Below are 136,681 nucleotides of genomic sequence, written 5' to 3' on the forward strand. Positions count from 1 at the left end.
TTGTATTTGAAATAGTAGCGTCCTAAAAATATCTACACTTTTTCAGTCCTGTCTCTGTAATGCTTGAGGATGCAAGTTTTTATATTCAAAGCATAATTCCTTTTAATTAAGGAGATTCAACATAAGATTAAATTATCGACACTAAAACAATGAAAATCAGTTAATCAAATATAACTCAAAGGGAATCTTCCTGCTGACATAGCCTAGAGATTACTGCATAGGCAGCAAACTCCAGTGTGTTGTAGGGTTTCCAAATGGAAATAACTCTAGACAGACCTGAAGGGTGGAAAGCTGGGTTGTGAAACACTGAAAACAGTACAAGCCAGAAAGCATGAAATGATCTCTGGGATAAGACTGTAAATAACATTTTGAAATACACCCTGAGGAAAACTGGGCATCATTGCAGGGATTTGCAGGCTAGGTTAGGACCATTTATCCCAAAAGCTTTTGGTGACTCTACAATTCTGGGTAACGTGATGACAGGATCAACTACGCACAATCTCCTCCACTACACAGAGCCAGGAACCATCACGCGAAGCAAGGAAGAGCCACATTCAGCTCAAAGACAGAGGTGGTGGCAGCCCCTGAATTTGTGCAGCTCCTTGCCAAGCGGTGTTGCAGATGAGGTATGCATTCATTAACCCAAGGGAAGGTGTGCCACATACTCACTGGAGACATCCGCTGAAGATCACAAAATAGAGCAGCTCCTGAGCTGACGGGGGAGCTGGAGCTGGGAGAATATAGAGGGGTTGGAGCTTTATCAATGCGAGCTTGTCCTGCTCTTGCTCAGTCCTAGCATCTCCTTTCATCCACTATTGGTGCCGGGAGCTGGTAAAAGTCACCTTTAATCTGAACTGCTACCTCCATTCTAAGGTTTTTCTGAGGTGACCACAGGTGTTACAAATTCGTTTCAACCTACTGGACCCCTGAGCAGGGATCTTGCCAAGGGACTTGCAATGGGAATGAACACCCAACAAGTTTTAGATTCTGCAGTGTCACATGCCTAAATTTTCATTAGAAGACTGAAATTGTTATTATTCCCATGGAAGATTCTATCACATTTTTAAGATTCTACTTAAATACATGTAATATATATATATATATTCCCAAAACTTTCCTTTTAGAGAACATTTTTTTTTAATTACCAAAAGACCTCAAAGTGAAACATCCTTCTATAACTAAAGAACATATTTTAGAAATGAGAAGTATCATGTTTTAAACATCATCAACTCGGTGTGTTAAATAACAGATACATAAGAACAGGCTTTTTTTTCTGTTCCAGGTTGAATGAAAGAAATGTGGAAACGCTGGATTAAAATACTGCATATTAGTTATTATGCTGCTAGCAGCTGCACTATCCTCTACAAGTTTAGCTTTTCCATATGATTAGAGCTATATATTACCAAATTATGCTTTGTTTACTTTTCTATCTCATATCTTTAATTGGTGCTCTGAATAAAAGTGCTTTAGGTTCCAATTCAAACAACAGCATCTCTCAACGCTGTAGCCATAAGTGCTTTAATCATGTGCTATATGGAACAAGTTCTAAATATTAAGGAGAATTAGCTCTACCAGAAAAAAAAAAAAAAAAAAAAAAAAGGCTGGGATCCAGGCAATATTTCTTTGCAAACACAAACTAAATCTCACTCTCTGTGTGACCTCGAGCAAGCTACTTGATCTTTTTGTGCCTTGTCAAGACAATTATTAAAAATTGGACTTCTCTGACTAACAGATGTTACTGTACATCAGCACAGAGAATGCTAGAGTAAATGCATTACTGAAAATACTCATGATAACGAAATGATGTGGAACCAAATTTCTTTCATACCCTGTGATTTGCGTCTTCATAATTCTTACTGCACTCACTGACAAAGTCATTTAAACCATGAGATCACTTGTTTTCCAACAAATTAAGTCCCAATACTTGCCAATCATTCTGCTTCAGAGGTCAAGAAAGATAAAGTCCTTCTTTTCCTTGCATAGATCCTCAGGACCATTAGAATTACATCTATTTGCAAGAAATGCTCACAAAGCTAACAAGTTCCAAATGTTTCCTTTCCTTAAATGCATGTTTGTTTCAAATCACATGTTTTTAATCTGTGTAAACTGCCCACATTTTATTTATCTCAAGTGAATGGCCTCCAAGAGATACCATAACTAATACAAGCTAAGCAAATACTTTTAAATGGCCTATCGACACAGACCGTTGAGCAAGAGAAAAAAAAAAAAAAAGAAGAAAAAGAAAAAGAAAAAAAAAAGCTGATTTCTCATGAGCAAGTAATGGAACCTGCAGCACCAGCAAGTAACATACTAATTATGGAGAGTATCATTATTAAAGCTTGTTACTTAACATAGGCCTGGCCATAGCTAACACTAAATACATCACGGCATTAGCTTTTGGACATCTTGGAGTTAAAATTACCTTAATATGAACACTGCAGATTCATTCAACCATCTCAAGGTGATCATTCAGAAGTGAAATACTTACTCAAAGCTCACCTTAAATTCTAGGTTTGGTGAAAAGAGGGAGGGAAGTACTTCTGATGGTGGGACATCTCACACTAGACCTGCTGCTTCAAACAAGCAAGATGAATCGTGGCAGTGCCTGTCCAAATGCTAGAGGCAGCCTAGACTAAACTCCTCATTGAATTTATATGTTGAACACTTACATTCAGGTGAGATAAATCCCAGCCAAGAGGAGGACAGTCTTTTTAATAGTGCCAGACAAACCATATAAAAATGAACCAAAGCCAACAAGTCTTTTTGACACCGAAGTACTTAGTCTCTGCTTCTTTTAGGTGCGTTTCTTGGTCATTATTGCTTGGAAGAAAGGGCTTTGCAGCATTATGAAATTACAAGCTTTGTATTTAAGTAGTATCAAAAAGCATATGCTTTATATAATTGCAATACTATAAAAGAAGATGGAGACAGAATATGCTTCAACACTTGTCCAGACATTCTATTGTTAAAAGGGCAGTGTTGAAAGAGACAATGAGCAAAACAGGGTAGAGAAAACACTGAACTTCCAACTCAGGAGGAGCACTATTCCATAACTGGTGTGGCCTCTGGTCCATGCAGATTACTATTATTTACATTAATGTCGGAGAAACACTCATTAGAGATTGCAGACTTTAGATGGCCCCCTGAAACTTGCTGTCCCAGCAGACATCATTACAGACATTTTTCCTGAGTTGCTCCGTGCTTCACAGTGTCAGTTCCTGTAGCCAGCCCCAGTTGTTACCACACTGTATGTCACTCAGCTTATATGCTTCTAAAGAAAGTCTCTCTCGTGCTGTCTGCTCCACGTGATAGCTGAAGCTACCTGAGCACCTTAACAGCATGTTTACTGGGTGCAAAAGATCCAGAGCAAGAGACTGGATTTTACCTTTAGTCGCTCTTACTCATACAAGTAGCAGGGTTCAAACAGGTAAAAGGCAGAGGGAAAGCAATCTGTTCTCTATCTCTGGGAGTGTTAGGACATGAGGAGAATAACAGTAAGGCAAATACAGAAATGCAAACCCTTCCGATTGTAAAGACAGGCAATGAAGAGTTAGAAAAATGTTCCCAGAGAGATGGCAGAAGCCCTCAAGATGCAGGAGTCTGAAATACTGTGGCATGATTAGCTGATTTAGGGCACAGTGAGAGAGAGGGGATGCACTGCCCCATCCTTTTGCTCTGCTGTTACTGCTATCTTTCTTGCCCTTCTGAGAACTGCCTTCTTTCAAGACTTGAATTTTCAGGTAAAACAGGGATAAACCAGAGCCTCTCCAGTGTCTCATACTGTTTGCAGAAGGTCATCCAACAACAGCAATGATGTATTCACTCACATGTTAAATATATGCTATTTTGTCATATCACAGCAATAAATTATTTCATATCAATTGGAATCTGAAGAAAGTTTGGTGAGAAAACTACAAGAGATCCTCAGGACACGTAAGCTGCTGTGGCTGTAGCGGCATTCGCTCTTCCAGTAAATTCACAGGGACTAGAAGTAGCTGCAGAGCTGGGAAGAAAAGATAAAAGGGTAATTATAAAACATCTTTGAGCAACACTGTTGGAACTATGCTTCCAGTATGAATCTGTTGTGAACTACGAAGTTTCCCAAAGAAAGAGGGAAATCATTTCTTTTCCACTTCTACTGAAGTAACCTCAGCAATTTTGCATTTGGCTCTTGCTGCAATGTCCTCAGTTTCTCTCTATTCTTATCTGATTCTTAGAGACATTAAAAGCTTTGCAACGCCAAGTGTTTGAAAGATGTCTTTACAAGACAGATTCTGGCACATAACATCATCAAGACTGTCTTTTCTCTCACCCATCTCTGCACAGTGAATGGAATACTGACATGCATTTTTCCACTTTTAGGTTAAAAGAACCCTGTGCACGAACCCTGCTGAATGTAAATATCACACAGGCAGCTGTCATTACAACCAGCCCTGCTCAGCCTCATTACTGCGATTGGATTTTGATACAAAACGTGAAGCTTCTTGACATACTTCTCAAGAAAAGATTAGGAAATGTATATATATATACAAAAAGAGACTTAGGTTTCCCAAAGATATAATTTCACAGTAATGCTACTCAGCAGGTTTCTAACGAACCATATGCATAGTTAATCAGTGAGGCAAAACAAGGCTTCAGATTGTAGCAGTCACATTGCTGACTGGAAGAAGAGCTATTTTTCTCTGAGCTTTTTATTTGAGAGAGTAGGAGTAGAAAACCATAGGGACTGCTGCTATGGAGAGCTGTCAGCTGGCTGGATGTGGAAGTACAATGTACAGTTCTTTCCTGCATAGAAAGGCCCCACTTATATCTTCCTTTTTCTCCTCTGGGGGCCCTACTAGGAGGTGGTTTCCACCAAGTCATGGGACCTCTCCTCAACAGTATCCTCCTGGCCCTGGCCAAGCTGGCCTCCCATGTCCCCAGGAGGTGGATACATGATAGCAAGGAGGGTCCCAGAAGCAGGAAGGGCAGAGGGCAACATATACACTCCCTCCTCTGCTCCCATTTCTGAGCAGAGCCCAGCACACCAGGCAGCACCCACGAGTGTCCTGGGCACTCAGTGCCCCCCGCCTCACCCCTCAGTGACCTCCTTCCCAATGCTCACACCATGTCCTTCCATCTTTCATCAGATCTCCTCCTGACTTAATTCTTCTCCTTCTGTTCCCTGTTTTTTTTGTTTGTTTGTTTGTTTGTTTATTATTATTTTTTGGTTGGTTGGTTGGCTGACTTGTTGGGTTTTGTTATTGGTTGGTTGGTTTGTTGGGGTTTTTTTTGGTCTTGTTCCTGATTGGTGACGATTTGACCCTGGTTATGGCTAGGCATTAGCTCTGAAAGAAAAAGAACAAAATAACCACAGTTTTAGTACTTCAATAATATAGATGCTATAGATACAGCCTAAATGTAGCTGTATCAGTTTTGAGCCGTGCTTCCCTTCTAAAGTTAGACATCCACTCATGTTTACTGTCATTCTCATAATCCACAGAATGTATTTATAAAGGCTTTTCATGTCCCTTCTCAACCTTTATCAGTAAGGCTAAATACCATTTTTTCAAGTCTGCTCTCCTCAAGCCAGGTTCCTCTTCCACTGGTTGTCTAGTCCTCATGCCCTGCACCTGTTCCAGTTTGAACCAACTGGTGTGTTTTTGAAAACAGGCAGATAAAATTGTGCAAAAAATTCAGCTAAGGTCATATCAGTACCATGCAGAAAAACTCTTTTTTTATTTAGTGCCTCTGCTAACAGTATCTTGCCTGAGATTTATATTTACTATTTTTCCCAGCTGTGCCACATCCTTGGCTCAGTCAGAGACTTTTGTCTTCCATTGCTTTCAAATGCAGCTTCTTGCTTCACATAAAATTTAAGAGAAGCTATAGCAATGAATTGAAAAATATTTAATAACTTCTTGCTTCACTTAATTTAGTCACAATGAAGATTAAATGTTATTTATAGTGTTATTTTACTTGTTTAGATTAGAAGAATTTCTTATTCTTGAAATTCCAGTGACTCCAAAATTATGCCAACGATTGTAAACCAATGCAGGGTGAAGAGCACTCATCTGTGCCAGGGTCTGGGACTGCATTTCCAGAAGCTTCAGTTTTGCTACTGTCTATTTTGAAGCCTGACTACGGTTTCGAAGATGTCATCATCTCACTAAAACACTGGGGCTATTTTAAGATGTTCCCCGGCTGTTTGTAGGATTTCAGATCTCAGCACAATCATTTCAAGAGGTGGGAGCACACGTCTGAGGACATCTTTGGACTTCTCAGATGTGGGCTGGGCTGTCCCTCAGTGCAGCTCCAGCATCCTATAAAGCCTGAGAGCCATCGTGGAAATTAGCAATTACTTGAGCATAGAAAGCCACAGTCATGCTAACCTAACTCTGCCACAACAGTTGAAACACGAGGTTCTTTGTTTTTTGTTTTTGTTTTTCCTGTTCCTTGAAAAGGTCATGGCTAAATGACTGATTTCCAGATAGCTAATCTCTCTCCAGCTGTTTTTGAAGCTCTCCCTCACCCCATGCTTGTTATGGCCAGATAAGCCAGCATCATGGCCATAAAGCATCAGTAGAGCAGCAAAGCCAGGGATCAAGGCTTGTCCTAGATTATGAGGCCAGATAGATTATCTGATTTCCTTTAAATACAGCCAATAAATGTCCTTAAATCTATACATCTTGCAGCTGAACTGGCTTTGTTAGTGTTATTTAGCTCTTCCAGCAAATGCATTATTTCCTCTTTTATTTTACTAGCTAACTTTCCTGGAATGTGCGCATTACAAACCTGGCCTTTCAGACGGTGCTGTCAATTGTGTTTTTCACTTTAATTCAATGATTTTCCATTGGATAAAACAACAGAGGCCTGGGACCATGGTCTGCAATCCAAATTCTGCCCTCGGTGTGGGCACAGTCTGCAGTACAGGACCACAGTCAGGACCCTCCTGCATCCTGCTCAGCACCTCCAACCTCCCAGGCTTTTCCCTCTTGTCCACCTTGCAAAAGGCAACTATCAGCATGTCAGATGATGGCAGTTGCTTTCCTGACCAGATTCAGTTTTCAAACCCATCTCAGAGGCTTCAGCCAGTACCAGTCTGTGTAGAAGCTGGGTATCTCATCAGTCAGAAATAGGCTGAGACTAGACATGAGTGGCTAGCTGGGCTGGTGTCTAAAGAATCTACATACCTATGGGACAGGCAAGCAAGAAGCAGGTAGGCTGGCTCACTACTTGGTGCTCATTGTATGTTCCACATCACTTCTGCTTTTTATCGCTCCACTGCAAGGGTTAATGTGATACGGGCTGTAACGAGCTGGCCAGCTTCTGACATGAACAGAAACTGATTGATTATATGCATAGTACACTAACTCTCTGCAGATGATAATAGCCATCCATGTATCATGCATTCAGCAATCACCAACATCTTTAATACAGATGTAAACCTTTGTATTGATGCCAGTTAAGCTACAATGAAGAGAGAAAGAATGTCAGAGAACATTCATTTTATTTCAAAGGGTCACTCTCAGCAGTGCAGCATAGAGCTACATGCCATTTTGTGCTGCCGCTATTTCTCAGGAACATAATTCCTGGGAACATACTGCGCGTCGTTTCAGAGGTAGGGACACAATTAAACTGAGGATTACTGCACACAGATAAAATCCATCACACCACAGCTCTCATCCTTCACACAATAAAACTCCCTTTGAGTTTGTGACAGGACACCGAGGTGGAGATAGTGACCACTGTGCCCCACAGGACCAGCTGTGATGAGCTGTTTATTAAATCAGCTTCAACACGGTTTTCTCACCTTGAGTCCATTTTCAAGTATCTATTTTAAAAAATCCTGGTGTTTTCAAAAGTTCTAAATAACCTCAGATCCTCTTAGAATCAATGGGAGACATAGGTTGATATCACAGAAAGAATCTGCAGAAGAGTGACTCAGGAAGAAATTTCTGCAGAGAATGGAGAAGAGTTTTAAGAGGTATGGATGGAATGGCAGGTAATGTGCAAAGGCAACAAGAAATGACTTAGAGCAATGGTAAGGCAAGAATGGTGAGATAAATGCATTTCCAAGTTCTCAATATGGTGGTATCTCATAAAAACATGCATGACAGGCTGGAAATGCAGGGGAAAGGACAAGTAAGATACAGGGGATGCATCATAATACAGATATTTGAAACTGCCAGTATAAGTAGGTTGAACAGAAATGGAGAGCAGAGACAAAATAGTTTCAAAAGACATTGTAATACAAGCTGAGATCAGTACGGCTAAATTCAAGCTCTGCATCACATTGATAAATCCTCATTTTGTGTTGAGCACAGCCTACTGCTAAGAAAAAGGTGGCCTACCTAGACCCTGTCCTTGCTCAGCATCAACCTCTTCTCTTCACTCTCAGCTCTCCTCTTCCTTGCACCAACACAGGCATTTAGGCAGCAATGCACCTAAGAGCTCATCTGGCTGAAAAATAAGTAAGCAAAACACAGCCATTTCTCACCTGTATTGTTTTCATGATCTGTCAGCATAACACAGGAGTCAGCAGACTGGCCTGAAGCATGAGTGTTCATGGCATGGGGCACAGACTCTCAAGAATCATGCAATAAATTATGCCCTTAACTTGAAGTTTGTGCTTTCTGCTTCATATCTGAAAGACAACTTGTATGCCCAAAGGCTTGCCTGTGCTATTTTATCAGTTAGACTAACAAGAAGTAACATGGGAAGCTCAGAATGAAGATTTGGAGCAAGATCAGTTTGATTTTGTAACTGAAAGAGTTGCTTCCTTAAATAATTAGTTTCACAGTTACCTCTGCTTCAGCTCTGTGGTTCTGTAGACTACAAGCCAAGTTGAACAGCAGTTAGAATTAAATCACAGATATGGGATAGGTCAGAAAGCAAATAACAAAGTAGCTTAAAGGTCAAAACCCCTAAGAGTCAAGCATTCTTTGAGGAACATTTCCATCCCCTGATGTAGATGGGTGTAACTCTCAGACTTGAAGACAGCAGTAGGAGTGGCTGATTGCATCAGGTGCATAAATATGGTACCCAAGAGGCCCAAGTATCCGATGACATCAAACTACATACAAAAGAGGCCTGCTTTCTCTTTCACTCTCCACCTGGTACTTCTTGCTTACTTCCTTTCCCTCTCCACCCTCCACCAAATGTGTGTCACATATTTTTATATGGGAATGTCCAGCAGGGCTGCTCATTCTTCCACAAAAATTTCACAGCATCCACTACACCACCTCAAATAATGTGAAAGACGTTTAGCAGAACTGCATTTGCCTACTCAGGACTTGTATTTGGCCAATGTCTTCAGGGGGTCCATATAACACTGGGACAATTGGAAGGTTCTTAGCTCTCTGTATTATATGAATGTTGAGAAGCATACTTGGCACTATAATTTTTATACATATGTCATTCTGACAGATCTGTGTATTATGATAATTAGCAGTCATGCATTCAGAAGACAAAGTGACCACCAATTTAGTTTGTTCAGCAGTTCTTGCTGTGTTAAAAGACTATGAAATAATAAAAAAAATAAAAATAAAAAAAAGAACTGAAAAAAAAAATCCATCTACTGGAAAAGAACAGGCTGGGACTCCAGAAAGACAAAGGAATTCCTGTTCACTTAAAGTATAAGCAATTCACCAGGACATATACAGGAACTAACCTTGCTTCTTCCCATAAAGTGAAAGAGATGTAAATAGCAAAGTATAATTGACACACCTATCAAGAAATGTAAAACCTTCCACAGGTGCAAGTCAGGAGCTCAATTTAATTGGCAAAATTAAGAAAGAAAACATATATTAGGACTTACTAGACTTAACTATATAGCTAATTACTGAATCTACAAGCTCTGAAAAACTATTGGGTCACAAACCTTCCCTCGCATAAATCAGTCAGAATTCAGTATCTTTTCAGTCCTGAAGGTGTTGTTTCAGAAGAGAAAGCTCTGGCATTTCAACTGTTCATCTAAAGCATTTAAAGTAAATGAATGTGTGTAACTTCTTCCAGAGCAGATTACTTAAAATATGACCTGTTGCTACTATTTTATTATCCACTACGAGTATTTCAGATGTTTCCTCTCCAGTTAAGTGTCCTCTTCAGACTATAATTCTGGCATGGCTTTGGTTGCCTGTAGCTCTCTCCAGACTCTCATCCCTTCTACTCAGGTGAGGACTGAAACAGCCTTCCTACAGCCACAAAGTGCCCAGAGATCAGCTGAACGCAGTCATCCAACACACAAATAGTCATGCTATACATGTAAGACAACACTGTTGATCATACAGAAACTGCTGCCCTTGCCGATGATGACAGTTCAGTGTGGTTACCCAAACCCTGATTCAGCTGATCAGATGTGGGCATTTATATGGGAATTTTCTGTCCAAGTTAGGTTTTCTAGACACTGGAGAAAAGCAAGTTTTTCTTGGGGAAAATCTGTCTTTTAGGATAAGCATTTAAAATAAGGAATGACTCATATGACCTTGACTTAGAGTGTGACTAGTTGGGATGCAGACAGCTGGAACCACCTGAAAATACAATGCAGACATCTTCAGAGCGTAGGACACCATCCAAAGGCATATGTTCTTGGAGCTCCCACTGTCATTTTTCAGTGGCAATCCTGCCCTCCCCAAAGCAGGGGGCAGCAGGGTCTGCCCTGAGGTCTCTAACATTACAACAAGGTGAAAGCTTACTCATCTGCTCTGCCATACTTCAGAGCATCAGTAGAGAGCTCCCTTGCCTACTGCAGAATTTGCTGAGCATCCCTTGTAGATAATTTTCAGCACTACATGTTGAAACTGCAAGTCCAAATATAGCTTCCACCTACCAGTAGGATGTCCTACAGTAAGAGTCATCCCCAGTACCACAGCTTTCTTCAGAAGAAAGAGATGCTCACAGCCAAAAGAGAGCTCAGGTAAAATTTAGACACTAACATCTAGAATTGCAATATGTAGTGCCTCTTGCCCATCCCCACGCAGGCTTACTTCCCCACTGAGGCCACAGTCCCCTGTGCCCTTCAGGCTTCATTTCTGGACAATCCCTGTGTAACAGCCCAGGATGAAGAGCCTGAGCAGTTCAACATCCACCTTAGGCCTGAATACCGTGCAGATCCACAAACCAAGCACCACTTGTCAGTCTCTCCAGAGACAACTCAATCCAGCAAGTGCTCTCAAAAACTCTAAAAATGCAGCAGCAGCTGCCATCCTCTTTCAAAACAGCTCTGTTTAACTAAGAGTATTTCCACTCCCCCTCTTGCTGCCAGCTACAGAGACCTACCCTTCCCTTTCCCCAGCTCTGGCATTCATTTGACCCCTTTAGAAAGTGAATTTAGCTCACTAAACTGGCAGGAACCTAACCCAACAAAACAAAACAAATCAAGAAAAAGTGAATAGTTTTCACCACTCAAGTGAAGTAATGGATCAGACACATCCCAGAGATGACAGAAGGGAGACAAATGGAGCATGTGCCCAGGAACGGGTCTGCCCCTTTCACCAGCAGCAAGCTCGTGGGCTGACTCAGACGCCTCGTGAAACCTCACCCACAGGAGAGGAGAAGGCCTGTTAGAGGCCAGATAAACTAGAAAAGCAGGGGAGATAGCACGGGCGCTTTCCAGTCCTGCTGCAGTGCTGGAGGGCCCAGGCCACCCGAAAAGCAGAACTGGTTGAGAATAAGCCTGCCCAGAGGAAGGCTGAGACACCAACTGGCTTCAAGGCCGATCACCCACCAGCTCAGAAGTGGAAGGAAGGGCAGGAAAAGCAAGGAGGTTGCCAAAAATCGGTTCCTAGAGAATGGGTATGGCTGGACGAGTCATGCCTTTTAAAGGATAATGATGCTGTAGGTGGCAGTGAGCACAAAACTGATTTGTCCTGTAATAAGAAAATTAAAGAGCACTCACATCAAAGTTTGCCACAGCCGTTGAGGGCATTAAGGACTGAGCTGAAAGGAAAGCCGATCTAATGCAGTAAAATTGGAAGAGTTGCAACATTTTCTGATCAGTATATACAACCGAAAAACATCAGAGAGCTAGAAGTCTGGGTTGACAAAGCAAGTAAATAATTTGTCAGAGAGAAGAACCTGCCCCGTGTTAAATCTATGTATGGATATAATTGACCACATTTCATCCTAGGAGAAAAAGAAAAGTTGTGGCTAACTTCAAAGGAAACTGAACAAAAGTATCTCTAATGATTAATGAATTAGCATCGTTGAGTAAACGAGCTATTCTGAATGCTTGCCCAGAGGCAGTCATGGGAAAGTTTCCAGAACTATTGTCATTTTTCCTGGAACTCATTGACTTTAAGGACTCCACAGCTGCAAGAATTGTGTGAGCATTTCAAGACTGTCAATTTCACCACTGATTTTCTGAAAAATTCTTCCTGAACTGATTTTTATTGGTTTCAGCTGGGGAATCCATTGCACCCAGCCAGGAAATGCCACATGCCTCCTAAGCTACTGCTCTATTCTTCTTGCACTGATGCTATCAGAGACTCAAATTCACTGCAGGGAGAACACTGGGGGCCAAATTTGCCCTCTGATGTATGCACGCAGCTCCCATAGAGCTAATGCAGAATTTTTTCTCCTTTGATGCTTCTTATAAAATGCAGTTTAAAGAAGCCTGGAAGTATTGCATTAGAACAGGGAGTTCACACTATTGGTGGTCCCCATTGTCATTAACACAGTTAGTGGCATTCCAGTGAAAAACACAGAACAACTCTTTTGTTTGTTTGTTTTATAAGCAGATCCTTCAGGGTGGGATCTGGCTTGCTCAAATGCTGCCAAAGATGGAACTTCAGCATCTAAACCCGACATACACCAGCAGCGATCCGCTTTGCCTGCTTTCCAGAGCAGCCTAACCTTTTAGGCGCCTCAATTCGTCAGGCACTTCCCTCCTCCGCCCAAAGACTCCCCAGGCAACTAATTTACAGTCATACGCTCACTCCCAAAAGGAGTTAGAGAGGGTGTCTCATTCCTCCTCCCTCCTCTCTTACTCCCAGACACGCATTGTGATGTTCCTGGGACCCTTGTTTGTGTGGCACTGCTCACAACAAAGCAGAAAATCACAAGCATCTTTACTGGGCTTGTTTTCTCCACTTTAGCAAGTTGAGTCAGCTCCCACAGGGGTCTCAGTCCTACAGCCAGGCCAAAATAAGTGGCTGGAGCATGGAGACAGGGAGTGGGACCACTTTTCTGGGAACACCTACCCTTTTCTCTCATGAAGCTAGTTCCTCAGCTGCCAGTTTGTGTTTGAGAAGCTCCATTTCTGGGGAGAGATGAGCTTGTTCCAGCTGAGACATCTGCTGCAACCTGCAAGCAGGAAACAACCCAGGATCTACCTCCAGCTCCAGCAAAACCTGAAAAATGAACTAAAGCCAGGGCTACAGCTAACAGCAGTCACTGACTCTTGGAAACCTACCATCAGGCAATATAGTTCAGTTGGCTTGGCTTTTTCTTTGATATATTGAATAGTGTTTTTTTCTATAAAGTCTATTAGGGAAAGACAAATTAGAATAAACCATTAAAGTAAATACATATAAACATAACTTCCCACTGCAGAAATGCAAGCCAAGACATGCAGCTTGGAGCAGAACTGAAATCCACACCCACCTGCTGTTCTTTGCTCACCTTAGCGAGCACACACCAGTGGTGTGTTGCTCTGCAGAAGTGCCTTGGTCCTGTTGCAAGCCTCCAATTTTCAGTGGAGCCAGGAAGCTTTGATCACAGCTCCTTCCTGAATGCATTCTTGTGTGCTGGAATAGCCATGCGAGGGCCCTTGATGGGAATGAGTGCTGAGAGCAGAAACAGAAACTCATTTAGTTTGATGTGACAAAACTTCTCAGACAAATGCTCCATGGTGGTCCCATGGTAGGAACATGTGCAGAAGGCCTTGCTGAAGTAATAATACTGAAGTAATTTCATGCCTCCACCCACTTTAAGGCCTCTCATTAACACAGGCCCTGGAAATTTGTCATCCTCAACTGGTATAAATGGATGCAGTTTCTCTGACATCAGTGAAGCCATGGTAATTTACCTTTCAGATTTGCAGAGGACCTGGTCCTCATGCTCCTAGAGTTAAATATTTTAAGGAGCTTTATTCTGAGTCTTAGTTTCAAATCAGGGCTTGTTCTTCAAGTCCAACCTCCACCAATTCACAAAAATGACCACTCTTTGCTATCCTGTGACTAGAACAGACCTATGGACTATCTGTATGAAATAATATGTTTTCTTGCTTCACAAAATAATCAGCCGAGATCTGTATAAGACCACTCTGTAGAAGTATCCTCACACAGACAAAGACTAGACTTCAGGTTTGAATATCCACAATCTGACATCCACAAACTACAGAGACACAACAGTAACATCTGGAGCATGGAAACCAATGTGTGAACTTTTACTTTACTTTCTGAAGCGCTGTTACTTTGTACACATGAATTTGGGTTCTTAAAAGTTCATTTCTTAAGCAAATAGCTTCATCACTTTACAATTGCCATCAGTAACCTCTCCATCCTTGCCACATATACACACACCCCATTCTTTGCATTGTACCAAACCACTGGCAGAATTTCTCAGCAGGTAGAAATTTCTCTTAGGCATAGAGAAGGTCTAGAACACCCTGGCCACCACCAGTAGATGGTAGAGAAGTTATGGCAAGTCATAATACTGTCAACAGAGACCAGCAGCACATCCACCAGGAGTCTTGAGTGGAAGGGACTCACAATCCGAGTTTAGACCTGGTTTGGGTAGTACAATGGAGCATCTCTAAAAGAACTCAGAAAGCAACATAAACAGGAACAAAGATGTGACATTTAGGCTATGACTCCAAAATGGCTCTTGTTTCTTTGCAAGAGGAGGCTGAGTGCCCTATAGTCAAATATCTTACTTGCAGTTCTGGTATCCTGGAAAATCTGAAATTGATGCAGCACGCTAAACCTGCTAAGCTGTTTAAGTTTGATGGGATGCATTAGGTGGGGCCAGTTCTCTAGTAACGGGATATTAGCTGAAATATATTGAAACACTGTTTAACAGCTATTTTATTAAACAAAGTACAATCACAACCAGGTTTGCCATTTTTCTGTGGCCAGTGGAAAAATTGAGCACATTAGGGAACTTCATTGCCTGTCTAGAATGGGACATTTCACACTGGAACAGGATGGAAATCACGTAGATCACTGCCAAGCATGCGGGCTTGTTCTTAAAAGATCTCTCATACTCAAACTAATTTTAGAATGAAGAAAAAGCCTGCTTCAAACTATTCTGAAGTACAGAATTTCCAGTGAAAAACTTCTACTTTCCTCTTTTATACTTCTTTTATACTTCATATACACTTTCAAACTCCCCACTGCTACACTAAGTCAAGTTCTCAAAGCACTGATGCACTGTGAAAGAAAATGGGAACAAGCCACACACATAAAAAAATAAAAATAAAAAAAATAATAATAAAGTTTTGCTAAAATGAAGTTGATCCTTTTTCTATTATTATTCCTGTGAGCTGACTAACATTTTAAAAACTAAAAAATACTTTACTTTAGTGAGTTTTGCCAGAACTGCAAACTAGAAAACAGATTTTTAATTCTATCCTTCAAATTTATGGTAATAAATTTCAAATCAAATTAGTTTAGTGTTGTGTTTTGACTGTTTCCACACACTTTCTCTCCAGCAGTCCACCATTCCAGTATCTTTCCTCACATCCTAAGCTTTCTATTAACAAAGATGAATATCTTTGCACACTGGCTTGCTAATGTAATGAGAGTTTTAAATCAGAATTGGCAGAGACCAGAAGTTGAAGTCCTCAAGGCAGCATTAAGCAAGAAGAATCAGCAGGAGAGGCTTAAAATCATCAAAGATAAAACTGAAATAAGGTTTTAGAAGGCTAAAGTAGAATGGTGGTCAATGAATTTTGTCTTTTCCAGGAAGGATGTAATGGAAAAAAGAACACTATGTTGGAAGTCTTATCATAAGATCAGACTTATTACTTCGTTGGCATAAGAGAATTGACATATTTATAGAAGGCTGTAGTTTGTTCAAGCAGAATGGACAGAGAAGCACATATATACTTTCTCCAAAATCCAAACAGAGAGAAATCTGCTGCTTTAAGGTCTTCAGACAATGTTAAAAAAGATAGAAGGCTAGTGGGGCTGTCCTTGACTAGAACACAGCATATCACATAGGGAAATCCACATGGCAAGCCTTGAGGTGATCATAATCAAAATGACCTCACCATAGGAGAAAAATGAGGAAATATTGAAGGACCTCAAGTTATTGGCATCTAAAAAAGAACAGACTGATCTGCAAAATCATGACAGTTCTTTAAAGATAAGGTAGCGCAAAGTAAAGGAATTAACCAGTTATCACGAACATGGCTCGTTTTGAATTGGCCAAGAAAGCTCTGTATTTACAGGAGGTTTAGCTTTTCAGATGTTACAGACCTCTTTCTCTGGCAAGGTTGGTGAGGCAGCACAGTGGAAACTCAACAGTCCCAATCTATTAACAGAGAATTTTAAGAAAAGAATCAACAATGCAATGAATGTTTGTATATAATTGCCTGGAGTAGATGAGCTCTTTCAGTCATTTCCTATAGCAGTCTTAATTCACAATTAAAGAAGGGTAATTTTAGCCTAGAGATGTTAATTCCTCTTGACTCTCTCTATTGTCAGTAGAGAACAGCTCCTTTAGAGGCAGATTCAGAACAAGAGTAGCCTCGCTAGCTTAACTCATGTGGATAGTCCCAATAGTTGCCCAAAGCTGAGCATACCCATCCTGATCCCTTCCCTCCACTACTCCTATAAATAGCTTCATGCTCCGTCCAATACGCTTATGATCTCCCCTTCCTGATCTCTTCAAATGCCAGACCTCAGCCTGTGAATCCCATACAAATTCACATTCCTTCTCACTGTTATCCTTGCTCTGTATTTCCTAGTTCTGAACCAGAGCAATTTATCAAGAATTTTTACAAAACCTCTCAGACTGGCAGGGTTATGTATGAGGAACACCACAGCCTTAATTACAGCCAGATCCATTATTCAGAAAGTGCAATTACAGTATCACAAGTGTCCTTAGTCTCCAATTTTTTTTTTTAATCAGCATTAACTGATTGGCAGATACTGGTGCTCTCTGCAACATTCCCCCAGGTTTGAAAAGTAGCCACAAGCCAGAAGTCATTCTCAAATACTTGCACAGAAAACATGTGGTCTCTTCGCCTTCCAAAAAAGCCTCAGAGTCTCTTCTAAATTAGGTATAGATTAATAGGGCACATCGCCCAATAGTAAAAACAAAACAAAACAAAACATGATCCCTGACAGACAGAGGTCAACAATAACAACAGGCCCACAGCCACTCTCAGGTTTCTGCCAGGGACAGGGTTCAGCTTCCGCTGTACGAGTTGCTTGTGGGTTCAGTGACCACAGAACATGCCCCTGAGCCACCCACTTTCCTAAGAGTGGGCTGGCTGCAAAGCCCTTCTCCTGCTCGTGCCCTGTGCACATGCTTCAGTCCCTATGGCATGTGCAGGACTGACTGACACGTGACAGAGGTCATTCAGGGCGAGAGCACAGGCACTGCCTGAATCTCAGATGTCCACACGCAACCCCCTCACTTCCCCTAAAATCAAATTAAAAAATAAAAATAAAAAAAAAACACTGTGGCCACCTGTTCATTTCATAAATTGCTTTCATTTGCTAAGACGCTCTAGGGAAACCCCTGCCCAAACAAGCCCCGGCTCAGAAATCAAGATTCTATCTAAAGCCTCATGGTATGTAGTATATAGCACAAGGCACTCCAAAGAAACATGCAGGTTTCAAAATGAGTTAACGTGAAGAGTTAACATTTAAATCAAAAGTACTGCTCAGACTTTCATATCACGGTGTTATTCCACTTCAGGTTCTCTCCATCATTCTGCCTTGCAAATCACCACACTGGGAGTCCCTGGGTGAAGCGATAAGACAAAGCCACAAACAGAATACAGCTGATTTGCCATAACATCGCCCCTAGTCTGCTAGAGGGCAAGAAGGGCTCTGAGAATACCAGTGGGGAGTGTATCAAGAAGCAAGCACCAAAATTGTCTGAACAATCAAAAAATACACAGGCCATGAGATCTGCCTTGAGAGATACACAGCAGTATCAAGCCAAAGCAGACCACTGGACTGCAGTGAGGTAGCCAGGAGAGCTTTGAGGCCTGGCAGAGGGATGCAGCAATTCAAGAACCATGACAGAACCGAGCAAATGGGCAGCTACAAACTCACCCACACAGGAACATTAATTCTCAATAAGACATTATTCTCAAGAGCATGCCTGCTCACAATCAGACAACCCTTCCATGCCACAAGAAAAGGAGAAAAGAGACTGAAAATGGCAGAGAGAATGCAGGCATTGTTCTGTATAAACTGCAGTGTGAAGAGGAGTGATGGCTTGCTGAAAGTAGTGGCCAGAGAACAGGAACTTGCTAAGAGAGAAGAGTGGAGCAGCACTTGGTGAAGAGAAGGTACAGGCAATGGTCCTCTTTATTAGTGCCAGAACTAAAGGTGACATAACGAAGAGAGGTCAAGAAGCAAGAGATGAATGAAATGGTCATTTTATCCCCAAGGAAAGTCCGCTGGAAATGGATGGCTGTTCAGGGAAAAAGTAAAAGCAGTAAGTAGGTTTAAAACATGCTGAGAAAAGTAAACAAACCAGACACACCTAGTTTATTTTTCTACACATTGAATTGAACTCATTTACACAAGTTAAAATCATGATAAATACTAGGACACATTCTGCCTAAGAAAACCAACAATGTATTAACATAAACCATGCCAAAAGAATACTGAATGCTCCATAGGAATGCTATTGAATAAGAATGAATAAGAAATATTGAATGCTCAGAGATTGTTATCTTGCTGATGCCTCTATTATTCATGTCATGACCAGAGCTGAACATTCATATGGAATATCCCCGCATACCTCCCAGCAAATTTCTGTTTCTTTCCTATTCCAAATTATGAAGCTTTGTCTCACTATTTTTAAAATGTTTATCCATAAAAGACAGATGATGTATCTTTCTGAGTTATACGAGCAGTCTTTCACTCATCTGTAAAATATTCATCATATTTACGCTTTTATAACAAAATTGTTTTGGAACATTTTCAGATGCTGGTCTACAGCTTTCTGCACATAAATTCTGGATACAAATAGCAGCAGGATCAAACACTCTACTGGCATTTCCATTAGTCCATGATCATGTAACTGCCAACTCTACCGGAGCAGCAATGGCAGGGTTTTGTGTCCTATAATTTAAGACATGGATGTAAGTAGTCAAGGGTGTAAAAGTAGACTGTCAGATTGTTTCTGAATATAAACGCTACAGAGCACGCTGTTGCAGTTCCTTTGCCGAGGTGATTTGGACTTAAAATGAACCAATTTTTCATGAGTTCTCAGAAAGTATGTAGGCAACTGAATGGTAGCCAAAGCTCCAGCACGAAGGTAGGCTGAAGTACAGGAAGAGAAGTGTAATAGTAGCAATATATAATTTATTCCAGTACCCCAGTTACACTTGTATCTGCTTTCATCTCTACCCAGATATTTTCCTGCACTTTATAAAGAAATGTCAAACACATTCCTAATCTGGTGTTGAGTGTAATCCGACATTTGGAAAAGTTTGGTAACTAGAAGGTGAGGTCACATACACCCTTGAGAGCATCTGGATACTTCAAAGGACGAAGTTACCAAGCAAGCAGAAATTATTTTTGCAACTTGTGCCACAATACCAAGACCACGTCTTTCTCCATTATTCCTGGATGGAAAACAGTCTTCATTCAAATAGTGATCTTCAAAGACAGGCAGCCAGAGGTCCCTAGCAGATAACAGGGTGTTTTCACTTAGCACACAAAAACATCGGGAAAAAAAGAAAACTACTGGGTAAATTTCTAAAAGAGTGGGAAGGATTCTCCATACAATGCCCCAAATTATGAGAGACATTGGAATGGGCGAGTGCCTTTATATGATGGCAGAATAGCCCAGCTACTTCCAGTTGGATGACAAAAAATAGAGTAGGATCCAAAGCCTTCTCCTGGGTTCCCTTCCCCACCACTCGCCTGACCAGCAGCAGTGCTGTGGGCCTCTGTCTTTAACGCAACACCAGGTTCCTGCTGTCCTTTCCCTGAATACAGGTCTCTTTCTTCTCCTGTTACCTACTTTTGAGTAGCATCTCACCACAGACAGAGGGAAAAGAGGAACCAGGGAACGCCTTATTGCCTCTGGCCCTCACCACTTCTGCCTCCCTCCCCCAAACCCCTCGCACCAGGACTCCTCACACCTCAGCTTTCAGCCTGGTCAGCATTGTGCATGTGGCCCGTGCTCTTCCCACATAGCACCTCGCAGCACCGTGGGCCTTCCTTAGCCCCTTTCCCACCAGAGGCCAACTCCACACAGGCTCCCTCAGGCCTTCTTACCTTTCGCTTTCCTCTGCCCCTTTCTGAGAGATCCCTGTCCCACTTCATGTGTGTAAATAATCCAGTCAGCACTGTCTCTAGCCTATCCATCACTAGAGATGAAGACACCTCCCCCTGCTCTTCCACAGCTTCATTTCCATTCCCTTCTTCCCTGCTCACAACTCCTTTTGTAGAGCAGGCGGCTCGAAACCTCATTTTTACCCCCTGGCAGACAAGGCAGCTTGCTTTGAAGAGTGTCCCTCCACCATATTTCATCCAGACCCTTTAGCCTGCTGGGGATAAGTTGGTTTTGTGGGTAGTTTGAGCACTAAGAGCACACATATAAATGTCAACTGTGTCAAGCTGCTCCTGAGGTTGAATTGCCATCCTAAATCACAGCTCCCTTTGTTTTGGAGCTAACTGCCTCCCCTCCTTACAACCAGGATGGAGTCGGTATCTTACACCTGCCAAACAGGGAGGACATTGCAAGAATGAGAGGGTTCAAAATTTGCTGATGAGAGGCGTTGCAAAGAAGACTGGTACCTCTTGAACAAATGAGATCAGTCCAATTAATACTGGCCTTTCTAATTCTTCTTTGAGATCTATCCCTTTAGTAGATGAGAAATATTTGTCAGGAAAGATACTCCCAGGTTTTGGTTTTGAGCTGGACCCCGTAGTTAATATTTTTCTTTAAATTCCACGGCCTGTTTTCATTCCTGAATACTTTTTTTTTTTTTTTTTCAAAAAAGCCCATGAAAGCTATTATTAAATGTTCATCTGAACACACATATTACATCTTGCACGCTGCCTTCTAGCAGAATGCTTTTAATTGAAAGGAAAACCCTGCCTCCTGCTAGGTTTGGGTGGGCTGCAATTAGTTCCATACTAGTTAGTTCTGCCAGAAAGTCATATAACTCTTCTACAGAGGCATTCACATCCTGGTCCAGCTGCAAACAATATGCTGAGTCAGCAAAAAAAAAAAAAAAAGGAAGCAAAAAGGAATTTCTCATTGAATTAAGAATCTGGTCTGTCCTCAAATCTTAAAATATGCACTGTATTCCAGTGGCCCCGGGGGATCATTGAGCTGGTTGTGACAGCTACCAGCACTCGCGTGGGACCCGTGAGCCTACAGTAATGCTGTAACCTCCACCCTGCGAGGAGGAACAGGGATCCATCGCCCACCAGTGACACCTTGCAAGCTCAAGATGCAGTCCTGCATTGACAGTAAAATAAAAAAAGTCCCCCTCAGGCCCAAACCATATTGCCTTGGTGAAAAAAAATGTTGGTTCTGTTCCTTACCTGCAGAGAAAGCAAAATCCACCACCCTACCAGTAAGATGCGGTGGTTGAAGCAAAGTGCAAAGCATGCGGAACATCTCAATTTTGGCCAATTCAGACAAATCAAAGTTGGAGGGAACCTTTTCCTGGGTACTTCTGGTTTATTTGATGCCAACAAAGCATGAAATAGTCTTAACAGTCTGTTATGCTTTGGTGTAACATGAGGATCTCGAATCTCTTGACGAGTACGAGCTTGAGTTTCAGTTCACTGATTGGTGGTTTCTTGGATTAGTCCAAGAAATGTATTTAAACAGCATGTGCAGCAGAAACCCTTTTCAGTCATGAATGTTCAATGGCAAACGTCTGGAAGTGGGCATCGGATAATAAAACCAATATTTAAGCAGCTCTTTATAATTTCCGAAGAGGTGGACATTGTATCTAGAAGATGCTTATCCTTTCACACATGCCTAGGTATCTACTGAGATTATTTTATGTTCTAAGAAATCCAGCAGCTGTATGCACTTTCAAGAACTATCGTTTGTGTTACTAAACCAAAAAAAAAAAAAACATTTACCTTGAGACCCTTGAATTTGGGGAGAGTTTCCACATCCATTACTTGGATCAGCGCAGTCAGTTTTCTAACACAACGAACACTGCAATGAAGGTTCAGAGCAGTGAGCCCACACTGAGGTAATTCTTTCACATGCTTCTCATGGTAGCAATAAAAGATGCCAGGTAAATTCTACATTATTAACTACAGATAAATGGAAACCCTCTTTTTCATGTGGGAAGTGTTCTATGGAAGAAAACCTTTATTTGCATTTTCCTTTGAAATTGTCGGTTTTCAATGTGGGAAATTTTTAACAATTTTAAAGGAGTGTTTTATTCTTTTTACACCAAAAAAAAATAAAATAAAATAATCCAAAAAAAAATACTAAATTAAAGTAATTCACTAAATTAAAATAATTCAAAACTATTTCATTCAAAAACATTGATTTGATATGAAAAATGCCATTAGATGAAATTTGTTGCAGGGAAATTGAAATTTTCCAGTGGAAATAAAACAACGCTATAAAAATTCAGCTTCAACAAAACAGCTTTTTTGGTGAGAAAATATTCTGCGCTAAATACTGTGGCCAGCAGCAATTACAACTTTTCCAAAAGTCTGTGAGAGCTACAGTGAATTTTGGAACCTTTTAAATATCCCAGCGAATACGGTAATAATGTTGTACAGCCAAAAAGTGTGAAAGGATTACGGTGAAAGGGCTGCATCCCAACAGCACCTGAATAAAAACAACGCCTTTGTTTAACTGACAACAGCTTCCCCATACACGATTTTAAATTTGCAGAAAACTATAAATAGACAGCACTTTCACTGAAAGCATTGAATTAGCCAACGGGGTACTCAACTTTGTAATGTGGAGCAATGTGGAGTGATAATGAACACCATGTGTGCGTGATAATGGGGGCTGCAGAAAATAGATCTGGCCAGCTGAGTGAAAAGGAAATGCTAAAGAAGAAAAAATCTGAAGTCCAAGCCAAAACAAGTGACCTAGAGAAGCAAGTAAAGGTTTGTATTTGGGGCAGGCTAGAGGCCTGAGAGAGATCAGCAATTCAGCAGGGTATTTTTAAGCATATGCTCAAGGCCCTCCTTATTCAGCAGGAAACTTAAGCATATGCTCAGAGGTTAAGCATCAGCTAAAGTCTCATTGATGTCAATGGGTCTTAAACACATGCCTAGAGATACATGTGTGCTGAAGTGCTTTTACAAATAAGAATGGACTGGGGATCAGGGCTTCAGTCCCCTGGTATTTCATTGCAGGCTAACCCTGCAACCTCCTGGCTTTCCAAATTCTTCGGAGTAGATCTCATTTATTATACTCGCAGGACCAGACTTAAGCGTGTAAGAACTTGCATTACTGTACATAACTGCCATTGGCCCTTTGGTACTGAAATAAATAGTAAAGTACAGATAAACTTATAAAACGCCAGTAACTTTTATTGTAATTTGCCCAAATAATTCTCTTAGCGATAAAAATGAAAGCATAAAATAAGCAGAAATGCAGCTTTGGGAAAGGTCATTTAGTATTTCCATTACCGATGTCAGAAAACTTCCTCAGGAATGAATTTAAAGATAAAACTGAATCAAATGATTCATTGTTACTTTTTTTTTTTTTTTTTTAAACCAATGGATGTGTGTTTCCTTGTGACCTTCACTGCCTGAATAGCCCACTTAACAATTGCTTAGCTGGCTGGGCATCACTGCACAGTTAAACATCCACACTGCTGCTTCGCCAAGCCAGGTTTATGCAGGCAGATTGCAAAGCATTAATCTGCGCTGATGCAAATTTATTAATATGCAACCATTGTTCCCTGAATCTGAGATGGCAGAATGACGTAATGAAGAAATCTCCATACATTTTAGATATTAGATGCCAACGTGGCTTCTCCTTCTTTAAAACTGCATGAAAGTATACCTTAAAGTGGCAAAGGGGTTTATATGGTTAGATTACTAATGATATTAAGTATTTTTTTTTCCATGCAGCTAAATAGAGGATTTGAAGTGATCAGTAAAAATCCTTCCTGTGCATTTCAGTGAACCTGAACAACCACTTGGTCTCTACATTTCACAATTCTCCGAGGATAAATAAGCAGTGTAGGAAATGGTCATAAAGACGTGCTATAGGGCCAGCTGAAAACTCCTGTAGTTGGGATCTGTAAGCGATGGCCGTTTTTAAAGCACCCTTCATGAGACAGGAGCAAACTGGGGTGCATCGGAGCAGCCGGACTGGGTCAGAGCACTGCTGAGTGCAACCCAGTGATGCTGCAGTAGCACTTACCTCCCCGCCTCCATCATAACAAAAAGCTGACTTCAACAACCCCAAAAGGCTAACTTCCTCATTAAAATTTATTAAAGCAGGCAGAAGAGATGTTGTAAAAAGTCCGGTAATCAGCTTTGCACGTGCGTCTTCCCTGTGTCATGTTTTAAACCGGAGAGCATTGCCGTTTGGCATTTCCTGCAAAAACACTGAGGAAAAGCCACAGCAATATAGTATTTCTCCTGTGGATGTTAACATTTGAAAGGCTCACAAAAGCGGCTCACATTCAATTTCTGGTTTAAAATTTGCTCACGTTTTTGCCTTGTTTTTTCAGATGAAGACAACCTGGTGAAAGCGTTCCCACATTCCTCTTTGCACTTTTGCCATGACAAAACTTAGCTGGCGTAGGCGAATTTGCGTCCTAAGCCCCTGCACGTTAGCGCGACTTCGTTTCGAGTTTCTGCCTCTTTACGAAGTATGGAAGAGCACCTCTCCTTTCTTGCCCAAGCAAGCTGCTGGTTATCATTCCCATCCCTCTTGCCGGTTGAATACCACATGATGCTGGCCTAGCATAAATACGAAACAGGTTCCTATGGAATCTCAAATACTGTTTGTACATCCTACCACTGACCACAGCGGAACAATGGTGTGCCAATGATATGGAAAAAAATAACTCTATTTGCTTGCTCTTTCTCTGCCTCTGTCTGAAATACACCTAGCTCCAAAACTATTATTTATAGTTATGAGGTGACAACTGAGAGCTAGCAGTCTGCTGAGTGAAAAAATGTTTGCATTTATGCCTCTTAGAGATATCATATATATATACACACACACGCATATACGTGCAACAGCTATTCATACTGGATAAGGAGATGTACCTAATCAACTACAGTGCTTACTTGGTGGTAAGAAAAGAAAAGGAGTTCTTTATTTTTTAGGAGTTGGACTTAATGATCCTTATGGGTCCCTTCCAACTCGGGATATTCTATGATTTTGTGCAAGTTAAGTGATGCAAGCTTCATTTTTAAGAGAGTGTTCAAATAGAAAATAACTTCTAAGCAAAGCCTATATCTGTACTAGCATTGCTTAAAACACTGAGAGTGGTGTTAAAAGCTTTCTGTGAATACTCTTGACTATCATTTTGAGAAAAGAAAAAAAAAAAAAAAAAAAAAAAAAGCAATCATCTCTTCTAAGTTGCTTGAAAACTGTACGTTACTTGAAGTCAAAATCTTTATATTTTTTCACATAATCACAGAAATGTTGTTGGGAATGCTTCTGGAGGTCATCTAATCCAACTGCCTGCCCAGAGCAGGACTACCACCAGCACCAGACCAAGTCAGCCATGGTTTTGTTTAACCAAGTCCTGAAAATCTCCAGGGAGGTATTGCACCTCCTCCCTGGGCAGCCTGCTCCAGCGCTGCATGGCCCTCCGAAGAGAAAAGCTTTCCCTAACTTTTACTGTAACCTCCTCATCCACCATTTGTTGCCACTTGAAGCTGTCGAGAACAAACCTCTCCTCCCCTTGGGCTCTCTGGATCAGCTCAATCAGGCAGAGCCGGGCCAGCCTCAGACAGCAGCACCCCACCGTGTGCCTTGCCTTGTCCCAGAGGTGACTGCAGGGATGGCAGAAACCAGTGCCTCAACACCCCTCTTCTCTCGTCTCCTCCACCCTGTGGGCAGTCGCTTCCAGCCGCAGCAGGTGGCAGGCAGTTGGGGATATAAAACCATAAAACCTGCCACCACCATACCTAAGCCCCTTGAAGTCCATTCCCAGATAGATGCTATCTCTGAATTTCACAGCATCTCATTACTCCATCATTCTTCCCCAGGAACAGATCGTTTCAGGAAAATATGAAAAACAGTCCTATGATCAGATGCAGCGTAAGCCCTGTGACTGCTGCCCTTGATTTAAGAGGAGCAGAAATCCCTGCAGAAGTCTTTCCAGCAGGCGGGCATTTAATGGCTCTTGTGAAAGTGTGAGCATATGAGCAAAGGGACACTGATAAGATAAAGTACTTTTGAAACAGACAGTCAACACCAGACAGTTTAAAGCAATGTTCTAGCCAAGTAATTACAATTGTTCTCTGTCATAATTTCCCATGTGTGAGGGGAAAAAAAAAAAGGCAAAAAAAAAAAAAATATGTACTAATCTGCTAGTCTGAACCTGCTGTACTGTCCTTCTCAAGGAGGGTTAGAAGTGATGTCAAAACAGGAGGGCTGTGCTTTTAGAAGCACAAAAAGCGTCGTGATCCACATTGGTTCTGGGCCTCTGACCACAAAGATCCTAAGACACGTGGCTATTGACCCTATTAAGAGCTTGACTAGTTTGGGCCTTTTCATCATTAGTTCAGCGTGTACTTCCCTTCTTAAGGGGACAGAGATGAGTGCAGAATGGAATAGCCGTACTCTAACAGCCTCGGTTCCACCCAAATCTCCGTTCTCTGAGCGTAGGAACGTTCACTCAGTGTTTCCTATTGACTGGAAGCAGCTTGCCTTTCCTATTCCTTTAGGTAGGTGCAGACTCAGTGTCTCGATCATTGGATCGTTGTCCCTGGATCGTTGTCCAGAAGCTGCCAGCACTGCAAAGGGACTGAGATGGGGTATAAGTATCTGACTGCCCAAGTGTCCTGCAGCAGGTGACAACTGCTCAGCTCTACTCACCTCAGCACCGTGCACCCAGCCAAGGGGCTATCTGTGCCTACAAGCTTCCCGGGAACCTTTGGGAGTGCAGCATATGCATCGCACGCCCTCTCGTCAGACGGTTCCTGCTGGGTATGCCAGGCCATTAAAAATGTTTCTTGTTCCCAGCGTAGAAACATTTGACCTGATGAAGACAAATCAACTTTTGGCATGCCCTCACTTGAATCTTCCCAACCCGCACTTTGTTTTCGTACTCTTTGCTATCAGTGGAGACGTTTTAACAAGCCACAGAAAAGGTCTGGATGCGTTTGGTTGGTTAAAAGCATTTCTGAATCTACACTGTAAACAGAGAAATGACTCAACAGCCAGCAGTACCTCCTCAAACCCCAAGCACAAAACAATCTGCATCCAAGAAAAAAAGAGAGTCATAGTCTAAAAAAAATCTTTATTGTCATCTGGGTATTTCTGTCATCTATATGAGATACAGTAATGTCTTTTGTCTTAGTTGTCCTCGCCCTAGTATGCAAGCAAATTCTAGAAAAGTAAAATTTACATTAATAAACCTACGCCTATTATGAAAAAGGGAAACAGCCTTCCCTCCTGTGCTCCGGGTAACTTAGACTATCTCTGAAACTGCCAACATGTGTTAGCTTTCCAGCCATCAGCTGACACAGGACATTAGTGGCAAAGGACAGCAAATTCTCCCCAGAACTCTTCTGGAGAACCACAGATTAGGGCTGGGATTTGGGATTTTGGGTCAAGTTAGATGTCAATAGAGTTCATGCCCACACAGCAGCATGGAGCGACTTCAACACCAGAGAAACCATTTCACAAGGTCACTGGAGCTCATTCTAACAGTAGCGTACTGGAGGTAAACTGAACAGCACACAGTCCAAATCTGCCTCCCCTAAAAGGAGGCAGTGGGATCTACCTGTTAAAATGTCACTGATGCTGGTGTATGAACCCAGTGAAGCAGTGCAAGATAAACACAGACGGGAACACTGGGAAGAACTGGGAGCCCAGAGCAGACACCAAATGAGAATCCTGCCCCTGAGGTATTGGAACATATGCGTAGCAGTGCCTGCTGGTCCCTTGGCTTGGATATGTCCCTTTTTCCTGCATAGCCCTCCATGCGGTCTTTGCTGTGTTACAAGTGGAGTCCTATAATCAATTGCATGAAGTTCCCTCTTCTCAAGGAATAAACACTAATAAACTTGTGGCACAGACGCTTGGAAAAAAAATAATAAAAAATAAAAGGTATGACAAGGTTACTCCTACTTTCCATGCCTGTCTTAGAGTCAAGGATTGCCATCAGGACTTTTTAAAAAACATACAAAGCTGTATGTTTTTTAAAAAGTCCTGAACATAAAAAGTCCAAAACATAAAAAACATACAGGGGAAAAAAAAAAAAAAAAAGGTAGTTGATTGTTGATTTGCTGTTTTTTGTGAGCGTTCTGTTATAAACTCAGAAATTGCACTGTTTTCAAGTTTTTGCTTTTCCAAGGAGAAAAAAAGTGCTCCCTTCCAGTAGATAGAAGCGCAATGAAGACAAAGAAATTTGTACTTCAGGAGTGTTTCTCATAGGGAAAAAAAAAAAAAAAGACAACTACAAAAAGACATACAAGGTAGAATTTGCAGAGGTGTAAGATCATATGAAAGGAAATATTAAAGCTTGCCACACTTCTCTGCTAAGCACACACCTAAGCTATCTGACTATCTCTCCTTTCTCATACATCCAAACAAGCTATCCTTATGCGAATGTGAGTTAGAACACACCACACTACACCAGACACAGCATCTTAACCCAAAATAACACTGTTATATGGACGCTAAGGACATTGCTAAAGAAACACAGACCCTATTGTTAATCATTTCTTTTAGCAAACTTCCTTCGCAGCCTAGCTAAGCACCATATTAAATTGTGAAGAAATAACTAGAACTACTATGCTGCAAGTCACTTTTAAATCAAGTGCATCAGTTATACGGTATTTAGCACTGTGCTGTAAAGGGTGGTAAATGGAGGTGTCATAAATATCTGACTTTATCATCTGTTGACTCATAATCCAGATGCCAATGGGATATAAATCATGTAAAGCATGTTTCCAGATTAGGAAAGTCTGACTGTTCACTATTGTTCTAGCAAACCACATTATTTCTTTGTAGGATCAGGAGTGCCCTCTGATGGCTACTATCTCTTATTGAGACAGAAGGGTTGAATACGGAAAGTAGCACATCCTAAATTGTGCATTCAATACAAAATGTTCTCAGCTCCTGCATTTTAAATTTTCGGCCTTCTGTATTCTTAAGTGTTTCAATAAACAATTTTTTGTAGATTTCTCCTTCCATTTCAGTTACTTATATTGATATTAAAGGACATACATACACACGCTTTCAGGATGCATGAGAAAACTATTTATGCATACACTTCTAAAAGAAATGAGTTGAAAGAAGTTTCACACAAATTAGATAATTTATATAGTAGGTGCTGAGAAAGGTCTTTAAAGGCTCTGACAAATTCAGACACCTGGAAACTCAGATATTCAGTTAAATGTCAGAAAACAGGATACAACTGGAAAAAACAGGCAAGCTCTCTGAAGAAGCGCTTATGTGCCCAAGTGCTTGCACTTATTTTTCCAGCTATATAAGCTAGCCTAATAAAACATGTTAACTCTCTCAGCAAACCCTGCTTCATGTATTCTTCGAACAGTACATACAGAACAGAACTGTAAGAAAACATGAAATCAGTGACTTGTTTCCCCCACCTTTGACTTCTCCTGTCCTTCAGGTATTCAGCATCTCAGTGTTATTTACCATTTTCAGTTTTATCACTTATAACTTTTTGTTAAGACAGCCACTGTGACCACTACAAAAAATAGATGCAATACTTTCAATTGAAGAGGTAGCAGGAGTGGAGCTAATACCTCTGTGAAACGAAACCTCACCAAGCTCCTATCAACCACACACTATACACTGGAAAAAGAAAAGTAACTGTGTAATATCCAAACCCTTGCAATATTCATAAATTTTATGTTAGAGCTTAACATTAGTCTGACTGCCTGAAGACCCCTAAAAATAGTCAGGCAATATAAGAAAAATCAAAAATGCAAAGTTACAATTACCCACAAATTTCAGAGCAAAACCAACTTCTCAGGCTTGAGGAAAAGAGAAAGTTGGCATCAAGGAAGGGGTGCTATTGAGGAGCAGATAGCTGCGCACACTTTCCCTAACAACTCTGCTGATAGGCAAAGGCAGCAGCCATTTTGCACCTAGATCTGCTTAACTGCTAGCAAAGCTCTGCTCTCCCAGGGCTAATTTATCTCTTTTTGTTGTTGTTGCTGTTGTTTTTTGTTGTTGTTGTTTTGTTTTGAATCTGAACCGAGTGTCATTTTTAGGTTTTCTCTCTGATAGTGGAAGTGGAAGATAACAGTTTCTGATGAAAGAGACCTGAGGCAAGCCTTTTCCATGCCACCCTTCACTTTGGTTTCAGGTCTACTGCAGATCCCAACGATTTTGAAACACGGCAATACTTAGGAATTACTCTTTGAATGTCCCTTTTCCACCTGGGATTGCCATCAACTGAGGGTGGATAGAGAGAGAGCGAGAGAGAGGCCACTGAATCACTCCTGTCAGTGACCGGGCATATGAAGCATCTCCTCAGCAGTATCTGCGCTGAGAGATCTCTGGCTCCACCGTGTGCAGCCAAAGACAGTCTAAGCAGCCCAAACCACACACGCTCTGGGGACTTCCCCTAGCCCTAGCCCCCAGCCTGTCTGCTGAGGGGAGACACTTGCCATCTTCCAAGGGGGTTTTGCCCCTGCTCAGGTAGCCCTGCCACTGTCCTTTGCTTATCACAAGGGCTGTCTTGATGGAGATTTAGTTGCTGGTTTCGCCTCATTCTGAAGGAAAAAAAAAAAAAAAAAAAAAAAAAAAAAAAAAAAAAAAAAACACTGTTCCAAAAACAGTTCCTTTTGCACCTGTGGGTTTTTTTCAAGCAGGAGTCCTGTGGGCACAGTGCATGCCAGGGTGGGAGATGGCAGAGACCCGGCTATGGTGCGTTCCTGCCTGGGTCTGTCCGCTCCACACCCGCAGCCCTCATCTTCGGTGCGGCGAGCGCCAGGGCTCCCCTAATTAGCCAAATGCTTCCTAATGAAGCTTCACACTAACGCTCCCGCCCGTCGGCACGTCCCAGCCCCTCTGGCTGCAGACGGGACGGCCGAGCCATGAGCAGAGCCGGAGCCCCCTCTCATGGAGGCTGGGGGAAAGGCGCTCCGAGGGGCCGGCTCCATCCGCCTTGCTGCTGCTCTGGGCTGCGCAGCGCCCTGTGCCGTGGAGCGGCCACCTTGCACGGCGACGAGGCGCTTCGCCAGGCCGTGCAGGGGGCGGAGGAGGGCGGTGAGCTGTGTGGGGACGCCGGGGGCAGCGTCGGTTCTCGCAGCGAGCCCTAGCAGCGCCTCGCACCAAGCGAGCACCGACAATGCCGTAGCCAAAGGGCAGCAGGGCCAGCGGCGCCCGCCATTACAGGCTGGGCTCCGGCCACGAAGCCCGGTAGAAAAGGCGGGAAAGCGGCCACGGCGGGGCTGCCGCCGCCGCCATTTTGAAGAAGCTGAGGTGTCCTGGCGAGCCTGCGGGCTTTAGGCACTGGCTTCGCACAGGACTTGCTCTAAGTCCATACGAGCCATCCAACCTTGTGGCCTAAATGCTTCTCCACATTTATTTCGTACTCTGTCTTGTGCATGTCCTAAGCTGGGTTGTCAGACCTTGTCCTGCAGTTGTCTTGGTGCTTAATACCCACCCCTTGAGAGGGGCACTGGAGCAGTGCAGCAAACATTTCTAGCGTAAAACAAGAAGTCCTGCTCTAAACCCATCCTAAAAGCCAACACTATAAAAACGTTTGTGAGCCAATGATCTGAATAGAAAATAAACTAGGTCTATTGAAAAGAGAAGAGGAGAGGAGAGAAAAGGAAACATTTTTGATGCTTTTCCACCCATTTCAGCATAAATGAGCTAAAATTCCAAATGAGTATACAAAAAAAAAAAAAAAAAAAAAAAAGCAGGTTATGTTTGTAACTTTGAACCTTTTAAAGACTGACACTTTTCAGTCAGGATATTAATGGGAACAGATCCTTTTAAGGTGGCAGTCTGTTCCAAAAATCAACTTTGTCTAGTGGTATAACAATATGTCACCAACACTATTTGGTGTCATAAGTACCAAGGGGTTCTAGCTCTGAGATCCTGGTGCCTGTAGTATCTATGGCTATCAGTTGGCAGTACCTCCTGTTGCTGTTCAGCTATGCTGATAACATTTCAACAGACAGAATGATCACGTAGCTGCTTAATAAAAACTGTTTCCACGAGATGGGTGGTGAAGGGATGAGCTAAGGGGAAATACTTCTAACTTTCTAAGAGGAGCCTTCTGGCAGATGTACTTGGTTGTATAGGAATAGCTCAGAAACAGCAGCTGGTTTATGAGTGTGCAAAATAATAAGGCAAAAGAGCAGCGTCTGCTGGGTCCTTCCTGTGTGCATGGCCTTTGAGGGTAGAGAAATGCTTTTAAAATGGGCAACATCAGAAGGAAAACACCAGAGCTGGAGCTCATGAAAGAGAGTTACAGAGTTTTCAAGCTGTCCTATAGTGAAATCTTTACACCTTGAAATTGTCATGGGTTTGTAAAGAATAAAATAATGTGTTTTGTTGCTGCATAGCATTGGTGGAACAAAATTTATGCCACTCACACCTCTACGGAATCTGGGAATTACCAGGCAGGTAGTATGACACCATTCCTCTGTGAAACACGGTTTAACTTTTTAATCCAAAGTTTGACTGGACTTCCAGTTTATAGGTGAGGCCATGCAGATCCCACAGTCTCTGCCCTACAAAAGGAGCCTGAAGTGCAGTATTATTCTTCGGTGTTGCTCCTCACTTCACTGATGGAATCTTCCTTTGCTTTGCTGACAACTGAGGTCAAACAGGAATCAAATGCATGGGATAATAAAAAATACAGAATTAAACACCCAAGAACAGAACTCTGTGGAGCAAAAGGTGCAATGGGTTCTTAGCCACTGAGGTGGATGGACTTTAATGAGTCAGTAGTTCATCAGTGTTACGGAGGAGAAGCATCAGTAATAAAAAAGTACAAAAATAACAGTGTTACTGCTTTCTGGACAAATCATCCTAGCCAGTCCAACACCTTGAATGAGGGGAGACTGACATGCAAACCACGGTCTACACATCTTTACCCTTCAGGCATACCGAGGTGATGGCAAGATCAAAGAGGCTTTTGAAATGCCAAGTTCTGAGAAAGGAAATTGGGAAATATAACTCCGGAGTTAGCTGGAGGGGGCAGGGATGGGGGTCATGTTAGAAGGTGTTAACCACTGTAGAGAGGAGACTCTTATCCCAGATGGTGCAGACATTTCGTTGTTGAAATATAACTGCGACCAGCCCATCTTATAAGGTAATGAAATCTGTCACAACTTGAACATCAAAAGTGGTCACAGGCTATAAAGGAGCAGTGTTTGCGGGAGCAGTAGGGACGAGAAACGTCAGACACTCGAGGCTGTGTCTCTGAGACACTATAGTCAAGAGGATCAGAAAGGAGAGGAAGGAAAAGATTGTCTTGCTGACAGCTGCCCGAGGATAGGAGCAGAGGACAAGTAAGATATTGCTTCCTTTGTAATGAATCCAAGATGTACCTCCCTGGCCTGACATTTGCTGAGTAAACTGAGTTAGTTACTCACACAACTCCTTTTGGTCCATTCCAGCTTTCCTGTACATTCTTCGTACATTCTGTTTTAATTAGACCAGTTGAGTCTTTGATTGTTTGCAAATTTCATGCAGACTTTTCCTTAGCGGTGCTTCTAAGAAAGAGGAGCTACAGAAAGATGCCTGGAGCCTATCATAGTTGGGATGTTTGGTCAAAGGGGCATGGACTACGGAGACCTTTCTCACAAGAGATGGCACCTGCAAAACTGGGGTCTGGCAAACATGTAGGAAACACCTGGACAATCGGCCGTTTTTCCACTTCTTCATCTTTTCTTCTTCTAATTGTTTTTTTTTGTTGTTGTTGTTTTTTGTTGAGCATAATGGAAGCCAAATCAGAAAGAAGGATGTTCATCAGCGTTCATGAAAACCAGTGCTGCGAAGTAGGAATGATTTGTGCTAAACACGCATTTATACTGAAAATTGCTGAAAACAAACTAATTGTAGAAAAAGAGGAGCAGACTGAAAAATGCAAGTGACTGTACAAGCCACAGCCAGCAGAGTGCAGCATCACACTAGACGAGCAGTGCATGGGCGCAACGGCAGTGAACTATTTTCCCCCTGATTAAATAATAGGTGTCAGGTGCAAACCAGAAATTCGCCCAGAAAGAGAATGGTACCTTCCTGTTTATGCATTTTGAATAATGCTTGGATACCCCAAAGTGATGAATTGTATTTTTCAACATACGTGTTCTGGGGATAGAAAGTAGGAGAAAGAATCAGGGATTTACAGTGCAAGTGAAGTGGAAGTGGGAGCCGGGAAAATCCAAGCCAGAAGTAGTAAGTTGACTGGTAAGCTGGTGACAAGGCAGGGCATTGAAATCAAATGAACTTGTAGGATTGATGGGCCAGAAAGTGAAATAAGTGGTAGTACAAGCAAAGAAAATGGGACTAGTACCTGGAGCCAGAGTTAGAAAAATAAAATAAAATAAAATAAAATAAAATAAAATAAAATAAAATAAAATAAAATAAAATAAAATAAAATAAAATAAAATGGAAGTGATGAGACAGGAGGACTCAAAAAGGGAGGGAACAAGCAGAAAGAAACTGATTGTTATCAGTAAAGACCATCTCTCCCTACAGATGCATATGTGACACTGTGCTGCTTCCTGCAAGTCTCTGTGAAACCCCTTGTCCGACCAACTGCAATATTGTACCATGAAGACTGAAAACATGCCATTACTGTCTGTCATTTTGGCTGAAGGCAGCAGGAAGAGGGTTTTATTTTTGTTTAAATTTTCTTTTTTCAAACCGTACAGAATTGCAGAAGAAATGTTTGTTTGTTTTTTTTAATGTTTTGTTTAAATGTTTAAATGTTAAAAAAAAAAATGTTTATTTAAAAAAAAAAAAAAAAAAACGTTAAGGTTTCCAGGTCAAATATAGATAAATCAGGCAATACCAGCATTAAAATTGTTTTTATCCAGCCCCATGTATTAATGAAAGCATCTTAAAATATATGGCCACCTACTAGTTGTCCACTGACATTTTCATGCTTTTTATGGTAAAAAAAAAAAAAAATGTTTTGGAGATGATCAAGTTTATACAGTGATGGAAGGTGTTTTTCCTCCTTCTGGACTCATTTGTTTCCTCCCTCAGACCTCATCTGTTGGAGAAGTACAAATGACACCAGGCATGAGGCACAGCTTTGTAGAAAAAGAATGTTGTGGTTAAAGCCACTGGGCAAACTCTGAAGAAAGAACAGTGCTTTACTTCAACACCTTTGCAGGTTCACCATGATATTTGGGAATTCACTTGGTGAAACTTTTGCTAGACAGTCGCTGCTCGCTTTTGTTTTATGAGTGGTGATCATATCTTTATGCATGACTTGAGGAGCTGTCTTCATCTTAATTTCGTACATCACCCTGAAGTGTTTTATGTGTGTATAAAATTGTGTTTGTATGTTTATATCCTGTGTGCATGTGGGATTCATTGGACCTAACAGAAGTCATCTAAACGCGCTCCCAAAAGTAGAAATTTTATTCTAAAGTAGGTGACCATGAAAGGCAAGACGCCTCTCTCTTCACACTGACTACTGTGAGACACAGTCTTGGTAGCTGTTTGCTTGTGGGAAATATTTTTAAGAACTAGATATGGTGGATCATAGCTTAAAAAATATGGTGATATTTCACACTACTACAACCAACCTGCTTTATTAATGTACAAAATGTACGACTACACAGTTTAACGGGTCGGGCAAGAGGAGACCAAACTAGCCAGTGGGTTAGATTTCCAAACTGTGTTTTCTGACCAAACAATAAAGTGAAATCCAACTATGATCTCAAAACTTATATTTTAGATTTATACATTATCTTTCCCAGACCTTTTTTTTCCATCTGATACTTTTCCCTACCAACATATCTAGTTGGCTTAACAGCCTGCTCCATGTACTCTAAATCTGGACTGTAAACTCTGGCCCAAGGCTTCTTTATGTCTGGTCTCAGTAACACCTCACATCTGAGACACTTCTGGGGTTGGAATCTGCACGCTTCTAAAGAGCAGGCAATAAATACTCGTAATACCAATGCCATAACAGTTTCCAGTAAAGCAGAAATGAAGCATCACATGCCAAAAATACATGGCTGAACCCAGACGTTGTGACCAGAAGGTGAAAACAGTACTGGTGAAACGCACTTTAACCACGGTGTGCCGTGGCGTGCAGACACCATGGGAACGGGAACAGAGGCCGAGGAACTGAAATCCACTTCAAGCCCCGGCATCAGCAGGGGCTTGAAACAACCACATGAGGCTGCTGTTCCATTCCGAGGGAAGGAGCAACACAACAACTGCTCTTTCCCAGCTGGAAGGGGCGGTATTCGCCACTAGCCCCGTCCCACTCCAACTCTGCTGTACTGCGAGAAGGAAGGAGCCTTTTTTTCTCAGTGTACACCCCCCCCTACAAAACTAACAGGTGGTGGGTAGCCACTGTCTCCTTTTCCTCATCCCCTCAGTGACATGCACAGAGCAGTCGGTGAATTCTTCTCTGTGAAAGCAAAACACTTCTCCTTTTGATTTTACTAGCGTAAAATCACTCCACACCAGAGATAAAGCGGTAGATTACTTGGGTTCGTGCCATGACTCCGACAACAATTAGTGATAACATGAGAAGAGAGAAAGATAGTAGCATCAAAAGAGACTGAGTCTGTTTGGACTGAGCATAGCAATGAAAATTCGGAGTTGTGAGACACGGGAGGCAGAGATAACACCACAGCTGCGGGATTGTACCCAAGAAGGAAGTGTGTTTTGTGCAGCCCTGGAGAATCAATGAGAGCACGCCTCTGAGATGATGTGATCGGGGACAAAATGAAGCCATGCGTGGAGGTGATGAGCTCTGTGAGAAACCAACAACATGTTTTATGACACTGGCAGTTTTCGGAGCTCCTCTGAGGCAGCTCATTGTTTCTGGGCTCTCCCTCTTGGGTAAGAAGCGGCTGACCTCGGGTTACAGCCTTGCAAACAAACAGCTAGGGTAACGAAAAAAAAAAAAAAAAAACTTTCTATGTAAGGGCCAAAGAGAGGTCTGGCTGTTCCTGTAACACCTCGAAACAGAGGAATACCAGAAAGCACCGTTCCTTGCAGCTCGGTTGATTGCTCAGCCAAGCCAGCCTGGAAGGGTTGTGGCAAAGCATGAGAAGGTCCGCCCACGCGGGACGCGCACCCTGCTGGCTGCCAGCGTCTGTGACAGCGCTTAGTCACCTCCAGGCCAGTCCCTGAAGAGAGGCTTGCTTTGGCCTCGGTGCACCGAGTCCTTCTAGAAGCCATCCCGTGCAGCTGAGTGGCGTCCTGTTCTTGGCGCTTTGCAGGATATTTTGAAACCAGCTGTGTTGCAATGCCTGCTGTGAGCTGCTGGGGCCCTGCGACAGGGATGGCACGGAAGAAACACAGTGTCAAAAGCTCCAGGAATTACTTCTAGTAACGTCTAATCCCCAAAGTTGTTACATATGCCTTATCCTTTGTTCAGTGCTGGCTTCCACAATAAGACCAAGAGCTCGTTGTCCGTACAAGTCTGTGGAGTGACCTAGGGGAACAACACAGAGCAACCCACTTCCTAGAGAGAAACCACAGCGAAGGAGAGACAATGCCCGTGCTCTCTCGAGGTACTGCTGGCTGCGCGTGGAATTCACCCTTGCTCAACCAAGGTTTGCGACATTCGTGGTGAGTATCTTCAGCCTGTGCCAGAGCCATTTCTCCTGGGTGAGAAATGATTAAAGGAGCTCTGGGAGAGCTTTCCAGGGACATATGCCCGTGCTGAATACGAGGACCAACCTCCAGTGTCACAGGATGCACCACTGACTCATCCTAGAGCACACCGATTTCAGAGGAGCAGAAGTGGAAAAAGAAAGGAGTCAGCTAACAGTTGTGCACACAACACTTTTTTCCTCCGTTTAGCCCTTCCCTCTTCCTCATAGACACATGTTTTCTGGCACATTTTTTGTCTTCTCTAGCTCCGATTTCAGCAGTCAGGTGCACTTCTGTGCATTTTCACATTGTGCTTTTCCTTAAAACATCAGTGATGGGCTGGAGAGGCCGCAGTAGGAGCAGATGGACAAGGTACCTAGTGGACACCCTGTTTCAGTAACATGTCCCCTCACTCAGATAGCCCCACTCCGGGCATCCTGGCTGTGGAGCAGCGGTTTTCAGCACAAGGCTGCCTCAGTTCATGTCCAACAAGATGTTTTTCATGATGACAGTTTTCACTGTCACCAGAGAGCCCTTCCCACAGCAAGAGGATGCCCACTGGGCGTCTGACCACCTCGAATGTGGATGTTACAAGAGGTGAGATCCTTGCAGAACCAGAGCAGGAAGCTTGATAAGGGGGACGCTGTGGATGGCCATGGCCAGCAGGCACAAGGGACACAGGATGGGCCCTCCATGAGCACTGCACAGCCCACCCCTGAAACACGAGGAGCAGTGCCCCAAGACATCCCGGGCTGTTTCTGACACACTCTCCCAGCCCAGACTAAAGCACGCCCGTTCCAGACGCGGAAGAGCTCGGTGGAGTTTGTGGTTGAGCTGGGCTGGGCTGGGCAAGTCAAAGACAATATTGTGTGTGCAAGGATGTTCTGCTCCCCACCTCTTTTTTTAAGTTATTTTTATTTTTTTTTTCCCCTGTGTTTCTATGTTTGCACATAGCTGTGGTGGGCAGAACAAGCATTTCTTTAAAAATAACGTGGCTGTGAATGATGACTGGTGAAGAAGGATAAGGCGACAACAAGAGAAATGGTGTTAGGTGCACACACGCGTGCAAGCCTGGCCATCCAGGAGAGTGGCTGGCCAGAGTTGTCTTTGGTTTTGAAAAGGTGACTTCCTAGGAGTTTTGGGGTGCTTGATAATGCCCGTGTTGCTATTTGTCCAGGAGTTTCAGAGCAGGGCTGCAGGATCAGGACGAAGGGGACGTGACTGACTTCAGGACAAGTGTTTTTTACTTTCTGCCAGCGTTGAGCTGTTTAAACTTACAAAGTTGCTGTGTCTGCTGTAGGGCAACGGGAACACTCCCTGCACGCCAGCGACTGTCCTGACCAGATTTCCAGTGGCCACAGTGAAAGCTCGACCAAACTGGCGCAGGCGTGGGCACCTACTTGTGGACACCTATGTGTAAATGTCTTGGCTTTGGGCTGGATCCCAACCAGGCTGTCTGCAAGAGCCAGGGGAGGGGGATGTGGGAAGGAGGAGAGGAAATGCGACTCTGGGTTTTGCCGACGTGGCTCGTGCCATGAAGGGTTTTCCTGGGACGGGATGGGCACGGCACAGCCCAGTCATCCAAGGAAATGAGGAGATGCCACAGAGCTATTTTAATTCACGTCACGCGTGGGAGCGTGGGGACAGCGGAGCGGAGCCACCATGGAAGAAAATACAGGTTCATTCGCTTCCCAGCCATCCGGGGACACAAAGCAGACCAAATGGGTTCAGATTCCATCCCACGGACTTTGGGTGCCCAGGAAACCGTGGCGTGACATCAGCCGGCGGGAAGGAGGGAGCAACGCCTGCAGCCTCTGCAACGTTTGTAGGAAACCGTCGCTTTTTTTTTTTTTTTTTTTTTTCGTGCGATGGGGAAACTTCTGCTTTTAAGAAAATAAATAAATAAATAAATAAATAAACTAATAAATAAACTAATAGGTAATCCACCAGTTGGTCACTGCTTACAATTTGAGGTTGTCCATAGGGTGCAGGGACTTATAGGGAAGTTAAAGCACGTGACAAGCTCACTTTCCACGATTCCATTCTCCGGATAATTTGCCCGTTTATTAGGAGCAGGACACGCCGTGGGCACACAGCGTAAAGGGGCAGGCTGGGGGCTGCGCTGGTTGACCGAAATGGCACAGGACCCCTGGCGAGTTGTTTATTTAGGGCATCGGCGTTCCTGTTTTTTCCCCTCAGCAGGCACATGCCAAGCCACAACCGTACGCTCAGCGTTTAACCACGGAAATCCTCTTGAAAGCGATCCACGAGCTGCAAACACTAAAACCCTAATTAAAGCAGCACTTCGAGCCGCGTAAGCCATCCCGAGGGCTCGCTCTTTTATTTCCAGCACCGCCGGAGAAAAGAGGAGGAGGGGAAAGGCTGGGTGGGACGCTGCGAGCCACCGCGAAAGGTTGAGAAAGCCCTTCCAGCAGCCCAGCCACTCGCCGAGGAGCCTCCCTGGAGTTTGTCCCCTCGCTGCCGGCTGCCTTTTCGCCTTCCCGTGCCACCACTTCGCGAGCTCCGGGTGGGGAGAACCGGGGCGCACCGGGGCGCATTGGGGCGCACCGGGGCGCACCGGGGGGCAGCGAGAAGGGACCGCGGGGGTGGAGCGAGGGGACAGCGGGGAGGGATGTGGCGGCGGGTGGCCGCGCTGTGGCTGTCCCTGTGCCTGTCCCTGCCCCTCTGCCCGGCGGCGGCGGCTCGGCTGCGGCTGACGGTGCTGCACACCAACGACGTCCACGCGCGGGTGGAGGCGCGGGGCTGCGCGGGGGCCCCGCGGGGCTGCGCGGAGGGCGGCGTGGCGCGGCGGGCGGCGCGGGTGGCGGCCGAGCGGGCGGCCCGGGGGGGAGGCGCGGTGCTGCTGCTGGACGCCGGGGATCAGTACCAGGGCACCGTCTGGTTCTCCCGCTACAAGGGCCAGGAGGCCGTCCACTTCATGAACCTGCTGCGCTACGACGCCATGGTAAAGAGGGGTGGAGGGGAGAGGGGGGCTATCCCGCTCCTTGGGGTGATGGGGGGCGGCTTTCCTCGCCCCTGGGGTGTCCAGGGGGTGAGAGGAGCCTGGATTGCAGCAGAGGGGTCACAGCCATGCCAAGGGGTCAAAGCCCTGCCAAGGGGTCAAAGCCGTGCTGGGGGGCTCGCGGCTGGCAGCTCATCTGGCTTCAATCCCATGGGAAGGGTCAAGAGGCACGCGGTGGTGGTGCTGTTCCAATAGGGTTTGGGGTTTTAACCTGCTTGAGGCCGGTGCCAGCAGGCTTGGAGATGTGAGGGTCTGGGCGTGAGGTGGCTGTGGGTGGCTGCAGTAGTGGTGTGAGCCGCTCGGTGACTATAGCAGAGTGCTTCAGAGGGAGCTGTGCCCTCACGCTGCCTCTTATGCTCTACCGAGTGCTGAGAGGAAGACTGAGGGATTTGGGATGAGGCTGGGGGATGCTTAGGTCTTTTCTCTCTGCTTCTCAGCCTATTCCTGTATAAAGGATTACTGTGGCTTATTTTGCTTGTGTACAACCCCAGAAAGGAGGACTGCGTATTTATTTCATCCAGGCTGGCAGCTTGAGGGAAAAATCTTGTTCTGGGCGTATCGCGTCCTCTGTCTTTATCTTTTTGCTTTCTCAGGAAAGGACTGAGCTTTCCTTTCCCAGCAAAAATGGTTTCAGCCACTTCTTCCCTCTGGCCCAGAGCAGCAACAGAAGGGAAAGTGTCCCAGCACGCTCTCCTGGGCTAAACACACCTCATGCCAGAGGGGCGGCTCTGGGGAGGATGCTGCTCTGTTTGCTTGGCCTGATGAACCTTGTCCTAATCCTAAAACAAACACCACCAGGGGTTTTCCTCCCAGTGGTGATGGGGAGGAATGTGTGCCTGCAGGACGTGCCTTTCCTGAGAGCTGGGAAGTGCTCTGGGGTTCTGCAGCGCAGGGAGAGAGCTCGGGATGGTTTTGCTCACCTTTCTTCCCAAAGGTTGCTGTTGGCTGCTCTTTCTCAGCCTTAACATTTGCTGGTTTGACTGTCTCATGGATGAGCCAGGAGCTTGTTTGGTTCCTGGTCATATCACAAGAAGAAATTCCTTTAGGCAAAATCATCAGTGTCCAGCTAGCGCCCAGCTTTAGGAATACGTTATGTAGGAAGAAGCATCAGCAGTTTGGCTAGGAGGTCCCGTTTCCTTTTTCGTCATAATAAGATTAAAAAAAATAAATAAATAAAAATAAACCCAGACCTTACTGGACATCCAGAGGCTTGTGCTGGATGCTAATGCCTTAGGGGAAGTAGTCGACCACTTGCACAGGGAGCGAGGTAAGAGCTGTGCTGCGGAGAGATGAGCTCGTGTTTCTTTAAGCAGAATTTGGGAAGCCACAGCTGTAGAAGAAGCAGTGGGGATTACCGAAATGGTTAGAAGCTAAAACATTGGAGTAGGATTGCAAACAGGATGAAGGAGGGAACATGAGTCACAGAGGTTGTTACAGGATGAGGCCAGGAGAACCATGGGAGGGTCTGGAGCAGCCTGGCAATGTTATCAGAGGTCTGCTCCACAAGTGGGACAAATATCCTTCTTTAGGTTTCTCCTTTTCCCATTTATGCCTGTTTTTCCCTCAAACCTATTTTCTCCTGTTTAGCTAGGCATCCCCTTCCAAATCTTCTTGTCACTAGCTTTGCCTTTTGGGGTTAATCACTCCAAAATCGTCACAGTAAATACAACAAAGACAGTAACGGGAGGGATGAGAGAAGCGTTCCAGTTTTACTGCTAATTCTCATCCTCATGTTAAATTGTACTGTGATTTTCTGAAATATTTTTAGCCTGGTTTCTTGTGAAAAGGAGGATCAAATGACCACATGCTGTGCGCCTGCATGTTTCTGTTTACTCCCTGCTGTGATTTACACTTACATTGGCCAGCGGATTTGGATTTGGTGAAGGTTTATCGTGAAGATACAGAGTCACAGAAGCTCTGTGCATAAGGGTGGTTGGGTAAAGAAACCCCAAATGATCCGTGTCCTCCTCCCCAGAGGAAAAGCCTCATCAAAAATATTATTAGACACCAGTGATTTCTCATGAACAAGAGACTTTATAACCACCCCTACCATGGGAAAAGTTTTGATCAAAGCTTTTATCCTAATGGACATGAAACAATCCAAACCCAAGCTACAAAGCCAAGAGAAACAAGGTTTCATAAGAGTGTTTCTTTTTTTTCCATGATGAGCTAATGGCAGTTACACACAATTCAAAATCCTACTTAATTTGCAACCCGTTGTTTTAGGGTGTAATTATATATTTAGGAGGAACAGAAGGTATATGCAGCAGCCAAAAGAAAACGGCCTGTTACCATACCAAGATGCTCAATCGGTCTGTGGCCAGCCTTTGGGAACATCAATGGGCATTGAAACAAGTTTCTGTAGGGTTTGGTTCCTTTTTTTATTCCGTCTGGTTGTTGGTTGGTTGGTTGTTGTTTTTCTTGTTGTTGTTTTGGTTTGGTTTTGTCTCCCCTGAAAGAAAGACACCAGTGATCAAACCTTCTGGCCTTTCATGCTTGTAGTGGCTTCAGGGTCCTGCCGGGGCTGCCACGCGATGTAGTCTGTTTGGGGACTCAAAACTGGAACAACCACATGGATTGGTGTGTCTAAGTAGAGCAGAGAGGTATATCAGTCTTCTTAGGTGATGAATACAGCTTTCCCAACTTAATCTTCGGGATGAAATTACAAGCAAGCTTTTGTTTAGAAGAGCTGGCTAATTGACTTTACCACCCCTTTCGTGCTCTGCTCCAGTTCCCACCTGGAAATTGTTACGTGTGCCAACTTACTCCATGACCACATTTCCATAGAGAAAGCCTTTTCTTTCCTCACCCCAAAATGTGCTACAAGGCTCTTGCGTGTGTTGAGCTTCTGCACAGCTGCTCTCTGCAGGGATTTGCTGGCTGTTGCCAAACTTGCAGGCACAGGCATGCGGCAACTTGGGCTGAGCACGAAAACAGGGTGGGGATGAGCGATTCTGTGGCCTTTTTAAGGTAAGACCATTATTTTCTGTTTAGCAACCTAACCCAACAGAACATCCTCTTCTTGGTAGTATTATCTTGCTACTGAAGAAACCGGGCTGCTCATTTTCTGTGATACTCTTCAGACTTCACGGTGTTGAGGACGCTAAACCTGTATGCACACACGTCTAGTGCAGATCGCCTACGGAGACCCTCATTGCCTGATATTGGATCTTCTTCTGCATGTTAGAGCTTCTGCATATGGATAATAGCTGGAAAATTACATTTTCCTGTTGTGGTAGAGCACACAAACTCTTGCTAAATGTTAGCGTAAATATAAACTGTGCTCCAAGCACAAGCTCTTAAAATACATGTTTTATTTAGAGATAAAATATATTGTCATTGGCATGTAGCACTTACCTTTTTTTTCTTTTTCTATTTTTTTTTAACAATGTGTTTTCCATGCACAAAATGCATGTTTTCCTTGATGGTTATTGTTAAGCCTCCCTCTTGCAGTTGCAGGATGAAAAACCGCTGGGTTCTAATTTGGTGTATGAATGCAGACCCGTGTTTAGATAGGTTTTACATTCTGACTTTCACATCTGCATTGACGTAAGAGCATCTGAAAAGCAAAAAACTTTAAAAAAAAAAAAAAAAAGAGTAACATTTCTGTGTTTGTCAGAAACAGGAATGTGCTTTTATTAACAAGCTACGGTGTTCTTGGAGAACAACTTTTTACACCGGCAGATAACGACAGGACAAGGGGGAATGGCTTTAAACTACAAGAGGGGAGATGACAGTATTTATATTGAGTATTGGATGTCGGGTCTTAGATTTTCTTCTTGCTTTTCCACAGGCTTTGGGCAACCATGAGTTTGATGAAGGTGTGAGCGGATTATTGGATCCCCTACTTCGAAACGCTAATTTTACAATCCTGAGCGCAAACATTAAGGGAAACAGCCCATTAGGAAATGAAATGATGAAATATGTTTATCCTTATAAAATTATACATATTGGCTCCGAAAAAATAGGCATCGTTGGCTATACAACAAAGGAAACTTCCTTTCTTTCACAGCCAGGTATGTTTTCTTTAGTATGTAAGTCTATACCCTTTATTGCTATTGTATTACTTACCTACTTCTCTGAATCAAAAGATGATGAATGGTTTCAGTTGAAAAGTTTGTTGTTTTCTCAGGATATCCCTGTGTGATTGAGCCTTTTAACTGCCTAATTTTTAAACTGGTAAAAATGTGTTGACACAATTTTTTTCATACAGAACTGAATTATCTAGCGTCGCTGAATTATCTAAGAATATATTCTTAGAAGGCCAGTGAGATTGTGGGAAAGCTGGGGAGGAGAGAGAGGGTGCTTTGGGAGTGTTATGGTTGTCTTTGTTTATAATTTATATTCATTCTGCTATTTATCCATTTATATAAGTTTGAAGTCATGAATACAGCTTGCCTTTAAAGTGATGTGTGTTGAAACAAAGACATCACTGTGTTGAAATTTTGCTCATGGATGCATCCTTGCTTAAGCACTAGTAAAAGCAAGGAGAGCTGCTTCTGTGTTTTTGAAGCAGAAGTTGCCCAAGATGTTTTTGGCCTCTCGGATATTTCCAGAATTTAGACTACAGAAGGAACACCCATTCAACTTTTACAACAATTGCTTCATTCATGAGTAAAATTAGAGTTGATGAGGAAGAGACTTGTCCATTTTTGACTATTTATTCCAACATTTAAGGGTTTTTGTTTTCAATAAAATGAAATGGAAACAAATAATTATAAATAAAATGAAAACATTTAAATCAACCATAGCAGATCTGAGTCACTGCCTGCTCACAGTTCAGCGCCCCTCTGAGAAAGTCAGACTTTCTTTCCTGCTTTTTTTTGCAGTAGGTTTTAAAAGAAACTGGGGTGCCTTAAACATTGATTTAAAACATTTTCCAGACTGAAAAAGGACTTCATATTATTATATCTCTTTCCAATGCATAGTAATAAATAAGTAATGTATAATGTTCCTGAGAAAATTCAGTACTTAAAGGAGGTATGATGTAAAACTGTTCCTTCTGTTCTGTTTAATTCCTGTTTGTTTAAGCTATTAGGAAGTGTGTGTCTGAGGTCAGAGCAGACTTCTGTGTCTGACTCCTATTTTACAATGCTGTGCTTTGGGGAGTCTTGTCTTATTTGTCCTCCAGTGAAAAAGAAAATTGATTGGTATTTCATGTAGACAACAGAATTTCACCTGTGCATGAGCGTGTGTCATCTGACATCATGCTGAGTTTGAGGAATGAATGTATAGCCAATTTTGTCCAGCATTGTTCTTCTCTAAGAGCTAATAAAGTAGATCTTGTCTCTTCTTCCACACAATTGTGCTGGTGCCGCAAGATCATCAGGTTAACTTTCTTGCAAATAATTATACTAGAGCAAAATCCAGATAGTGTTGGAGTGATCTTCTGAAGCATTTAAATACTCTTCCAGTAATATCTGAGTATTATATTCAATGTCTCAATATGCTGAGACATTTTAACAGCGGCCACAACTAGAAAAAACACTATTAGAAGGGAAGGTTGGTTATCTCCATATATGCAGCTAAAGCAGCCCTAAGCTAAGTAGGGTACTTCTATTCCACAGTGTAACGGAACAGCAGGGCAAAATCTAACAGCTACCATTTATAGCAATCAGGGTTTTTACAACGTTCTGTTTTGCCTACTCATTGGTTGTGGAGGAACATTTGGAAGCTTTGAAAATGTGAGTTCAGGACGTGTTAGTGTAGCTCAGTGACAGCATATCACCAGTATCCAGCAGTCCTTCAGATGGATAACATCATGGCAGAGGTAGGTTAGTGGCAAAATAATTTTCAACCTAATTCCTTAGTCCAATGAATATGATATTCAAAGAATTTTAAGCTCAGCACCTTGCTTATCTCTACACACCTATTCCAGATGATTCAGTTTGCTCAGCCTCTGCAATAATTGTTTTGGCATGCTGTATGCTCTTAGGGCATTTTCAAGGCTTCAAAATAGGAAGCTTGAAATTGCTGAAACGTGAATTCCTACATGACTACTTTCCATGGAAATTTTTTTGAGAGTGTGATTTCTTCCATTGTTAAGTCTCAATTACTACAACACAATTATGAGATTACAGCTTGTACTTTTCATAGTGCAAAATATCTATCAACATACTAAAATTAAAAAGTCCTTAAATCTCACTGTTCCCATTACAAAGGAACAAGTAATCTCCGCTGAAGGTACTGTTAATGTTACTGTTTGGAAACCATAGGGATGAGGAACACTTAGCACAATTTATATATTACAGCCAATTGGCAGTTTCTCTAAAGTTCCCCTCTGTGGTGCTGTATACAGCTATCTCAGCTGAATGCCCAGCCACGTGTCCTGTGAGAAATGTTCATACCTTGGTACACTGACAGAGTTGTCTATGTACTTGCTTTGCGCTGGCAATCCCTTCCAAGACTATATTTCTCATATTAGATGCTAGTGGCTCACTTGCTTTTGTTCTGACAGTATGTTGTAAACCCCGAAAATAGCAAATACCTTTATCTGTCCTGAGAGGTGCCCTGTACGTGTTTGGTGTTGTGAAATAATACATCTCATTTTGTCCACTGTCTTTTTGTGTAAGGTAGAAACCCAAAGCAGCTTAGTCTAAAGCCCTGCAGGCAGCAAAATATTTACTAAAAATATCAACTTGGCCAGTTTTCTTAAAATGGAACTTGAAATTCCATTTATCCCACTTTGTCGTGGCTGGCTTGCGTAACATTGTTAACGTGCAGCCAGTTCTTTTTCCCTGCTCTGTTTGGATGTTTTATCTGAAACTCTACCTCCAGCTAGAAAGAGAAGAGGATGTCACCTCAGTTTAGTAAGTTGAGAGAGGAGTGAAATACTGTCACAAGCAACAGGTAACTCTTATTTAAGGCCTATATTTCAATTCAGATGTTTTAGAAAAAAAGGGGAATGGAGTACTAGGCCGTATGGTGCTTTTTGCCTGATTTCCTAGAGAAATGAGGAATTAAATTGCTCTTGTGGTTCCTCGCTGTACAATTTTTGAGCCTGCTGGGCAATTTCAGCAAAGTTTGATGAAGTGTTGCAGTGGCAGAGACACCAAGTTGTGTGGTAAGCCATGACTAGGTCAAGGGGAGGATATGAGGGCAGTCCCTGCATCCCCAAAGCAGAAATCCCTTTTTGAGGGTGAGGAGAGGTGCAAAGAAGTGCCTGCTGTCACAGCGAGTCCATGTTTGACCCTTTGGAGATCTCAGCTCTCATAACTGATCCCCACACTGTGGTGTGCGTGGCCACAGGAGGTGAGACAAGCACCTTGACGGGCCTACACTCAAGGTGCGCTTCTTGCACGTTGTCTTCTGCCAGGAGCCATGACCTAGGCCCAGCTTCTGTCAACCACAAGGATGTACAAAGAGGAGCTGAACTTGGTGGCCTGGAGAAGAAAGGCTGAAGGGAATCTAATTGCAGTCTTTCACTGTCTTAAGTGGTTTATAGAGAAGACAGGAAGACACTCTTTTGAGAAGGGCCCAGAGAAAGGACAAAAGACAATGGGCTCAAGTAGCACCACAGGAAATTATGGCGGGACGTAAGGAAAAGATTTGTCACGGTCAGAGCGGTTAAGCCCTGAAACAGGTTGCCCAGCGAGGCTGTGGATTTTCAGCTGGCTTGGACAGGGCCCTGAGCAGCCTCATCTGGCTTTGAGTTCCTGCGCCGAGTGGGTTTTGGAGTCGATGGCCCCCGGAGGTCCCTTCCAACCTCAATTAGTTTATGACTCTTTGATCCTAAGAAGAGGTCCACAGGAAGAAAATGTGGGGATGCTCTACACAATTTACTCCAAAATGTGCAGTACAGAGATTCCCTCTGGCAGTTGTAGAACTATTCAGTGGGTGTGGTGGTTAACCAATTTATATAACCCTCTTTTATCTCTTCCATTGTGGCAGTTTCCTCTTCATTTCCTGAGACGTTTTGCATTGAATCATGAATTAGTTTCACTCCTCCCTTTGTTATGAAATAATGTAAATCTTTTGACTTTAAAGGCATATTTCAAAACCGTTTGATCAAAAAAACTCCGCAGGCAGGAGAGGCATTAGGTAGACGGAGAATTAGTAGGAACAGTTTTTCAGCTGTCTTCACTGGAGAGTTTGCGATTACAGTTGCTGACTATGTTCTTAAACTTTGTTCTTAAATCTTGGTCAAAGAAATCAGCCTCTTACATAGGAAGTCCTTTTGCGCAACCATAAACACTGTGGCCAGGTTGAAAGTGCATGTTTGTCTAGCGTTCCTGTAACCGTTTGTCATGTTAGAATAACTTCAGCAGGCACAGAAACATTTCAGAAAGACCGTGAATTTCCCAACATTGTAGTCCAGAGGAGCTTTCTCCTTTCCGGACTTTCCGTTCTTTATGTTCTCATTTTGGGACAGCAGCTCAGTTGTGCTCTGTGCTGCCATTTGGTATTTCTGATAGCGGTTCGTTAGGTGAGATAGTTTGTATAAAAAGGCAGTTCAGAGTGTAGTGCAGGACTTTGAAGAAGTTGATGTTTAAAGCCTCAGAAGAGGGGAAAAATGAGATGAGTCTACAGTACAAAGAGAGAGAGAGAACCCAGGAGAAGGTGGAAGATCTCAAAGAAATACAATATGGGAAGAAAAAAACTTTATTGTGCTATACTAGTGTTTATAGCCAAGCACTTACTAACATACGTAGTCTCCTTTCTCCTAGCTTAATAACAATCATAATCATCATCATAATAATAGTAAAAGCCATTTAATTTCCGATGCCACAATTGGCATAATTGTATTTATTTTTAACGGAGTTATAACATTTAGTATAGGCAGGTATACACATTTCAGTGGGGAAAAAAAATGAATTTGTCTGAGCATGTAGGGACTCTTGAGAGACTGGAGAACATCAGATCAGATTAGGAGCTTGAGCCAACTAAGTATTTTTGAAAGCCTGCTATTCAAAGTTTCATTAGTTACATAAAATAATATCACTATCACATAGTATCTGTTGGAAAAACTAGTAATTAAGGTACTTTGTAAATACATTCATGCTTCTTCCTTTTTTTTTTTTTTTTTTTTTTTTTTTAAGGTAATGACGTAATCTTTGAAGATGAAATTGAAGCATTACAAATACAAGTGAACAAACTTACTGCGATGGGTGTGAACAAAATCATTGCACTAGGACACTCTGGTTTTACTGTGGACAAAGATATCGCCCAAAAAGTGAGAGGAGTGGATGTTGTAGTTGGAGGACATACAAACACATTTCTCTATACAGGTATTTTACTACTTACTGAAATGTTATTTCTAAAGCAAAGCTGAAACTGATAGTTTCTCCTTAAGCTCAGAAAACTTACACAGATGTAGTTTATTGCTGGCAGTGCTGGGCCAGTTTCACAGCTGGTACCACTCCATAACTTCCATGGAAGAAACTATCTAAACAGTCAGTGAGCAAGAAGTGCCCTAACTCACTGAAATGTTCCTTACTGCTGCAGATGTGCAAGGTGACCTAGACAAAGCAGGACACAGGTGGTAATGTTAAATATTAAATATTAAATTATTGCCACACATACAGTATGTGTTTCAAGTTTAGATAGATAAGTAAAGAGTAAACAAGATGTTTACATTTAGCCTTGTATGTGACAAAACCAAGAAAATCAGTCATATAAAACTTCAGAAGTGATACTAACATTGATCTTATGTGGAGTCTGATTCTGCATTCATAGATTAATCTTAGGCTTGCCATTAAGAAATGCCTGTACTTCTCACCTTTTCCATGTTTCCTCTATCTTGTTCAGTCCCTCTTTTCATGTGACTTTATTCTTCTCTCCCCTAGAGATAAACGTTTTTCCAGAGATGAACATTGTCAATAAGATTTAATTTCTTCTGCTACTTTAGGCAGAGCCTGCCATCAGCAGCTCGTTTCTTCTACAGTGCTGCTTCCTTCTCTGTGCCACAAGTGGAAAAACAACAACAAAAAGTGTTTTTTAAAAGCATAGAAGATAGCACATTAAATTTAGCAGAAACTTAATTAACTGATTGAGATTATGAATGGAATTTTCTATAATTTTCAGCAAAATTTCACTTGTGTCTCGCTAACAGGGTAGCGCCATGTACCCAGGTACTTCACTACTTATAATATGAGTTTGCACTTTTCATCCCCTCCTCAGCCCACCCACCTCCTTTCACTTTCTCATCCAGATTTGTCCCATGTTTACTGCGGACCTTGTCTCCCTCAGGCTCTCACCTTTTATTATTATCCCATTTGCTAGAAAGAAACCATCGCATGCTACAGTTACACATTACAGGGTTCAAAATACCTCTTGGATTTGGCCTCCAGGAATAACTTTGATCACTAAGCTGGAGCCACAAAGGATTTACTCACCTCCAAGTTAGACATTGCAAAATGTCTAGTGAAGGGGTGCAGGAGACAAGTGGCTGAAGCACAGCAGAGAAAGGACCATCCATCCCAACATCTTTGTCTTCAAGAGTGACCAAGTGGTGATGGTTTTGGGAAGAGCATACACACAGGCAAGCCTTTGGGGGTGCCGTACTCTAATACGCTCCCAGCAGCTTGCAGCTCAGGGGCTTCCCAAACCAGAGACAGCATCTTCGTATTTCCTCGTACCAGCCGGAACTTCTCTTACCTGAACTTGCCCCAGTTCCCCTTGAGCATTTGCAGACTTTTGGCATTCACAGGACCTGGTGGCAGGGTGTTCCAGCACTGACCTGTGCATCCTGCAGGGACCTTGCTCTCTTTTTTTTTTTTTTTTTTTTTTTTTGTTCCCCCAGTTTGTAGCCTGCTGCCCGCTGGTGGCATTTTTTGAAGTTTTATTCAACTATTTGGGAGATGGAAAAACAAAGGATGTACACAGTACTCGAAGTGTGCATTCATTGTGGATTTACATGGTAGAACATGGACTCCTTTGCAAAGAGGAGTTTTTTACCCAATTTAGCCAATGCCTGTAGAGTTTGTGCCTCAAAATGGCAGCTGTAGTAGTCTTGATAGTGGGGCACCGCCTGCGATGACAAGAGGTGTGCCTGTGAACTCTCACAGGTGGAGATGGGATGTGAACCTGGAGATCTCAGCCCCTTGGGCACTTCACAATTCCAGGCTGTGACCCGTGGCACCTCTGTGGGACACACCCAGTGGTGCTTTGACCACCACCACCATCACTTTGAGACACGAGCTCCATCCACGCACTGACTAACAAATCTTTGCTGTAGTAGTCAAAATGTCCCTGTTCACAACTGAAACTAATAGAAACTGACTATAGATAGAAACTAAAATGAAGACCAGAAAGCATAACTTCCTCCTGCTAATGTTTCCATTCATTCAAGGACTAAACAAGGGCAAGAGATCAAAACCAATTCCTTTTTCAGTTCCAAAACCCCAAAGTCACGTTTGCATGCATAAATCCTTCAGGGTTCTCATTAGTTGCAGGATTTCTTAAATTCTTCCCCAAATAAACGTCAAGTAGTGAAGAGGTCTGGGCACTACCAAGAAACCAACTCTGTTGGCTGGGGTAAAAGTAGAAAAAAATAGTTCTCTGGTGAATTTGGTTCAGCTTGTCATTTGTTACAGCCATTCTCGCTGGAGACGAGAAGGGATTAGAGATAAATATGAATTGCATTAGTGTTCTAGAAGGAACATTTGTCACGCTTATCATCCCTGGATTTCATGTTACATAAACAACCTTAAATGAGAGGAAACCAGCTGTGCGGTGAGCAGTGCAAGCCAGGCTCCTGCTTTCCTCCCAGTTCACGTCCTGTGCACATGCTCTCACACTCCCCAGCCCACGGGCACCCCAGCTCTTGCCCATCAGACTGCAGCAGTCCCATGGGCAGGAAAATGGGAAAAGAGCTGCAGGATTTGGTGGGGCTCTCTCATGGAGCGTGCAGCACCTCTCAGAGCCGCCCGACCTTGGTTTTCACTGACAGGGGTGGAAATGCTGACGGGAATATCTGAGGTGTGATGCCTCTCAGATAACGTTATCAAGGGCACAGAGGAGGCTTGTACCCCTGGGGCAAGAGCTGCACGGATTCCTCTGCCACTTTCCTCCTCTGCATAGTTTCTAAATCCTGTGGAAGCCTATGCTGATTGAGCCAATACCTCTCTTCTCTGGAAATGTCTTGCTATAACATATCTGTTTCCAAGTCCGGCATCTAATCGCTCTTCAAACTTTGCAGGTAGATAAGTGTTTTAAATCCATGACTACTTAACTCTCACACTGATAAAGTTTGCTTTTGCAAAACGTTCACAGCCTGCCTGAAATTTTGGAGACCAAGTTTGGTATAGCAAAAAAAATAAATTAATTAAAAAGTCATCTGGGTGTACATAAAAATTTACAGAACTGTCTGTAAATATTCTTACTGCATGTTATCAAAAAAAAAAAGTTCACACTTTTTTTTCCCTACGTTTTACTAACATTCTTGTTTTCTAGCTGATACACAATAAAGTAGTGTGAGGGCTTTTCAGCCAGAGGTTTGTATGTGTGCGCTACTTAGAGGTTTAGATTGGGATAATCAGGATGAAAAGTGCCTTTGTTGCTATTGTGACATGATGTCATGGAGGAGTGTGCTGTCACAACTTAAAAAACACTGTGGTGGTTATTGGAGCTCGAGTCCTGAAAACAACGTCCTCTCTTATGAATTAACATAACAAGACAATTAAATGTGTGCTTGTCCTCTCATACGGTCGTAGCTGGTTCTGCTTAATATCCTGGTCATCTATTTTTTTTTAAGGATGAAAGGCATTTGAATTGTCATTCTAAAAATTCCTTGAAGGTCACACAAGCTGAAGACCCTCTTTACATGGCTGTCTCGTGCAGGCACCCCACCCTCTACCGAACAGCCGGATGGCCCCTATCCATTCATGGTTGACTCAGATGATGGGAGGAAGGTGCCAGTCGTACAAGCTTACGCTTACGGAAAATATCTCGGTCGCTTAAACGTTACATTCGACGAGAAAGGAAATGTGGTCGAAGCAGTTGGAAACCCTATTCTGCTGGACAGCAGTGTTCCTGAAGGTATGTGAATTAAAAACTTGAATCTGCCTGCAGCCCTCTACCCCAGTTCAAGTGCTGTTGTGTTAAATACACACACAGTGCAACGTTGTGGAAGAATTCGGCTTGCTTCCTGCACTTGCAGCTGACTTTGGTGCAAGTTTCAGGTTGTGTAACTGTTGTACTCATTGTCTTACATATTTCCTCTTCTAAACAGTGAGATATAAAGGTCTTGGAATATGCACAAATGCAGTGTATGTCTTTGCTTGCTGGAAATCATTGATAGTCCTTTTGTGGGAAGTCCGGTGATACATTACCTTACCATTCAGCAAGACCCATGATGGGCATCCCTGTAATTAGGATTTTAAATATTACGATGACTGGGTTCTTCAGAACAGAGTTCAGGACAGGAGACAAATGCTGAAGTATTAAAAAAAAAAAAAAGAATACTCTGACAACATGCAAATACAATGTACAAAGCCCACATCTTCCTGTTGTCAATGCTGAGGGTGCACCATGTTTAAGGTCTGGAACACTTGAGCTGGAAGGAGAGTCCCTCTGCTGCTTTCTGTCCATAACTCTGCCCAGGCTGCGTCACATACTTGTCTGCTCTGCAATTGCCCGTGCCTGATGCTCTGTTCTCTGTTTCTTCACCCATGTTTGCTGTATGAAGCTCTGATCTTTCACCAGGTTTTCTGGATTCTACCAGAGTGTTAATAAAATAAATCTTTAAAAAATTATGTTTTCAGAGCTATCATATGTTATTCTCAGTGATATATTAATTTAATGAGACAATTATAAGAGACTTTGCACTCTGATATGAGTAAAAGCAAAAATTCAGCTATATAGGTGCTCTGGTTTTATAAATGTAATATTTGAACACAACATTATACCATTATACATGCTGCTGTTGCTGACAAAGTTACATGGCAGATTGCTTAAAAGTAACAGCTGATATAAAGCAGTAGAGACATGATCCGTCCGCATATGCAAGTATCTTTGTATCTGTTTATTTTCAACTAGATTTGCACAGATGCACATATAGAATTAATTCTTATAATGTGCTTTTTTTTTTCCCTTGGCATTGATATTTGAGCTAGTATTCCTTTTTGTACTGTGTTAAAGGGTAGGAGGCTATATTTAGAAGGGGAAAAAAAAAAGAGGGATGATGCCAAATAAAGACCAGGCTCACTTATATTTTAAAAATTCTTGTACAGTAGCTGTCATCTACCAAGGCAGAGGCTAGAAACCCCCAACTATCAGAGATTACAACAGGACTGGGCAAAAATATGTTTAAGAGTAAGAGAAAGATAGCTTTGCTGTGGCAAGGGAATAGTTTATTTTCAGTGGATTGTGTGGTTCCGCTGGCTCCCTCTCTAAGCTTTGTTTAAAGCAAGAGTAGATGCCAGCTTGCTGGAAAAGCCCTTCGGGAAAGTGTGACATTTTAGAAGCATAACGAGCATGCTTTTTTCCTAAGCTTTGCACATTAAAAATAACCACGCTGCTTGTTTTACACTTTTATCCTCCTTTTTATAGATGAGCACATTAAAGAAGAAGTGGAAAAATGGAGGAAAAACCTGGGGAATTACTCTCAGGAGATTGGAAAAACCAGTGTTTACCTGAACGGGACGAGCCAAGCGTGTCGCTTCCAGGAATGCAACATGGGCAACCTGCTCTGTGATGCTGTGGTAAGGAGTTGCCACCACAGGTGGCAATCATATCCATGTAATTACTCGAGAGCCAGCAGATGAAGGGCTCCCAGGCTCTGAACTGTCTCTGTGTAGGCTCTTTGCTGCTTTCCATCACTGTAACGTCTTGTGATTCCTTAGAAAGGCCTCGCAGGAGCAGGGCTACAGCAAATCTCCCTTCCTAGAGTGAGGAGCAGTTTATTCTCTGCATAGATCCTCGTACAGAGAACTGCTTGCTCACAGCTGGCTCCTGCAGGTGCTGAGGCTGCAGTTGTAAGCTCTGTCACCCGTGATGCTGCTGCCCCGCTTCTCACTCTGACAAGTGAGCGTGCCCAACGCGTTTGTCTCAGCCAGTGCTGGCAGTGCCCTTCTATGGACTTGTCATGAAACAGAGCCAGGACCCAGGGGCTGGAAGATCTTAGGGTATTGTCAGGGCCTGAGGGCACCTCCAGCCCTCTCTGTCCCTGCCCACCTGCCCCAGGACCCCACCTCAGCCCCAGGACTGGTCGCCAGCTCCCCACAGCCCTGCCCATCCCCAGGGAGGTGCTGGGTGTCTGGGGCTGCCCCAGTGTCCCCAGTTGCCCTGCTCCGGGCCAGGGTGGTGAGATGGGACCTGGCTGGTGGCCCTGGTCTGATGGACCCCACGTGGAGACCAGAGGAGAGAGGAGGATGAACCATGGTTTACCCAGTCCATGTTACTGCTTTTCTTGTAATCCTCATGATAATTCTTAGTTCGTGGACTAATTTCCAGATTAGGTTAAGATCTGGGAATTCTGCATTCAGTTCTGCTAAAATGGCACCGCCTTGCTTTTTCGTCCTGCTAGCCACTCTTGTACATATATTTGGGGAAGAAAAAAAAAAAAAAAAAAAGAAAGAAAAGAAAAAAAAAGAAAAAAAAAACATATATTTCCTCATTTTTTACATTTAAAGAAAGTCACTTTGTTGTCCTTCATAAGCCTGTAGATTTTCTTGATACACATTTTGCCTTGGGCTGTCAAACTCTACTTTGGTGAGGTAGGTATCCGTAGCCAACCATCTGCATTCATCATAAACCCACACGGATCACCCTTTATGTTCTTTGCCATACCAGTTATAAGCTTGCTTTCCTGTCTGGTGCTGTGCATTCAGGGGTATTAAGGAAACAAACAGACCTTTCTGTACCATGGGCTTGAATATTTAGAGCTGTGCGTGGAAATCTGGAGATAGAGAAATGAGAAAAGTTGATGGAACAATTGTGCTGAGTCAAAACAGAGGTGTCCATGTTCAGTGGAGCTTCTCCAACAGGAGCCCAAAACCTCAGGATAACAGGTTGACAGGAGCAGATGGCATTTACAAAGGAATTTAAAGGAACTCAGATGAGAAACTGCTGACTTGTTAACTGCAGTGTGCAAGCTTTTGTTCCCAAACTGCCTCTGTGCTCAGGGCTGGAGAGTAGTGAGTGTAGGAGCACATTGTAAGCATGTTTTTGTGGGGTACCGAGGAATTACAATTTGTAATCCTGATGTCTGTTCCAGGACTATCGCTAAATTAGAGGGTATAGTTCAGACTGAAAAATCAGCAAACAGAAAAAAAATAATCCATTCATTAGACAAGAATTACAAACTCGAGAATGGATCTGGCCTCAGGGAACACCAGTGAGCACTAAGTTGGACATACAAAGGATTTATGCACCTGCAAGTTAGAGGCTGCAAACTCTTAGCCTAGGGGTGCAAGGGAAAAGGGGCTGAACTGGAGCAGGGTCCATGCTCGTTCTTCAGTTTGCATCCTGCTGTGCCCACCACTCATGACTTCATAGGCATCAAATATTTTCCTTCCATCCACTCTTTACCAGAACAGAGACCTACCCTACATCAGCGTGCTATGATCAGATGCTTCCTGGTGTCTTTGACCATCCTTGTCACCCCTCTCTGCATCTTTTCTAGATTTACTTTTCTTTTTATTCTTGAGATGGGGAAACACACGGACTCCTATCCAACTTCCACTTGCTCTTCCTGATTTTTATTGGCTTCTGTCATGCCCCTCCTGTAGTTTTCTCTTTGTGAGACTGACAAGTCATAACCACAGCCATTCCTGTATGGAAACGAGCCCATCCCTTCCATTATCCTTATTTCCTTACTCTGAACCCTTTCCTGTTCTACTCAGTTATTTCAGTGGGTTGACACTGTAGGCTCATCATCTTTATGTGACTGAATAAATCCCTCATCTCCATTTTCTTTACTATTTAGCATGTCTCAAGCAAATATTATTTTGTCCTTGCATTTTGCTTTTGTCAGAGTTGGGACACTGTTGGAGACACGATCCTGCACAAAGCAGATTGGGGTCTGACCTAGTATGCCTGTCTGATATTCCTCCACTCCCTAACATCTTTCTAGTTTGCCAAGAGCATTCCAAATAGTAAAGACCAATCCTTTTCTCAGCTGGCCTGCCTTGATAACGTCATATACACAGACACTATGGGAAAGTTTGAGAGTTCTCTACAGGAAAAGACAAAAATTTTTCTTCTGAAAAGTTAAAAAAAAAAAAACATATTTTAATTTTTATTTTTTTGTATCAGTCTCAGTCTCAGTATTGTGTGTAAATTTCTGCAGCCTAGACTAAGTGAAGGTTAAAAAATCAATTTAAACACTTTCCTTTGGCAGCTTTATGAGAACGTCAGACATCCGGATAGAAAGTCGTGGAACCATGTCTCGATGTGCATCCTGAATGGAGGTGGGATTCGGTCGTCCATTGATGAACAGAGAGCTAATGGTACGTAAAGCTGTGTGCTGAATGACAACTCTATCAAGAAGGAGCAATCAAGTTATTGTGCAAGCCTGAATGCAGCGTTAGGTATGGGCTTGTCCTGATGGGATTTGCATAGTGTTTGGCAGCTGTTTCAAACTCTCCGAAATAGTTATCCATCATAAGAGCGCAACTGCACTCAGGCTGACATTCGTGGAAGTTTTTAATGTTGTTTGTACATGATGCTTTTTAACATTTTGTTCTCTCTCCTTGCTGTTGTGGAACAAAGAAAAACGGTGGCTGCTCTTTACCTCCTACCATAGGGCGGCATATGCTACAGTGGCTGGAAGCTTTCTGCAGTCTGCCACAGAATACGTGAATTAGTTTGTCTTTTGAATGCTAAGGTTTTCTTTACAGTTCTTATTTTCCTGATATCAGATAAATGAAAACTAAAAAAAAAAAAAAAAAACACTTTTTTTTTTTTCATTTTAGCTAAATCCTTCTCTAGGACTACTCGAGTAAGTCTTAAGCGATTGGAGAAATTGCCTGACTTGAAGTATGAATTTCTGGTTTTCTTCATCTTAGGTTGATGGTTTGTAATCTGTTTTAGTAGAGGTATTTGAACACAATATTGTACACAATATATGCAGTTACATCACACTCAGATTTACTTGTCTCGTTCAGCTGGATGACAATGACAAAGGTTCATTGATCGGGACAATACACGTGATCCTCACCTGCACCTCAATTTCTCACACTGTATTTGCCATTTTCCTTGTCAAAAACATACTGCTAAACAGTCCTAAAATAGTACTGAGATTTTTTTATTTTTTTTAGTGGATGTAAATAAAGTCTCATTCCCCCAGGTAGCATTACTATGGAAGATTTGCTCTCTGTTTTGCCATTTGGAGGTCGTTTCGATTTGGTGAAGCTGAAAGGCTCCACGCTGAAAGAAGCTTTTGAGCACAGTGTGCACAGGTACGGGAAAGGAACAGGAGAGCTGCTGCAGGTTGGAGGTATGCTGTCTTCCTTCCTCCTCTTGGTTTTCCAAAACAGCCGACCCCTCCTTGGGCCTTGCTTGCATGACACCTGGAAGGCATTGCGTTGCCTCCTTAAGAATGGAAAGCAAGCTGGCAACACATCCCAGCTCCGTGCCTTACGTGTGCCAGCTAACTGACACTATTTATACTGAATATGTTTTTGCTGAGCCACGGGAGCCCCCACAGCGCACAGGCAGCGATGGGATTCCCAGTTGTTTCAGTAACCCATAACTGGCAGCAGTTTAATTATCTACAGGAAGAGATGGTCAAGTAGAGCTGTAAGTTATCGCTGCGGCAAGCTCCTGTTTTCAGTTCTTCGCTGAAAGCTTGCATGAAAACCCAGACCAGGCTTCCCTGCCACGTTGTTGCCAATTTCCAGTTTATCAAAATCAGTTTGTGCCATTGCCTAACGGCTGGAGATGTGTTCAGAGTTAGTCCGAGCGGGCTATGGAATTGCTCCAGTGAATTTCTAAATAGTTTAGGGATGAACAGTTAATATTAAAAACATACACGTTTCTTGAATCACAGCTCCCCAGATACTTATCCAGATGTGTGCTAGGCTACAATCATGTTTATTCCTGCTCTCCCTGTGATGCTGTGCGGGTTCCTTTGTTTACCTAGCAGAAAAGCTAGGCTCCACGGGCAGGGGCTGAGTGATGTCCCCATCCATGCCTCTCCCCATGTAGGCTGGTGATGGGGACACGTTATTCCCTGCAAGATCCAGAACCCCACGTGCCAAGGGCACGGCCCACATCTCACATGCAGCAGCGAGTTACTGTTAGGATAAAACAGCGGCAGCAGCCCTTCCACTGCCTTCTCGTAGAAAGAAAGCAAGCAGAAAAGACACCTAGTAGCTCTGGAAAGGGTTCAGGACAGAAGATGCAGAGGAGGAGAGCCAAAGTTGGAAGAGACGCTGTGCTTGGGGCTAGCTTTAGTGGCTTCCTGAGCAGCGAATTCTTGGCAGTGCTGTTCCCGGGGCCTAGCCCTGCCCAGGCTTTTAACGAGGAAGGTTCACAATGAGAAATCTTCATTCTTCTACAGCAAGTAGAAGCCACAACATTCAGTCCTGGCTTAGCTTTCTTTCCTTCAGCACAGTGCTTATTATCCATAATAGGCTGGCTGACTTTAAAAGTCATCTCAACCAACAAGAGCATGGAAAGAAAAGGCGCATGCTGAGAGCATTCAGGGAAAGTATTTTTATCTTGCAGTATCCTAACTCAATTTGTTTCTGTGAAAAAGGTGACAAGAAGCCAGCAGGTGATCAAACAAGTAACCAAGGCAGGGCAGTACTCCAGCAATTCTCTAAAGTTGTGGGTTTGCTTGGATAAAACTTGATTTGCGTGCTAAGAAAACACAGCATTATCAGTATCCCTCAGAACAATATAACCTCAGTCACAGAAGCTGATGTAAAGAATCTTAAAAACGATGGAGGGTGCTGCTTCTAGCCCCTTGTGTTTGAGAGGCACTGCAGGAAGCGGTACTCAAACACCTATTCTTTTTGTAGGCATCCACGTAGTCTACGATCTCTCCAGAGACCCAGGAAACAGAGTTATTAGTATAGAAGTGCTTTGTACGGCCTGCAGAGTCCCAGCCTACGTCCCACTGCAGATGGATGAAATATACAACGTGACTCTGCCGTCCTACATGCTCTTCGGTGGAGATGGCTACCACATGCTCAAAGAGAAACATCTGGCATACGAGAAAGGTAAGCACAGGCTCTAAGAAGGTAGCAGACAATTCCTGAAAGCTAAAAGATCTTCCTATATACGTGTCAGATTTTTTGCTTTTAGTGGATAAATTTGTTTCTAATCTGATGGCTCTGGGTTGCTAGTTTTGCTTTTAGTTAGCAATTTTTTTTTTTTAAAATCACAGTTAAATCATAAAAGCTTCAAGAAGTTTGAAAGCTTCAAAAAGAAACTAACCCTTGTTAGTGCTTAGAGAGTGGTTCTGAGATCATGGTAAATCAGTGAAAAAGCAAAAACCACACTAGACTAAATATTATGCGTACTGCCTTGCACACGTACCGACTACTAAACAATGGATCAAAAGGAAAGGTGCTATTTCTGTTGGGTCTCCAAATTCTGCTCTCTGGAAGCATTTGCAAAGGCAGAACTGTCCTTGTCCTACTTGGGGACATGAAGCTCAGGTGAGCAACACAGGTGGAGGGGAGGAAAAGACACCAGCTTGTTCTGCGGGTGTTACCCCATGCCTCCAAAAGCATCGGGCTTCTCACAAGTTCTGCAGCCCATCCCCGGGGTGTTTTCTAACGTTATTTGAACATCCTTTACAGTAGCATATAAACTATTAGAAATTCATCGTTCCTACAGTTAACATAGACGTCTTTTGGGACAACGGGCAACTTTGAAAAGTCTTTGAGATTAAAATTATTTCTGAAGACACACACACACCAAAATGTAACGCCCTATTAAAAAGAAAGAAAAATAGAAGTATCTTCTAGGAGCACGTCTGTATCACCTGGAACGTACCCTGGGTATGTTCCGATTCCAGACTGATTATAATTATAATTTAGTTAAGCATGTTTGTACTACCAAAAAGCACTTCCTTTTGGACCTTCCTTACAGACTATTCCTCGGTTCTGCAGGATGTTTTAATTTAGATTTGATTCTCACAAGTGGGAGTGATGTTTACAATCAAATTCAGCCTTGAATGGGGGGTAGCGGTGGTGTGGTTTTTAGAGAATAACTGTTTACACAGGAATAAACTCACATAGAAACAATTAAGAATAGTGAAAGGTAACAGCCTGAAATGTTCTTGTAGCATCGTTCAGTATATGAGAGGGGGCAAAGTAATAAAAGCTTTCAGATGGAAATATTGCACGATCATGGATCAGAAATGGGTTAAGAGGAGATGGCTGGCTGCAGTGACTCAAGAGGGCCTTCCACTCCAGAAAATGTGTGCACACAGGCTAGAGATTCTTCTTAAAAAATAAAAATAGTAAAATTTGAAAAAGGTGCAAATGACAACTCCACCAGATCCATAGCACTCTACCCAAAACTGGTGGGAGACCTCAACCTACCCCCATCTGATTGGAAATTACCATTGTAACAGAGAGAAGCAAACAAAGAAAGCCAGACAAAGCAAAGGTGGTTTTTGTTTTGGTAAAAGGTGAGATTACCAAAAAATTGGTTACAAACCACGAGAGTGGTTTTAGATTTTATTTGTGCACAAAAAACAACTCTCCACACCCATACGTTGTCCTGACGGCAGGCCTTCTGATGAGGAGGATCACACACAACAGGACACTGTCAGCTTTAAGACTTGAGCTAAAACTGCAATTGTAAATTAAAGTTTTGTACGGAGCTTGGCTGCTGCAGAGAACATTAACATTTTTATTTATTTATTTATTTATTTTTGCTTATCTGCTTAGGTGAACCTGATGTAGAAGTTGTTTCCCGTTACCTTGACAGAATGAAGAGAGTTTACCCAGCAGTTGAAGGTCGAATAAAGTTTTCTTCAGGAAGTCTTGTCCAAGGAAGTCTTACCCTGATTTCTATAGTAGTGACTGTAACGTTCTTGCATACCTGATTTTTGCTCACTTTTTACATTTAGAGGAAGATGGAAGGATACAACTGGTGCTGAGAAAGGGAAAAGAACTGCTCTCTTTTCTCAAACCTTAAAATGAGCGAATGTTTTGGTTTCTGCATGTAGCCAGTAAATAGCACAAGTGATTATCTTTGATCTGGTAGAGTCATTGAAGTGAATGAGTGGACAGAACTCATGGCTTACTTGGAAGCAGCAGGTACAAACAAATGTGCATAACCCACAATTCAGGTTGAGGTTACAAGAAGCAAAAGTATCAGTCCTCCATCACAGAACAACCACTAACCAAAATGGGTTATTCTTAATTCATCAAATTATTTTAGCTGTTTCAGTGAGTTGATTAAGAATCTGATACCAGTAACGTAAACAAGCTTCTAAAAACATATTATAAAGACATTATAAAGACATATAGGTATACGTATCTCCCGTTAATCTCCACTCAGGGTGTAAGGTTTCAAACTAATAAATCTGGCTGCTTCCAGTTATCTTACCTACACCAATGCCTGAAAGAGCTGGATTAAACTCAGTGTCATGAAAAGCACTGGTCCATTTCTGTACAATTAAAAGTTCTTGCATTTTACTTTTTAAGACACAGCAGCCCCTTTTGTATTTGCCATTAATAAAGAGCGCAAGAAAAGTTTGATTTGATTTGGATAAATGTTGACAAAACAAGTATGTAACGTCAGCATTCAATATGGCCACTTTGGGGACTGTAGCTAGAGTAAGGTGATAGTATTTAAGATTGTTTCATATAAAGATGCTCAAATTTACACCTTATTCCAAAGACCAAAGCACAGGACTCTTGAGCATTACCCCGTATCAGCAATGTTCACAGAGAACGTCAGATATACACACATTGATTCCTGCAGCACTATGGAGTCCTTTAAAAGTTGGCCAGTAATGAGGCTTTTTACAGTATAACCTAGCTTCATCATAATTGTGATCATAATTCAAAAGCCTATTTCCTACATGGGGAGGCTAAGCTTAAAAAATACACAGTTGTAAGAGGCAGGCTAATGAGCATAAAGTCAGAAGTAGGATGAAATGCTAAGTCTACATTTCTGACATTTTATCAAGGAATGATTGCTTATAAATGAGTATAAACAATGTTATTTTTTTAAATATAATTTCCATTCAGAATTTTGACATCACTGTACCTCCCTATTGCTTATTGCTGTATTAAACCAACATGCATAATTTTGAATAAACCTACTTCGATTTTCTGGAAAGCAAATTATGCTTTTTTTCAAGAGTCAAGCTACTCACTTAAATTCAGCGCATCTGTAGATTACATGGAGGAGTTGTATAATATTAAGATAAACTTCAGTATATTTAAATTTCAAGACATCATTAGTTTTCACATAAATTCAAGGGTTGTGCATGAAAAGATCTGGACTACACAGTTGCATTAAATAAGCTGCACTAGACCAGGGAGACAAATAGCAGCTGACCTTGACACAGAACCAGTTCTAACGTGGCACTGATGATTCGTCAAATCTAGCTCCTCGAGTTATCAATTTACAGAATGGTCTTCCCTAAATCAACATAAAACCAGTAACAGAGACTACATTTATAGACTGAGCTGTACCTGCACTTTTTTTTGGTTGTTTTGTTTAAAAACAAGTTACAACTCCTCTTTTGGTATACCCAGAGGGAAATAACACCTCTACCTTCTTTTGGCAAACAGAAGGAAAAAGTATAGACAAAAGCAGTATAGACAGTTAATGCAAATTGTATAGACAAAGAACAGTAATGCTCCATTAGATAAGTTTGGCTTGTTTGTAAAAAAAAATAAATAAAATAAAATAGGGAGTGTATGAAAAAAATTTCAAGGAATGTCTATTAACATATTTCTGTGGTGTTCTTTGAGTAAAACTTCTTAAAAATCTATGTATAAACACTTTTAAAGTGTCTTTTATAAAGGCTGAGCCGACCAATTAAGGTTTACAGGAAAAATCTTCCATACATTTTTGTGCTAATAAATGCTTAGTAAACACTAAGAACAGACTCATATACTCTTTTGTGTTCCTAATCTATTTTTCGAAGTGTCCTTACAGGAAAGCAATTATTACACTTTTAGCAAAGGTAAAGATGTAGGCTGCTCTCCTATTTTATACCATCCTGTACTTTCACATGCTTTTTTCATTTGTTTGGGGGAAACAAATCTACTTACTGATAACAGCTAAGTAAATTTAAATAAAAAGTACAGATATATTATTTACTGTAATTGTTATTAAATTTTATTGTCTTTATTGCATAAAGAGGTTTTTAGAACTTAGATTTTATGTTATTTACAAGAAAATATACAATGCAAGGTTAAAATATCACATGTCCATTATGTTAGTGCACAGCAGATGCTTCCACCGCATGTCCAGCAAGGTCCCTGCATTCACATCCAACATGACACAGAGCTAGCTTCCTTCGGACCCTGTTAAACAGTAATCAAAACAAAAAGACTTAACTATGATAACACATTTACATATGAACAGCTGATCTGATGTGCAACGATTAATGATATTTGAAAACAACCACGTGAAATCAGAGATAACAGAAAGGAAGGCTACTGCTTTCAGGTTTTTAATGCTATTAGTTGAAAGAGATTTTATTCCTACTCTGGAATTTCTCACCTCCTCCATCCTTAAGTGCTAAATACACATAATTTCATAATGTAGCAATTTTCTGATTTGGAAGTGGCACTGGCACATTTTTGCAACTGGATTTCTTTTCTTGCTCTGCTAGGAAAGCTTCTCCTGTCTCAGCTTACCCTTTATCTCATATCCTGTCCGAACAGGCTTCCAGGGGACTGGCTGTATTATTGTATCAAAGGCAAAACATAAAAGTGCTTTTCAGTTCTTATCATTAGAACTGGTACACTTTGGCATGCTGACATTAAACACAGCGTATCTGTAGTGATCCACTTCGTATCTACATTGGTACATGCAGTAGGATTTGACTTCAACAGGGGGGTTGACATCCCCCTAACAGAAATTTTCCCATTTCTCCTATTGCTATTGCCCCTGCTGAACACGCAGTACTCAAAATAAAAGTTCCAGGATGCCCCAATTTCTCTCTAAACTGTTACTGAGTTGAAACATTTTCTGTTCCTCACTGTAACTATGAACACACTTTGATGTCGTGCAACTCACGAAAGACGCAGCTGCTCAACAGAGGTAAGTCACTGGGGTCATTTTTTTCCCCAGTAGGACTGATAACTAAGTAAGAACCAGCCATTAAACTTGCCAGTTAAAGCTGTTTGGAGGAAACTATTTTCTTTCTAAATGGTTTCACGGTCAGCTTGCAGTGATTTGGGAGAAACTGTATTTTGAATTGAGGGCTCCATATGAAAAACACTGCCCTCCACCCATCCTCTCTCTCCACCCTGCTTGTGCCTTTTCATACTGACCTTCCCTCATTTGCCGCACTTAGTCCACCACAGCCCTACAACCCTCACTACTACATCCTACAGGCAAACATCACGGAAGCAGTCCTGTCTTCTGTTGTACTCTTGGCACATCCAAAACAGGAAAACTGCTGAAGTTCCTGGTTGGAGTACCTTCTTTTCCTTTCCCTTACCGAAATCCAGCCCAGCAAATACTCTCACTCCATGCCCACCACCAGCCTCAGCCACATGGGACATGCAGAGCCCAGGCCTCAACACTTCTGGGTCACTGGACCAAAGGGAGCCTCAGAGATCCCTCCTTGCCAGGTGTTTTTCTGTAACACTGCAGAGCAATCAAGCAGTGGCACGCAGTTACAGGGAATGAAAGGATGGATTAAGAAATTGCAAAAACCTTAATCCCCATTTAAATTGAATAACCTTTTCTTGTTTTGTGTTCAAAGAAGAAAAAAAAATCCCCATTAAATATATCCACTGTTACAGAACCATGGAATGGTTGAAGTTGGAAGAGGCCTCTGGTGGTCTTCTGGTCCCTTCAGCATCTTGGTGGCTCTCCGCTCAATTCCTTCCAGTCTGTCCAGGACTCCCAGGTCCTTTTCTGCAAAGCTACTTTCCAGCTGGGCAGTCCCCAGCATATGCTGGTGCATGGGGTTGCTCCTCTATTCACCCCTGGGGTACCCTTCTGGTTACTGGCCTCCAGTTAGACTACAGATCATCACCCTCTAGGCATGACCAATGCTTTTAAGATTATTTAAATGCTTAACACAAAGCCTTTAACTTTTTTTCCAGCACTAACAAGACAGACCACTGTTCCTATAGATAGCTGCTGAGGTACAAAACCAGCTCAGCGCAGTAAAACAGCAGGGCTAAGTCAGGTCTTCCAACGCAGCACACAGGTCACTAGGCTACTTCCTTGTTTGCTTGGTTGGCTGGATCTTCTTTTGTTTGTTAACTGCTTGAACACAGCCACGATGAATAGGCCAGCTAAGACCTGATGCACAAAGTAGGTTAAACAGGCTAAGCTGGTCTCCTTTCAATGAAAACACCAGAAGGTGCCCTAGCTTGTTCTGACATTTATCATTTGTTTCTGTTTACTGTGCAAAACAAATCACTGCCGGCACTCCTGTGGTTCTCAGACACAGGGTTCATGCAACAAAAATCTGAATGATAAGTAAGGTGGGGTTTTATTTTTTTTTTAAATGAGATGGGTCACAAACCTAGCGATATGCGTTTGTATAGAATTTGCACAACACAGAATGCTTTCTCCTTGATCTGGATAGTGGAACTTAACATAGAAAGGCATGCAGATCCTGGCAAGTGATTATTCTGCCCAATAATACTGAAAGGCACCCTTACTGCGTGCCAGGTAAAAGGGCCAAAACAGATTTGCAGAGACCTAATTATCAGAAATGTAAGTAATCCGGATTTCAATGATTTCAATGTATTAGTAAAATACAGATTTTCCACCAAAAATTTAAACTTATTACATGGGAACAACAGAAAAAAACGTAGCAAAGAGCAATAGTAGCTTGAAGCAATCTGCAATTCTTGAATAGAGTTACTACATACCTTACTTAGCTCTGGGAAGAGTTCTTGAATCCCAATGTCCAACAGAACATAAGTTAACTGAAAGGAAATAAAGCAAATAGCATCAGCCAACCATGAAGAACACGCCAAGGCAACGTTATTGCTTTTTGTCTTTTGCACTGAATGAGTCAGTCCTCTGCCATAGCCATTCATTCACTTTAGGAAATGCTCTACCCAATGGAAAGTTTCTCAGGTGTTCCAGGTTACCTGTTTGTTGAGCACTGGTTGTTGCATGCCATCGAACAGAAGCCTGATGCCTTCGTATTTAGCTTCTTCCCCAATGCACTTGCCAATTAAATCTAGGCCAGATACCACCAACAAATACACAAGTCACTGGAAAGCACTGCAAAACAGCTGTACTAGGTAGTCTGTAGTATAGCACCTGGTTAAGTAACATCCCCTACACTAGTTTCAGCTGACATAAAAATAACTCCATAATTCCATGTGAGGGCATTTTTCTTGAAGTCCAGTAATATAAAAAATTGGTTTTATTTAAAGAGAATTCAAGTTTTATCCCTCTGAAGTAGTCAACAGAAAAAAAAAAACCTCATCTGGTTCCTCCTTTTCTTAACCCCCATTTTCAGTGCTGCAAACTTAAATAATTATTACACTTTTAAAATTTCAACCTATTGTCCTAATACTTTGTTTAATACACAAGCTGGAACTTTTAAATTACTTCCTGAATAACCCAGAACATTGGCTTCTCTTCTCTACTTTATACAGTGTAAGTAGAGTTCAGATTTATCTCATGGCTTCACAGTGCCCCTTTTTTAACCCGATCTTCATCTGGATAAAATATAAAACACACAAACATTCTAAAAATGTAGAAATTACAGTTTTAAGCACCTTTGTGAAGTTCTCATTTATGTTTTTATGAATGACTACACTACCTACGTTACTCAGTGACAGTGAGGTAAGTGATGGAACTGAACTCTAACAGTATTCTAGTCAACTCAAACCTCAGCAGCACAGGAATTGTTTGATTTTGAAAGCTGATGTTACTGTATTCAGGTTGTACTTATGTTCGAACATTTAACCATATTCTTATAAAGAGTCGTTAAATAAATAACCTGGAATGTATCTCATCATTTCTTCAAAAGTCTGCTTTGCTCGCTTCTGTTTATCCTGGAGAGAGCGAGGTTCGGTATTCTCACAGAACACAGCATCTGCAGCAAAGACACATTGAAGAAACTGTCCTTAGGCAGCTTATCACTGGCATAAAAATGTTTTGGATAATGGCTTCAAAGTTGAGCTTCTTTTCTGTGTAATCTTAACGGGAAGGGAATTCTAAACCTTGCCAGGTAATAGTCTTTTGATTACATCAGCCTCATCAAATCCACAGTAATCCCCCTGCTTGAAGGATAATAATCTTTTGCCAATTTGTTTCCATTCTTTTCAAATTTTTAAAGCATTATCTTTTGGGTTTAGATCAGTCCTACTTTAAGTTAGTTATAATCTCCTTACTTACAATTTTCCTTGCCCTTTCAAAATTATAAGCAGTATTTACCTAGGGCACTGTCTCAAACTGTCCAACATTTCAGATTTACCTACGAATGAAAATAATTGCTGTTCATCAGAAATATTTGGCACTCAGTTTTGGTTTTAAACTCTAAAAGTCTTTCTCCTTTTTTGTCTTTCACACGATTTCTTCTTGGTTTGATACGGACAGAGCTGGTCTTGATTCCAGAGCTATGACCCCATTTCATTTAGCTCAGAGTGTGGTCAGATTATTCTTCCCTGCATTTGAGAGCTTGTGTGTTGCTTTGGGTGTGTTGTTTTTTTGTTTTGGTTTGGTTTGTTTTTTTTTTTTTTCTTCTTCTCTTTTTTAAACCTCCCTCCGCTTCCCTTATTTGAAGGTCAAAAACACTCAAGCCCTCTCAAAAGTCACCAGAAAGAAAGGAACAAAAAATTTATGATAAAAGACTAATGAAGCACAAGTAAAAACTAATTTAACAAAAGCATGAAGTATTCACATACTGACATACTAACCCACCTTTATTCTCTTTTTCTTGTTCTTGCACACCTCAGCAAATTCATACTACTTAAATCATGATTGACAGGCAACATAGCTAACTTAACATCTTTCAGCAACAACCTTTTAGAATCTTTTTATAGATCCACTTGATTTTTAAAGTTCCACTGGCTTTAGTCAGGAATTTCAAAGTTTGGTACTTGGAACTTAACAGAAGGGAATTCAATTATCAAATTAAAGTGACACTGCTACATCAAAGACGCAACCATTACTAACCTCTCAGCAGTGTTATCAGAGAAACCAAACGGTGTTCCTGAAATAGCTGTTCCAACTTATAATGCAAGTAGTAGTCTGTGTACAGTTCCAAGGTATTTTTGAAGAGAATTCTTCCTCCCATCAAGAGATGATGCAGCCAGTCGGGAATGCGGAAAACTACCCGACCTGCAAAGTTACAGCAACAAATATTTATATGATTCTCCTAATAGGATAATAAAGGAGTCACTTATTCAAAAGAAGAAAAAAGATCGTAAACTAGCAGATATTTTAGTTTTGGTAGTGCAATGCTGGAAAACGACTATTTTTCATGTTGCTTTTCAACTATTTTAAATTATTTTTATAAATTAGTTCCCAAAGTATACAAAGCAGCTTAGCGGCATCTGAGAAAGGGCACTACTTCCACAAAATTAGTCCAAGATGCAGAAAGATAAAAACAGAAAAACTGAACAATAATGAGATAAATTGTAATATTATAGCACAGTAAAGACTTTTTTTAGAGTGTTTATGTTCCTAAGCTGTATATTGTTAACATCGCAAGTCCTTAATCATTACTACAACCAAATTTTATTTCTTACAAAAAAAAAAACCCTGAACCTCATAATGAAAGTATATATATATAAAGTAGAAGAATAACTAAAAGAAGTCACTTCTTACCGATATACATCAAGTAGTCATAGACACCTTCCACAGTCAGCATTTCCATGAAGTAGTTCTGATTTTGTCGTCTTTCTGTATTCTCAGACCGGTTTGCATTATTCTTGAATAAATCATTGAAAAGCTAAAAACAGAAATATAACTTGGAAAACACTGCATTCAAAAATAAAAGGATAACCATCAGGTTTCTGTAGCATGTTTGTTTTTCATTAGAAGTAACTTTGTTTTCCAGAGCTTTCAAAGAATTCATCAGTTTTCCATTATATCAAGTTGTTTTTTTTAAAAAGCTGTTCACTTTCCAAAGGGAGGAAGCATAAAAAGCACACCACATGCTGCCAAGATATGCAACAACCAAAACCTCATGATTCAAAATGCGGCAGCGGTGCAACCAAGACATTAAATCACAGGCCCTTTTGCTCCCAATACCTTCACACATCTAGACTTTATTACAGGCCTTGCTCCTTTCATGCACCCTGTTCTGTCACTGAGAGGCATAAAGGAGACGAGTGTGTCAGCCATAAATTACAGGAGTACCCTACAACATCCAAGCATTCCTGAAATATATTGTTGCCTTATATTTTGAAACACAACAGGTTCAGGACAAAACACTCACCTTTTGTACACAAGTCCCAATTTTTCCTTGACAGATCGATTATTTATAGTAGAAACTTCATGTGTCTTTAAGTTATCAAAGTTTGGGTTTATTTCTATTCATCCCGTTTCCCATTTTATTTCTTCATCCTTCTATTTTCCCATGTTCCCCACCACGATCCCTCCTTTTTCTTGACTTTGGATATCACAATACTTGTAAAATCCCAAGATGTTTTACCCTGCAACCTTTAAGGAGTACCACGCCACCCAGGCACTAATCCTTTCCTCCCAGTCCCACCAAGCCTGTGGGCTCCAGCAGCTGGAAAGGAAGTCCTCTGAGACCTGATGCTCTTCAGATCTGACGATACCTCACAATACACAGTAAGAGTTTATTTTAAATTATTCTATCCCCAAACCTGTTGAACCAAAGTTCAGTAAAAAAAAATTATACAAAATACTATTGTATTTTGAAAAGAAAGCTCCAAAGTTTTGTAAAGCTTCTAACTAAACTGTCTCAGAAGAAAATATAGAATAATTGTAACATTGCCCAGACTGAGAAGATCGCTACTGACAAATTTAGTAGTAGAACTCCCAAATTAAAAATAGTTGCAAAGAATGGCTAGCAATTTGCTTGTACTTGGTTTACCCTCTAGAAAATCATTCTCCCTGTAGTAGATAAGGCCATTAAACATACAAATCCCAACAGACCGTGAATCATGCACATCTCTACACAGAACCATCTGCAGTCTTATGAAAAAATACATTAGGAAATCTGGTAAGATTCAGGTTTTGACTCACACTTCTTCAGGCTCTTTCTTTCATAAGTGCTGACTTGCTGGCATTATCACCTTCCCAAAGTTCACTCAAATTAAACAATACCAACTCATTACATAAATTACATGAAAGAGCAAATATAGCTAATGTATGTTTGACGACTGGAATCCAAGAAAGCAACAAACCTAAAAAGAGCAGATAATTATTCATGCCTACTGTATGAAAGCATGCCTGGTATGTTGTTTAAAGAACCCTATATAAACTGAAGTCTATGTGCCTTCTCAAAACTAAAACTACATTGGAATAGTTGAATTTTTAGTTGAATTATTGTAACTTAAACAAGAACTTCATTTATTTTTTAGGTATCCCCCACAATCCAGCAGAGACAATAGGTATTGAACCAACTCATAGCAGCCCATTGTGCAACAGATAAAGTTTCAGAGTAGTGTGCACAAGCCAAATTAAATGATTAACTCTGGTGGGTAAACTACAAAAAAAACATAAAGGCTATCTTTGACAAAGCTTTCTGACTTCCTGAAGTTATTTTTACTTTCACCCCAAACCCAAAAGCAATATATTTCAGATATTGTACGTACCTCTGCACATGGATAATCTTTCTTGCTCTGTAAATACAACAGCTCTATGTTCATTGTCAAGCTCTGAAAGCTCATGCTTTTGTAAATGGCATTTTGGAAAGCAACAGCAGATCAGTGTACGCTGAAGTTACAAAGCCAATGAGCAGTTTTTATAAATTATATATTTTGCATTGGTCCAGGATAAGTGTTTACTGTACAGTCTTTAGCAATGCACACCTGAAGGATGCAGCAGCCATAACATCTTTGCTCCGAATGTATTTTGACTCCAAGGAAAGCAAAGTGAAAAATGTACAGCTGGATATCCAACACAAACACGGAAATTATATTCCTAATTTAGATAAGCACATGATTTTGCTTTTTCATGTTTCTGCTCATTTTAGTATTTGAGACGTGATATAATGCTCACTATTGTAATTACACTAAAAAAGACAAGCAAGACAAACTCCGATGTTATCCTTAGTCAGATCTTTAAGATCAAGCACTAACTGTGATTGCAACTCTGAAATATTCATAAAATGCTCTCAAGGGGGAAGTTCCAACATAATGGTACAAGCTCTTGAAGAGAGTGAAACATAAAAGGCACATACAGAGAACAACCAAAGTAACCTCCTGTACAACAGGCTATCTATTGTACTTCAACGGGAAAAGCTAACAAAATGAGCACTTGCATGAAGTGTCTTACAGAAAGAACAGTTATTCAGCTGCTACTAAGTGCATCCGCACACGTACACCCACACATTCCAGTACAGGTGTGAAGCTTATAAAAACAATACTGTGATTATGAACAATATCCACAACCAGAGGCATGAACGTCCCCGCTGTTCTTCCTGTTTGTTTGCAAAGCACAAATGAAAAAAGAATCATATAAAAGAAAAAAGAGTGTATGTAGTGTCTAGACCACATCAATTAGCGTATAGAAAAGAAGCTGTTTTCCTCCAAGTAACTATGCATAAATACAGATTATACTGCTGATGTTTCAGAACAGTTCTTACTGCTGTTGGCAGGCCATCACAAGCCAGCAGAACAATGCCTTTGTAGGCATGTTTTTCAAAATCTGCATCAGCTGAGAAGTCCTGACCTATTCTAGCAGGTGTGACAAAAGTTCATTCAGAAGACTATCAAGCTGGTACAGACGTACAGAACAACAACGTACCTGGGAAAGCTAAAAATCCTGTTTGGTGCCCCTTAGAAGGGCGCAGGGCTTTTAGTTTGTTTCTTTGTTTTAACCAGGAAGGTTGGTAACTCTTTTGATCTGGTGAGTCTGAAGCAGGATAAAAGCCAGTTGCTGGTGGCTGTACTGAAGTTGACCACCCATTTTCATTATGCATTTGTAACTGGAAAGTTTTCCACTGATATTTCAGGCACGAACGCATACACACACCAGGAACAATCAGAACAAAGCCGCACGCAGATCTTTCAGAGAAGTAGGCACATTTCTGACTAAACTCAAGCTTTCATCTGCCAGGCCTGGCTGTTCAGCCTGCTGATGACGAGGAAGCCTGGGTGTGCCCTGCTCATGGCATTAGAGTTGGCAGCACAAGCACCCGGAAACACGTTCTTGTACTCTCAGCAGATCCCAGCAGGCTGACACTAGAATAAACAGATCCGTTCCAGATAAGCTACATGGGAACACTGTGGCAACGCAAACATCAACTGAATATCTGACCTAGCTTTCACCAAAAACTGCGTGGTGAAGAACTTTCTTGCTATGAAATAACAAGCTCTTCTCACAGATGGGTGCTTAGAGAGAAAGGAGTGCTGCAGCCTGATCTGCCTTCCATCTTATTTCCATGTATCTCGTCATTGACTCCATACAGGTAGCTCACACAACCCTGGCACAAACATTTTGCATACGCCTTCATCACCAGCTTCCGTGTGGAAAGGGCACAGGGCTGCTGCGCAGTGCTTATAATCTTTGTGAAGAAGTCATGTGAAACAATGATCCTCAATGAACCTCAAGTCTATGCTACATGAACTGGGGGTGGCCTACCTTCATCTTCCTGTGGACTGAACAACCCTGGGTGCCTGCATTCCTACACAGCATTTTCCAGCTAATGTTTTTCTGAAAGAAATTCAGTTAGTAAGTTCAAGCACAGCTCTCTAGTGTGGTGGTAAGCAGAGACAATTAGGAGATTTGCTTCCAAAAGGAAACCAGCGGTCCAAACTGAAGTGGTACAGCAGATGAAACCAGCGTGGCTTACAAATCGAACCCAAGAAGGGACAAAATGCAAATGGCACAGCGTCTTGGCACCTGGCACAAAGCTTTTCCCGAGCATGAGCTGACTCAAGAAAGAGAAACTGGTTTCCAAATGAGGCATGAGCAGCATAGTAAATCAGCTGAGGAAGGCTGAATTTCGGTGTGCATGGAAAGACTCAGCAGAGACCAGGACACAGCAAAACCTGGGATATCAGATCTCTAATAATTGCAGTGACCGTGTGATGAAGCACCTGTGCCCTGGTTAAACTGGTAGATGGCAAGTTAGTGAGCAAGCAGTCTGCAGATGAATTGCTCGTACATTAATGTTAGTCAAAATTTGTGGTGTGAATTGAGCACAAACAGATCTTGTCCAAGAAAACTTCAGTATTATAACGTGAAAACCACAGCATAGCCAGCTCTTGACTTTCCTGGGATCACCATGCCTGAAAAGGATTGGCAAGACCTCATTTCCAAGCCTGAATTTCTGCACATGTTCTTTCACAACAACGACCCACTGACACTTCAGGAAATTAGTTTATACCTTAACTGGGCAATGTTACATACTATTTTTAAGCTCTTTACAAATCCAAACTGGTTTTAAATATCGTACCACAAAGAACCTTTTCTTCACTGGAAAACTTCAGAGTGCAAAGCTTGTTCCTCAAATATTTTAAAGTATGTTAAATGTATCAAAATTATTAACACCAGAACTTCTTGACAGAAAAAATTAACTGATTATTCATACTTTGCCACAGCATGCTGCCAGATGGTTTATGAAAAATATTTAAAGTATTATGCCTGTACTGTTTCAAACAAGTCAAAAATTCTGCATCTGATTTTTAAAACTACTGATGGATTTATACCTCACTGTATAGACAGCAACAGCAAAACATCTGAACCCTGGAAATACTGCCCAAGGTTTAACAAAAGTCTTGAAATGAAAACTAGTAATTTTCTATGTAAGCATATGAGGTAATGCTACAATATTGGTTGTACTAATTCAGACTTCAGGTTTAAAAGATGAAATCTAATGAAATTAATAGTTTTAACTACCTAGAATCATAGATTGCCTTGGGTTGGAAGGGACCTTAGAGGATATAATTCCAATCTCCCTGCCATGGGCAGGGGGCACTTTCCACTTAATCAGTATAGAAGTTTTGTAGCTGCAAATTCTTCTAATGTCATAATACTACAAAATCATCCATACAGAGGGAAATTAATAATGTCTACTTTTACAATGGCCCATCACCAGAGAGAACTATAAATGGATCCTGGGCTTCTAGCACTTGCAAAGAAGAGAAGGTGCATAGACAGTACTTTTCATTAATACTCCTCCACAGCCTTTTTAAAACTTCTGAAGCTCATGGAAATCTTTCTAATTGGTTTTACTAAGCTCTAGCCACAAATACAGGTAGGTTAAAAAAGGAACTAGCTATCTTTTCCTATAGTCAAGAAAAATTCAGTATGGAAGCACTGGGGTTTAGCTGTGATGTTACAGAGAAAGACTGATAGTTGAGAGCTGTAACATATGCTAGACATTAGTGATTAGTATAGTATCATAAAACTGATAAACGCGTATCAGCACTTTGAAAATTTTGGTCTTAGAGTCCTTCGGCAAGTCATAATTTTGTCAAACACTTCGGCTGTTCAAATAGGAAGCATTACAATATCCCCCATTTAATACACCTGCTTTCGCTCTTCTCTCAGGACTTCCCAGACTGTCTACTCTGTATCCTCATCCCCAAGTCCAGTAAGAATTTTAGAAGTCATTTACCCTAATGTATAATGAGTAAAATGCAAGTCAGAAAGAGATAAAGCTCTCTGTACTACTATTCTCTCTCATGTGAAAAGTCAAAACAAATCAGGTATGCTGTTCTATTCATGCTTTTTCTGTTCACTCTCTGCATTTTCAGAGTATGGTAAATTTTCCCCACTCATGTAAAGTGGAAGAGGATGACTTACTGTACCTTCTTGTTGTTTTCGGAAGTGGGACTCAGAATTGTAAGTTCAGGCCTGCTTGGTTTAGGCTTAGGAGATTCACAGGAGTTGATAAAATTCATGATGAAAGGCTCCAAATGCTGACCTTTCTGAAATAAGATATGAGTGACCAGTCACTTGAATAATTTGGGGGGTGGGGAGCACACGAGGAAGACAAACAACAACAAAACCCACAAAATACGAATTCCCAAACAAGTTTTTGACTAGCCTATTAGTTACTGTGGTAAAATTAGTCATTGGAGTTAAAATGTTGGGAACCTGGAAGACATACCTCTTTCATCAGCTTTCCTGGAACAGATTTTATAATCTTACCTATAATTAGGAAAAAAAAACAACGTATCACTGCCTGACCGTAAACAGAACACAACTCTTTTCCTATCCTCCTACCAATTTTTCACATCCTTTACGTAGCCCATTCAGACAGCAAGCTCTTTATAGCATCTTTAAAGGTGTATCTAAAACTTTAAAAATATTTGTAGATATTGCCTAATAACAGCTACATATGACAACAAATTACTAAGCCACAATAAACAAGACATTCTTCTCTGCCAGTGTCCAGTATTTCATTTAAAAATACTATAGTTTAACTTTTTTTTCAAGTTGGTACAAAAAGCTGTGAAAACAGTCTTTCACACATTCAGCTTATAACCTAGTACTTAGTATTCTTTAAAATAAGATGCTTAAAATACAAAAATTATACAGATGATTATCTGGTTTCTTAAAAAAGTAATCACAGTTTCCAGTGTCTAAATTCTTACACCTTCATAAACATTTATCACAAAAAAGTCATAAAAACTCAAATCTTCTTCTTGCCCTAAAAAGATCGGCTATATCTGGAGAGATTCTAGAAGGGTGCAGTCTTAAAAATATTGGTGAGAAAAAGGTTTACAAATTGGATAGGCTACAGCTGTGGTCTTAAAAAGTAGCTCTTCTGTCCTGATAAGGTGATACAGTGTAGTAACTTTAAATGTGGAAAAACTAAAGTGTATAGGATTAGTTTTATTGCTCTAAATGTAGTGCTTGTCTACATATCATGAATTTTGGAACTTACATTGGAAAGTATGTAAAAAGGATTAAACAATAATTAAAATTATTAGTTCTCATAAAAAGCCCTACCAAAATGCCATGACTTGTAAAAATAATAAATAATATTTATGGAAGGGAATCATACTCTCAGACATGGGATGCCTTACAATGAGCACCCTAAGCTTGTTTAAACAATGCAGTTTCATCTAGAGGGAAGGTTGTGGTTTTTTTTTTGTTTGTCTTTGTGTCTGGAACAAAATAACAGCCTTTAACTGGAAGACAACCATCAAAAATCATTCAACAGTTCGGTAGCATGCTAAGAGCATGGCCATCCCAGCAGGTTCACACAATGAAGGGGAGAAGCAGAAATGAAGCACTGCAGTTCAGACACAACTCTCCTGGACTATATTGGTGCCAGAACTACAAGAGCTACAATTACATGAAGACAGAGAAGCCACAAAGGTAAGACTTAGCAGCTCCAGCACACTATTGGGAAGAAGCTGCATTTCTGGCCAAGCTGTGAAGTCCCGCTGCAGTTCAGTTATTGGATTTATTATCAAGTTTTCCATTAGATGTCAAGAATTTCTCTACCTCAATTTCCATTTGGCCTGCCTACATCACACATACCCCTGCTTCAAATAATATTAAGCAGCTCATGCTAACAGGGAACTGAACACTAGTTAATATTAAAAATCTTAAATATTGCACTTTTCAGATTAAAATAAATATTTTTTAATCAACTAACACCCAAGGGTAGATCACATTAAGAAACAGTTTATGCCATCACACCTGTAAAAAATGACTGACTCGTAGAGATGTAACTTGTGACAATGCCCTAAGTCTTCTTGTCCTATGAAATTTGTTAGAGAAATCTTATCACCTTGCTTGCTGACATAAAGGTGCAAAGCAACCACTTAAATGCTTTTTTCCATAATCTTAAAATGTGTTTTTTCTTTAAGGAGAAAGTACTAGCATACCTTACTTTGTGAACAGTAATTACAAGAGCTGTGAAGGAGCAGAGTTGTTATTTCCCATATGCATATCCTCACACAACAGTATCTATTCATTACTACCAGTATTCAATCACAGTATCAGAAGTATTATTATTTGTTAGCACAAACAACTGCATATTACATACCAAGATTCACATCGGGCAACATTTTATCAAGAAACTGAGTCTCTCCTCCATTAGGGGACAGGAAGTCAGCTAAAAGTTGGCTGTTACTTAGTTCTGGATGTTGCAGAAGTTTCTTTGAAATTGACAGAAAGAGAAATATAAGTACTTTAATCTTCAAAAAATCAGTTTGTCTATAGCAAAAAATATATACACAAAGAACATTATCATAAAATGGCTTGGGTTGGAAGGGACCTGAAGTATCATCTAGTTCCAATGCCTCTGCCATGGGCAGAGGTGCCAACCCACTAGATTACATTACCATAGATACTGTCATCTCCGAAATATTTGTTTTCAGTCACATGAAACTTTACCTGCAAGCTTTACTTGTCCACTTGAACCCTTTATATAATCCATTACTTAGAAACAACAAATAAAAATAGCAGATATTTATTAGTTTTTTATTCTTAGCTTAGCATATTCTCTCCTTCAGAAGTTTGATACCTGCAGATATTCCTGAAACTCTTCCCTCTTGGATTTTAAGAACTCATAGTTCTTGGGGCCAATGATTCTCTTTGAAGGAAGCTGAGCATCAGGAAATGTACCTAATAAAGATATCAAGCAGGTTAAATTATTCTTGTAACAGAGCAAACACTGTTTTCTTTATTTTAAATTCCAGCTCAGTACTGAATAACAATCACAGTAGTGGGAAAGTAGGTTTCTAGGTGACAGAGAACATACCATGAAACTCCGTTAGCTTGGACTCGAGCACGTAAAATTCAAGGTACCTCCTGTAGACAGACCAGTGTTCAGGCTCATGCCCAACTGAGGAAACAAAAAAAAAATACAGTAGTAAAAGATAAACCAGGTTATATACCACTTGATAGATGAATTAAGCAACAGCAAGTATATGTTAGACTTTTATATGTTGGATTATTATAGGAAAGACCTCAATATTAGTCCCCCATATTGCAGTAATTAAAAAAAAAACCCAGCTAGGTATTAAAGTATTAAATTAAAATGCATACTAGACAGAGAGAAAAGGTACTAGCAAGGAAATTATCCCATTAAGTGATTTCCTAAATACTAATCAGTAGAGCACTGCATAACTTTAAAATGTATTACGACTATGTTAGATCTATTTTTCAAGCTTTTAACCAAGTGATTTACAGAAATATTACTTGCTGAATACATCCTTTGCACCATCAGCTTCTATCCTTCTTTCTCCTGGAAGATATCACTACACAGCTCTTAAAAACTTCCTGCTTACTGTGGAAGTATTATTATAACACAAATCCATGAAGTCCCAGTGCAATGCTATTCTTTGACTCAATATGGATGTCTTACTACCTAAATACTGAACTATCTGCAGGTCAGGGTGGTTCCCAATAAAAATAGCTTATTTTGCTAAAAGTTATATTTTAAGGTCATAGAAAAAAAACATTATTCATTATTACACAGTTCAAAGAGGGTGAAAGAAAAATATGCCAGGTGTCCGTTAATATGAATCACAGGATCAACTTTTTTCCCTTCTCTTTTGGAAAAAGAAATTCTCAAACTTTTGCATGAAGTCTACGTGGAACTGATTCATGCTGCAGAGTCAATTCTCAACTTGTAAATATTAAATGTAATCGTTTAGCTTTCAAATACACTTCCCCAGAACTTTCAAGTCTTTATTTTGAAATCAGAAAAAAAAACAAGTATGCCTAACACACTGGAAACAGCTATCAGAATACATCATAACAGTATTTTGAGTTAATTTTTAAATGACATTTTATTTATCCACAACATCCCATACCTGCCCTTCTATCATTTCTCTCCACATCAATGCAGAACACTGGAATTCTCTCCTTTCTGTCTTTTCTTTCCAAGGAGGGATCATCAAAAAAGTCTACATATGGGATGCTAATTTTCCATGCAGAAAGGTTGCGGGGTGTATTTGGGGTAGTAACAGCTTCCTCGGGAGAATCATCTTCCATCACCATAACACCTTCTTCAATCTGTGAAGATTCAAACATTGACTAGAGTTAAACATTCAATAGAGTTCTATTTTAGTAGGTTCAGTCTACCTTTGCAAAACATATATGACAGTAAAAGAATCAAGTCTTTAAGTACATGCTCCAGATCACTAGGGAAAAAAGAACAAAAATCCGTATAATTAATGGAGTTTTCAGGTAGATAACTCTTTATTTTTAGAATGACTGCAGATTAAACTGAAGTTAGCAAATTTTAATAATAACTGAAAACTTTTGTAGTGCTATCAAATTTCATATCTGATACTTCAGAGAAGAGAGAGAGGGGAGAGAGAAGCAAAGCACACAAGAAGAGACAGCTAGAAGAATGTCTTCGACACAGACCATCTGAGTGCTACAGGAACAGTGCAGATTTAGCTGTGCTGCATTTTCCAACATACTGGTACTCAAACTGAAGACTCGAGCTTATTAGGTCAGGCCAAGAAGCTATCTAAACACATGAGACAGAAGTCAACAATGTACCAATCTAACAGGGCTCCCACCCAAAAGCTGAGTGTGATGGAGTATGCTGCAGACACATGATTTTGACTTGCTCTTTAAGGTGCAACACAGCCAAGACTGGGAGTGAATTATTTCCACAGGCCAGAGCTAGTTTTATGCAAAGCCATCGTCAGCATCACTGCGTTTCCCATCAGTTCCAGTTTCAGCATCACATTCCCATAAAGAGAGGCACCAGGGAGCAACAGAGATCTAACCCTTGCTGGGTTTCATAGACTCAGACTCCACACCATAAAATACGAAGCTGTTTTTTCTGTATGCAAGAAGGCCTTAGAACCAGTGCCATGTGAACGTTGAAGAAATCCTCCCAAACTGGATCTGTGATCCCAGCACCACACTGACATGCTTTACGTTCCTGATACTGCTCATTACAAACAGGCTAAACTTCCCACAGGTAATGAATCACCAAACTGATACTCAGTGCACTAAATTTTTATGTTCTGGTACCGTATTTTTTTTTTAGGATCACAAACAAAGATTATCTTAAACATTTAAGTTGAAAAATCCAAGCTTAAGCAGCTATCCTTGGGAAGCAATTTATTTGTACAAACAATGGTTAAGCTGATTCTCATTCAGCAGGTGGAACAAAGAATAGTAGAAAAGCGACCAGAAGTAATGAAAATTATTTCTGCAAATGAGACAGCACCTGTGAAAAGGAAGAGTAGCGCTGGTCTTAGACTCAACTATATAGACTTAAGAATACCACCATTTATTAAAGTGAAAATAGAAAATTTTAACGTACAAATTTTAAACATGAAACTAAAGCAAACTGAAAAGCTTGAGTTTAATTTTAAGTTCTTTTCCCTTAAGCTTCACAATTTACAGCTGAACTCCCCACAAAGGCAAAAGCCTAGATGACTTAACAAGCTTTGCCTGGGTTGGGATAATCTAATTAATGCAGTATAGCACTACAGCATCCCTGAAATAATTTCATGAGTTGCAGATTTGGCTCCCCACGTATTAACAAATGCATTTTGGCTGTGCTACAATATTCACACAACCGTGACTCAGCTGCAGCTGAAACACAAATGGTTCAACTCACTGAGGTGGTTTCATACCTACAGGTAATTAAGCTTCTCCGTGTTGCTCTCTCACTCCTCAAAAGGCCAGGGGGCAAAAATATGATGAAAACCCATGGGTTGAGATAGGGACAGGGAGATCACTCAACAGCTGTCATCATGGATAAAACAGACTCAGTGTAGGGAGATTAATGTAATTTATTGCCTATCACTAGCAGACTAGAACAGTGGGAAGCTAAAACCACCTTCCCCTCATCCACCCTCTTCTACCTCCTCCCCCGAGTGGTGCAGGGGAACAGGGAATGGGGGCTGCGGCCAGTCCCTGATGCATGTAAAACCACCACACTTTTTCCTTCCATTTACCCAATTTACTCAGCAAAAAGCGAAGTTGTGGCAGGCAAAGAGCAGTCTCAATTCCACATAGAATGCACTCTGCTAAGATAGTTCACAATTTGAGGGCTAAATCACAGGCTGTGCTCTTTCACTTAATCAAAATTAATTAATCAAAAATAAACCAAATTAATCAAAAATAAACCAAGCCTGAAACAAACAAATTACATGATACAACTGTAGGACTAACTTACAGAAGAATGGAATAAATGGGACAGATACTCTCTGAGCAGCAACTACTTGCTTAGGTATAGACTTCATCAAAACTCAACTCTTGCCTACATTTTCTAGTTTCTTTCTTCCTTTAATTTACCCTCGCTTGCAACTCTTACTTCTCATTTAGTTTTATGCATTGTATTACCCTAGTGGCTGACACAGAGATTGCACTGACACCACTGCACAGAGGTAGCATAAGGACAGGATATAGAGGTCAGCTGTCTTTTGAGATGCTTATAGAGGGGCCATAAACTCGCTGTCTTGTTCACTTGACCCTTCTGAGGCTGTACTCCATCAGCAGCAGTTCCACACTTTTGTAACTTCCCTCAATCCATCACCTGACTTCCAGCCTGGTTTTGGCACTAATGCTATGCGTATTCTCAGGTATTCCCACTACGGGAACCACAGCACTTCATTAATTACAATCCAGGAAGCATGAATTTCTGGGGGTTATAATCCTTTCTAATCAGGCCCCCAGTCTATCACAGTTATCAGTTGGCTCAGTCTCTGTTTATTTCACCCAACAGAGACACAAATCCGAGCCTACAGGTCTTCTTGCCAACCTGGGAACAATACCCATGATACAATATGCACAACATCTTGTTATATTTAAATTTAGTTTACAAAAGACCAAGTCTCGTTTCATGGAATTACTGTTATCATGTTAGCAGCTTACAAAGCTATCACTCAGAGCCACAGAAGGATGCTAGTACTTACATGTACTTCTATCTGTACGTGATTTCCTTAAACCACATGATTTTTCATACAGGCTTTTAATGGTAGCCAATAAGACTTTCTCAAAAAAAAAAAAAAAAAAAAAAAAAAACTGAAGCTGAGACGTTGTTCTGACTTTTCTAATATTGCACAGACCTCCATTTCACTACCATTCTTCACCTTCTATCTACCTTGAATCCGCCCAGTTTACATGAACACCAATTACTTCAATACCATATTGAGATCAAACTCTAGAGTAAGAAATGAATCCCATTTGTTCTGCACATGTACTAATCAAAAGTTGCTAGGTTTGTGTATTGCACTGCTGCTGTTTTACAATTATACTGTCTGAAGCACTTGCCAGATCATGTTTTGACTAGGACAGCTCCTCTGACTATGTGACACTCACCAGGAAACTGCATTTCAGCGCTTACTGTGATACTGTTAAACTATTAAATTCTGTATATTCCATATTCACTCAGGAAGTGAAGCCACAGGTCTGTCCAGCTCATTGGATGTATACGAACTTTCCCATTGTTTAGGTGTTTTCTTTTCCCTACTCTTCTTCCCACCCATGCTTACCAAGTGAAAGGAGTGAGGTATTTCCCAATGTTTAGACAAAGTGATTTTGGTAAAAGCGTAGTATCCTCCCTTCTCCTGAATGTATTTAATAAAAGGATTTGAAATGATGCTGCACTTAAAACTTTCTATTCTTGCCTAAAAAAACATTGTCAGTTTTCTCCATAAAGATTAAAATCTACATTGTCTGTCTCTCACTGAATTCAGGAACTTCTCACAAGTAATTTCTTGTGCTCTGAAACAAAAACATGTTCCCTCTCTAAGCTTTAGTACAACTGCTTCAATAATACTTTTACTACTCATAATTCCCTTATTATACGGGAATTATACTTCTATATCCCTTGGCTACTAGAGCCTGTAAAGCAATGTTGGAAAATTAACCCATTTTCATCAGAATCTGGCCTCCCAAGAGTTACAAGATAAATGACATCAACAAGAACTTAAGTGCCCAAGAAATTAATTGCAACAATTTAAAAGACATGAATTATACAAAGAGAAGAATATTAAGAAATGCAGAAAATTCTCAATTTAAAGAAAATTCATTTCTAGTTCTACATTGCTGATTCTTTTCCACCTTCCTCTGAACACAATTCTGAACAAGATTAATAACATAAATTTGTATTTAAACTTCTATTTAGGTTGTGGAAAATGAGCTAGCAGTTAATCAAGGTGATAAACATGTCGTTTGGTGAACAACAGGTACAAAAGGCTGAAGACACATTGTTAAAAAAAAATTCTACCAATATCTGACCAATTCTCCCGCTTCTTTTAAAATTCTCCATTTATCCCTCAACTGTGCTTCAGACAGAAACATCTCGAGCAATAATTCTACCACTGGCTCTATTCACTGCTGTTTGCAAAGAAAAACATTAGTTGAAGTTGACACCCAAGACAAATTAGAAACAACTACTTAGTTCATGATCATGAGAGAATACAATGGATCATGGACCAACTTCATAGCAATTTCTCCATTAATTTATTTAATATTTTTAAGGCCTTGTGGCAAATTTCAAAGTAAAAGCCATGTCCCATGAGTATCTTATCACCCAGAACTATAAAATGGCACAGTATGTTTTTTAGAGAAAAATTAATTGCTTAGAAAACAATCTGACAATACTACTTTTATTATTTCTCTCTACTAAAGCTCAAAAGGTAACTGGGGACGTAGCCTTGACTTATGAACAAATACATGGAAAATGAGGCTAAGTTGCTGGTTTCTGATTACGTTATTTATGGAATACCTGCAATGAAGACATCAAAAAAGACAAACTTCACATTTTCAAATAGGAAGGAAAACAAAATGATTAAGGTCAAGTAAAAAACATAGAGCTTTTACTCACAAAGTCATCTTCTCCTTCATTTAAGTTATAATTAGGCAGCATAGCTCCTTCCATTGCAGAACTCTTGAATACACCCTTTATTTTGTTGCCTATTCTGCTGATTCCAAATGATTCTCCTCTTTTCTGTGTGGTCCTAGGATTACAGAAGCCAGAGTTCACAGTACAGGGCATATTACACAGCAGCTCAGCAGGTCATTGCCCAGAATTTGCAGATTAAGAGGAGAAATAAAAAAAGCAAACCCACATAGTCAATACCTCTACAATTCCACCTAACTTAAAATTCATTTATGGCAAACTTGTTTATTGATCAATCATCAGAATTTCTTGATTGGTCTTACCAATTATTTCTTACCAAGAATTTCTTGATTGGTTTGGATTTCCCATCTGCTTAACTATGAGCTAACATTAGCACTCTTATAACAACATCACAGCAGTGCAGTCCATAGAATAAACAATTAACTATGCAAAACAATTTTGTTATGACAGCAGAGACTCTGGTATTCCTACGGGCATGCAGACCTAGAAGGTCACTAACTCTGTCCTTTTCCATGTACTCTCATTTAAACATTTATCCACTGTTGCCAAGTACTATAAATGGTGTAGTTAGATGCACTTTTCACATAAACATCCCAGAATTTTACAAGCATGTACGATTCAAGATAGATCTTGACTTTTAAGCATTAGGGACAGACAAAAGGAATGCACAAGGAACAAGACTGAGCATGAGACAAAACAGATGCAACTGAAAAATCTTGGCTTGAAGAGTCAGCCTGAATGAAAGATGAAGACGTAACATTTTCTTAAGAAATAAAGCAACTCACGATAATGAGTCCTAGAAGCAACAAGTTACAGAACAAGACAGTTTGGGCAGGAATAGCACTCTACACTGAGAGAACAATTTCACAGCATTCTTATGGCCTTACAGAAGGCTTAGTAGAGAAGACTGTTTCTTAAGTAGAAATGCAAGTCATGACTAACTCTGGGAAGAAAAATGTTTATTGTGTGTGGAATCAACCTGAGGTTACTTACAGCGATTTGATACATACAGTTAATAGGGAAGAACATTACAGATTACTAAGACTCAAAGGACAATTAATATTTTACAGTACCAAAAATATCCTAAATAAACGTGGATTTCCTTTAAATGAAAAATGTCAATACTACTTTTTAGTAATTAGTAACAAAACAAGCAGGTAACATGTCTCCATCCCTCATAAAACTATGCAGCCATCACCAGTTGCTGACTCAAATCACCTCTGTGTTACTAGCAAAAAACATCTTCCTGTTTATAAAGTTTACCCAGACTGTGTACATGATTAAAATTGCATAAATAATCCACTGTTCTTTCAAGTCTTTTGCTTTTGCTCTCTCTTATCATTACCAGCTCCAACAGAGGCAGGCACCATCTCTCTTTTCCATCTCTGCTAACCAAAGATAAGGTTGCCTGACTGCAGCATTAATCCATGCTCAAACAATCCTACTCAATTTAAAAACAACTTCTGTGTGCTATTGAGCTGAACTGAACTTCTTCCACATCTGGGATCTACCTGAAGCATGTGCAGGAGCTTAAACACAAGGCTAGCAGCATATGAATGGTATTCAAAGCTAAACAGCTTTATAAGAAGGTGAATGCTTTATACTTCTGACTTGACTTTTGAAGTTTTTGTCATTCCTGTCAAAATTTTACTATTCGAAGTCTTGAGAACTGCAAATTTGTGCAAGCTTGCAGATTTAGTAGAGTATCCCAGGCTTGGATTTGTGAAGGTTTGTTTTCCCTCTGCTAAGGCTCTAGCAGTAGGCAGAATACAGCTGTGCCTGTAAGACCATACCTCACGAATAGTACTACACTGGAACAGTTTTAAGTTGACAACCTAGGATGGCCCTCTCTTCACAGTGATAAACACAAGTTAAGAACACACTGGTGACTCAGAGGCTACACAGACACACAGTGGGCAAAATATGGTAAAAACATAGGACTGGTTTGGTAAAAAACACTTGAGCAAGCACACAGAGCATAAACAAGATTAGATGAGCATGGACAAAATCTGGGGAAGTTAGTAGAGACATGGAGATAACTGCATGTTCAGACTTTTGAAGAAGCTGAGCAAAATTAAAAAAACACCCAAGAATCAGGATGGAAAATAACAGATTCACTGGCTAGGTAGAAATAGAAGAAAGAACTTGAGGCTAGGTGAAAGGGAACAGATGGGATTAAGACATGGCCAGGTTCAAAGCGGGGAAGAAGAAAGAGGAGAGGCAGTGGCCAGTTTGGAAGAGGAACCAAGTCTGCCAAGACTTGCCAGTCTGCTACTGTCAACAAATACAAACAAAACTTTTTATTGGGAAAATATCCCACTCCCTCTAGTGCTGATCCACAAAACAGCAATGTTAGACTATCAAGGCAAGGCTCTGAGAGGGAGAGTCTGCAAGTGCCAACATTCCCGATGAATGATGTGATGACAGCAGGTCAGATTTATTTATTTATTTATTTATTTAGAGTTGCAGAATTTACATAAATGTAACAAAAAAAATTAGAGCTGTTAATCACTCAAGAGCTAGGAATTGCAGGACACAGATTGCCATTCCTTAATCATGGAGGGTCACAAAATAATTTTCTTATAGGATCCCTGGCTCGTTCAGTGCACAGAACAGATCTCAAGTGGCCCTCAAGTCAGGGCTATGCAGTTGAAGAAAACTGCTGTGAACCTCTGCATGGTAAAGTACCACTAGATAGGCTGAATCTATCAGACAAACTGATAGATATGTATGAAATCAGAGTATCATTTTTTTTTTGGCCCAAATCCCTACACTTGATTAGGAGAAATGCTGAGTGTGCAGAGCTGCACTTAAAACCAACAAGCTAAATTATATTAATGCTATTTCTTGCCCAGCACACTAGCAAATTATAACCCCATACACTGAATTGGCACATAAAAAATTTAAAAGTTTCCATTAACTTGATTCCTAATCTGTAAAATGAAGTTGCTGATGTTCCCTCAAGACTCAAGAACGCTATGAGTAATACATAAATACCGATGCTACCACTGACAATACAAAGGAAAAGCCCATAATGAAAAGATTTTTTTCTGAGTTTGGATAGAATGTATTTGAAGCAGCACAAATAATGAGAAAAACCACTGAGCAGCTATTAAGACGTTAATGAGTGACCACAGACTACCTAGAGCATGAATAAAGAAAATTATATATAAAAAAAAAAGCACATGTTGTAATCAAACCTCTGACAGTCACAAGAAAGGCTGCATAGATGATTAATTTGGGAAATTGCTGTCTTTGAGTATTTAACTTTAAACATAATACTCATAAAGCAGTTATGTTTGCATGCAATGCCAAGGCAATTCTACTAGACACAGCTGTACAAGGTAAAACGAGCAGTTAAGTGGATGAAACCTCAAACACAATCTGGAAATATGATATGCAGGGAAGAAAATTGTGGAAAACTTTGGAAGAGCTAAAAATCACAGGCAAAAAAACACTTCAAGTTATGTAAATGTATTTCCAAGCTAACAACAGACAAATAGTTAACAGCAAAGAATATTAATATTTTGCAAACTTATGAAAATTAGTAATTAAGCAATTTCTAAACAAATGTGAAGATGACATGGGGAGAAATGCAGTTAAAATATGACATTTGCACGTTTTTAAAAGTAAAACGGATGATTAATTGCTGTTATAAAGGCTGTGTGATGTAGTAATGATAGATGCAGCACAAGTAGCACACAACATTTATTGAGTGTTAGATAGACTTACCGGAAGTCATCCAAACTCAGGCTACTTCTGCAACAACAGGCACAAAAATTACCCCCGAGCCCAGGAGAAAATAATGTAAAAATAAAAAATAAAAAAAAATTACAGACCTATCTCAACAATACTGACTAGGGCTTGGACCATCACTACAGATTAATCAAAGCCATGGTAGAATAGAGTTCCTGACCTAAACTCTTTACAAAGAGAAATAAGAACAGGAGCCTGCACGTGTCATCAGCACCATTGCCTTTGAATTTAAAACCTTAGTTATTAAAACTTTTGAGCGTTCACTGGCATTCATTCTTTTTAAATCAGTAGCTGCTTCTGCTGACTTTCGTTGTTCAAGTTACCTTTCACAAGGTGCCAAGCAGGTAGCAAACTTCTTCTGTAATCTATATTGGAAAGTCACGTAGGAATCTAGTTCATTTGGTTAATATGAAGAAAAGCCTATGGACTTATTTTATATAATAAAGTCATATGTATTAGATAAAGTAGAAAACACTTTTAATTAGAAAAAAAAAATAAAGTATTTTAAGAATTGTCTCTTCTTTTTGACATCTTGCATAACTTGGTACATGGAATCAATGCCTCAGTCATCAACCCAGTAATTCCAATCAAAATGTTTAAGTTTATCCATAAATACAGCCACTGCACATGATTCATTTTTAATTCACTGGAGCTACTGAACTCTGGACAAACTGATACAATATTATATAGTTTACTGGATCAGAATATTAAAATTTCAGATTTTGTTTTGCAATAGGATCTACTTTCTAAGGCATTTTGCACTGTCTTAAGTCACGGTAACTGTGAAAGTGGAAACATATCCTAGCAAACTGGACCTGATGATGACTAACAGAAACAATTACATTACATACAATTACTTAATTCTGGGCGTTTTATTCCTAACCACTCCCCAAAGTTGTTAATAATTTCTTCTACTTGGACCTTAACTTGAAAACTGTTTTAATTTGATTGCTAACCCAATGATGACAAATCATAATGCTTCTTCTCAAATTAGATATCAAGAAAAATTTCTTTACTATGAGGGTGGTCATTTATCAACTCAACAGTTTTCATCAGATGTTGTCTGTCTGATCCATACACAAGAAATTCTGATTGCTTTATACAGTTAAAAAAAAACTGATTAAAAATGGAAATTATACACTGATATATGTATCAGTGTATACTCCTCCTACTTTCCCCACTGTATTCTCTAGAAACTGCTCTATACAGATGACATTGTCTTACGATAACTAAAATCTTTCAACACATTGTCCTCATGTCCATTCCACTGGGATTGCCAGTCAACTACTTGATCTCAGACTTGTTAAAAAGCATCATCTATGCAATACATGCAAAGCAAAGCATCAAATCAAAGATGTGGAAAAGAAAACTAATCTCTTTGCCTGCAATTTCACTCAGCTGGAACTAATGCTAGAAGAAGGAAGAAGAGGCAGGATGAGGTATATGCATGTGGATAACATTTGGGATAATCCCATAAGTAATTTCTTTATTTTTTCTGGCAGTCATTGTCCATAGCAGATTCTGCAGACAGAAACTCCAAAGCAACAAGCAACTACTTTCAGATAGGACCTCTGTGTCATAGGAATATTCACAGAGGCACCACTTCAGGAATATACAGTATCTCAGGCAGCAAGCCATAGTGTTGACTCAGGGCATTCAGATCATTCTAAAATTTAAAACAGATTCATTTTAGCTGTAACACTGTAGATGCTGCTTGAACTCCAAGGAAATGTACGACAACGGTCCCCAAACATAAGATTTGCTTATTTTGTAAAGATTTATTTCCAAAACTCCACCTACAGACTGCCTCTACTTTCACCCTTTCTTTTTTGGAAAGGAAAGAACCAAGAAGGTAGCCTAAATGTTTTCACAACTTAACTAGATTTAAGATGTGTGTGATAGGATACTTTCACCCTTAACATGAATTATTTTGGAGAAGATACCAGAAGGCAGATTTTTAGGTCTGCATGAAAACCTATAGACATCTTCAACAAAAACTGGAGTGTGGTTTAAGGTCACCATTCATAGTGAAATATCATGTAAGGGAGAAACAGAGTTTGGCCAAGCTGCCTTCTACGCTTCCTTGCTAAGGAACAGAAGTTTGTCAGCACCAGTCTGAGAAAGCACTACTCTTAAGCTGAAGCCTTGGATCCGTGAGAACTACAAGGACTACATATAGATGTTACAGCTGGAGATGCAAGAGAAAAACTGCAGTTTTTGAAGAACATTAGAGGAGAAAGGGATCTCACATTACTTAAAACTCATAGTAGGCTATGAGTCAAGAGGGCTGTTGCTCAGTATGTGTCTATGCAGAAAAAGTTAAATAATTTGCTGTTACTCCTCCTGAAGGTACAGTTACTGTTGATCTTAGTTCATACCAAGAAAGAAAGCCTACCCAAATTAAAAACCGTCTCACTTAAGTTTTCCTTCTTTTGGCTAGAATGTAAAAGTAATTGATTTTTGTATATGACTGAGACATCCAAAACAGGAGAAAAGAGATGAAAAGAGTCCTGACACTTACTTGTCCCAAGCCCACAGTGGAAGAGCTCTCTCATTCATGCCACAAGTGATGCTTACTTTTCTTGTTCACAGACTCCTGGAGCCTGAAGGTGTCACGCAAGTATATAGCCCTAACCCAGAAACAAAGCTCCTGACACTACATTTCTGCAATGAATGTGGATAATTGAGGGGACAGAAAATATGTTTGAGCTAGAAGAATTAGCAAATCTTACTTGTCACAGCAAGAGAGAATTGTCATAGCATGAACGAATTGGCTACACAATCTCTTTAAGAGCTGAAATCCAAGGTGACCCAGCATTTCACAGCAAAATGGTATTCATAATTAGTCACTTGTAAGATGGAAATAAAGTGTTGATTTTCTTATTTTTTTCCTCATTGTACATTTATTTTTCCCCTTCTCAAACATTGAGGTCTAAAATCAGATTTTAAAATCTTTTATAGAAAACACTTCAAATCAAAGAAACAGCCTGTATAATTTTTGCTTACTCTTTCAACATGTAACCTGTCAATTTAAGAGAAGTACCACTGGTTAGTATCAGGCAGTAGCAAAAATTCCATAGTTTAATATTTTGAAACTTTCGGCTAGAAAACAAAGAAAAAAACCTTAAAGATTCTACCACACCTACCTGTTAAACTTTGAATTGCGTGTCGGTGACTCTGCTCCTCTTAAAAGGTGCCTGAAGTACTATAACAGAAAAATAAGGTATCAAAGAAAACATTGGACTGAGGTGAGGGCTCCTATGCAATAACATTGCACAATACCAAAAAAAAAAAAAAATCAGAAGTAAAAGGCAAGCTGACCATAATTGAGGAGCTAGAACATTCATCCAGAAAAGGACAGATTGCAATTGTAGTAAATGCTCCCAGGACTACATATTTTAGTTTACATAGCCTTGTAATTCGAACAAACTAAAACTAGGCACTGTAATCCATGTCTCTCCTTGCTAAAATCAAACATCTGCAGCACTACAGCTATTACTGAAAAGGTGACCATCAATATCATTTTTGAGAGATACACTTTATGAAGTGTAACACCACGTGAGGCAAGTTCCCATTTCCAGAGTAAGTCAGAGAATCATACAACAGCTCAGGTTGGAAATGATCTTTTGGTTGGAAAAGATCATTTATTTCCAACCCCCCTGCCATGGGCAGGGGTACCACCCACTAGACCAGGTTGCCCAAAGCCCCATCCAGCCTGGCCTTGAACACCTCCAGGGATGGGGCATCCACAGCTTCTCTGGGCAGCCTGTGCCAGGGCCTCACCACCCTCTGAGTGAAGAATTTCTTCCTTCCATACAATTTAAATCTCCCCTCTAATAATTTAAAACCATTCCCCCTCATCCTGTCATTGGCTGACAAAGCAAAAAAATGCTCTTCATCTGTTTTATAAGCCCCCTTTAAGTACTGATCATCTGCAATGAGGTCACTCTGGAGCCTTCTCTTCAGGCTGCACAGCCCCAGCTCTCTCAGGCTTCTTCACAGGAGAGGTGCTCCAGACCTCTGATCAAATTCATGGTCCTCCACTGGACCCTCTCTAACAAGTCTGTCCACCAGAACCCCCAGTTCTTTCTCTGCAGTGCAGTCAATACAATCTGCCTCAAATGTGAGAAGCTTAGCACGCAGCCTGATTTATACAAACTCTAAAAGGGACAAGAACTCAATCAACTACTGTGTTTAAAGTGTTTCCTATTAGAAGGCTTTAAACAGCTGTGCAGCCAACAGGAAGAATTTTAAACATGCATTCAGAACCCAGTTTTCATCACTAATCATAGAACCATCTCAAATTCCTAACACATCACTTTGAATGATCTTCCTAAGAACACACACTAGACTTTCAAATTTTGGAAGAAGTAACATTGAAGGAGCCTATACAAAATCTTTGTAACTGTAAGTACCATTTCATTTTAAAAAGAAAATACAGATATTCTGAAGTGTGATGGGTCTATTATGAAGATTACTTTTGCACCAAAATTGCAATTGTAAAAGAAGGGAGAGTGTGGGGAGAGATGGATTTTGCAAGAGCAGCGCTATACATAAATTATTAAATCAAAAATGAATAGACATTGGTTCTTTTTATTCTGTTGATGTGATGTTGAGCTAGAATAAATTCATTTTTCTTACTGAGATTTAGTTAAACGCCAGAACTCAAAACCAATTGGAAAATGAAGACTTTTCTCAGTTACACATGCACGTAACTTGTAAATAGTGTATCTTAGGAAAAAAATACAATCTTTCTTTAGGACTAACATTTCAAATCTGTCAGACTTACCTCATCACTGTGACAGAACATAGGAGTAAAGACATTCTCAAGGAGAGAAAGTACGTGCTCGTAAGCTTCAAAAAGACACCTCATAGTTTGAAGTTTCACAACATCCTCATATGGACCTACAGCAACTACAGAAAATTTGGAAAAAAAAATCAGCTTTTCTTTGCAAGCTAATACAAAGTTTAATACAAGCCTGACAAAAATAGAAATAAACTGATAAAGCAAGGCTTAAGCACAGCATAGGGGTAACATCTTAAAAGCTACAACAAAAAATAAGAATTAAAGACTAATTCATCTAACACAATCACTTTATTGCAGAATTCTGTTCAATTTTCAGTGTAAATGATTTCTTTCAAATTCAAACTTACTTCTTTGAATCTCTTCCACAATAAATGGGTCAAATCTAATCTTGTCAATGCTTTCATCCAAACAATAGGTTTTGTAAATTTTCTGGACTTCCTCATGAAGAGCCATTTTTTCAGTGTCTGATAGTTCTGGTCGCAAAATTCGGTCATTGAATTCCTCTGAGAATTAATGGAGAGAAAATGCATTTGTTGATCAACTTGGCAAACAAGTATCAGCTTGAAGCAACGTACAACATCAACTCGTTTTCCAGCAGATACAGTCATTCAGAAAACTTTAAAACAAAGCAAAAACAAACAAACAAACAAACAGAAGACATCTCAAAAAATCAAGGTAGCTGCGTTCTTATTAAAATTTAAATGTGTTTATATAATTACTAAAAATATATTGCCATTAAAACTAATTTCTTCTTATCATAGTGAGGATAAATCCATGAAGATATAATTGCACAGGAAGAGCCTTAACAGCCATTTAAACTAGTCATCTGCCTATTCTGCTGCTATTTCATTCCTAATATCCAACGCATCAATAATATCTTTAGTATCAGGATAACTTTAGAATGCACTTCCCCAACAAAAAAAAAAATATTTTCAGCACAATCATTGTGCAATCCTACTTGATTTATTGCTTGTCACATCAATGGCATGAACGCTATCCAAAAAGAAGGGAAAATATGGTAGTATTCACTTTGTTTTTCAATTAATAGACAGAAATAAGCTTCTTCAGAGAAAGTCTTTCAAGATCCATCTGTTTTTTTGGCATTTAGTTTCCTTTGTGAGTCCACAATATTTCTATCAAGTGAAAAATCACCTACAGTAGGTATTTAGTTGAGATAGCATAATTTGAGAGATATAAATCTCACTCTCAGTTTTAAAAGGTAATCTACAGACTCACCATCTTTAAACATCTTAGAATGGCTTGGGTTGGAAGGGACCTTGAAGATCATCTAGTTCCAACCCCCCAACCCCCCCCTCCTGCCATGGGCAGGGATGCCACCTACTAGATCAGTTTGCCCAGGGCCTCATCCAACCTTGTCTTGAACACCTCCAGGGATGGGGCATCCACAACCTCTCTGGGCAACCTGTGCCAGTGCCTCACCACCCTCTGAGTAAAGAGCTTCCTCCCAATGTCTAATCTAAATCTCCCCTTTTAGTTTAAAACCATTCCCCCTTGTCCTGTCATTATCTGATTGAGCAAGAGAAGTTTAGAAGGAAGAAAATTCTGAAGCTTAGAAAAAAGACTGGTCATTAGCAATAGCCAGAGTCTGAGTAACCTTCCCGCTAGAGGAAGTAGCTCTAGAGAATTGTGTTGGCTTAGAAACCTCTACACGTATCACCAGCATTAAGCTAGTAATCACTTTGCTGAGAGTTTCTTGACAAAAAGCCAACATGTTTGAAGGATACTGAGCCCATAAGAAAGCGCAGAAAGAAAATGCACAGAGATCACTTATATTTCTTTTATATAATAACTAATGACTTCTGCAATGTTTCAGAGATAAAGCCTGTCTAATTTAAATAAACATTTTTTGCTGCTGTACATATGAGCTTGGGATATGAAGACAGAACCATTATTTCCTATGTAACACAGAAATACTTGTTTACAAAAAAAAATGTATTCTTTTGGTAAACCAATCATTAACCACTAGTTGACCAAAAACCTTGAAATAAATCACTAAATTACAGAAACTTCACAGAAAACCTTATCACTGGAAAGCAAAAGGCTTTTCAGACAACACTTATGTAAAGGTAAAACCAAATGCAAGGTACAGGTTACTGAATAGGAGGAGTTTTCAACAGTTTTCCTGTTCTTGGTATATTTCTGCTCTTTACAGAGGCTTTAGAGATAAAAGAACACGAGAATTTTTTCACAATGTATGGCTCATGTTAGGAATACTTTAGTAACCACGTTTTAAAGATACAGCTGTACCTTGTATCTATGGCCAGAATTTTCCCCTTACAAGGATATTCTATTTTAAAATGTACAAACTTTATCAATAAACAGAAATAAAGTTACAACCTAGAGTCCACAGACATTAACATTGCCAAGATAAGCATTGAAAAAATCAGTACATAATTAAATGAACACAAATCCTGAAAGACAATCTCTTGCGTAACAATGCTGCCTTGTTCTTAGGCTCATTCACTTAAACGTGCAAATGCTTAAACCTTTTAAAGATCATCAAATATACCTCAGCACACATATAATCTTACCTACAGTCAGGCAGAACTGCAGCACATGGACTGCCCCTTCCTGTTTCAGGAAGTTCATAAACCGAAATAAAAGGTCTTGCTGATCTCGGATCTCCTTTAACTCCAGTTTCAGGACCTTAATAGGAGATTAAAAACACGGTCAGCCAATTTTCAAATTTTCAGTGAGAACATAAAGCAAAATGCTGTAGACAAATGTATCAGGTAAAGTACTTAGGCAAAACAGGAAAGCAAATAAATACTGCCTTTGCTTACAGATGGCTTTTTATTTCTTGGCTCTGCAAATTTCTGAAGGAATGGAACCAATGAAGAAGTAGGTTCAGTTGCTTTCTCAGGCTGTAGAAAAAAATGACAAAACACAACTGGGTAAGAAAGCTCCTTTAACAGAGGAAAAGAAAATGGCTAGTTTTAATTCTGTCTTTACTCACTGGACTGTCATCAATGAAGATCAGCAGCAAATGGTTGACAGTGTCCTGCAAGAAAACACAGTACAAAAGTAATATTAAAGAAATAACAAACTAGATGAAAATCATTTCAGTATCATGTTACACCCAAGTTTAAACCTATGAATATACTAATACTTAGAAAAAAACAACAAATAATACCTACACGACTACAGTACCTTCTACTTGCAGTTATGCGATACATTTATAAGCACTGCAATTCTGCCTATTCATATATATACATAAATAAAATTGAAGATGGCATCATTCCATCCAGAAATAAATGCATTCTTATTTGCAGAACTGAAGACAAAATAACACAGCTGCAAAAAGAACGGCTTACTTGAACTGCTATGAATATGCATACAGCTCAAGTTCAAGTAATTGAGCCCCTGTTGAAATGTAGATACATCAATTTGAGGGTGTTTATACTCGCATAGCACTCTCCTGTTTGACAAGAATTGTAGTACTTCATTAAAATTACATTCTTGAGAGATCACGACAATATTGGATTTTAATCAGTTTCAGTCAGTTAATCATTCAAATGAACAAAAATGTTGGCCAGACACTTTTTCCTTTTACCCAGTCAAAACCCATAGCAACTAAACTATTGTGCATCATTTGTTTTACCACAATATACTTAGGAGGAAAAACAGTTATATTAAATAAAAATCATTCACACGTTCCAAAGTCTTACAGGATCTGCTAAGAAATCCATAGAGGGAAGGAAAACAGAACCAGGCAGAATCTCTCTTATAAGAAGTGCCAGGGATCTGAAAAGAAAAAAAAAAAAAAATCAGTACCCATACTAGATTACATCAGTTTTAAGGTAATAAAGTCACCTATAACATTATATTTCACTAGTAAATATTTTAATATTTAAAAATGCATTTTAAATGTGCTAGAATTACTTTAAGATTGATCAAAAAATCATAAGTAAAGAGCTAACACTAGCCTTGAACAAGCAAAAGCATAACAAGGAGTGATATGGAAGATGCCTCTAGAATTCATTCTTTCAGGCCCCAAAATTACAGTACTATATCGTAATGCAGATATACAACTCTAAATGCTTTTTATACCTGCATTCTGTTGATTTGGGGGGTAAAATGTAAGGAAAAAGAAGTTCAGTAAGTTTTCTTAAGTAGTGAAGTTCATCTCTTCGGCTTCTCAAAGCAACGTGTAGTTCTGGTCCATACTCTTCTAAAGCAGCTTGCTGTAGAAATTCTGCATTTTTTACTGCAATAAATAAATAAGTATTAAAAGTTGTTCCAGCCTTTTGTTATTGAGAAAAAAAGAGGTGATCACTTTTCATTTGAGCTAAAGATTAATACTTTCAGTACATGTACTACTGCCAAAGGGATACAGTGTTGTAACTTTAAAAAAGAACCTTGGCTTGGACTTGGAAGGTTGGCTATGTAATAATAAAAATCTCAAAAATAAGAATTCCTTCACCATATATCTGAAGCTTACATGATTTCCAGAATGATTTTTTTCATTCATGATTATTGAAGAATTCAACATTTTGATTCTTCTAAAAATTTGCACTGCCCAAAGTACACCTCTATATGCTTCTTCCTGACTTCCTTCTTGGTCTCTAATTCACTAATTCTAATTCTACTGTGCATATAGTGAGGAATTACTAGGAGAGGTAAAGGTAAGAAGAGTAGAAAAAAAGGAAATGTTCCCTAGAACAATAATTTTAAGAAGGATATAGAAAGGAAACTAACAGAAAAAGCTAAGCTCAACTAGCCACCAAAGCAAGGCCTGAGAGCTGCCTTCAAAGAACGTGTGATAGGTGGCTGGTTCAGCAACATTTACCAGAAAGCATTGCTAAAAGTCATTTTCAGGTGCTACTTCATATATCTGCCCTCAGAGGCTTCTCCATTGAACAACTGAAGAAGATGGCTGTTTTCAATGCTATACGTTTAAAATCCAGTTCTTTGCTAATAAAGAAAAGTGTTTTCAACTTCTTCATAAAAATCAAAGGAAACATTAATTTTGGTGTAAAAGTTACTGCAAGATAATCTAGCATTTGAAACTTTTGCTGTGCAATGAAACACATCTAATTCAGTCACACTGTATCTCACTTTATTCATGCCTACTACTCACATGTTCAATAAGAACTTCCAAAGTTCAAATAACAGTATGTATTTATGGATATCAAGCAGATGTTTTGAGGGAAGAGAGGAAAGTTCGTGACTTCAGTGAAAGTAAACATCTACCACTTAAAAGTTGAATGAAATCACGTTTAGTAGATACAGTGATGTGGAACACAGCCAGTGAAAAAAAAAAAAAAAAAAAAAAAGTAAAGATAACTAATTTCCAACAGCAAACATTGTATTTTTCAATATTCCTTCAATAAGCAGTTTCAGTAATTTTTATACTAGGCTAGTGAAGTATTTGTATTTTGATAATGATTAAATATGCTACTTGTCCAAGTCTATAGTTCATAAACATAGCTTTTCAATATAATGAACAATTCCACTAACTACTCACCTTAAGGTGCAGATATGAAATCAGTGTTAGGTGTGAACTCATTCTAGCTGTAAGAGTTACAGTGTAAGAGCTATAGTTATACTGCACAGACATGCAACTCCTTTCATTTATAATGGCTTAGCAGTAACACAAGAAAAACTTCAAGAACCACTGTTAGATGATCTTGATTGATCAGAACAGACAAATACATTCTCATTTACCATACAGATAAAGAAGTTTAGTACTTCAAAGTTATGGGGATGCATGAATTCTGGAATTCAGAACTGAGATTCTACTTGTATCATAACACTCTCCTTATTTGTCTTTGCAACCTCCAGAAGTAAAATGTGAAAGGATTACTTTTTTTGTTGTTGTTGTTTTAAAAAGGTAACGATGGTGGAAAGATTTAACAAATATAATGAAACATGGAAAACTGAACACCTTTATACTTGCCATTTGAAGCTGACAACACATCAAGTCTTTACAGTACCTTTCTGCCTGGCTTTGGCTATCACTTCTATGTGCTTCATTGCTGCCTTGAGCATTTTCTTTGTTACAACAGTTGGAATATCCACCTAAAGAGTAGTTGCAAAACAAAAACAGAATTATTCAATTTTTTTCCTGAAAATATATTAAAGATCACAACTACAAAACATACTAATTTGCTCTTATGCCCCCACTGTAACCATAAAAAGAGCCCTTCAGAAACAATCAATGAATTCTCTAGATAAACTGACACTATGCTCACTCTTGTGGGCAAAGAACACAACATCACATAGTATTGTTTTTGGCTTTTAGTTCTAACACATTTATTTCCAACTTGTTCTCATTTCGATTCTTCCACAAATTATAATTACTATAATTATTATTTCAATAATTATAGTAACATAGCTTGACTTCCAAATCACTGTAAACAAAGGCTAGTTCTCCATGAAGATTTGACCACCACCAAAGGCAACTAAATCACACCCTGCTTCTAATACTTGTTAAGATTACACTCGGCAATCTAAAGTCCACAAGAACTAAAAGCAAAGTGAACCACTCCTCCCTATGTACACGCAGAAAAACCATTTAAGCTCAGCTGATGGCAGAACCAAGAGAATTTGAGCTCCTGAGTCAAGAACACTTTTAGTGCCAACAACTACGTATTGCGTAAACCCGTTTATAAGCCAAGCAAAAAGCAGTAATTCTGCCTATGTGATTTAATAAAAGATTTTATTAGTCAGTCCTGCATTTATACTTTCTTTGATAATTATGAGAATGAAATACATATATATAATATGTATGGACTACTGAATAATTCAAGCACAAATAGACCTCAGGATGTCTTAGCCTAAAGGAGGCTCAGATTAGGGTGCTCATGGCTGTATCCATTTGAGCGTTGAAGACTTCCAGAGATGAAGACAGTCACCTCCTCACAGGTCAAGTGCTCCTGCCCTGATGATCTTGGCGTCCCTTGGCTGAACTTGCTCCACTCTATCAATGCCTCTTTTGTACTGTGGAGCCCCAAAATGGATGTGATATACTAGGTACTGCGCCAAAATATTGCTGCCTAAAAAGCACCATGGAAATGAAGATAACTATTTCCCTTGACTGACTGGCTCTGCTCCTGTAAAGACAGCTCACGATGCTGTTGATCTTCTTTGCTGCCATTACACGCTCTGGCTCACATTCAGCCAACCATCTACAATGAGCCCCAGGTCCTCCCCAGCAGAGCCGCTCTCCACTGCCAGTCAGTCCCCAATTCCAAGGGACTCTGCCATTTCGGCTGCAGTAGTTGCACAGAAGCTTACCTATAAACTGATTTACACACTATATGCCCGCTATTTCAAGCCAGAACAAATGACATCTCAGAGAAGCAGAAATACACAACAGCAAGCATTCAGAAGTCCTCAAGACGAAGTCAAATAAAGGCCTTAAATAATAAAACAGAAGCACAGAGTGCTTCTTGCCAGACAAGGAAGGAGCCTGCAATTGCAAAGGCCCCTAGAGCTGAAAAGAAAGTTGTTTCTTATTCCTTCATATAAGAATAGCATGTATTCCTACATACTCTGTAATACTTGAGGTGCACAGCTAATTGAATTCAGGTCAACTCCTACTTTTTTGCTTAAAAGTAGAAGATTCTGCTCATCGATGCAAAACCCTGTTAGTCAGGACTTGCATTTCAGCCATATTTCAATAAAGAAAAAATTTCCTATGGAACACAGGGATAAGAGAGGGCTTATTTCTGCACAGGTAAGGTAAAGATCACAGCAAGCAAACTGAAATTTTTGTCAAAAGATAGGTTCTACTTCAGCATCAATAACAATCAAATTCAGGTCTGTTATATCACAGCATACAAAGGAAAGATCTTCACATTCAATTAAACGCTAACTTAAAAACTAACCCAGAAACAGCACCAACAAGGAAAACCCAGATCAAGCTGAAGTCAAAATGAATAAATAAACGTTTTCCATCAGTTAAGAGCTGACTAGCTTTGTCACTAGCGTCTGCTGCTTTGTTCCAACAGCCACACCTCAAAAACTCCACCTCAGCAACCTTAGACAGAACACCAATTCACTGCAGCAATTTGTAATTTTAAGCCGTAATTCAAAAGCAGAAGATTCCTCAGCAACAAAAATAAAGATCTGAAGTGAAAAAGGAAACAAAGTTTTGTTGTTTTGTTTTTTACTTGTACATACAATCTGAAATTCTGGGATTAATATCTCCATTAGCCAGAGCTATGGCTTTCAAACATTTAATAATAAATTCAAATCAAAGTACAGCTGTTTGGCAAAGACTTATTTTGCAATCTGTGCTGAATTTCTCCTGAAATTAAGTTATAAATGACATTGTATTGCAGATGAAAGTTTATAAAACATTCTGTCATAACCCTTTTCAGCTAATTACTGCAGCTTTAAACTCAGATTCCAAAGATGAAAAAGAAAAACAGCATTTTATTTGCAACTTGCATATCAACTCTTATTTCTACGCATGATGTTTCCAGCTTTACACACATCACAATCATTATTAGTTCAGGCTGTCTGCATCTGTATGTGGGTGTGCGCACACAGAAACACTTGTTTAGCAGAAAAACAGTATAGATTGGAAAAAACGGTATAGCACCAGATATCAAGCTCCCCTGCATGACTGAACATGCCAAGTTTCAATTTTGTTCCAAACCACAAAGTTATTATTAACATCATTTTGCTTGAGGTATCTGTAACACTTCATGCAAAGAGACAAATCATATTTATTTGCTTCCATCCTATAGAATAATATAAACATTTATAAAGTAAATATAAACATTTATAAAGTGAAATGCATTTCTGTGACAGCCCTTCTGCTTTGTAGTTCCCCTGCCATTTCTTAATACTTGTTCATGTTTGAGTTTTTGTTGCATATATTGCCTAATCGTCACATGGAATTTAATAAATTACAATTACTTTATTACTGACAGATATGATAAATTATTACTGAAATTCAAACTTGATGGCAAAAGCTGCTACAGCTGATCTAATACAAATAATGACTTATTTCAAGATCAACAGAGGAGGCAACTATTTTATGAATCAACAATGGCACTACAAACAACACGAGTAATACCTGCATGTGAGGCCTTTAATTCTAACATCAGATAGCTTAACTTTTAAGACCTTGATCTAGATTTTCGCTTTGGAAGATTTACTTTACTTTCACACATCTGCATGTCTGCACTACAACAATCGTTTTCTAATTTTCCCCCACGATCACTTTAAAAGCAATGTACTGGAGTTCAAGTAAACAAGAAAGTCATCTGGATTTGATATATAACAAGGACAGAATCAGGCTGTTCATCAGACATGACTGAGCACATGTACCAGTGGTAGTTCAGAAAATATTGCTGTTACTATGGAGGGGGAAAGACACACATTTCTGGTAGCTGCTCCAACAGCACAGCCAGCACTGAACAAATCTGGAGGCTGAGTTAGCATCTCTTCCTGCTTAGCACAGCCAGAAATTTAGGAGCAGTTCCTGTAGAACAGGCTTGAAGCACTTTACAAGAATACTGGGCATATGTGCTAATGTATTAAATGTAGCTAACAAATAATTTGAATGTTTGAAGTTTACTCTGCAGAATGTTTCTTAAAAACTACGTTAAGATAAGAATAATATTATTTTAATTCTTACAGTAAGCTACTCACATTTTATTATCCATAGACAACATAAGGACCTTGTCTGCATTTAAAGAGCCAAAGAATGAGAAGCCATGACATGGGTACACCATCAGCTACTTCCTAATAGGTTTCTCGGTAATTTTCAATTTTTTCCCCCACTTAGGTTAAGTCATTAAAAGACAGCTAAAAGATCATCCCACGGTTTTAATAATGCCTTACACTGGTGTCAAAAAATATATCAATTTGCAAGAATCTTCCAAGATGTTTTATAACTAGGAGTGGAATAAGCTCCATAAGGAGAAAGAAGAAACTTACATGGAAACTGCCTATACTGTCTGTAAGATTGACTTTGGAATTGACATTTAACAAAAATTAAAGAACTATCTACAGATGGATAACAGTTCTTTCAGATGGAAAAACAATGTTCACACCTTTAAGTCACCTTACCTTGTGGATTCTCCGAACTAATACAGATGCAAAAAACCGCAGTGTGCCTCTCAGTTCATCCACAGAGGATTCATCATCAGTAATATTTCTGCAGTATTGTGAAACAAGTCATCATATAAGAGAAAGGAAGAAAATACATATATATTAATTGAACCACAATATATATTTTACTACTAAAAACTGGAATAAAGACAGTCAGTGATGCTTCAACAGACAATGACTGAAAAGAAAGCTGTATGGGCAGAGTGAGCTGCCTTCTATTTGAGTAAAATACGTAACATTCCCAGTATGTTTGTGCACACAGGAATGACTTAAGTAAAATGCCTCAGTGTAAACTGGAATTATACACCAATGTCTGCTTTAATATATTGTCTGCGTGATTTTGGGCAAAGAAAATCTAACCTAGTTTCCACATATCTGAAAACAGTGACTGTTTCCTAGTTCATTGATCTGAAGTCTGAATGAGTCTGAATTAACATCTTCAAAACCTTTAGAATTAGGGTACTGCAAGCACCCATCCCAATTAAGCTAGTCAAAACTGTATTTTCCATACTGGCTACTCCAAAACCTTCTCTACTACTCAATTTCAAATAATCTTCTGGCTCAGTACACATGCGGCTTTGTTAACTTTTTATTATAAAGTTGGTAGCTTCTCATGTAGCTTTTAAAGACATAGATACATTCCTGGTATTTCAGCTGAGCCTCATCCAAAAGAAAATTTTCACCAGAACTTTTTCAAAAAGTTCTAATACTTTGATGCCATTTAATTCAATAGTATTCCCTTTAAAAAATATAAAATAAAGAATTTAAAACAGACTTCCAAATCACTGTGCCAAAATATCAGCTAGACTTTAATCTGGTTTGCCAGTTTCCATCTGCTGCAATACAGTATGCTGGGTGAAAAATCACGTTAAAACTACTTGAAGTTGATCATGGGAGAAAAATACCTAATTCCGTATCTTTTTTTGGGGAAACTGTATGCTAATGGGGACTACAGCAAGTCTTAGGTGCAACTAAACTGCAATTAAATTAAGTGGAAAAAGAGACCATAATAGCAGAACTTTGCAAAATGCAACAAAATGGTTAAAAATATACCAACATTTAAACATATATGGACACTATAGTATGAGCAAAGACATCAGTAAAACTGCATTGTAATAGCTGAGCAATGGCACAACAAAGAAAGCTGCCTCCTGCCTTAGCTAATGACCATATGGAAAAGCCATCAAAGCTTTCAGTTTGCATAATGCGTATGCAAACCCCCAAATGGTTCTGCATATGTATTAAATGTAAATATCTTTTCTATTAAAAAATAGCCTCAACAGGATGTTTGAAAAGCAAATATGTTATGCCTATATCATCATTTTACATTATTCAGCACCTGATTTTTACAGCAAAATTAGCCCAAGTTACACAGCATCCAAACGCACCTTGAAGGTGAGCTGTTAGCAGCAGATAGGGTTGACCACGGTATATCAAGTATATAACTCACTGCATGAAAAGGCACCTCAAAGAAAGCAGCCTGGCATGAGGAATACAGCAATCCTCAGCTAATCGTGTGCAGATAAGACAACTGTAAGGCTTGGTTTGTCACCAGCTGACATTTTGGAAGCAATATTGTTAGCAAATAGCTACGCTGTATAAGGAAGCCAAGGGATTAGCAAACAGATTTTCTGACTGTACTACTAATATTCTACAGACAAAAAGATAGATGAAGTAATTTGGACCAAGACATTGCTATTTTATTGACACTTGGCTAACCAATATTCTAGCTAATTCTACTTGGACACAGCTTTGTGCCACGTACTTTCATGCCGTGCCATAGGTTAGCAGAGACATTTTTTTAATCATCAGTGGGCTGGAGAATGGTTAAAAGAACATCAAGAACTTGTAAAACCCCAAATCTCCAGTGACACAGTGGAAGATCCAAATAACTTGCTTAGAAGCATTTTTTAAATTGGCTGCATTTTCCCAGAATTTGCAGAAAAACTCAAAAACACAACTACCAGGATAATGGAGAGATTTGCTAAAAGAAAAAGGCCCAGTCTGCTAATTGTAAACAGTTACTGAGTCAAACATCCCAAAAGAGATACACCCAACTTGCATGCAAAGCTCCGTGGGATCCACTGATAAATGAAAACCACATCCAAATACTGAAGTAATTATTTTTTCCTGATTGTCAATTATTCTTATGAAATTTAACCAACCCTTAAAAAAAAAAAAAAAGGACAAAGGAAATACATTGCAAGCTGATAAAACTAAGACTATGATTTGTAATTAAATGAAAATCCCCAATTTTTACTGCATTGTAAACACTTGGAATAGAAGCAGCTCCGTATGCAAAAACGCTGATTTTAGTCACTATCAAGGAAAGATTTCATGGTAACATATTACAAAAGCACAGTAACTACACAGTAAGTTTAGAAACCAGAGAACTGGAATTGCAATAGCATCAATGACAGAAAAAAAAAAATCAGTAAGTATAGAGTAACACATTCAAATTTTAAAGTCGCCTATTTAAAATGAGGAAAAAGCTGGTAAAAGCAAGACATTACGCAGTCTTATTGAACAGTATGCTGCATAAGTAACAGATTCAGACTGGTGTTGTGTAGTTTTGTAGTTGGATTACTTAGAACTATGCTCTATTCCCATATACTTGAAAAATAACTCAATCAAATATTGGAAAATTACCAGTATAAATACCTTGATAAATCCCAAACAATTCATATAGGTGCAACTACCTACTTCAGTAGAGTTCATAGGATTTTAAGTACTAATTTTCTTTCTTCTAAATTGATCTTAGTTTAGGGATCTTTACCTCAAAATTTTAACTTGCTAATAAAACACTACAAATTCTTACACTGTTTGTTAATGATACAAGCACAAAACACAGTTTTTCCCTGATTAACTTTATTTCTGAAGCAACAAATCTACGGTTTTGTCTTGCAACACACATTTCTGGTAAGCATTATATTATTGCCCCAGCTTCTGAGTGGGTTGTCAGGTTACTTGTCTAATGTCCAGAGCGTTCAAGCAGCATCAGCTGGCAGTGAAAAGAGAGAGAGGGGGAAAAAAAAAAAAAAAAAAAAAGAAAAAAAAAAAAAAAAAAGAGGAATTGTCTACATAAACTCCATTTGAAAGGGGGTCAGCTAGCATAAGGAGTTGTGCCAGACTTTTCTCAAAGGGAAGCAGCAGACTGCTTTATCAACCTCACCTGGCAAGCCTGAGTTGCCTGCTGGTGGTTACCCACATTGCTAAAACAAGCCCAGCCTAGAAGTGAAAGCTTCTGATTTGGCTTTATGAAGAATTAGCTGGGGTTACTGAGGTGTGGTAGCTCAGGAAAAACATTTAATGAATTCAGGAGTCCTTCCCCCAGGGTCAGCTGAGCTGTACAAAAGGCAAAGGTAGGTCTAAGCAGGAAAAGCCAGACCTAACATGCTCTACAAGAGAGACCTCAAACGGCAGCACACACAGTTCAGGCATCCCTGCATGACTGCTGCTGGCAACACAGAAAAGCACAGGAACACCTGAATGAGAACATAGAGAATGAGACAACAGTTAACAATACTACTACTGGGCTGAAACCAGCAAACCTTTCAGGACCAAGCTCTCTGCCTGAAGAATTACAGATAGCGCTGCACTACAGCTCACTGAACTCCCAGTAGTTCAGGTTCGCGGAAAGCTCATTAGGTCTGATCAGCCTGGTGTGACTTCATGGAGCTAGTTCAAAATTCAGAGGTGCAGCCATGTAAAACCAAAGACAGTTCAGAAACACCCACACAGCTCACCAGGAGGCAAGAAGGAGCAAGGTCTAGGCTGGCTGGCTCTGGACCAAGTATATTTTGCACCATGCTTCTAACTGGACATATTCCTATGCCCACTATGCAACATATTCCAGACTTCAGTCACCTTGAGTATTGAAAATGCATGCAAGTAATATGTGGAATGCAAACTGCCTTGTCAGTCCAAAACAAGGGAAATGGGGAAGTGGCCTTCCACCAGCCAAAAAATCCTCTATTTCATAAATCAAAATTAGATAGAAGATCTAATTTTGTCCTCTTGCATCCATTACTTTACCAAACACAACTGAACACCCTCTAGTTTTCTCAACTTGAAAGTTAAAACCCTTGAGTTTTCCAGCTCGATCACTGACAATACGTGGTGCTCAGGCTCCCTCTGCTGTTTGCGTAGGCAGCTGAGTTTTACACTGAAATGTGTTCATCACACAATGACAGACATGAGACATGCAGACGTCAGCCACAATTAAAAACCAATTAGGCAAAAAAAGTCTGTCCAGAAATTTTGGATCCCAGAAAGGCAGAAAGAAAACAGTGGAGAGTAAAATACAAGAGCATAAATTGCCTTTAGCACAAAATGACCTCTCAATCTAAAGGAAAAGTCTAATTCAGAATTAAGGTAAAATGCTGTTATTTTAATACATTCATGTTGTATGATCAGTTAAAATTTTAACTTAATATCTTCCTACAAAGTACTCTCAAGCACTAATTTATATATAGATTACAGCTGTAATCTTTTCTTTATGTGCTATTTTAAAGTTATTTAAACAATACTACTCTATTCAGCTCAGCATAGCCACTCACAACCTTAAATGTCATCAAACGAGCAGGTACTCTGCAAGAAGGTGGCCACAATGTATTTACAATATCTTCTCTAGATTAACTAAAACTGTAGGTCTTATTAAAAAAATTCTATAAAGTGAAATATTTTAAGATTTATTTATTTTTTAAGTGACTTGAAAGATTGACAATACCTCTAGTCTGGAAATACTTTTTTTTTTTTTTTTTTTTTACCCCATGTGTATATATACACATTATTACAAGGTTTTAAACAAGCCATGCATATTTCCAAGGGAGAGTTATTAGAAAATTAATATATAAAGGGAATAATCTAAAAATGTGATGTTAGGATGAAATACAAATTTCAGAACAATCCCTATCACTTCTAAATTATTAAAAGACCTGTTCTACCCTGCACAAAGAGACATCAAGATAATGAAATTGTAGCACTTAAAAGCATCCTTTGTATTTTATTAAAGAAACAAAAATGTTTTTTTTAATTAAGCAGTTTGCTGATATTTATGTTATTAAACAATAGAGACTTCTAGGTAAAGCTCATACCTGTACCATGGATAAATAAAGTTTTCCAGCACCAATTCGAGCACCTGTGTGGAATAAAGACAAAGGCATTACAAAATAAACAAGCATACCATAAGTCCTTGTTAGAAGAGTTAGAAACACAAGCATCCTCCAAAACTCTCAGAATATGATCTCCTGTATCATAAAACTTCAACATATAAATACGTACGTTGCAGTCCTGTTGTGAGGTTGATCATTTTGCATAATAATCAGTACTTTGGGCAAACAGTAATCAACTGATGGTTTCATGCCATCTCAATACGAAAGAGCTGCCACTACAGATGACGCAAAGCAGGGTACTGTGGCCACTCTGTGATACAAGTGCTCTGAAGAATACAAAAAGGGATGGTCCTTACTGCATGCTCACCTCTCAGAGACAGTAAAAGAAGAATCCTAAAAAGCAACATCTAGGAACACTGTTCCCCTTTCGTCAAATCCTGCACCGCAGCTTTCAACAAAACACACCTTAAGGTCCAGCCACCTCCTGAAGTCCTGACCAGAGCACTTCCCAAAACCCATGTCCTGCATGTATATCCTCATGGCTTTCTCATACCTGTTCCTAGCCCCTGCATATCCCAGCTACATGGGAGAAATTTTTCCACCCTTTCCACCTGTTCCTCACAGGCCAATCCTAAAGTTGCCTTTTCCATGCTGGAAAAACTGGGTTCCTCAGGAAGGAACAGTGCTGTTGCACCCATGTCCGGCTTGGTTTTCAACGTCACATCAGGAAGGGAGGCAGGGAAGGTGACAGTCCCTGTTCAGTCAGCGGGCAGCCACCACCACAGACAGAAGGTATACTGAAGCCGAGCTGCAGCTCTGGCACCCCTCCGCACACCCATACAAACATTTCCAGTCACTGGCACAGACACTGCAACACCATTAGCAAAAAGTTCTGGAAAGGAATGAGATAAAGTGACAAGGGAAAAAATGGCAGGGGTGGTGGAACTAGATGGTCTTTATAAAAGGTCCCTTCCAACCCAAGCCATTCTGTGATTCTATGATTGCTTCAGAGATCAGCAGCATCAACGCTGATAAGGGCAGTAAGGCAGAATGTGTCTGCTGCTACATGAGGCTGTTGGGCCACATTCTACAGAAGGGGAGGTTTTGAAAAGAAGTCACTGCGTTCAGAGAAAAATCTAAGATCTGTTTGAAAGGGAAGCTGAACATAACAGCTGATATAAAAGCCTGGTTTATGAGAATAAGCATTACTCTTAGAAGATTTGCTGCTGTTCTCATTCATGTTGAGTATGCACACTGCAAGAAGTCAAGACTTAATAAATTTATGCTCTCTTCAGGGCACGACATGCCTCTGCTCTACACATGATTATACAATATGCTCTGTAATATGCACACCACGGCCTTTTTAATTCCTCTCAATTCTTCAGGCTTGAGCAGTTGATCAGCACTCTTTCTGTCTTCCTTACTAAGAATACTGTCTACTCAACTTTGGTAAGAAACGTTCCCTTGTGCAATTGTTTCATTTCAGGGACTCTCCTCCCTTTGTTTTTAAGAGTGAAGGAGAAATCTCATTCCTTTACCTTCTCTGAAGGGATGCTTTCTAGCTTGGGACAATTTTATGTGTCTGTGTTGTGGACCACACAATTTTCTCCTATCACTGTGTGCTATATAAAGAATATATTTTTAGTGTTGTTTTTTTGTTTGTTTGTTTGTTTTTGTTTTTGTCTTTTTTCCTTGTTGGAGCAGGATTTTTGTTCCAGGTTTCCCCATCCGGTCCAAAACTTTTATCATGCAATCCCAGAACCAACGCTTTTCTGAAATTTTGAAATTGCAACATGATCATGTGTTGATGATGGCCAGATAAGCTAAACAACTTCTTACCTACTTACCTCTCCTTTTCTACTAAAAAGGAGGGAGAGACAATACGACAGATGCTTTACTTCCCAGGACAGAAAAGACCAAGAAATTCCCAAGAATCTTCTTTGGAAGTTAATCTTCAAACAACAGGAAGGAAATCAAATCCTGCTCCAGTCAGCAAAAACAGACGACTGGCCTTAACAGCAGTAGATCAGAACACTCAAGACAATTTTACTGATGCCTTCTGTTATACTACCAGTACATGAACCACCAATTTACTCTAGAAACCTCAGTCTCACAGGTACTGCAGCGTTATTTTTGGTCATGCAGAGTTTCTAACAAAAACCTCTTTCAGGGGTCAAACCGCAGACTCTTCCAAAGAAGCGCCTGTCAAAAGGAAAGACCCGCAGCAAAATGCACACTATGCATCTATCTGTTAGAAGATCCTTTCTCTTTCTTCCTCCACTTTTTCTATGCAACCCCCATCAAGAACAACTACAGCAGATCGTCTTCCCCTTGGAGTGGAAAGCGTACTCGGACAGCCTTCGAGCATAAGACGATGTACTCAAAGAGATTACAGTGCTCTCCTCTTGAGCTTTCTTTGTGTGTGACTACTATTTTGAAACTGAAAACCTGTCCACATCGCTGCAACTTACAGTTCATCAGCTGTTCATCAGCTGCTAGCACAGTTTACTGACACTCTCTCAGCCTAGGGTCTGGAGGCTTCTGAAGCTAGCATGAGGATTGTTTCCAATGGTGACAAATCTTGTTCTTACTTGAGAGCCAAGTCAAACATGCATGGTTCTGAGGAAAAAAATAAAATCTTCTTATGGTTACCAAATGAACAAAGAAAGCAGGAAAAATGCTAGACACAATGGCCCATAGCACCTTCTGGGTAAGGTCTTGATGAGACTCACTCTGTGTTTGTAGTAACTAACTTTTACTTGAATCATTGCACAGGCTCACAGCCTTGTCAGTCTTCCTCTTGGTATCTCTTGCTTCGAGATCCATGTTGTAGGCAAGAGTCCTCTGTTAACAATTACACATGAAAATGCCAAGCAAACTGTCCCACTAAGCAGAAGACAGTATGCACAGAGACAGACCAGACAGACAACTAACTCCAAATACACCTGAAGTCCATATGTTGGTGGTCCTTGTATCAGAGGTCAAGACACATCCTAGTAGAACTGCAGTTATCTGTATGACCTTAATTAAAAACGCCTTGATTCTGGACACACAGAAAGCACTCCCTATTTATACCTTTGCTAAATACACAGTAAGACAAAGACAGTTACGTACAGTGCTCCATTGCACCAAGGTGGCATAATGAAGCTGAAAGAGAGCTACAGAGTGAAAACATCCATACTGCAAAACGCAAGCACTCAAGCAATCATAGGAAACTGACTCAGGGAAAAAAAAAAAAACTGTCACATCATTCACTACATTTTCATAAAGCACAAAGAAAGCAGGAGATGTGTACCCACTTCTAGTGCAGCAACACCAAAAATATCATTCAAGCTCAATTACTCACACTACACACACGTGCCAATGGAGTAGATAGGACACTTCAAAGAGCGCTAGATAATGATAAGCAATTACACCTTATAGGAAGTATTATTCTCCAGCTCTAAATTTAAATGATGAGTCATTTCATTTAAAGCCTACCTATTTTTCAAACATTTTGCAAAATGACTGGTTCTGTGTGTGTGTGAAGTTTTGAATTGGAAAGTGATGAAAAGCATACAACCAAATGCAGCAGGTTCAGTACAAGAAGCAGCTGAAGAGAAAAAAAAAAAAAGCAGAGAAATTCATTTCTAGCAAGCACAAAAACATTGCAAGCTAGTCAGTCCATTGCTGCTGAGCCAAGCTTTCTTAGGATTGCCATCAAATAGACTCCAGTTGCCAGGAGGAAGAGCTGTAAGAGCTAAGTGATAAACGATTCAGTAGCAGGACAGAAGTACCAGGCCAAATTAGACTGGAAAGCAGCAGGGATTTGATAGTAAACCACAGAGATGATATAAAAAGCCTTAAAGGACTGTACAACTAGATAGCAGAGGCCACTTCCTGAGGGCAGAACAAGCAATTCCCAACACAAAGCATGCAGGTCACTGTGCAGTCAGCCACGAGAGTTCTGGACTGGTGAGGAGCATGCTCAGGCAGTAACCAACTTCTTGCCATTCATTTGTCCATTAACAATTTTTAAAAGAAAAAAAAAAAAAAGAAATCTGGTCCCATACTAAAAGTAAGAACCTGAGAACCCCAAAATCAATGAAAAATTGGTGAACTCAACAGACAGCACCCTGATCCACTAACCCATTTCTTTCATGATGCTGATCAAGAGTAACTGAGCAGATTTCTATAGATTTGATTTGCAACCATACCTGACGCAGCAAAATGAGATTGTAAGTAGAGATGAGTTCATTAACTGAATAATAACATTTGATTTTCCTTTACACAACCTGTAACACCTTAATTTTACTTAACGTAAAGCTGACCAACAGAAATAACATCTTAACTCACTAAAGGAAAAAAACATGAGGAAAACTATCATAAAGCACAATGGACTAAAAAACCCACAAACAAAATTACACTTAGGTCACAGAATTATTTTTGTGCAAGATACAACCCAAATTATTAAATATTGATAGATGCATGGTCAAAGCAGTTCAACTATAAAAATAATAAGAAAGAAGCTTTAAGCACAGGGTTTTCTTATTGTTCTAAACCAAGTACAACAGCTAGATAAACAAAACAAGGATGCAAAAGATTAAGAATCTGCAAAGTGAGACAAACTCTCATCATGATCCAAGAGTGAAAAATCCACATTTGTGAGAATAAATTGCATTTCTTCAGATTCAAATGGGAATTAAATTATTCTTTAACTACTAGAAAACCTATGCTTAAAGACTACGTAACTGATTCAAATTAGAAACACTTGGAAATGAGAACGTTGCTAAAATTTTTCAACCTGCAAAAGAACTAGGAAAACTAATTCAGAATCAAAAAAATCCCAGAATTATTTTAATTATTTGAAGAATCTGCCTTTCAGAGGCAGGCTGCACACCGTACTCCTTCGGAATCTCATTAATCTTAATTCACTTCTCAGTGTATCAGCTTTCCCCTACTGCATGACTAACCCACAAAAGAAAATAAGGGCAGTCTCTCCTTCCAGCCCCGAGCAGGCTATCCAATTCCAGTCACACGTTAAACGCTGCAGATCCCCAGCACAGATGAAGAGCAATATGGCATGGGCAGAACCTCTGCTGCCCTTTTAACAGGTACGGAAGAGCTGCAACGGGGAACAATGCAGTGGCATTTCTCATTCCAGCTAGTATCCCAAACACATGAAAAAGGTGACTTCATTGTGGAAACAGAAGCCTGTCTGGGTCCACCAAAGGTTATAACCCCAGCACACTGTGCCAGGAACGCACAGAACCCAGGTCTGACACCTCCCTCTGGTGAAGCACACAAAGAAGAGAAAGGAACGAGAAACACAGCATAGATATACAAAGCCACGTGGATGCTGCTAAATAAAGCAGGCCTGGGGGGACACAGCAGTGAAGGAAAAAAATAAAAAACCACCAACAAAAACACCCACACCACTTTGGTAAAAGCAGAACTACAGTATCAACAAGCAAATACAAAATGCCATTGTGTAGCAACACACTTCAAAAAAGCAGTCTTAGAAGATAACTATAGTATCCACTCAGCTCTCTTATGAGTAATGGACTACAAAGAACTTAATTTTAAGCTAAACAGGACAACTTCCAGTTCTTCAGCATTTACGCATCCTTTGGTGAACCGTCACAACTATCTGTTGCCCAAAGTTCTTAAAAAAAAAAAAAAAAAAAAGCATTTATTTCACATTCTACTATTAAAACGAGGCTTAAAAAATAAGCCTATCTATATGATAGTCAGTGATATTGTATTGCTCTTTTAATATATTTGGGCCTAAACTTACTCTAAAAAAAAAAAAAAAGTCAATTTTAATAGATCATGTAATTTTAAAACAACAAATGTTTGCTTCTGAATTACAGAGGAAGTCACTATATTAAACTGAAGGAAGTCGACAAGTTATCTCCACGTTTTTTTTGGTTGGTTGGTTTTTGTTTGTTTTTTAAAGTCTTCAACTATCCATCCCTCCCTTCCCTTAAGGTTTTTGTCCTGTTGCTACTCTTGGTATGGGGCATGCTCTGAACAGCATCACACACAGCCGAATTAAAGAGCTAGCTTATACCTCAAGCACACGCACCATTGACTTCATACATCAGGCTTTTAATTATGAGAGCTGACATGTAAGAATCTGCTCATCTCAGACATGCCACTTATTTTTTCCCTTTACCATAGAACTCCAAAGGTGGAATTTTAAAAAGAGATTAAGCTATACAAGTATTTGTGTATTTTCCTAGCTTTAAAAATGGCCAGAAAGTTATCTAATTAGCTGCCACTGTTCTTCATCAAGAATCAACAAGGGGGTAACAAACCTAAAGCAAAAGCGTTCTTCAGATGCTTTCTAAAGAGAAAAGAATAAAACAAAATTCCTGATTTAGTCTTACCAGAAAGAGGTATAAATTTATGCTGTTCTTTCAGTAAACCCACTGACTACTTATTTTGACCAATTGTGTTACAGCTTTGTCTGATGATTTTAAATAGGTATAACCACATGCTTATCTTCCATCACATAATGTTTGTAACTGGAACAAATCATCCCTTAGCCTCCACTTCAACAAACCAAGCAGGCTGAAATCCACAACCTTTCAAGAATCAGACACGTTTTTCAGTCACCTATTTAGAACTGTTCTTTCCTATATATTTCCCAATTTGCATAGATGTTTCTTGAGTTCTAGGCACGCTACTGCAGGGACAGTCACATGTACGTTAACATTGTCTCTCTGCACCTGCCATATATTCTTTTGAGTTTTACATGAAAAGTTAACACACATGCTACACATATCTGACTCATGTACTCAACTGGAATTAGCAGGTCTAAGAAATGTGAAATTTAAAAAAATCACTGAATTTCAAGGAAATGAAGAAATGAAGCAGCAATTACCTCTGAGAGGGACGCATCAACCTTGGAAGGCACCTTCAGATCCAGCCATGGCTGATAGTTTTCCAGGAGCAAAGCAGGTCTGTAGGAGAGCATGGAAAATTAGATGTAATAACAATTCAAGTTCCCTGCTGAAGTGTACAAAAATACTACCATTAACAGTGCCACTTTTAATTTACCTGTGCCTCTTGCATTTGACTTTGCCACACACAGCACAACTGTGACCATGGGGAAATAGCTCCGGCAATTCTAATTGCTAGGAGAAAACATTTGGACAAGTTTATATTCTTTAAAATGATGACTCTTAACAAATCAGTAAATTCCTTCTAGAGTATGCAATTACAGAGAACTGAACAGTAGACAGGCAAAGTTGTTTTCCCAGCAGGAAAGCAAGATAACAAGGCATGGCATGAGAAACAACTGAACTGATCAGGAAAATCACTTCTACTACAACAAAACTTAAGTAGATAGCCTTGCACATCTCTACCTGTCTCCCCAGACATCATTTAGCCTGTGATCAGATCAACTGGCTTCTCTACGAACTTTGCCTTGCCTCAAAGATAGAAAACAGCGATTTCCTTTGGGAATGCTTTTCCCTTTGAAGTTCAGTACTGCTTAAAGAAGCTTGAAAGAAACAATCAATGAAGAAGAGTTAGAAGCAGCATGCAAAAGGCAGGACATTTTTAAAAGAGTCTTAATAGAAGAGAACACAGTTAGATAGTGTCTAAGCTACTTGCAAGTGAAACGCCCTAAGCAAAAAGTGGGTGAAATGGTTAGAAGACATCCATGAAGTCTCCCAAGGAGCAGCTTTGCAGGAATATGTAGATTTGATGGGCTTGTGCACAGGTACAGGAAGAACCCAAGGTTGTAATCACTGTATTTGCCACAAGGTATCTATCAGTAAATAGACACAAACTGTATTTACTTCTGGTGGCTTGAAAGCAGCAGGAATCCCACCAGAATTGCTATCTATGTCTATGTCTGATGAATTTCATGGCAGCCCGTGGAGCACCGCGCTTACCTTGGGTTTGTATTTGATGGTGCACAGAATATTGGGCAGGAGGGAGTCCGGCCCCAGCGAGCAGTAGAAGGTGACAACACCAGCCACGAACGACCAGAAGACCATCAGGACGTGGAGGTACCTTCCGAGCAAGCAGAAAAAGGGGGTCACCGCTCGCAGATCTCACCTTTTGATGTTTGTTTTTTTGCCTTTTTTTTCCACGACGGCCACCCCGCAGCCACCCCCTGCCCCATGGGCTGTCCCCCAGACGCCGGGTTACCGGTTGAGGAGGAGGGTGGCGGCGGCCAGCCCCAGCAGGAGGCAGCAGAAGAGCGGGTACTGGCGGCAGGTCTCCCGCAGCACCTCAGCGCCCCGAGCCCGCTGCCGCAGCCGCTCGGCGGCCGCCCGCGCCCACCCCATGGCCGCCACCGAGCCCGAGCCCGGGCCGGGCCGCGCCGCTTCCGGCAATGGCGGGCGGCGTCAGAGGGCGGCCGCCATCTTGTTGGCGGCGCTGCCTCCTCGCCGCCCCGTGGCCGGGAGGAGGCGGCTCTCCGCCGGGGAGGAGCGGCGGAGGGGTGGGAGGGAGGGAGGATTGGTGCCCAAATTGGGGTCGGGGAGGTTGGGGTGGGTTTTGCAGCCGCACCGCGTTAGGCTGGTCTCCGGTGACAGGGCGCTTACATAAACGCTCGGGGTCGGGACAGCTGCACCTGGCTGAAACGCCCTATATTTAGCTGGGGACTGAGCCAAAGCTGTGCAAACGCTCCTCAGGGCTTCAGAGGGGATCGTAAAGCAAACGGAGCAGGGCAGAGAAAGGGATGAGATCCTCTCCCCCCCTCTAAAATCACAAAGTGTACAGACAGGGTTACAGCAGGCTGCCGAAGTGCTGCCCGGAATGTAGCTTACTGCGAGGGAGGAAGGCGTAAAGCCAACTGCACATTAGGAACAGCCCTCAGGTACTGCCCAAGTCACAGCAAACTGCTCCAATGCTTTCAGTAACTGAGGTTGTTGGGTCCTAGGAAGCTCAGAAGTTTTAACATAACACCACTGGTTAGGGGAAGAGGGCAAAATAAAAGTGCTTCAATGACTGCTCCTAGAAAACCTTATTGAGACGGGGGCTTCTAAATTACATATATAAAAGATAACCTGCTCAAGTACAACTGCCTTCCTTTATTTTTGAGTTGCATTGAAAAAGTGGTGTTGCCTTTTATACTCATTTGCACCAGCCCCATACAGGCATATTTGGGCAAAGGATACATACGCACATGCAGACTATGCTTGTCGAGAAGAGACTCATGTTCACAAAGCTGTAGTGCAAACCCTACAACTATTCTGTGAAGGAAAAGACAGTATTTGGAATATGAGTTGGTATCTAGAAATCAAAAGCCGAAAATAGCTTTCAGACACTTCTCTCAGATGTTTGTCATTTTATGCAACACTTCCCTTGACCTCCAGATCAGGTGAAATGCTGCAGTTCGGCTTCAGTATGTTGACCTTTCTCAGAGAGCTTGGCAAAAGCCCAGGGTAGGATTGAATTTCCTTAAGAGCGCCTGCACAGTATTATTTCATGTCAGTCCACATGATTTCTATTAGGAAAAAAAAACAACAAATAAGGTACACATTCACAGCAAAGCTCCATACAGTAAATTCAGAGGAAATTAATTTTCCTCAGAAGATGCATTTTTATTACTTACTCCTCAGCTTTACTGCTTACAATTTTTAGTCATTTATTTTGCAATGTTTTTAATAATAACCTTTTTTTTGTTTGTTTTTGTTTTTTTTAAATGTGTAATGCTTAAAATATTTCATAGAGATGTTGTGACCAGCATCATGTATCTGGAACATTGGAAGTGACTTGCAGAGCAAACCAGCAGCACGCAAGAACAGAAGTTCAACTTCTGCTTCTGTTTGAGTTCTCTGCTCTGGGTAAAGTTTCTTAAATTATAGCTTCATTGTTCAGGGTTATGTTTATTTAGCATAAAAGTGCCACATTCCCATTTGGCAGTAATTGTACCTCATCATCTGAGAAGCCCTGTGATTTCCTTCAGTTCACAAAGTTTAGCTCTGCTGGCCAGACTCCACTACAACCTGCTTTGTCCCAACCTCCTCTGCCACAGACAAAGCACGGCTAGCATCACAGATCACCCTCTGCAGCCCACAGCTCCACGACTACTTGGATTGTTCTGCTACACTGAAAGATGTAGTTGAGGTTTGTTTTCTAGCAAAAGAATACAGAAAAACAAAAGGAAAATATAGACAAAACCAAGCTTTTCAAAATTCCAGGCAATTTACATGAGAAATGAAAACTTCATATATTCATCAGCAATAGCAAGTCTCCCTTTCCATAGAAAGGAGACAGTTCTCCATTTTTTGTTCTTTTAAAAACTACAACCGAAGATCACATATTCTAACAAAAAAATGCACCAGTGGAGATTTTCCAGCATAATTTGAAATAAAAAAAATGCTTGCTGACTGAAAAATGTTAGTCACGTAGCTGAAATTCTATTTAATTGTTTTTGTTTTAAGTTTGAACTCAGTTGTTTCTTTAGGCAGTGAACTGTAATACAGATTCACACAGGCTCTGCAAGCAGTCTGCTTTTACTCTCCAGTATCTTAAAAAAATAATAATAATAAAAAGTTGCCAGTCTATAATGCCTCCTTCTTCAAGTAACATTTTTCTCAAGGATACAGTTGTCCAGGCTAACTTCCATAATATAATTCTTCATCTTTGCCCAACCAGGGATTAGTTTTCCTTTATAAATCATTCCCCACAAGTCCTTTATAATTTTTGTGGGTCCTTTACAGATGTTTAATCTGAATGAATCATGTTAAACTTTTAACTTCAACAGCTTTCTCCTAAGCAAGCTCTGAATTTAGTTTTAAGCATATATTTAAGAAATAGGTAAGAAATAAAAAAGTAAACATGGACTCAAATCCCAATAAAATTAAGCTTTAGTAGGCAACTTAGGCTCAACTTTTCAATTTAAAACTCAAAGGGCATACAACCAGTTTCATCTCATGAACTCAGGTAATTCAGCTGCATTCAAAAACAAAGTAGATTTTCTTTTTATTATTATCACAGGCTTGTTGGCTTCTCTCTTTTGAAAGAACACTCAGGCTTTCAGAGAAAGCAGAGGCTGACCATTTCTGGCTACCATTTGGTAGGATGATAATTATTAGCATTTAGGTAAACAAAACTGTTTTTACTGCTACAAATGCAGTAATGTTCATTAGTCTGTTAGCGAGTTAATAGTCTGCTAATAATGAGACTTACTGTATATGAGACTCACAGACCTGCTCTCCTCGGTTGCATGGGAATGCATGCTGCCAGTGGTGCTTTTGGGTTCTTATGTTTGCTTCCTGGACCACCATGTTATGAACCATGAGTTGATCCATGGTATTACAAGATTAAAGCAAAGTGGATGGGAAAATGATAAGCTGGGGTTAAAAGTACCCACTGGGCACAGCAACAGAGGCTTTGGATTACTGGGTAAAATCCCACACAAGTTGTCTTTTAGAAGAACAGAGGAGGTCAGCTGCTCCAGGAGAATGAGGAGCATAACAGCAGAAATAAAGGAAAACACATTAAAAAAAAAAAAAAAATAATAGATGATACTTCTCAAAAAGTCACTGGTCTCCACAGTTAGGGGAAAAAATGAATTACTAGCTGATGTTAGATATTTAATGTCTTGTTTTACATAAAAAGATTCAGCAGGAAATTGAATTGGGTGGCTAAGGGATATCAGTTTTAACAGGGTACCCAAAATTCATCATTGCCTTAAGTATAAAATAAAATTCATGTAGATGATCTGAAAATACCTACACCAAACTGTGTTGTAGAACTGAGGTCATGAAATCACTGATAAGTACCAGGCAGAATAAAGACCGGCCTGAAAAAAGGGCACAGAGACTGCTCTGGTAAGGGAATTCAAGTGGAAGAACCTACTGCGAGTGAACATCCAGAGGGTCAGTTTAGTACGCGCAACAGGACTGATGCTTGGGAAAAAAAAAGGTGCATGGACATTGAGGAAATACTGAACACATTGGAATTTCACCAGGATGAACAATGTTTATTTTGGAAAATGCACCATTGGGAAGAAGGAACAAATGGCTACATAATAGAGGCTGTTTTGTTTTGAGGAACCTGTAACTCTCAAGGAGAAAAAAAACAAAAGGGTCAGAGCAATGTTAGAGCGTTTCTCCAAATTGTTTGCATGAAGAGGACTGTTCTGAATATATCCTTTTAAAGACTAGATAATGGAGAGCATTAAGATATTAGAGATGAAAATAATGTCCCATAAATTACCATTTGTCACAGGACAAACTAAGGGAGAAAGATACTGAATAGAAAATCGCAAGTTGGGTACAGAAGACAGAGACCAAAAAAAATATTAAAGAATATGCATAAAGGGAGGCATTAGACCTATACAGGACACACTGGAGGAATGCTTAAAGATATAAACACTAGGTGTGTGGTAAACATTTGGCAAAAGTATAGTCTACAGAATTTTTCTCTCTTTTTTTTTTTTTTTTTTCCCACCAAAAGAGCAAGAGAGAGGCTCTTTGGATGTGCAATTTAACTTAATACTAAGTGAGATAGCTGAGTTGGTTGGTATGCGTGGGGAAGACTTGGAAAGTTACTTATCTGAAGCCATAAATTCCTTCCATAAACCTGAGCTGATCAAGGAGGAAGATTTTCATGGTGGCTGGATTTGAGAATTTGTAAGAAAACATAAGAAAGAGTTTGTAAAAGAAATAAGGAGTTGTACCAATGCAAATAGTTAAAAGAACACCATAGCACAGCTTAAGAGCTCAGACTAAATGAAAATTAAGATGTTTACAGTGGGCATAAAGAAAACCTTGTCCTGGATACACACTTTGTGAAAATAGCTATCTCAGGTCCATGAGGGAGTTTCCAGACAACTTTGTGGTTAGTGGGGGAAATTCTCAAGTATGGAGTTTGAGGAGGAACGTGAGCCAGTTTCCCTTGATTCAGCTGAATTAGAAAGTGCCAAGAAAATACTTGTAAGGTGTGTTTCTGGTAAATGCTGCAAAGTGGTGCAGCACCTGTGCCTTTCATAACTATGATGAGACCCGGAGGATTCAAAGGCAGTGCAAGTTTTTCCACTGCAGGCACTTGATGCATACACAGAACAGCTGTGTCGGGTCAGCAGCTCTTCAGCCAGGTGAACATCCATCCTGCTTGTGACGATGGCCAACAGGGGATACCTAGAGGAAAGAGTTCTAAAAGCACAGCAGGAATATAATACTTTCCCAGAACATTCTTTGACTCCAATTTGCATCAGGGGGATATATATCTTGAGAAGGAATTTTTTTTTTTCCCTGAGTCTCAAGTTGCTTTTTGAACTGCAAGGAGTTCCACCACTTTGTTCTCCTTGCATATTCATATGTATCTTCAATCTCACAAAGAACTTTCACTATTTTATACAGAGATGGTGAAAACTCATTCCTTACTCTGCTTATCATTTGTATCAAATGACTTTGACCACCTGAACAGTCTGCCTTTTACAAAGATTTATGATCCTCTTTCCTCCTTTGGGCACAATTTTCACCTTAGGAGCAGAACAGTGAAAAAAAATCCCTCCACTTCAAGTCTTCACATAATCAATAATTTCTGGTCAATGATCAGAACTTGCCAAAAGTAGAAAAAAAGCCTGATTATAACCGAAGATTGTGGTTGTAAGACAGAAAACGCTTTCTAATGATGCTAACATCTGTTGTGCGTCCTGATACTGATCGTGTAAACCCACATGCAGAAATCAGTTTTCTTTTTCCTTTTTAAATGGTGACAGGCAAGCTGGTATCCTGAATTCCACTGCTTCAGCTTCTGTAGGTACAGCAGCAAATGCCTTGAGTGTTTTTGTCAGGTCAGAATTCCACAGGGATATTTTTAGTTCAAGCAACCAGTTTCTCTGAGAACAAGAAGTATTTAAAAGTGGTATAGGTTAAGAGCTAAACAACATCAATTATCTCCCTCAGAAAGTTATTTGTGCTTCAGTTAAGTCTTTCAAGCACCACGTTACAGAAATTGTTACAGAATGAGCTGTATAACTAAGGTTGTTTTGTTTATCATTTGTTGGCTGAGGGTATATGCAATGAACTGGACATTTTCCCTTCATTTAAATGATGTAGAGTCATTATTATGTATGATGAATCATAGATCTATGATTCTACGTACAGCAAAAAAAATGTTTTCGGGAAGAAAAAACAAGCAACAATGGGACATATGTTAAGTTTCCCTGAAAGAATATGGGATATATGGAAAAAGCAAAATAATTCTATGCTAGCAGACCAATGCACAGGGTATTATGAGAAAACATGAACAGATTCACAGAACTGTAGGGGTCAGAAGGGACCTCCAGAGATCATGGGGTCCAACCCCCCTGCCAAAGCAGGTTCCCTAGAGCAGGCTGCCCAAGTGGGCGTCCAGATGGGCCTTGAGTATCTCCAGAGAAGGAGACTCAGAACAGAGGGTTATTCCTCTTCATATGTGAGGATGAGTTCTGAGGATTTTTGAAGGAACTTCTTGAAGCATATGGGTAGCTTGCTAGTATGACATTTTGCAGTATAACTCGAGCATGCAGCCCTATGGTAAAGCTCCACTGTAAGAGGAATATGATAATTTTAATTAGATAACTTTAGGATTCAGTAGCGAGCTCTGCAAGGCCAGGCTTCTTTACAGCTCGTAACTGATCAACATTACCTTTATCAGACAGCTACTCATGTTCCTGAAGGTATGCCAAACCATTCTTCCCCCAAAATGCTGTCTCATTTAATAGAAAAGTGGCACTATGGTGTATTGCTATGTACCACTTCACTTCTACCTCTGGTATCACTGGTGCTTCTGGGTAAGCAGATGATCCCTCCAGGGGCCTATTAGCAGACATGCCTTAGTAGGATAGGAACTCACAGTCTCTCTTCCAGAACAGTGTAGAACAGTTGCTTGCAACTCCTCCCCGATGTTCTGCAATGCAGCTCCTGGTGCACTCTTGCCACCTGCACAGTGGTTTTCCCTAAATAGTCCTTTGGGAAGGGAGCATGCATGCTTACGCAAGCAAGAGGACTCCGAAGTGTATTTTTGGGACAAATTGTAAAATCAAGAAATAAGGACTATTTGGAAGAGCTAGTTTTAATATCAGTAGGTTTTCTATAGTGGAATTTATGTGACTACCTGAAGAGTTAAAGTTTGGATATTGTATCATAGGATACACAAATTTCCTCTGGATAAATGAATTCAGATCAACTGAACATTTCATCTAGATCTAAGCCTGACCTATTTACTAGTTAAACATCAAAGTTCTGCACTAATTAGTTTTGCTTTGCTTTTTACTTTGTTTTATTTAAGTAACTAATATTCTAGCTGGGAAAGGCATTGGAGCTATTAGGAACTGAGATTGCATGGGGGAACATTATGATCATTCAGTATTAATCTGCAGCTTTCTCAGTTTCTAATATGTGACTGAATGATTTGCTACTACATCACCCATCTGGTTTATTTGTCTTTTTCTACTGAAGTATAAAAAAATGTTTTAAACACTTGGTAGGCATGAGGCTCCCCCTTTCACAGATATATAAATATTTGTAAATATATACTAATAAATGGGCTTCTTAATATGAAAATCAGCTTACCATCTTTCATATCAAGCTGCAATGAATGAGGTTTTCTTCTCCACAAGAAGCTGCATGTCTTCCAGTCTTATCTCTGGACTTTGGAGTATTCTCTGTACTCCCAGTGTCTGCACCCCCACCAGCAATTACAGTGATTGAGATTTGGAATTTCAACAGATGCATGTAAGACAGCTCAACACTGCATGTGGACCTGGGTAGCATCAGCTAAACCTGAAGTTGGGTTCAGTGCACTTCAGATACAAGAGGGAAAGAATTTTTTTCCCTCGAAAAAGTAGATTTTGGTTCATAAAAAAATAGAGAAAGGATGCTTTAATACCATTACAGGTTTCTTTAGGGCCTGTTTGTTTTCAAAAGCATTGTTTGTTTCGGAATAGCAGTAAGTTCTCCACTGAACATTATCATCCACTTTGGACGCAGCAAACTGTAGGCTGAGTTCTAACCTATCATCATACTGTGGTGTACTGTCTGCATCTAGTGTATTTTTGGGATATGCTATGTTCAGGAAACTTGGAATACCAGTCGGTCTCAACTCTGACGAGCCTATCTGGAGATTCTCCTGGACCACAATGGTGGGAACCAATACACAGCTGTGGTTCCTTCTCCTTTTTTTCCCTTCAGCACTTCGTTAGGTCTGGAGAAGTCATAATGACACTCTCCTCTCCTTCCCTGAAGCCCACAGGCAACAGTTAAAAGCCAGAACAAAGAAAGGAACAAGGTCATGGATTATGTATGTGGAGGAGCAGTTCTGGCTGTGAGGGGACACAGAATTGCTGCACATAGCCCAAGGTTTTAGTTCAAAGCTGCTCATCTGAGTTTCACCAAGAACTCAGAACATGCACACCGGTCTCCACTGGACGCTTCAATTCCCATTACTTCTACAGTCAGGAATGTTCCTATCTCCCACTGAGTCTTCAAAGGTGCTGCTCACCTGCAGAGAAAATGACAGCTTTCCCCTACTGCCAGCTGCCCACTTCTGTACCTTGTTCACGAGCACAAAGCCTTATCTATTCTTGACCTGCTTTTCTTAGTAAGGAGAGACCATCCTAGCAAACCAAAATCGGGCAAATATATTCTGCCTTAGCCCTATTCATTTTCTAGCCTCCCCCCCTTCCTTATTACCTTATGCAAGGTTTTTCATTGGACAGCCTTAGAATACAATTCCTTTTATTCATTAAGAAAGTGTATTTTCTAGTAAAGATGTAAGCTCTATCATGACTTGAACATCTTCAAAGCTTAGCAACCTCCATATTGGTAATATCTTTATCATCATTATCATCTTGAGCTCCTGCTTTCAGGCACGTATCAATCCCTTCATTTCTAAACATGAAGACCACCTCCACTGGAGAATATACCCACCTGATCTACCTGCAATACCACATCCTGAAAAATTACCAGCCACTTTTCTCCCTTGGGATGCTGGGCTTGTATTGGATACTTATCCAGGAAAAAAAAGCACAGCCCTATGCAAAAACCCAGTGGTGTACCTGGGAGCCTGTCAGGCCCATCCTCAATTTGAAATCTCTGAAGGGGCTGCTGAGTTGGCTTTGATTTGCCACAGCTTCCCAAGCAAAACACCTATTCAGTCACTTTTTCCCTGACGTTCAAATCAAGATGTTACACGAGGCTTCACTATAAACACGACACTCCTTCCCTAAGCATCACTCAATGCGTAGGTCTTGTCAGGCCCTATTAAAAAGTTTTTCGTATTACCCTACTTTTAAATACACTTTAAAGTATTACTAAAGGTATTAATCTAATTTTAATACCAGTAAAAAGAAATGGAAGAACTCCTCACCCAAAAACAAGCCAGTCATTGGCACAGGTACATCAGATATTCAGGACGGTCTCTTGCCTCCCTGGTGCTGAGGCTACTAGCCCATCATTTCAAACCAGCAGGTTTACCATCACCAGCCACAGGATTATCACTCACCTCTCCAAACAGGGCATTCAAAATCACATAACTGAGGCATAGCAAGAGTTTTTCCTCTGCTGGTTTTCTGTTTTGCTGTATTCAAAACCTCCTTTGTTGCAGGGATACTTTCAGACAGAATTCCCTGGTTCTCTTGGACGCATTCCTACTGCCTTCCTGCCATTCTTCCCAAATTTCCACCGAGATGAAGAGGCCTCGATGATTACTCCAGCCCGCAAAGAATCTCCTTACCTTTTCACATGAAGTCCAAGGCCCTGTGTCTGCTCTCAACCTGATGTTTGCACCTGGGCAAGATCCATCACCTGACATTCCCTTCACATCTTGCTGTGGCTGCTAGATGATGCCTGGGTTAGAGTATACCTACCTTTCACAGGAAAAGGACAGACTGATTAATGGCAAGAATGATTCCACAAAGCTGTAATACAACTAAATGAAGTCCTACCTTCATGATTTGCCAGGTTATTTACTTGGCTATTTTGTTTTTAACCCTAGACTACAAACTTGCCAGTAGTCAAGGCACATTTAATAGTATTCTTGCGCCCGTGGATGGATGATTTCTTTCTCCAGCTGTTACATGACCTGAAGTTTTCTCTTGAGCCAGACAAGAATGTGTTTTGTTGAGGACTCTCCAAAGCAGGGAATATTATTAGTGATTCTATCACTCCTAGAGATCAACCATCTAAATACCACACAAACATACTCCTTTGTATTTCTCTGTGGGGAGTCTACCTGGCTTTTGATCACTGCTTCAAGGGGAGGAAAAAAAGAAAAAAAAAAGGAAAAAAGGCATTTACAGGCAACTAAGTTTTAATTTTTACAGGGACATTTTTCCCTGTTTAAGATGTCCAAGTCAAATTTACATTTTTCTCTTTAAACTGGAGACTAATAATATTTCAGTTTATTTGTGAAACCTAAAATATCTCTGTAATTTCTCTCATGTGGTTGAGGTTCCAACATTATCACATTTATCTCATTTACCCCATACCCAAGAATTTAACACCTATCACCTAGTAACCTGCATGCCTTTGGAAAGTAACGCATATTCAAGTCCTCTCCCAAACACTTCTCGAAGACGGGTTTTTTGTTTTGTGGTTTTGGCTTTTTTCTTCCTTACCCAATATATGCATTTGTGCTACATACACAGACATTCTTAGACAGACTAAGTGAATACCTGTTTAATAACAGCTCCTTTCTTTACAGAGTAAAGAAAGTACTCTTTCTTTACACAATTCTAAAATATGTGCTTTGATTACTGGGCTCTAACTTCACCCAACTGTCTGCTCTTAACACCAGAATTGCTAACATTTCCTCATATCTTTAAATTGCATACAGAACTTGAACATGAACCTTACATGTTTGTATCTTCCTGCTTTAAAGTCAAAAAAGGCTGCTTCAAAGGGATGTAGAAATTTAGAAGATGCTTAAAGCACATTATGCATCACAACTATCTATTGTTTCTCCAAGACTACAAGTGGATGATCATCTACGTGCTGCTGCACTGGAGTTACTAACCCAGCTGTTCTTTGCTGGCTGCACAATAAAACTACATGAGTACCTCAGCGTAATTCAGTACCAAATCAGCTACTTTAACATAAGCTATCATTGAGGGCAATTTGTGCCAACCTTGCTGAGAAGTGACTGCTACCCAATTTACTTCCGTGTAAATTCTACCTGTGTGCTGGGTACCCCTTAATGCACCCCTGAGTGCAGTTACAAACTGGGAGGCTCCACTTTTGAAATGCTTAACCAGCAATGCTTTTTCACAGCTCATCTGTGTACTTCTCTCATTTTGTCACTCGGTGAAAGCACTACTCCTAGAAACGTTACACTGCGAGCAACAGGCTAACAGCTTACCCACCGGAATTACAGAAAACAAGCCTCCATACTTCCCATCAGAAATCTGTACTATTTTCAACAGTTAGCCTAAGAAAAGACTGAGGATGTCAGAAAGCAGCAGCTATTAGGTCTGAGACTTACTGATCAGCTAACACAAGTATTAAGATTTTTTTCACATAGGAACACGGAAACCTAAACGGCTCAGAAGATCAGTAAACCAAATGCGGTATTTATCAGAATAGCATGCCACTAAATAAGTGGTGTACAATTATTACACCATTCCTATTGTAAGATCACAACGATAAGTAAAAACCAAGTTGCAAACTCCACAAGCAAAACAGCTGCTTTAAATCCAAAGGATTTAAGACTTTCCATGTTCTTCCTAACTTTAACCTGGGTATCAGACCCAATGGATTTAAACCATTATATATATATATATTTTTTTTTTTTTTCATTTAAATAACTATCTAAGAGGGTCTCTGTTAGCATTATGAAGCCATCTTCCACCATTCCCACTGGTAAAGTTTAAATCCACCCAAAGCTTACAGTATCTTCAGTGATACAAGTTATGACAGTTTTTTCCCTTTATGTTCATTCTTCTGATACCACAAGAGCTGCAGCATACTTCATTTGCAGATTTTGACAATTTTAAACAATGTACCTTGCTGTAGTTTCCTCAGAGGAGCTTTTAATTCAAAAGCAAGTGTAAATCACCTACACTTTTACAGAAATCAGTTAATAAGAATTAGATGCAGTTTCACGAGGCTAGTTTAAGTCTACTTATGCAGTTCTGGTAAAACTACTACTCACATTCACTACTCCCAATGATTGTTACTGGAGGTTTTGTCTTCCCCCAAAGCATAAACTTAAGCGCATAAAATTTTGTTCAAAATACTGGATCAGAATAGGTTTGAACTGGAAAAAAAGTTGCACTGCACTGTGTAATGGAACCCTTTGGCCATAATCTAGAATGGGAACAGTCCCTCAGTAGCCACTTCAGTTCTCCCACATGCAGAGATCAGGTATGTTATTGTAAGCTTAAATGCCATAGTATTAAAATCACCTTCAGATTCTGATATATTTGCATTATGAGAAGATAGAAGTCTTCTTTATTTGGACTAGCTCTCACTAGCATTTTATAAAAGAGAGCTTCATTCTTAAGTATACTGAAATAGCATTTAGAAGAGGCACTGATTTACTGGTGTATATGTATAGCTTAGTTGCCTTTGTTCAATTCTCACAGAGGAATCTTTCTTTTTTTTTTTTTTTCCCCACATTAGCTGTGCTTAATAAAAGTTTTTAACTAACCCAACACTTGTCACAGGTGCATTTTTCATTCCCCCAAAGAAAAGAAATGTCAAAGAATTTTACTTTAGATAGCAGAACAATACTGGAAACGCTACCCTTAGAACCAGTAACTCAGTACCTGATGTACTCAGTTCCTGGCTCTTCTATGACATGTTCATGGGCAATTCCCTTGAAACTATGACTGCCAACTCATCAGTTTAACAACATCTACTGTATATATATGAAGCCTTCTGGAGATTCTTAGCTTGAAAGTATTTAACAGTACGAGATTACACTCAGTGTTCGCTTAGCATTGAAGTAGACACTCAAAAGTTTAACTTAAAAACCATATAACCTTCCTAATCCCTGCAGATACGGAGTCAATTAGTCTACTGAAGCTGGATTTTAGGTCCCAAAAGTCATTTAAGTACTGGAATATCTATTTTTACTTACCATTATCATCTCTGCAGTTGAACAGCTTAGGCTACTCTATTGCATATGTAGCAGTATTATGAATGCACTTATATCTTCCTTAGTGCAAGGAAACTAAGGAGAAAGATTCCATGTTTTTTCTTCTGCACCAGTGGCCAAAACAAGCAAAATGGTCTTCTTTGCCATACTAACTGTACAAACAGAGATAACGAACTATTCCCATTCATCAAGACAATTGGTCGGTCTCAGATGAGAAGGAACCCACATCTCCGACATGGCTGTTTTACCTGAATGACTGTCAGAAGGTAAGTGCTGACTTTGGAGCAGACAATATAATGAACATTCAGGTATAAAGCAACCCCAGGAAGTAGAATATTTCTTGTGACAGAACAATTCGATTCTTCAAACTTAAAATTTAAAACTGTATTTACCTCCCTGCCTCCTGTGACTGTGATTTCTACATTGGTACAGATGCTTTAAGCTTTTACCATGTACCTGGAAGCCTGAAAATCTAAAGAAGATTTCATGAAGATAGCCTTAAACAAATTTAACCCAATGCTCTCAGATAGGCTCAGCTATGCAACATCCACTCAAGAACCAGACATTTCAGATGAACTCTGCAGAAAAAAAAAAATCTAACCAGTTATATCTTGGCAAGAAAGAGACATCACATGAGACAATCACCCCTCTCTCCAAATTCCAAGTAAGCTTACAAGCTAGCCCTTGATTTACTTTTCAGCATATTTATCTATTGTAACCATCAAGACCAAACAGGACCCACAAAAGTTACACTTCCATCCTGTGGATTTTATAACACAAGTGATAAACACTTGAAGGTGATGATCAATCAGATGACTGTGTGAAAATCCGTTTCCCAGAAAAAAACTTCAATATCACTTTCTAGGAAGCTTTGTTTGTTTGCACTAATTGCCATAAAGTAACACCTAATGATTTATTCCTTCTTCCACCAACACCTGTATCAAGTATCCAAATATCTTCAGCTAGGCTTCTTCCTCCTGTTACAACGTATTTACTTATTTTAACCTGACTAAGCAAGTGAGAAAGTACAGTCTGGCATCTCTTCTGCCCAACTAACACAACCAGCTAGTCCCAGCCTGGGGACGTCCTGCACTGGCGTTAGGAGTTAATTCAGCAAGACACTCAGTGAAGACAGACTAAGTCCATCAGAGCCAGTCATGAAATTTAGATTCATAAGCTTCAAGCTACGAACACAAACTCCAGCTTTACTGATTTCAATTCTCCAAGCACTACGTTGCAAAATTTACTGCCTTATTGCCTACTTCCAAGCCTTGCCACTCCATTTTAAACAGCTAATATTTTCCACTAAGCTTTCACTAATGCAAGGAGCAAGCAGTAGTAATTTTGTGGAATGCATCAATTTGAGCACACACTTTTCAGAAATACTTATAAGCGGTTTTGTTCCTGTTGCCACTGACATAGAGAAGCATCAACAAAGCTGCCAGGCTGAACAGAAGTGTGACGCCTCTGAAGAATTAGCAAAGGCACAAAGGAAAGTAAGTTGCTGCCACGTAAAACATTTTTAGAACAAAACATGAATTTGGGAATCCTACCTTCAGAGGAGGCTAAGCTTATTTTAGACTGTCATACCCCACAACCTTGCCAACAAATGGATTTGTATTCCTTATTTTAGATTCTAAGACAGTATTCAGGTAGGAGTTGTACTATGCAGAATTTCAGAAGCTGGTCTTAGTATCTGTATTAACATCCTTCCTCCAAACACTAGAAACAAACCTGAAATTTTACGTTCTAACACTTTTCCTCTGTAAAAACAAAAAAAGTGCAATGGTATGACCTGTATGAAACCCCTTCAGACAAACAAACATTAAAACAGAAGTATAATTCTAGAAGTGTATCGGAGTGTTTATAAACCAGAAGTGTTAAGCAGCAGTTTCTAATTTCTTACTACGCTCAACTGGGCTTCAAATTTAGAAAAGCTCTACAAAAAAAATGTGGAACTCTTGCTAGCTATGCTCAAACCTTCGCAGGTGTTTCAGTATAGAAGGCCTCCTACGAGAATAATCAGGGGCAGCACAATCCAGACATAGGTGAAATCCAGTAGGTCAAAACTTGCCTTTACCATGCCAACAAGAACTGCGTGTTAGGTGCCCGTTTTATCGCTGAAGCACCTTGCAAGAGATGTGTTACTGGAGAACATTTCAAGTTTACCAGCACCCAGCGCAACTGAACCGATGCTGTAGATAATGCACTTGCCCATTCTCACCAGGTCTTTCCACGCTTAATAATGAAGGGTTTTTCTTTACACAACCAAATTTAAAGCTTTGAAAACAACATTATTTGATTTTAGTTTTCCACAATATTCATCACCACATGCAATTTAGTTTTCTGATCGTTTTGCTAAAAAACTGCACCAATATCAGAACAGTGCAAATCATATTTAATTTTAAAAGTTATAATGGCTTGAGTTCATAATTAGAGGGAACACTGTCAAGATCTTGATGTTTTGCTCACTCACCATTGCTTGCATTCCATTGAAAACAAACACTTTCCTGTCAATTTTGACATTTTTGCAATAGTTCCCCATGCTTTTATCAGAGCTGAAATTAAGGGTATCATCCTCAATTTCAACACATGTAGTGCCTTAATAGCAATGTTTTTACGCACTTCCATCAACTGTTAGAATTCCATAAATATATTACCCCCCCTCCCCCAACACATTTCCAGACTAAGAACTGGTCACTAGCACTTGTGATCCCACAAGTGTTTAAAGTTTTCCAGCAATGGAGAGATTTCAAGATTAAGAAATCTGAGGACTTCCCCTCTCCTACAGCCCCCAGTGTTTTCATTTTCTAGCAAGTTCAGAATTGCTTTCCACACCTTGACAGTGTTCCTTATAAAACCATATGACAGTAAAAGTGCCAGTAGGCATGGCAACCTCTTTGAAGGGAGCATTAAAACTCCTTGGCACTGGGAATGCCAGCACCAAGGATTACATTGAAATTCAAAATTATACTTAAGGCTACAATTAGCAAACCCACTTTCCATAAGCCTAATATTCTATCACTAGATTTGAAAATTCAGAAGCTAATGCAACTGCATACTTTTATGCTCAAATCTGAGGAAAAAGTTACTTTTTTTTTTTAATTTTTTTTTTAGCAAGGGCAGTATATGAAACTGTGGTAGCAAGTCTCTTATGCATTGACTACTCATTTCACCATCGTTCACTTACTTTGTCTTAAAGTTCAAAACTGGCAAGGCACATTTACATATTCCAATGAATACTTGACAATTTTAAATTACACTTCATGTCCCAGCTATCCCAGTAATTGACATACAACATACTAAAATGGTTTATTAAGATAACAAAAAAAAATAATCAATTAATGTGAAACATACAGGCTATTGGCAACCACTATTCTAAAAAGTATGTAAATACAAGTAAACATACTGAAATGTGTGCGATTCTAAGTTTTTAAACCAGAAGATCTCTGTACTAACACACATTTATATTAATGACACATAAAAAAAATAAAAACTTTATTACAAAAATAAGTTACACTCGCCTCCAGCTTACAGTATAAAACAATTTTATTTGCAGGAATGCAAAATGATTGTTTGCCATGAGCATTTTCAACATATGACATGTCTAATTTTGTTAAAATTTGCATTTACTGGGGGAACTGGTGTGTATAAAACCTAAATTAGGTATAAGCTTCAATTTACCTTGTGGTGCCTATGGGTATGTAGTATAACTGCAGTATCCCTTTGGGCAGGGGGTTAAGGGAAGCTCTTTATGCCGAGTCCAAAGTAAGCCATAATTTTATCTACCTTTTACCTATATGAAGTTGGACTTGGCAAGGTTCTTTTTTTTGTTGTTTTTGTTTCTTTTTTGTTTTTTTTAAGGGTGGTTCAATAGAGGATGCTTCACCACTGAACACTCACTGTCATCAAGGTGCTTTAGAAAATTAAAAACATAGCACAAATGATTGTACTCTACTCTACTCTACAGGTTATCATGATCTGCATAAGAGAAATGGAAAGCTGATCCACATGTTTTTACAGTGATCAGCAGTAAGAAATGCACTAATGAAAACATACCTTTTACCTAAAAAGCTAAACTACAGCCATATACTATTCTATGATTTATGAAAAACTTCAAAATATCCAAATGTCAGGCTTCACTGTACAGTTGTCAGTTTTAGTCTGACCTTTTATAAAGGGACACTGCAGTATTTAGTACAAGTTGCTGATGCACTTTTTTGAACATCTGATGTCTTACAAAAGTAACATCTTGCTAAACTATTATACATCCAAATAACTACAATATCTGAAGAAGCAAGGCTGCTTTTTCAGCCACAAAATACGACAAAAGCAAGGCCTGTTATGATGGTCATGAGGAAGTCTTACAAAGCCTCTGGAACTAAAGGCAACTAAGAATGTTACATTTGGTATATTATAATCTTACCCTCATATCATATTAAACAAGCCTTGCTTTTATCTACAAAGATTTTCTATGTACAGTACAGACAGGGTATAGTTCAATCCTCTGCTACTGAGGTAGTTAACCAACCCTTTAAAAAAGGTTCTGAAAAGAACCACTATCTGGAATGCCTGACTAACCAGCTCTGATGATTACACCTGAAACTGCTGTATCTGAACACAATTCATAAGTGATTACTATATAGACAATCATGATTAACCTTCATGAGCAGAAATAAAATTTAAGGATACCAACGATGGTATTCAGCTATACCATTGCAATAAAAATTTAAATGCAAGAATTTGTGAATACCACCTTCGGAATCCTTAACTAAGAAAACTTTGGGGAAAAATCTACTTAAAGCAGATTTTTTAAAGAACAACTTTATTCTTTATTAAGATACCATGCTAGACGTTAAGGATTTTGTTGAACACATTGGGGAAATAGAGTAGCTTTAGTTTAATAACTTGCACTGCAGAGAAAACTGTTAAAGAAATTCATTTCAAAGTCCAAGTATTAGTTCAAATGTCCCATATTTGAATCCATGATCTTCGCAGGAAGGTCTTTTGCAACAGAATATGCTCCTATACAGCTGAGATACTTAAGGTTGCTTGATTTCCTTACCATTACTCCACTGCAAGCTTCTGGTGTAATCCCACATAGCAAGTCAGTCTTCATTGTAACAGGTCAGGACCGGCCTCGACCCCTTTTCCCTGCTAGCCAGGTAACAAAAGGAATCAATTAGATAAATCATTTTAAACTCTGGTCTGTACATTTGTTAACATAAAATCTTAGCAAAACGAATTATTTTAAAAGAAAACTAATAGACAAACATTTTGCCTTCTGATTGCCACTAACTTTGGAATTTTGCTATGGGTGTTTTACCACTTTGTCACAAACTGATTTTATTTAAAAAGTTAACTTTTAAACCTTGTGTCACCAACTAAGGGTTAGCGCACTAAGTCACAAACAACTTTACATTATAGAAAATTCCCAGTAACAGTAATATAAAACTTGGTGGTTATAGTCATCATGAAAACATGTTGAAAATCGAATCAAGTCTAAGTGTAATGTGACTTGCGATCTAGATTGAATTTCAACAACCTAACTGCTTTAGGCACATCTTTTTAAAAAGATCACATCTTTGTTCAGGTGCAATCCTTATATACATATTTATTTATTAACGTAGCGTTTGGAATCTAAGATAGCAGCGCCAAAATGAAAAAAATACCTAGCAACCATTTTCAAGGCAGTTTTCAAGACGACTCATTTAGCTGAAAAGCACCACTGAAGTAAACAGACTAAAAAAAGTCTCTACGTATTATATCAGGGCTCTAAACCTCATCCATCATTTTTAATGCATATTTCATAGATATATACATACATATGCGCG

General features: G+C 40.0%; 3 protein-coding genes across 7 annotated transcripts in view; 1 reads left to right on the forward strand and 2 right to left on the reverse strand.

The window, feature by feature from the left end:
• The first annotated feature begins 40,369 nt into the window (after window positions 1–40,369).
• Window positions 40,370–65,164, forward strand: NT5E (5'-nucleotidase ecto). Its single transcript, XM_082755592.1, has 9 exons — window positions 40,370–41,014; window positions 44,865–45,087; window positions 50,110–50,298; window positions 53,852–54,049; window positions 55,562–55,713; window positions 58,353–58,461; window positions 59,301–59,450; window positions 60,979–61,179; window positions 62,863–65,164. Exons 1-9 carry the CDS (start codon window positions 40,682–40,684, stop codon window positions 63,018–63,020), a joined length of 1,713 nt encoding a protein of 570 aa, XP_082611718.1. The 5' UTR covers window positions 40,370–40,681; the 3' UTR covers window positions 63,021–65,164.
• Window positions 65,165–65,280: 116 nt separating this feature from the next.
• Window positions 65,281–118,211, reverse strand: SNX14 (sorting nexin 14). Of its 2 annotated transcripts, XM_082755589.1 has the most exons (29): window positions 117,957–118,211; window positions 117,698–117,818; window positions 116,856–116,932; window positions 116,680–116,758; window positions 109,794–109,837; window positions 104,656–104,743; window positions 100,563–100,647; window positions 98,677–98,833; window positions 98,295–98,370; window positions 97,583–97,627; window positions 97,410–97,490; window positions 97,158–97,272; window positions 94,953–95,108; window positions 94,588–94,712; window positions 92,945–93,003; window positions 89,775–89,801; window positions 86,007–86,139; window positions 81,016–81,217; window positions 79,959–80,042; window positions 79,722–79,822; window positions 79,242–79,353; window positions 77,349–77,389; window positions 77,047–77,166; window positions 70,922–71,045; window positions 70,268–70,432; window positions 69,090–69,185; window positions 68,227–68,318; window positions 68,002–68,058; window positions 65,281–65,463 (listed from the first exon to the last, which is right to left on the reverse strand). In XM_082755589.1, exons 1-29 carry the CDS (start codon window positions 118,094–118,096, stop codon window positions 65,425–65,427), a joined length of 2,841 nt encoding a protein of 946 aa, XP_082611715.1. In that variant the 5' UTR covers window positions 118,097–118,211; the 3' UTR covers window positions 65,281–65,424. The 2 variants fall into 2 exon arrangements, with proteins under 2 accessions (XP_082611715.1, XP_082611716.1); XM_082755590.1 differs by lacking the exon at window positions 89,775–89,801.
• Window positions 118,212–134,140: 15,929 nt separating this feature from the next.
• Window positions 134,141–136,681, reverse strand: part of SYNCRIP (synaptotagmin binding cytoplasmic RNA interacting protein) — a 24,676-nt gene continuing 22,135 nt past the window's right edge. For 2 of the 4 annotated variants that reach the window (XM_082757661.1, XM_082757663.1), the window contains exon 12: window positions 134,141–136,001. In XM_082757661.1, the coding sequence (XP_082613787.1) occupies window positions 135,976–136,001 (26 nt within the window). In that variant the 3' untranslated portion in view covers window positions 134,141–135,975. Of the gene's footprint in view, window positions 136,005–136,681 lie in introns of all 4 variants that reach the window. The other 2 variants (XM_082757660.1, XM_082757662.1) reach the window with 1 other exon arrangement.

Source organism: Aythya marila (assembly GCF_965140915.1).
Source record: "Aythya marila genome assembly, chromosome: 3".
In the NCBI taxonomy this organism is placed as follows: domain Eukaryota; kingdom Metazoa; phylum Chordata; class Aves; order Anseriformes; family Anatidae; genus Aythya; species Aythya marila.

What these genes read in the sequence shown, in the direction of transcription:
- NT5E (XM_082755592.1), top strand. Translation starts at nt 40,682, where the DNA reads ATGTGGCGGCGGGTGGCCGCGCTGTGGCTGTCCCTGTGCCTGTCCCTG. An exon ending in TTCCTTTCTTTCACAGCCAG is followed by an intron (nt 45,088 to 50,109) that starts GTATGTTTTCTT and finishes TTTTTTTTTAAG; the next exon opens with GTAATGACGTAATCTTTGAA. An exon ending in ACATCTGGCATACGAGAAAG is followed by an intron (nt 61,180 to 62,862) that starts GTAAGCACAGGC and finishes TTATCTGCTTAG; the next exon opens with GTGAACCTGATGTAGAAGTT.
- SNX14 (XM_082755589.1), bottom strand. Translation starts at nt 118,096, where the DNA reads ATGGGGTGGGCGCGGGCGGCCGCCGAGCGGCTGCGGCAGCGGGCTCGG. An exon ending in TGTTCTGTCACAGTGATGAG is followed by an intron (nt 93,004 to 94,587) that starts GTAAGTCTGACA and finishes TTTCTGTTATAG; the next exon opens with TACTTCAGGCACCTTTTAAG. An exon ending in GAGAAATGATAGAAGGGCAG is followed by an intron (nt 80,043 to 81,015) that starts GTATGGGATGTT and finishes TTGTTTCCTCAG; the next exon opens with TTGGGCATGAGCCTGAACAC.